This window comes from Schistocerca nitens, chromosome 2, assembly GCF_023898315.1.
Source record: "Schistocerca nitens isolate TAMUIC-IGC-003100 chromosome 2, iqSchNite1.1, whole genome shotgun sequence".
Lineage (NCBI taxonomy): Eukaryota > Metazoa > Arthropoda > Insecta > Orthoptera > Acrididae > Schistocerca > Schistocerca nitens.
The window spans coordinates 1,105,238,237-1,105,382,415 of record NC_064615.1 but is presented as its reverse complement, the minus strand read 5'-3'; the positions used below and the strand labels follow the sequence as shown (position 1 = coordinate 1,105,382,415).

At 42.9% G+C, this 144,179-nt stretch overlaps 1 protein-coding gene and 2 non-coding genes across 3 annotated transcripts; 2 read left to right on the top strand and 1 right to left on the bottom strand.

The window, feature by feature from the left end:
• Positions 1 to 54,972: 54,972 nt before the first annotated feature.
• On the bottom strand, positions 54,973 to 55,047 carry Trnas-cga (transfer RNA serine (anticodon CGA)). The gene has a single exon. It is a non-coding gene; the product is annotated as a tRNA-Ser (tRNA).
• Positions 55,048 to 55,556: 509 nt separating this feature from the next.
• Trnas-cga (transfer RNA serine (anticodon CGA)) lies at positions 55,557 to 55,631 on the top strand. The gene has a single exon. It is a non-coding gene; the product is annotated as a tRNA-Ser (tRNA).
• Positions 55,632 to 98,096: 42,465 nt separating this feature from the next.
• LOC126234803 (hemolymph lipopolysaccharide-binding protein-like) lies at positions 98,097 to 126,039 on the top strand. Its single transcript, XM_049943550.1, has 5 exons — positions 98,097 to 98,238; positions 108,030 to 108,163; positions 108,237 to 108,363; positions 118,015 to 118,311; positions 125,791 to 126,039. The coding sequence occupies exons 1-5, from the start codon at positions 98,226 to 98,228 to the stop codon at positions 125,946 to 125,948; spliced, it is 729 nt and encodes a 242-aa protein (XP_049799507.1). The 5' UTR covers positions 98,097 to 98,225; the 3' UTR covers positions 125,949 to 126,039.
• The last annotated feature ends 18,140 nt before the right edge of the window (positions 126,040 to 144,179 follow it).

The following is a 144,179-nucleotide window of genomic DNA, read 5'->3' as shown; positions in this document are numbered from 1 at the left end:
CCGCGCGCAGCCCTGACGCCGCGCTGGCCTTGGAAATTATCTGCCGCGCTTGTTTCTGATGTAGCGCGAGATTGGCCTTGCAGTCAGCTGCTACTCTGACGTAGCCTCCGCGCAGATCTTCAGCAAACGGTTCCTGTTGGAACACCATTAATAACCTTTCATGCCACTATGGCTTACTCAATTACTATTCGCGCCCCCTTAATTATGTTTTTTTGTACCTGAAAGCCATTTCATGATTCCTCTGTCAGCTAACTTGCCAGCTTTATCTAATAAATCAAATGATCACCTATCGTCAATTGATGACTTGCTAAAACATGAAAAAGGACAAATTTCTAACGTTCGCCTGTTGGCACACTTGAATGAATGACAAACAGCCACAAACTAAACCCAAAAAAAGAGAAAACAAAAACCTATCAGGCATGTGCCCTCCCTTAGTTTTAAGAGTGAAACTGAGATATCAATTAATGTGGAAAAACTAGTGTAGTGTAATGAAGTGTTCCCTTAGTGATAACTCCCTTTTCAACTGTGTTTTGAAACATGTGGACCTCTCCTCATACCCCCACCTGCGCTGAGTTCCAGTGCACGGGCCTGGCCACGGCCACGCCCCCTTCCAGCCGACAGCCTGCGCGCTGCCCGCTGAGGACAACACACCACGCCGCCTCGCGCCAGGCGCCCCCGCAGTGACTCATCAGTGGTGATATGTTTATATTTTCAACTTATTCTAACAAATGAATAAAAAATGACATTTTTACTTCAACTTAGCAACAAGAACACTTGACATGTTTATCTAATTCACACTGCTATGTTTTGTTCTAATTTTGTTCTGATATTCTATGATATTTTATGATGTTCTGATGTTTTACAACGTTTTGATGTTTTATGATGATTCTTGTATACACACCATATTGTTGACATGTGTAAGTTCCTTTGCGACCCCTAGGAGGTCTTTAGAGTCTCTATATCCTCCCGTAGGTTAAGACCCCTGCCGCCTTCCGTGAGGGCCGTTCTTAATCAAGTAATGTTTACTTTGTTTTGCAAGCTAAATTTGTTTACATTTAAATGCTAATTACATTGAGCGAATTCACATACGTTCTCCGCTCCCACGGAAGGGGGAGGAATGTAAAGGATGAGCCAGACAATAAGGGATTTTACTTTATTATATGAGCCTCCAACCGGTAACTTCATTTTTCCATCGCGGCCAAGCCACGGCCGGCAGTGTTAGCTGCCTGTAAATTCTTTCGTCCCACGGTCTAGTAACAGGAAGTCAGTACCGATGAAGGGCACCTTGTTCACGTGCCTCTCTCATGTGCTGACGAGGTAACGCCACCCCAGGCGTCGCTTAGCAGGCAACGCTGTGGAAAGTTCCATGCCGCCCGCACGGTTTGCTCGGTCCTGACCAATCAGGGCGGAGGAAGCCGCGTGGTGCGTCGAACATACCCGGCCGCCCGTCGCCGGGCCCGCTCTCTTGCATTCTTGCTCACCCGCGAGTCGGATGCGCGCCCTGTAACATTGAACATCTCCCGCTTCTCCCGGTGCTGCGGCACTGAGGACTTAGTTTTGGCATACAACACACTTTCGGTAGCTTCGCGGACAATGTTCACCAAATTGTAAGCTCTGGCTCACCCTCACCTCCCGAGGCCTATGTAGCCCCTATCAATATGCTTTAGCCAATAAATGGCCTTTCTCAAAAATTACCCTATTATTCCACAACGCCCACCGCCTGCCCATACCCATCCTGTACATAACATTTTTCTATGTGTGAGTCATACTGATTGGGGTGTAGATGACTCTACAATGGTGCGCTTGTAAAAAGCCCTTCTATAGTCCTTCAGTGACTGTAGGAGCCTGGCGTATGGTTCAGCATCACCCTCAGCATTGTGGATGCCGGACCCTGTACACCATTGTGGCATTCGACTTGCAGCAGAAGCTTTCCGAACGAATCCAGTGAACAGCACATCGTGGAAGCTGGGGTTCCTCCATTGAGGATCAGGCGGGAACAACTGATTGCCCATTATACTGCACACATTACAGCTCACTTAAACATACAAATTAACGTCTCCTTTTCCCTAATACTGTGATCCATCTCACACAATGGCGGCTCAGACGTCTCCTCTGGGCCCGCTAACGTACACCTCCATTGTGTACACCGCGACCACAGCTTCGTCTGGACATCTCACAAATTCCAAAAGACTCAGTTCACCCTGCGGTCCTCTGCTGCCTGTTTCTCTGAATTTTTGACATTTCCCAGGCTTCAGAGGTAGTTGAGACGGATGGTTCAATGGTTGATGGTCACACTAGAAACGCTTATGCTTCTGTAGGACATATCGAACAGCACTCCTTGTCAGATGGCTGCAGTGTTTTCACTACAGAGCAGGCAGCCATCTCTCGCGCTCTTGAGCATATCTGTTCCTGTACTGAGCTGTCCTTTCCCATTTGTAGCGACTCCTTGAGTGCCTTATAAGCTCTCGACCAGTGTATCCCCCGCCAACCTTTGATGATGGCCATCCAAGCGTCCTCTTATGTCCTTGAACAACGCGGATGGTCAGTGGTCTTCGTATGGACTCCGGGACACGTCATAATCCCGAGAAATGAACCTGTAGACAGGCTAGCCAAGGAGGCTACTCGTAAACCGAGTCTTGCAATCGGCATTCCGGAATCTGATCTTCGAGCGCTATTATGCCGAAAGGGTTTTGAGCTCTACGACTTTGATGAACAAGTTACATTTGGTAACGGAGGAGACGAATGTGTGGCTGACCTCCATGTTAGCCTCTCGCCAGGACTCCATTTTCCTTTGCCGCCTCCACATACTTCGCCGACACATGTGAACCTCCTACATCGCGAGGACCCATCTCAGTGTCACTGTGGCTCACTCTTGACAGTGGTCCATATCTTGTTGGTCTGTCCAAATTTAGCCTCCCAGAGACGGAATTTTAAACTTCCTGACGCACTGCCTATGGTGTTAGGTGACAATGCCTCAACGGCTGATCTAGTTTTAAGTTTTATTCGAGAGCTGGGTTTTCTTCACTGACACTTCGGATTGGCGTGTGGCCTTCTCCCCCAGACCTCCTCCCTACCTCCATTTTAACTCTTCCTCGCCCCATCTGGTGCTGTCCGTTTGACTTGGTGTTCGTCTTTTAACCATTTGTCTTATTTGTGTTTTTAGGCTGGAGATTTGTGTGCAGAGTGGCTAGTTCGTACGTTTCTTATTCTTGCCATCAGCCAGCCCTCGCCATCAGCTGTATTTCCTTAACACCTTCTACCGCTTATTTTCACTTTGGGCTTCCTTCTTTCGTTTTCTCCTTCAATCTGGTTACACTCTTAGGATGCTTTTGAGGTATGGTTTTCATCTGTGAACTCTGCGACCATAGAAAAAGGGGCTAATAACCAAGGAGTTTAGTCCCTTTATTCCACAAACGAATCAGTCAACCAATAACTTTTTAACATTACCTTTACTGTTAACTAAAAAGTAATCTGCTTACTTAGTACAACAACTGAAGATTCCGACGACGTAACGTTTTCTCGCAAGAATTCTAAGTGAGATCACTCTTGGAAGAAAAGTAACTTACCTGTTGCTCAGCATTCTGTTTTGTGTCTGGTGCACTGACGTTCTCGAAAGCAAATTGAAATCACCAAATGTAGCAGCTAAAGAAAAATAACTATAATGTCTTCTTTGCTTCTAAGAAACGTTCTGTGACTGTGTGTGGCTTAAGGTGCAATGCATACATTACAAAACATTTTAAACTTTTCTAAGATTGATGGAGGAGGGTTTCAGTTTAAAGGAAAACAATCTTCAACAAAAAAAGAACTCTGGGTATTCTCAGAAAAGACTCTAACAATTACGAAATTCTCTCATTACAAAAATTACCGACATCTCAGTCAGTTGCGTAATTTGTGATATAATGAAAACAAAAGTGTTGAATTTAACAGAAATCGTGAATATTAATAGTTACATAAGGGACAAAACTTTCCTTTAGTTGATAGTTCTGACAAACATACATTTCAATCTTGCGCATTCATGGGTCGCCTTGGAATATTCTTACACAAACCTTCTCCTTCAGTAAACTCGATAAAATACTTTCGTAAACAAATTTTCATCTCCATAATAGAGTATTCGAGATAATTTCCCCCAGATTCACAAATATCAGATCTCCTTCTCTGAAACTCAACTGCTTGCTACTGTGTCTCTAATAAGAACGCCCCAGCGGCACACAGCTGACTGGCAAGCAATCGCATCACACACTACATTAATCACAAAGTCGAGGGTCTTATCCACTAGTCGTGCAGCGCTCTCGTGCATCTTTGTTATGGGACAGTAAAGGTCAAATTTTTACAGTGGCAGAAAACATATTCAAACCTTACAACCTAGAGCAATCGACAGCCGATCTCATCACAGGTTCAGTTAAGCCTCTGATTTAGACTCCCCACTCGGCTCTAAACCAGAGCACTCCGATCGGTCTTCGGAACGATGCTGCAGTGAGGGTAGCTGCCTTAGGGGTTTCCAAAAGGCTGCAGAAAGAGCAGAGAGTAGCCTCAGAACCCCTGTGGCTGACGCAGTTGGTGCCAAAAACAACCTGCAGCTGGCGGAAACCTGTGCACTTCTTTGTTGCTGCGATTGCTTCCGGTAGACACAGGAGGTGCACATACACTCTGTTTAGCTCCTGTAATGCCATTTCTCTAAGATGAGCCATGACGAGTCCCTAACATTGGGAGTGCCTACCAGTAACAGCCTGTCTTCCCCCCTGGGAGGCTGCCCTCGCCGCTGAAGGAGCAGCAGAGGCAATGCCTGCTGGCTCTATCGCATTATCAACTGAAATCTATCCAGTAGAGGTAAGGGGCCAATAAACATTTCATGGTAAAAATTTATTTAGCACATAATTGAAAAATAAAAGATCAAAATCATTCTTTCATTGTGATAAATAATACACTTTTACAAGCAAAACTATTTCCAGCTGGATGCTTTCGAATGTAGGTGAAGTTGTTGTTCAACAAAACCTGACGTTTTAATTTCACATAATGGGCATACGATTAGTGAAACTGAACAGTTCAGGTTTCTAGGTGTTCATATATATAGTAAACTGTCGTGGAAAGCTCACGTTCAGGATCTTGTTCAAAGACTTAATGCTGCCATTTTTACTATTGGAAAGGTATCTGAAGTGAGTGATCGTTCGACACGAAAATTAGTTTACTTTGCTTACTTTAATTCGTTTATGACGTATGGTATTCTTCCCATTCTAAAAGGATACTATTGGCTCGGAAACGGGCGGTTCGGGCAATTAAGTGGTGTAAGTTCACAAACCTCTTGTCGACCCCTGTTCACGAGTCTGGGTATTTTGACATTGGCCTCTCAATATATGTATTCCTTACTGTCATTTCTTGTTAACAATATTAGCTTATTCCCAATAATAAGTAGCTTTCACTCAGTTAATACACGGCAGACATCAAACCTGCATTTGGATCGGACTTCTTTAACTCTTTTTGCAGAAAGGTGGGCAGTATACTGCTACATCCATTTTCAATAAGCTACCACTTGAATTGAAAAATTTTAGCAGTAATCCACGCACCTTCAAATCGAAACTGAAGAGTTTCCTCATGGGTCACTTTTTCTGTTCTGTCGAGGAGGTCATTGAAAAAGTGAGCGGCTTCTTTTGTATTGTTGATTGCGTTTACTTAAACTTATGGACTGACTTTCTTCGGGGTTCATAAACATTTTATTTTTATCTATTATTATTTTCATGATGTAATTTCATGTACTGAGACGTTCCATGACCTTGGTGATTTGCTCTTCAACTTAGTCCTACGGAGCTTGACCTGTAAATAAACAAAAAAAGAAAATGTGTCCCATGAACCTAACTAGGAGTCTAGGGACACATGTTTACCTAAGAACCTAGAATTTTCAGACTTTAATTTTTTATTTTAGAATGATTTTTTCAAGATGACAATTATGGAAAAAAGTATAACAAATCTGTACCAGAACCCATTTATTCTGATGACAATGAAAAACATGAAATATTGCAAACAATCCTGTATTTGATCCCTCAGGGACTCAGCTTTGGTTTGCTGAGTTCGAGCTTAGCGACCTTGGGGTCCCTGAGCTCGGGACTGCGGAGCGCCGCCAGTCTTCGCTTGCCATAACCTCCCGGCATGCTTCAGCGACCACTGTATGGCGCGGGGGTGTAACATTGGCCGGCCGCGGTGGTCTAGCGGTTCTAGGCGCGCAGTCCGGAACCGCGCGACTGCTACGGTCGCAGGTTCGAATCCTGCCTCGGGCGTGGATGTGTGCGATGTCATTAGGTTAGTTAGGTTTAAGTAGTTCTAAGTTCTAGGGGACTGATGACCACAGATGTTAAGTCCCATAGTGCTCAGAGCCGTTTGAACCTTTTGAATTTGGAACATTGTGTGTCACAGGGAATGGGGATCTTGGCTTGACTGCCTGGATCACGAGGACGGTGAAAACCTGTACAAAAATCCCATCACGCTCAAGGTGTGCTGTATGCTGATGAGATGCATGGCAGTTGAGGTGGAACACTGGTTAGTGGGTAGCCTCTGGGGAACTCGTCGCACCTCACTTGTATAAAGCTTACCTAGGCTCATGGGGCTCTGTATAGGTGGACTTTTATTTCCCCGGCTTCTCATGGGACCAGCATGGATCCTTCAAAATCCTCTGTTCCTTCTCCCAGCGGATAAGGTCTGCCGTTGGTAGGTAGCAACAGTCAAACAAGAGCGCTCGAGTAGCCAGTCCTCCAGATTTGGGCATCACACACACTGTGAGTATCCAGTAACAGAACGTATGCTGCTGGCTAGATTGTATTTCTTATATTTAAATGGAAAAAGGGAAGCTTTGAGAAAGTTTCACCTTCTTACAGACGAAAAGTTTAGAGGGAATCGCTGGAAATCTAAAATCTTTCAAGCTCTTGCAAAACGGGACCCTGTTGGTAAAACCAACAAATTCCCGGCTAGTAAAGAACATCCAGACAGGTCAGTGCCTCGGGGAATATGCGACAGAAAGTGAACTGCACAACACCTTGAAGTATAGCAAAGATGTTGTGACTTGCAGTGATCTTGTTGATATGCACCAAGAAGAACTGAAAGCTGAGTGGGCCAGGAAGACAACATTAATGTACAGAACATAATAAAACAGATGGACAGCAGTATCGTTAAGTCGGTCTCATTTATACAGATTTTGAACAGCACAAAACTTCCACAGATCTTTAAGGCTGTTTTCCTCCGCCTCTACACGTGGCCTTATTTCCCTAACCCAACGCGCTCTGTTACATGCCAATGCTTTGTGTGCACCACCTCAGGTCTTGAGGGAGCAGGCATTTGTGGCAAATGTGGTAAGGTCACCCATGACGATATTAGTTGTTCACCTCCTCTGGCGATCTCCCTGCCTGGAATTGGGACTGCAGTGTCTTCCTTGAAAAAAGAAAGATACAGGAAATAAAAATATCTAACTGTATCTCATATGGAGAGGCCAGAAAGGTCTATAAGGCCATGCGGCTCCCGAATTTTGCAACCTGTTTTGCTTCTGCTCTTAAACAGCCAATTCAGGAGACCGGTGGTGCTACCCATACGCAGGTTGCTAATGTCAGCATTAGCACATGTGTTTCACAGTGCCCTTGTGACACTTCAATTTGTTTAAAACCTACACATCTTCCCAAAACAACAGACAAGTCTATTGCCACTAACGTTGCAGAGCTGCGTCCTCCTCCACAGGCTCAGTCTGGTCCACGATCCAGCAGTTTTACTACCACTATCACTGCCATGGCTTTGGCTCTGAAGCCCACACAGTGCAAAAAATCGAAGACCAAGCGTCCACCACGGACGGAGTCCTGGAGTAAACAATCCGATGATGACGACGTCTCCGGTAGAACTAATGGATCTTGATGTCAGACTGGGGCAATCATATTGCTCCAAGGCTGAGCCCCCACCCATTACATGTTCCCCCCCCCCACCCCCACCCCAGGAGGAATGACAAAGTGAAAGCGCAACCCCCTGAGATAGATGACTCCTATATTACAATGGAACGTTAATGAGTTCAGGACACATGTGGAGGAAGTGAAACTGGTAGCGCACCCCTGACCCTGTGTTTACAAGAAACACATTTCAATTTTTTTTTTTTTTAAATTTGTGGTAAGGACTTATCGAACAAAAACTGCTGAGGTCATCAGTCCCTAAGCTTACGTACTACTTAATCTAACTTAAACTAACCTACGCTATGGACAATACACACACCCATGGCCGAGGGAGGACTCGAACCTTCGCCAGGGGGAGCCGCGCGGACTGTGACAAGGCGCCTCTGATCGCCCGGCTACACGGCGCGGCACGTTGCAAAACCACTCACAGCTCTGTTCTAAGTGGCTATACGATTCAACAAAAGGAAGAGTTGGCTGTGCAGAGAGAGACAAGGGAGATGTTGCTGTGGTTGTCAATAACGTGCGTTACTGCTCTGCTCTCTCCACGATTACTGACCTGCAAGCAGTTGCAGTTGAAATTAATGTGTGTTGGAGGTCACTGTTTGCTCACTGTGTTTACTTCCTCAAGATCCAACAGACTCTGAGTCTGTCACAGATCTCATGCAACTCCCACGACCACTTGTCCCACTTTTCCACTCCGGATTCACCCAGTGGATGGTTCAAAATGGTTCAAACGGCTCTGAGCACTATGGGACTTAACTTCTGAGGTCATCAGTCCCCTAAAACTTCGAAATACTTAAACCTAACTAACCTAAGGGCATCACACAGATCCATGCCCTAGGCAGGATTCGAATCTGCGACCGTAGCGGTCACGCGGTGCCAGACTGTAGCGCCTTGAACCGCTCGGCCATCCCGGCCGGGGCAGTGGATGGTGATTTACCTGAAGAGAAGTCACAAACATGGTCAGCAGGGCCAGCTGGACGCTATTCAGCCAGCTGGCTGTGTTTAAAGACCGCAGCAGCGTCCAGGAATGGGTGAATCACACCACACAAATGCTCCATCATGCTGCTGACTTATCCATCCCACAGTCTTCAAGTCATCTTAGGAGGCGAGCTGTACCTTCGTGGACAGATGAGTGCCGCTCAGCCATCTTCGACGATTTAAATGCCGCCCTAGGCAGACAGCCTCATAAGCTTTCGAGTCGCTAAAGCCAAGGCTCGGCTCATTAATAAGGAAAGAAAGATAATGGCAACCTTTTTTGTCTTCTATCAATCACTCCACTTGTTCCACGAAAGTTTGGAAAGCAATCCACAGAATTTCCGTTAAATCCAGTCGTTTACCAACAGCAGCAGCGCTGAAAGAAGGGTGTCTCCAGACAACACCCAGATACATCAGTCAGACCCTGACTTAGCAGTTTGCAAAAAACACTACGCATTCCAGACAGGATACAGCGTTTAGCCGCTACCGTGAGGGTGTAGAGAGGGGAAAGTTGGACTTGAGTTCCAACATTTCTGCGGCCTACAACTCCCCTTTCTCCATGTGGGAACTGGACGCGGTGCAGTCTGACACTCGTGGTAATGCACGCTTCGGCATTTGCCAGTAATGTCAAAGGAAATACTTCTCCAATGTCTTAATCTTATGTGGCAGAAGGTCATTTCCCCAACTTGAGAGTTAATTTTGATATATCTCCTCAAACCAGAAAATGAACGTATCCCAATAGTTATTGGAGTACTGCCTTAACGAGCTGTATAGAAAAGACCATGTAGCAAATGGTTAACCGTCGTCTGGCCACTCCCAGTGTGGATTCCGGAGATTTCGCTCCACTGCTGACAACCTGACCATGCTAGAGTTGGCTATTCAACAGGCTTTTCTACACAAACATCATTGCATTGGGATATAGGATTGCATAGTTTCACGGCGATATGTACTAATAAAGGTTTATTGGGCTTCCAGGCGCGTCAAGTGGCTTAAAATCCACGAGCTTTCGGCCGAGTACTCCTCGGCCATTGCCAGATGGTGACTGTCTTCTGGTTGCTGCTGGCGTCCTTATATAGCCACGCTGCCTACCGTGACGTCACTGGTATCCGCTCCGGCACCATAAATGGTAATGATTGCGTTGTGGGGTCGCTGCGACCGCCGGGTCGCACGCCGTGCTTAGCTGCAGGCCGCCGTCATTAATGAACGAGTTGTCACAAATTTTTATTTCGATCGCTTCTTTTATTAAGCTGTCCCAAAATCTGTTACTCCGTGTGATAAAAGATGTCTCGTCGAATGCAATACGATGACCGTTTTCTAATGCATGCTCTGCTATCGCTGATTTCTCTGGGTGCCGTAGAAGAAAACATTTCTCGTGTTCTACTCAGAGCTGTTCAATGATACGCACAGTCTGTCCGATATAGAACTGTCCACACCCACATGATATTTTATATACTCCTGGCGTCCTAAGGCCTACGTTGTCTTTCACAGGCCTCCAGGCCTCAAGAGTTGTCGAATTTTTGCTGGAGCCCTGAAGATCGAATCGATTTCATGCCTCTTTCCTGAGTCCTCCTTGGAGTCTTTGTGCTTACGTATTTTCGGAATGATAGCTTGCGAAATCTGGCGGTTGTTGTAGCCGTATTCCTTGAATACTTTCCGTAAGTGGCTCAGTTCCTTCGGCAAGTTTTCAGAATCTGAGACGTTTCCAGCTCGATACACTAAAGTCCTCAGAACAGAAATTTTCTGCAACGGATGGCGATAGCTGTTATCGTGCAGATATCGGTCTGTGTGGGTGGGGTTAAGGTAAACGCCGTGGCTGAGACACCCATTTGCTATGCGGTGGACGGGGACATCAAGGAACGGCAAGGCGCCATCTGTCTCTATCTCCATCGTGAACTTGATGTTGTCATGGATATTGCTGATGTGGTCCAAGAATTCTCCCAAATTTTCAGGTCCATCTCCACTATAAAACATTTTAGTATTGTCGTCTTAGCGCGTATGTTAACTTTTTCGTAATTTTATCCACATCCGTTTATTTTAATAAGTGCGAGGGAGCTTATAACCTTGCTGTTTAGCACCTGTAAGCTTCAAACGCAAAAACACGCACAACCACACACACCCACACGCAGTTTTCATTTGAATATGACTTTCACATAACACACACCATTTTCTCTACGTTATGTGATGTTTTCTTTGATATATGTGTCCCCGTACGTGAAAATTATGTACAAACCAGCAAAATTATTGAGGTGTGAAGTAAACTTTCAGAACAATATGTATGATATGTAAGAAAACGCAGTTAGTTACTTCAGACATTCCAGGAATGGAGAAGATGGTGATTTGATCCGACTATAGTGAAACAGCAGGCTATAAGCACATGCCGCCCTATTTGAGCGCTCGCAACATTATATACACTCCTGGAAATTGAAATAAGAACACCGTGAATTCATTGTCCCAGGAAGGGGAAACTTTATTGACACATTCCTGGGGTCAGATACACCACATGATCACACTGACAGAACCACAGGCACATAGACACAGGCAACAGAGCATGCACAATGTCGGCACTAGTACAGTGTATATCCACCTTTCGCAGCAATGCAGGCTGCTATTCTCCCATGGAGACGATCGTAGAGATGCTGGATGTAGTCCTGTGGAACGGCTTGCCATGCCATTTCCACCTGGCGCCTCAGTTGGACCAGCGTTCGTGCTGGACGTGCAGACCGCGTGAGACGACGCTTCATCCAGTCCCAAACATGCTCATTGTGGGACAGATCCGGAGATCTTGCTGGCCAGGGTAGTTGACTTACACCTTCTAGAGCACGTTGGGTGGCACGGGATACATGCGGACGTGCATTGTCCTGTTGGAACAGCAAGTTCCTTGCCGGTCTAGGAATGGTAGAACGATGGGTTCGATGACGGTTTGGATGTACCGTGCACTATTCAGTGTCCCCTCGACGATCACCAGTGGTGTACGGCCAGTGTAGGAGATCGCTCCCCACACCATGATGCCGGGTGTTGGCCCTGTGTGCCTCGGTCGTATGCAGTCCTGATTGTGGCGCTCACCTGCACGGCGCCAAACACGCATACGACCATCATTGGCACCAAGGCAGAAGCGACTCTCATCGCTGAAGACGACACGTCTCCATTCGTCCCTCCATTCACGCCTGTCGCGACACCACTGGAGGCGGGCTGCACGATGTTGGGGCGTGAGCGGAAGACGGCCTAACGGTGTGCGGGACCGTAGCCCAGCTTCATGGAGACGGTTGCGAATGGTCCTCGCCGATACCCCAGGAGCAACAGTGTCCCTAATTTGCTGGGAAGTGGCGGTGCGGTCCCCTACGGCACTGCGTAGGATCCTACGGTCTTGGCGTGCATCCGTGCGTCGCTGCGGTCCGGTCCCAGGTCGACGGGCACGTGCACCTTCCGCCGACCACTGGCGACAACATCGATGTACTGTGGAGACCTCACGCCCCACGTGTTGAGCAATTCGGCGGTACGTCCACCCGGCCTCCCGCATGCCCACTATACGCCCTCGCTCAAAGTCCGTCAACTGCACATACGGTTCACGTCCACGCTGTCGCGGCATGCTACCAGTGTTAAAGACTGCGATGGAGCTCCGTATGCCACGGCAAACTGGCTGACACTGACGGCGGCGGTGCACAAATTCTGCGCAGCTAGCGCCATTCGACGGCCAACACCGCGGTTCCTGGTGTGTCCGCTGTGCCGTGCGTGTGATCATTGCTTGTACAGCCCTCTCGCAGTGTCCGGAGCAAGTATGGTGGGTCTGACACACCGGTGTCAATGTGTTCTTTTTTCCATTTCCAGGAGTGTATATCTACCCCGTGGTCTGTAGTACTTTTCTCCAAGTTCTGAAAGCATCTCCCTACATGGTAGCACTGCACAGATAGGAGATTAAACGTCCCAACGTTCAAAACTGCACATCAAGCACGTAGTGGTTAACCACATACAATCTTCCAGCAGATCTGTGGCCATTTCACCAGCCACCTTCACGTGACCACTTCAGGAATATAAGTACAGAGTAATTATAAAGTCTACAAAACAGCTCAGAAAAACGTTACAGATAAGCCGGAAAGAACAACGTAACAAATGATACAGTATATGAAAAAAAACTTTCAAAATTTTCTACATAATATTTTAAATGACCTGTGTGCCACCTGTCGTCACTTGACGCAATTCTAGTCGTTTGTCTAATGGTGCCCGTACCCGACACACCATATTAGAGCTGACGGAAAGAATTGCTGCTGCGATGAGGTTCCCAAGTTTTCGAGATTCTGTGGTACAGATGGCACGTGAACGCTGTCCTCGATGAAGTCCCACCAGAAAAAGTTGCAAAGCGTCAAGTCTGGCCACCGTGGCGGCCACTGGAGTAGCGCAAGGTAACTCCTGCAGCAAAACGGCCCGTCCAGAGCGTCATTCACGTAGTCTCATACACAACTGTAGCGATGTGGAAGGCCACCATGCTTTTGGAAGATGAAATTCTTGCTACCAGTTTCAGTTTGTGAAATGGGCCACACTTGTCGCATGTCGGCTTACATCTGCAGGGGCTGCAGCTCGGACGGATTCACTCTTAACCCATTTCTGCCTAGCGTAAGATACACACTGAAGAGGCAAAGAAAATGGTACACCTGCCTAATATCGTGTAAGGCCCCGCAAGCACCCAGAAGTACCACACCACGACATGGCATGGACTCGACTAATGCCTGAAGTAGTGCTGGACGGAACTGACACCACGAATCCTGCAGAGTACGATGGGGTGAGGACCTCTTCTGAACAGGACGTTGCAAGGCATCTCAGATATGCTAAGTAGTGTGCATCTTCATACTTTCGCGGCGCAAAGTTTGTTACATAAAATTTCGGCCGTGCAGCCCGGTAAATTCAACTTCTTGTAATATTTCGGCTGTATGCCGTCCAACCATCTTCAGAGTGAGCGGAGGTGACCGACATTCCGTCCTTTTAAACCGGCGGATCGCACCACTGCGCATGGGGCCAAGGACACACAAAGTCCCAGTTACGTTGATCGGCGGCGAAGAGGTATGACATATGCAAGAAATTAGACCTAAGGCTGCGCGGTCGATGCACAGTGTGATATCGATATATCACTGCTGACCACACTGTCGCGACGTCTTTGTGAGTTTGTCACAGAAAGTGTCGGATTCCATAATTCGTCCAAGCTGAAGCCGCTATTTCTATTAATTAAATTCGTCGTCAACCGAATTTTAGTTTCTTCTTTTACTACTGAGTCCCAGGAAGATGAAGTCGAGGCTAAAATTTTGACGTTATTGTATCCCATAGAGGGTCCACTGTGAATACAGTGTTCTGCCACCGCAGATATATTAGGTTGTAAGAGCCGAGTATACCTGCGGTGCTCTGTACGTCTCTCCTGGACTGTTAAGTGTATGAACGGCCACACTCCCAGAGAATCTTGTAAATCCCAGGCTTCGGAAGCACCAAATCATCTTTAACGGAACCCAGTAGCGCTGCTGGCTTTGGTGTGGGACGAAAAATCACTTTCACTTTGTTTTTAGTGAGGATTCGTCCTGTTTCTGACGATATGCTTCCCTCGTATGGCAGAAAAGCAGTGGATTTAAAACTTTTGCATTTCTTACACGCACTGTTGGATTCATTTGTAGCGCGTTACGTATCTGCTGTGAAGAGCACCCGTTGGCTTCAAGAACTCTTCTCAGGTGTAGAGGCTCGTCCTCCAGACTCCTCTAGTCAGCAATGACGTGTGCTCAGTGTACCAGCGCTCTGAGTAAACTTATAGTGGCAGCTATTTGCACGTAAATATAATTCTGAACGTGTTGCTTTTGGAAATAGTTTATGTCCCAAAGTGTCATCATCTTTGCTTCGTACCAATACATCCAAATATGAAAGGCAGCCATCTTTTTCGATTTCCGTCGTGAACTGAATTTGTCTGTGGATCTAATTCAGATGATTTAAAAATTCTTTTAACTTTTTTTCACCAAGGAGCCACACTATAAATGTATCATCAATATACCTCCAAAACACAGTGGGTTTGAAGCTAGGAGATTTCAGCGCCTTCTCCTCGACGTCCTCCACAAAAAAACTTGGCCACCAAAGACGACAAATAACTATTCGTCTCTTCATAATATTCATGATCGAAAAACAAGTATGTCGAGGTCGAAAACATATTCAAACAAAGATGAAATCTCTTTATCAAGGTTTTGCCAGTGAGACATAATGATTCTGAAAGAGGAATCTTTGTCAACAACGACACTGCATTGAAACTAACTAACTTATCAGAATTGTTAGGACTGAGCAATTTTAGTTTGCCAATGAAGTCCACAGAGTTATGTATGTGATGGGCACATTTTCCCGCTAGAGGCCTTAATAACGACGATAAATGTTTGGCACAATCATAGGTTGGAAAGCCGATGTTACTCACTATCGGACGCATAGGAACGCCATTCTTGTGGATCTTTGGAAGTCCATAAAACCTCGGAGGAACCGCCCCACCTGATTTCAATCTTCGCACAACTTCTTCTGGAAGGGGGAGGACTTGTGGGGTGTCGCATTGTAAGTAGGCTGTTTATGTTTTCTTATTGGCAACGTTACGTAGCACTCTGTATGGGAGGTGAGCCGCCAGCAGTGGTGGATTTGGGGAGAGAAATGGCGGAGTTTTGATATTTGTAAGAATGGATGTTATGAACTCCTATATAAATTATGACTTTTGATGACTATTAAGGTAAATACATTGTTTGTTCTCTACTAAAATCTTTCATTTCCTAACTATGCCTATCAGTAGTTAGTGCCTTCCGTAGTCTGAATCTTTTATTTAGCTGGCAGTAGTGGCGCTCGCTGTTTTGCAGTAGTTCGAGTAACGAAGATTTTTGGTGAGGTAAGTTCAAAATGGTTCAAATGGCTCTGAGCACTATGTGACTCAACATCTTAGGTCATAAGTCCCCTAGAACTTAGAACTACTTAAACCTAACTAACCTAAGGACATCACACACACCCATGCCCGAGGCAGGATTCGAACCTGCGACCGTAGCAGTCCCGCGGTTCCGGACTGCAGCGCCAGAACCGCTAGACCACCGCGGCCGGCGTGAGGTAAGTGATTTGTGAAAGTTATAGGTTAATGTTATACTCAGGGCCATTCTTTTGTAGGGACTTTTGAAAGTCAGATTGCGTTGCGCTAAAAGTATTGTGTTCAAAAAATGGCTCTGAGCACTATGGGACTCAACTGCTGTGGTCATAAGTCCCCTAGAACTTAGAACTACTTAAACCTAACTAACCTAAGGACAGCACACAACACCCAGCCATCACGAGGCAGAGAAAATCCCTGACCCCGCCGGGAATCGAACCCGGGAACCCGGGCGTGGGAAGCGAGAACGCTACCGCACGACCACGAGATGCGGGCAAAAGTATTGTGTGTCAGTTTAAGCACAGTCATGTATAATTGTTCAAAGGGGACGTTTCATATGCCGACCCTTAGCCGAGGATACCTCACTGGAATCATCTGATTTTTTTCTTGTAGTTTGTGTAATTAGTGTAGCTATTGTTTATTGCTAGCGCGTAATTGTAGAGAGAATCTCCTTTGTAGTTGCAGTCTTTCATTGTTGTACAGTAAAGCAGTTGTGGCATGCATGTAGATTTGCACCAAGTATTTCGCAGCTGCGCTTGCAATTAACTAGATATTATTTTCAGTGCTATGTTAATGTGTTTTCTTATTTTTGCTCTTGAAATTGTGCTTTTCTGTGTTATCGTGTGAAATATTGTGACAATAATGGCGTGTGAAAAACGTAACACTAGGCTCCAAAGTAAACTGAGAAATAATAGTGACGACGAGCGTAGCTTATCAACACCGCTGTGTAATGAATTAACAGACATTCGAAGTAGTAATTTGGTAATTGTGCATAGGGAAATGGAGCGGGCGGCAAATAATGGCCTAGACAGTGAAACAATTAGTGAACAGGGAAGCATTATCGATCGATCGGTCGGAAACAGCTCGCCTCAGGAATCCGAAATGACAGGACACAGTCTTGCAAATACTGTAGATTCAGGTTTTGGGGCCTCACCGTTTTCTCAAATAAGTCAAAACACATTTTCTGCTTGTCAAAATGTGAATGCTGCCGGTGCAAATGCACTGCCGAAATGCATAGAGGAACAGATTCCAGACACTAATACATTATTACTGCAATTAATGCAGCAAATGAAACAAAATCAGAGACAAACACAGAAACAGTTAGACACAATGGAACAAAATCTTCAAAAGTTAGACACGATGGAAGAAAATCTTCAAAAGTTAGACACTATGGAACAACATCAGAGGCAAACGCAGCAACAGTTAGACGCAATGGAACAAAAGCTTCAAAAGTTAGAGTCAGTGGAACATAAGCTTGAACAAACACGTGAAGATTTAACTACTGAGTTACATAACATTGAATCGAAATGTCAAAAAGTCGGTAATGACGTAAAAACACAAATTTGTGAGCATTTTCAACCTATTTTTTCGCGGAATGAAAATGCATTACAGAATCACGAAGCAGCCATAAAACAACTGCAAACTATTGTTCCTGAAAATCATGAGACCTTGCAAGCTAAAATTGACTCAGTTGCATGTACCGATTCGGTTACGCAACTTGCAAAAACTCAGGAAAACTTAAAGAACACTGTAGATACTCTGAAAATTGGTTCAGAAAGACACATGGAGGAAATTAGTTCATTATCAGAGAAAGTAGCTGAACTTTCGGATCAGCTAAATAATTTATCTACGAAGGTAGATGATAATCTGAATGACACAAAACCGGTAGTCTTTAATGACACAGAAGAGCGCGAACAAATTAGGAAATTCAAACAAAATCAGAATCAAATTAATACGCAACACCAAAGAGAAATCCGGGAAGTACAAGATCAGCTGACACAGGTAATACAAGAATTACGTATTTCAGAGGACACTCGCGCCCCAATACGGGAAGAGGGACATAGAAATACGGAACAGCCACAAAATAATAACACAGCGCATTTCGGAAATTATGAAAGAAATTGGCAAGGTGCACCGAATTTTGAAATGGAACCGCCGAAACGACGTAACAATGACCGATATGCGACTCACCGACATCATGATTTTGACTATAAGCTGTTCATTACTGCACGTAAATTCAAAACATTTAAGAATTCCGGCAATGACATTCATCCACAAGCGTGGCTCCATCAATTCTCTCATTGTTTTCCTCCCAACTGGTCATTAGAGCACAGATTAGAATTTATGTGTGGCTATTTAGAGAATGAACCAGCTGTAAGAATGCGATCGGTCATTCACGATTGTCACAGTGAAGGAGAATTTTACCGTGCCTTCCTCTCAGCATATTGATCTCAAGATACACAAGACCGAGTAAAACATAGCATCATAATGATGAAACAGTTCGAACAATCTGAATTTTCCAGTCTTATGAAATATTTTGAAGACATGTTGCAAAAGAATCAGTACCTGTCAAACCCTTACAGCCCCTCAGAACTCATCCGCATTTGCTTAATCAAATTACCTGAACATTTACGACATATTACTTTGGCAGGACGTTGCAAAGACGACATTGAAGCTTTTCAGGGACGGTTACAAGAACTGGAAATTGACACTGACAATCGCGGAACGCGAAAACAGGAGCACAACAGTTACAGATCACATCCGTCACAATTCCGCGATGACAGAAATAATACACGACAAGGCTATTCTTTCAACGTAAATCGTGACCAAAACAGACACCACCCATATGACAACCACTGGCAGAGTAATAATAGTTACAGAGAAAGATCGCATTTCCGTAGTAATGAACATGACGGAGACAACCATAGAAACAGACAATATGGGAACCAAAATAATTATTATCAAGGGAGACAGAATAACTTCAGACGCAACGGTCCACCACGCAGTTACGATTCCGGGAGAAATTCTCCACCACATGACCGACAAGAAAGAAATTATGAAATCTACCGACATGACGACAGACGAGATAATCATAACGACAGACCTGAATTTCATCAGAACTGGCGGGATTCAAACAGAGCAGGGCACTTTCGACAGCGTGAATTTGTAGAAGCTAGGTCTCCTAATCCCAATAACGATGCGCGCCAACAAAGAAACAGACAATGACTCGCACCGCAGGCAGCCGTGTGCGTCAGCTGGCTCAGAGAAAAATAACATAGACGCTAACCTTGAGAAAAATTCCAGTATTCTTTAACGACGTATACCGCATGATAATTGCATTCAAGTTCAAACTCTGAGTACTATGAAGAGTAAAGGATTGCACCACATTTCACATGTAAAACTGCTTATTGAAAGATAATGTGCTTTTTAACTTTGTCTTTGCCATATAACTTTTCACTTTACATTGCTAGTATGCTTGTCAGACTTAGAAACTGTTAACATGCAACAATGTTTGAAGTTAAATATCCAGTCAAGAACCAAGAGAACTTATTTCAACAGAAATTATGAATGCACTGTTATAGTGAACAGACGACACAATGTTGTTATTTGTACATTCTTGCTTATTAGTTGCACGATTACGTAACGACTATAAGGCTCACATACTTTGAACATTTACCAGTACTGCTAATGAGATTTTAATGCAACATTTTGGTTTACTTGAAATTTGGTGTATCATGAGGTAACTACATTGGCTTCTGCAGAACTTAGCTTTCGGAGGACGATAATTACGACACTTCCACAGAGATTATCTTACAGCAAGACGCACTTTTAGCGCTACAGGACACGTATTTGAGTGATTAATTTTGTACTTAAATCATTTATTTTTAAAGATATTTGAAGTACAATGATACAAAGGTTTTCCGTGATACATTTCATTCCATTGCTGTAATCTGTAGAAACCTGAGGGTATAATTACATTAATCCTCAGGGGGGCACACGTTTACTTTGTGTACCATGTGTTTGGCAAGCACAAGGAGCCCTAGCTAATATGGTATTTGCTTATACAACTTTACACATCGGTACCATATTTCTCTAACACACAAATTACACAGCTATCTGATCATTTCTTTTACTGCATCAGTGACACATGTTTACGCAATTACACAGTTGGGTAACTTCACACTTATGAAATTGTATTTTGTCTGTACTTTGTGAACTGTTCATATTTTTTTGGAACCATTGTGATACTATGAGAGCTTTGAATGATGTATTTGGTAAAGGAGCATGATTTTTAAAGTACGTTTGAGGTGGATGACACTATTGAAATGAGCAGAGAATTTTTTTTAGGTTTTGAAATTATTGGAGGAAGCTACGATGATTTTGAGAGTTGACTGAGGTGTTATGATGTTATTATTACGATGACTATGTGTATTATGCTGTTGCGGTATGTTTATGATCAATAAGCTGATGCTATATGAGTTATTTGAGTATGCTACTTATCTGTTATGATGCAATATTGAAGAAGTGTCGACGAATAAGGTAAGGAATAATGAGTAGTGGTTAGGGACTCTGATTTGTGAAAAAGGTTGTTGGAAACCAAGAATCGTACTTTAAGAGTTATGAAATGTATATAAATGCGTGAATGTATTACAATGCCGACGAACATTTTTTTGGACTCTGTTATATCAATAGGATTTTGTTTCTACAGATTTGTAACGCAAATTCTTGACCTGTGAAATATTTTATATGAGACTGTCACTGTAGCGGAAACTGCTGTCGTAAATATTTCCGTAAGGAAGTTAAGTGACCACCTGCACGTAATGCGTCGTGGGCACCCAGCTGTGTCAGATGCCCGGAGAAAAAGCCATTAGTGTGTGTCTTTTCAGAGGCACAGGTAGAAAAAAAAGGGGGGAGGCCATTATCCTCGCTATTGACATTCCTTTGTAGAAAGCATCGCAAATACGACACGTTCAAACTTGAAAACATATAATTATACTGTGGAGCTCTTAATTTATGATATTTACTAAAATGCCTAATGAAATGATGAGAAACATTTTACGTCTATTGTCTTTCTAGTTGAGAGTTTGCTCGTTTTGTTTAATATCTAGTTTCTAGCTGCACTGCAGCATTGGTTAAAATAAAATTTTATGGATGTACTAATATAGATATTTTATGCCTACAGATCCAGTAAATAATAACTTAAAAAAACGAAGGAGCACAAAAAGACATTTCCCTTCACAGGACATGCATGCATAATTTTCTTTTCAAATACTTGGTAATTTTTTTGGTAGAATAACTTCTTGTGGTGCACCACTTTAATTACATAGACATTAAGATGTGAATATACATTTCCCTTGTCTGCACTGTTGTCTTTTCTGTAATATTTTCTCTACTTGAGCTTTTTCATGATTAGATATAAGTTATTACATTGGCTGCTGCTGTTTGCCAGGTGTAGTGTTATTAAATTTCACTTTGTATTTGTTAATCTAGTTTTACTACTCATTTATTTTTCTTGTTTGCTGCGCATTGCCTTATATTAGTTGTAATATTGCATTTGCTTTGCTAATTTATGCTGCTTACTTTGTCAATTTGTATTTTTTTGTCCTTGCTGTTTGTGTTAATTTGTTATGTGCTGCTGCATTGCCTCGTCCCTTGGTATATATATCTGAGCTCAGTAGATTAAAGTTAGCTTAAGAGGGGGTAGACTATATAAGAAACTAACTATGATGAATCGGAAGAAATGCATTGAGAAGCTATAAGAAAATGGTTTAGCCAAAAAAGTAGTGCACAGTGGAGAAAAACTATTTTTGAAAGAGGATGTGAACAGAATACAGAAAGCATGCTTGGATAGGATTTTTTTTTTTTTTTTTTTTGGCTGGAGCAAATGTTGAAATAAGAGGGACGATATATGGAATGAAGGTTTGGGTTGGACTGCAGTACCAAATGTTACAGTGAAAACGAACCCTGTCCTTTCCATTATTATTATTATTATTATTATTAGTGTTTTAGGGCGCACAACAGCGAGGTTATCAGCGCCCGTACCCAAAAGTTCAATTCAGAGCCGAATTGTGAGAGAATTGGTAGTGGTCAAATTGCAAGATGGGACACAGCACATCAAAACAGGGAGATAAAACTAAAATTAAAATAGTAGTACAAACAGGTAAAAAAGGAATTAACGGTGGCTGAGTGACCACTGACAAATAATGGGTGACCAAACCACCGGACAGCACATTAAGACTTCAATCCCAATAGTTTGGGAAGAAGGCCAGACATCACACACATGTTCTCCGGCTTCATAATTTTTAAATGTTAGTTCTTCTAACTTCGTAGAAGGATTCAGTATTTGATTGACAATGTGTGGCAAATCTTTATTTCCTGACATCGTTGCGAGGGTGCATGTTGATTTGCTCATCGACTGTGCTTTTGGTGGAAATGCGACTCCACTAGCGGCATTCTACCTACGATACGGAGAAATAGGATAAGCCTTCTTTATGTTGACATATTCTCCGGCTTCATCATTTTTAAATGTTAGTTCTTCTCCTTTCCATTGTGTTATCCCCCTATGTGTTTGTTTACTCTTGTATATTTGTGTTTTTCCTGTCTTTATGTGTTTAGCTAATAAGAGTTATGTTGTAGAATTTTTCTAATAATATGTTATTTACTTTGTAAAGATGTTTAGACATTATTTATTCTGTTCTGTTTTAATGCTCATGTGTGAAGTTGATGTTTCAATAATTATTCTGATCTTTTATTTATTTACTTATGTCATAAGTCCTGTAACACTGATGTATATGTATATTTCTATTCTTTTGTAAAGCCTGTATTACTACAAATTTATCTGTATTGTTATGTTCTTTAATAATGTATTTTGTACCTTTGTAGGATGTAGGTTGCAATAGGTACTGGGAGATGAAGAAGCTTGCACAGGATAGAGTAGCATGGAGAGCTGCATCAAACCAGTCTCAGGACTGACGACCACAACAACAACAACCTTTGTTATTGTATTCTTATGTTATAAAATTGTAATTGACACTAGCCCATCATATGCTGGTTCTAAGGACAAAAAAAAATTTTTTTTTGTGAGTGCAGAAGTGGTGGTTTATGGACTTGCTATATTGTCCGCAAGACTCTTCGACGGTGATTGTGCACCTGCACAGTCGCAACAGATGGTTGCTGGTTGTCTCTACAAGGACTACAGTGGGTCTGCATCTTTGATGATCCACCAATACCATTATTTCTACAAGGACTGCAGTGGGTCTGCACCTCTGGCAGCGCACCAATACCATAATCTCTACCAGGACTACAGTGGGTCTGCTCTGTGATGACCTACCTACCAATACTCTTCAAAATTTCGACTGACTCTGCTGTGGGTTTGCTCTGTTGTGGACCAATACATGTCTGCATGTCAAGAGTCAGCACTGTCTATCCGTTGGAAGGACAACACTACTTCTTCAAGATTGCATGGAAATCCACTACTTCGGTGTGCATTTTCTTTTACTGTTCAGCCTTTGAGAAAAACACTGCTATTTTACTGTGATAAATGATCAGGACTGTCTTTATGGACTGTGAGAAAATTTTAGCTGTTGACCAACATTGTATCAATAAGTGTGTGCATTTGATATCTTTGTTATTGTAATTATGACAAATTTTATCAAATCATTATTGGCCACTGCCCAAAACAATTTGTAAAATTTTTTGTGGGGAGCATGGGGGCTATGTAAGTAGGCTGTTTATGTTTTCTTATTGGCAACGTTACGTAGCACTCTGTATGAAAATCACTGTCTTTGCTGTGTGCAGTCTGTGGCTAGTTTGCATTGTTGTCTGCCATTGTAGTGTTGGGCAGCTGGATGTGAACAGCGCGTAGCGTTGCGCAGTTGGAGCTGAGCCGCCAGCAGTGGTGGATGTGGGGAGAGAAATGGCGGAGTTTTGATATTTGTAAGAATGGATGTTATGAACTCCTATATATATTACGACTTTTGATGACTATTAAGATAAATACATTGTTTGTTCTCTACTAAAATCTTTCATTTCCTAACTATGCCTATCAGTAGTTAGTGCCTTCCGTAGTCTGAATCTTTTATTTAGCTGGCAGTAGTGGCGCTCGCTGTTTTGCAGTAGTTCGAGTAACGAAGATTTTTGGTGAGGTAAGTGATTTGTGAAAGGTATAGGTTAATGTTATAGTCAGTGCCATTCTTTTGTAGGGATTTTTGAAAGTCACATTGCGTTGCGCTAAAAGTATTGTGTGTCAGTTTAAGCACAGTCATGTATAATTGTTCAGAGGGGACGTTTCATAGCATTATCCTGCTGGCTGCTGGAATTTCCCAAACCCTGCCCGAATGTACGATGGACATGAATGGATGAAGGTGATCAGACAGGATGCTTACGTACGTGACACCTGTCACTGTCGTATCTGGATATATCTGGGGTCCCATGTCACTCCAACTTCACACGCCGCACACCATTACGGTGCCTCCACAAGCTTAAACAGTCATTTGCACGCATGCGAGGATTCATGAGGGTGGCTCCATACCTGTACACCTCCGTCCGCTCGATACAATTTGAGACGAGTCCGACCGAGCAAAATGTTTCCAGTCGTCAACAGTCCTATGTCGGTGTTTACGTGCCCAGGCGAGCCGTAAAACTTTCTGTCGTGCAGTCATCAAGGGTACACGAGTGAGCCTTCGGCTCCGAAAGTCCACATCGATAATGTTTCGTTGAATGGTTCGCACGCTGACACTTCATGATGGCCTGGCATTGAAATCTGCAGCAATCTGCGGAAGGGTTGCACTTGTGTCACGTTGAACGGTTCTCTTCAGTCGTCATTGGTCCCGTTCCAGCTGAACCTATTCCCGGCCGCAGTGACGTCGGAGATCTGATGTTTTACCAGGTTCCTGACATTCACGGTACACCCGTGAATTGGTCGCACGGAAAAATCCCTGCTTCATCGCTAACTTGGAGATGCTGTGTCCCATCACTCGTGCTATTACACCACGTTCAAGCTCACTTAAATCGTGATAACGTGTCATTGTAGCAGCAGTAACCGATCTAACAACTGCGCCCAGACACTTGTTGTCTTACATATTGTCGTTTCCGACATCAGCGCCGTATTCTGCCTGTTGACACATCTCTGTATTTGAGTAGGCATGGCTACACCAGTTTCTTTGGCGCTTCAGTGTATGTTACATAACATTCTACGATGGCTATCTTTTGCTGGGAACAGTTAATATTTGGAGTACCTATTGTTGTATGTCTCCCATATAAGAACATTCTATTGTTGATACCTAGACTGGTTTCTGCCAGCAGAAAGTAGGAAGAGGAAAGCGTTTAAATCTTCAATTCCTGAAGGCTTTTTCTGAATACGATTATGTCACGGAATAATAAGTAGGTGTTATTTTGTCTCGCAATTTATAATACAAATTTTAAAACTTTTGCTTTATTTTAATGTTAAAAGTTCCTGAAATTTGTTATACACGTTAACCACAAGTTGTAATCCATTACTGTGGTTCCTAATCCAGATTTTAATTGTGTCTTGCGCGTATGCTACACTAAGAATAACAGTTAGTATAATAAATTTATCCTGTATCAGAGGCCTGTCTGTGATTGACATCCTGACTATTATTGAGGAGGAGGAAAAAGAAGAAGATGTCGCAGATATATTTATTGAACTTCCTGAAGCTATTATGGAGTCGGATGAAGATTCTGGAGAACAAGATGATAGTAGAAAGGTAATTCTGGACCAAGACAACTTAATGTCGGTGCAGAAGCGGTTTCTACTTACAAAAACAGTTACGGTGATGGACCTGAGACCCTTATGGTGATAAACCAGCCGCAGCATCAATCCGGTTTGATCAGTGAGCTGTTACTCCAGACAACAGAAGAAAAGAAATGGTGGCGAGGGAGGGGGGGGGGAACTGACAAAATGGACGAAAATATAGCGTTATATAGAGTGAGTATGTCCGCAGATCGTGGTCCAGGGTTCGATTCCCGGCGGGGTAGCTATATTTTCACCTGCCTCGAGATGACTGGCTGTTGTTGTGACGTCTTCATTACCACCATCATTCATCATCATTACGGTAGGAGGAAGGCAATGGCAAACCACCTCCGCTAGAACCTTGCCTAGTACAGCGGTGCGGGTATCCCGTATCGTCTGTCAAGGAGTATGGGACTTCATCATCAGAGTGAGTATCAAAGGAAAGAAATGGTGGTGGCCAATTTTTACGTGGATACTGAATGTGTTTGTAGAAATTCGTGGCTTCTTGCAGAAATGTAAGTATGAATATGCCACAACTGCAGTTTCGGTGCTACATTGTGAAATGTTATCTGAGTTCCAAAGCAACAATTGCTAGACGTCCTGCTCAATGTGCAGGCGATTCATGCCAAAGCGGAGTGCTGCGCGACATCAGATATGGCGCGATGAATCGTCTGGTAGCTACGGTGCCGCAGAAAAGAAGGGGACAATCTGCCGCAGGAACAACGTGCTGCAAATGTGATGTTGGTTTGTGCTTGGAGTGTTTTATACCATATCACAGAGAATGATTGCTGTTACCTGATCCGGCCGGTGTGGCCAAGCGCTGCTAGGCGCTTCAGTCTGGAACCGCGCGACCGCTATGGTCGTAGGTTCGAATCCTGCCTCGGGCAGTGCTGTGTGTGATATCCTTAGATTAGTTAGTTTTAAGTAGTTCTAAGTTCTAGGGGACTAATGAACTTAGATGTTAAGTCCCGTAGTGCTCATAGTTATTTGAACCATTCTGTTGCCTGAACACATTATGACATACACTGCATTATTTTATTTACTCTCATGTATTTCATTTAAAATATATGTCATGCCCAGCGTGGCATTTATGTTACACCCTCATTTGCTTAACTTATCAATTACTTTTTTTATAGATTGTTGTAGTACGTTTCTTTGATGGCATTAAACAAGCATATGATTTGTAATGTTCAGATTAATTTAGGCCGAAATCGGATAGTTGCGGCATTCGGTAACACCACACCCCTCACACGGTCCGCCGCCCACAGCCGGTCCTGACAAGGCCCGGTCAGCCAGAATGTTTTGCATCTCACAAACAGCCATCCTTCTAAAATTTCTTGTAGCACTTCACCGTGCTGTTATGAACTTGTGGTGTCTTTTGAAGCGTGCACGCAAGGCTCTTTGCACACTCAATATCCACTGCCAACAGGCAAATTCTACAACACATACTGCTTCCTCTGCCTGGTTCGTCAACTTTTACAGCAACTACGGTCTGTGGCAGCCCTTTTTTGCTGTTTTCCTTACGAACTTGCGGGCACCATTTTCAGAGTTTTGAGAGTTCTTTTAGGTCATGTTTATCCATTTACCTGTACCGATCTTTCAAAATGCTTCGCAAACTTCATAATTACCCTCTTTTCACAAATCCTTGTAATGAGAGCCAAGCTTCTAAATTTCAGTTAAACTTCACAACACTTAATTACAAAACATTCAATTAATTTTCATCATTACTAGTGAAGTAAAATAAAATAGTGATACGTCCATTATAACAACTAAAATCCCTCAGCTTCATGACCAGCGTTTTCAGTAATTCTTAGTATGAACCAATGGGAGAAATTTTCATTGGGACTATCCATATATTTGATTGGGCTACTCAGGTTCCTGTTATTACCAGCCAGATTATCTATAAGTAATTTCGCAACTTTTTACCCCATTTACAACATTCGCCAAGAAGGCGATTTTTACTACCGGCAGGGATTACTTCGTTATGGCAAGATGCGCTTTCTTTGACAACTACAAATGATGTGCTCAGTGGTGTTCATTTGTATTTAAATATCGAAAATCTATTTATACTATCTGCACAAAATTCTTCATGAAAATCTGTACTCTACTGCTAAAAATCCGAAGCTAAAATTGGTGTACTACAGAAAGATGGGAGCTGTTGTAACACCAGTCTCTGATTTCCTTGTCAGGAATACCAGTAGGTATCTTCAGAAAACACTCAGATCGGGTAAGCAGATTTATTTCATGAAAAAAACTGAGGATAGACTTGGTGAGGACGGTTTTCATAAAGTCGTTTACGGATTCCAAAGCCTCATAAAAGTCGAAGGGAAGAACCTAGTGTACGGTGTACGGTTGGTAGGTGACATACGAATACATCCGTATGCACTTGCGTGCTTCTTAGCTGCAGCCTATCGCACGTGGCAATGACCGCAGGGGTCCATTGTCCAGTGTTAAATATCTGGCTGACAGTGATAAGGATGACGACTACGAAACAAGCTAGATGGGGGGACGATGACACATAACCAAATTAGCGGACAGTGGACGGGCGGAGTAATTTGTTTTCCGCATTCGTAGAGATAAAGAAACACCATGACGATGACAGGCGAAGAATAGACGTGTACCCTTGAAGACCTTTTGGTTGGATATGTCGAGGGGAAGTATTTATCCGCTTTTCGACGTTCAATTGCCGCTGGTGTTGATAACTTTTGAGACGGATAAATCATGAAGTAAACATTCGTCTCACGTTTCAATGAACTGGGATGTTACGGAATAATATTTCATGTAGCTCTTCACTAAGGGAAACAGCAATAATCGTGCGAAAGGAGGTAATTAGTAACATATCCAACGTCGACGTACGTACATCGTGCAGGCGTTTCTATTAGCAGTTCGGAATATGAAACAGTGCATAGTACATTTATTCAGAGGGGACCTTTTCCCAAGATTTCGTTGTAGCCTCCAAGCAGTGATAGTACTTACAGATGGGAAATTAGACTAATATTGATATGATCTGCGGTGGAGCGAACCTACCGGTGGTACAGAAAGCACTGTCACACACAGCTGCCTGATAAAAAAGTCAAGCACTCAGAAGGCAGGGCCAGATGGCAGTGTAACTTCCTACACGTAAACAACATCGGCAGATATACAATTATCAGTGTTGCAATTCTCTGTGGCATGTAGAACGGTCACAGGAGTTCATTAGTATTGTTCGTCTTTATTTCTGTTGTCAGGTCTGCTTCACAATGGGTCTGAGCACTATCGAACTTAATATCAGAGGTTATCAGTCCCCTAGAACTTAGAACTACTTACACCTAACTAACCTAAGAACATCACACACATCCACGCTCGAGGCAGGATTGGAACCTGCGACCTTAGCAGTCGCGCGGTTCCTGACTGAAGCGCCTAGAACAGCTCGGCCACAGCGGCCGGCTATCAGGTCTGGTTGGACATGCAGGGTGATTCAGCTGCCCCTACCGATGTCATTCTATGGAGTCTGCAATGTTAAATCTGGCCTTCAAAAACCACCCGCGAGATTTTCATATTCTGTTACTCGCTATGTACAAACTATTAGTCCTCCTAAGAAAATGAACAGAACCTTTTTGTAGGAATTTTAATGTATTGTGATACGTTTTCACTAGAGGTCACGGCTTTCAGTTATTCTGGATAAAGTTACAAAAGTGACCTTCAAATGCACCTCCCACCCCACACTTCCTTCACCAATCAGAATGTCTGGGATTTGTTGATGGCACTCGTTATCACCTTACACAAATTTCCAAATACAGGAACTATTCCCGATATTCGACCTTTTTCAGTCTCAAAATTATTAACTTCAACGTGCCTGTGAGGTTAGCGAAAGATACACGACTTTCCTAAATGTTACGCTAAAAATTACGTTGACAGTTCGATACAGACTTAGCCATTACAACCACAGTATTTTCGCAGTCATAAGGTCGGAATTAAAATCCATGCAGAAGAAATAAAAACTTAGAGGTTTGCCGATGACATTGTAATTGTGTCAGAGACAGCGAAAGACCTGGAAGAGCAACTGAACGGAATGGACAGTGTCTTGAAATGAGGATATAAGATGAACATGAACAAAAGCAAAACGAGGGTAATAGAATGTACTCGAATTAAATCAGGTGATGCTGAGGGAATTAGATTAGGAAATGAGACAAAGTAGTAGATGAGTTTCGCTATTACAGCAGCAAAATAACTGATGAAGGTCGAAGTGGAGATGATATAAAATGTGGACTGGCAATGGCAGCGTAAGAGTTTCTCAAGAAGAGAAATTTGTTAACATCTGACATCAAGTACAGATTTGACAGTCAGGAACTCTGTAAGTATTTGTGTGGAGTATAGCCAAGGTCGATAAATAGTTTAGACAAGGAGAAAATACAAGCTTTCGAAATGTGGCGCTACAGAAGAATGTTGAAGATTACATGGTTAGATGACGTAACTAATGAGAAGGTACTGAATACAAATGGGGAGAAGAGGAATTTGTGGCACAACTTCACTAGAACAAGAGATTGGTTGGCGGGACATGTTCTGAGACATCAAGGGATCACCAATTTGGTATTGGAGGGCAACGTGGAGGGTAAAAGTTGTAGAGGGAGACCAAGAGCTGAATACACTAAGCAGATTCAGAAGGATGTAGGCTGCGGTATTTGCTTGGAGAAGCTTGCACGGGATAGAATTGCATGGAGAGCTGCATCAAACCAGTCTCCGGACTGAAGACCACAACAACAACAACAAGGTCTGATGAATACAACGATGTAATTGTTCATTTTGTGCTGTTAAAGTTCACAATATTACTAGCTTACATTTACCCAAATGTCAATTTTACGATTTGTAAGTCCTCGGCTAAGCCGGTGGCGTTATGAGAGAAGTCAATGAAAACCAAATGAAGTATAATGTGGGAAATAATTCATGCAGTCGCAGACTTTTTACATTTGTGGGAAGGAATGCCCTGAACAACATACTAGAAATCCTGAATCCTGGCGGGATGTGCTGAGTGTGGGAGTGGGGCTGCGTTTGACGTTTTTTTTTTTTTTTTTTTTTTTTTTTTTTGAGTAATTCTCAGACTTCTACCAGTAGCGAAAACGTATCCCAGTACAAAATTTCACTACTCGTATATTAAATTTCTTAAAAAAAGGTCATGTTCATTTTTTCTGGAGGACTAATAGTTTGCACCTAGCGAACGATAAAATATGAAAATCTCGCGTGTGGGTTTTTAAGGTGTTACGGATTGCGTAAAACAATGTTGGTACAGACAGATGAATAACCTTGTATGAGGCGCATCGAACAGCGACCGATGTTGAGTGATCACTGTTAAGGTCTTGAAAATGCCGTGTACCATTCAGACACAGCGCTATCAACACATTTTGTAAGATGATTCATTGTGGGTCTTCATTTGGCCAGCTGGTCAAATCGTCCAGTACGCAGATTTCTAGGGCATTCGGATGTGACATCGTCCTGACGGTCAACTACATGAGGACGTCTTGGCGGGCGTCAAACTTCCGCTCGACTACGTCGGACCACCCCAAGGAAGGCTCGCCGCGTTTCGATCGAAGCGAAAACGGTATTACTGCTGCCATCGAATTGTGGGCAGTAATCGTGTACGACTTCTGGTCACTGTGGACAGTGACTGAGGAAACTCTGACGTCAAAACTGTACATTATTGACATCTTGCGCCCTCATATCTCACTTCTCATGTGACAGTATTGTGGTGACATTTTCAACAGGACAATGCTCGTTCACACACACCACCGCGTTTCGATCGAAGCGAAAACGGTATTACTGCTGCCATCTAACTGTGGGCAGTAATCGTGTACGACTTCTGGTCACTGTTGACAGTGACTGAGGAAACTCTGACGTCAAAACTGTACATTATTGACATCTTGCGCCCTCATATCTCACTCCTCATGTGACAGTATTGTGGTGACATTTTCAACAGGACAATGCTCGTTCACACACACCACCGCGTTTCGATCGAAGCGAAAACGGTATTACTGCTGCCATCGAACTGTGGGCAGTAATCGTGTATGACTTCTGGTCACTTTTGACAGTGACTGAGGACACTCTGACGTCAAAACTGTACATTATTGACATCTTGCGCCCTCATATCTCACTTCTCATGTGACAGTATTGTGGTGACATTTTCAACAGGACAATGCTCGTTCACACACACCACCGCGTTTCGATCGAAGCGAAAACGGTATTACTGCTGTCATCGAACTGTGGGCAGTAATCGTGTACGACTTCCGGTCACTGTTGACAGTGACTGAGGAAACTCTGACGTCAAAACTGTACATTATTGACATCTTGCGCCCTCATATCTCACTCCTCATGTGACAGTATTGTGGTGACATTTTCAACAGGACAATGCTCGTTCACACACACCACCGCGTTTCGATCGAAGCGAAAACGGTATTACTGCTGCCATCGAACTGTGGGCAGTAATCGTGTACGACTTCTGGTCACTGTTGACAGTGACTGAGGAAACTCTGACGTCAAAACTGTACATTATTGACATCTTGCGCCCTCATATCTCACTCCTCATGTGACAGTATTGTGGTGACATTTTCAACAGGACAATGCTCGTTCACACACACCACCGCGTTTCGATCGAAGCGAAAACGGTATTACTGCTGCCATCGAACTGTGGGCAGTAATCGTGTATGACTTCTGGTCACTTTTGACAGTGACTGAGGAAACTCTGACGTCAAAACTGTACATTATTGACATCTTGCGCCCTCATATCTCACTTCTCATGTGACAGTATTGTGGTGACATTTTCAACAGGACAATGCTCGTTCACACACACCACCGCGTTTCGATCGAAGCGAAAACGGTATTACTGCTGTCATCGAACTGTGGGCAGTAATCGTGTACGACTTCCGGTCACTGTTGACAGTGACTGAGGAAACTCTGACGTCAAAACTGTACATTATTGACATCTTGCGCCCTCATATCTCACTCCTCATGTGACAGTATTGTGGTGACATTTTCAACAGGACAATGCTCGTTCACACACACCACCGCGTTTCGATCGAAGCGAAAACGGTATCACTGCTGCCATCGAACTGTGGGCAGTAATCGTGTATGACTTCTGGTCACTGTTGACAGTGACTGAGGAAACTCTGACGTCAAAACTGTACATTATTGACATCTTGCGCCCTCATATCTCACTCCTCATGTGACAGTATTGTGGTGACATTTTCAACAGGACAATGCTCGTTCACACACACCACCGCGATTCGATCGAAGCGAAAACGGTATTACTGCTGCCATCGAACTGTGGGCAGTAATCGTGTATGACTTCTGGTCACTGTTGACAGTGACTGAGGAAACTCTGACGTCAAAACTGTACATTATTGACATCTTGCGCCCTCATATCTCACTTCTCATGTGACAGTATTGTGGTGACATTTTCAACAGGACAATGCTCGTTCACACACACCACCGCGTTTCGATCGAAGCGAAAACGGTATTGCTGCTGCCATCTAACTGTGGGCAGTAATCGTGTACGACTTCTGGTCACTGTTGACAGTAACTGAGGAAACTCTGACGTCAAAACTGTACATTATTGACATCTTGCGCCCTCATATCTCACTTCTCATGTGACAGTATTGTGGTGACATTTTCAACAGGACAATGCTCGTTCACACACACCACCGCGTTTCGATCGAAGCGAAAACGGTATTACTGCTGCCATCGAACTGTGGGCAGTAATCGTGTACGACTTCTGGTCACTGGTGACAGTGACTGAGGAAACTCTGACGTCAAAACTGTACATTATTGACATCTTGCGCCCTCATATCTCACTCCTCATGTGACAGTATTGTGGTGACATTTTCAACAGGACAATGCTCGTTCACACACACCACCGCGTTTCGATCGAAGCGAAAACGGTATTACTGCTGCCATCGAACTGTGGGCAGTAATTGTGTACGACTTCTGGTCACTGTTGACAGTGACTGAGGAAACTCTGACGTCAAAACTGTACATTATTGACATCTTGCGCCCTCATATCTCACTTCTCATGTGACAGTATTGTGGTGACATTTTCAACAGGACAATGCTCGTTCACACACACCACCGCGTTTCGATCGAAGCGAAAACGGTATTACTGCTGCCATCGAACTGTGGGCAGTAATCGTGTATGACTTCTGGTCACTGTTGACAGTTACTGAGGAAACTCTGACGTCAAAACTGTACATTATTGACATCTTGCGCCCTCATATCTCACTCCTCATGTGACAGTATTGTAGTGACATTTTCAACAGGACAATGCTCGTTCACACACACCACCGCGTTTCGATCGAAGCGAAAACGGTATTACTGCTGCCATCGAACTGTGGGCAGTAATCGTGTATGACTTCTGGTCACTGTTGACAGTGACTGAGGAAACTCTGACGTCAAAACTGTACATTATTGACATCTTGCGCCCTCATATCTCACTTCTCATGTGACAGTATTGTGGTGACATTTTCAACAGGACAATGCTCGTTCACACACACCACCGCGTTTCGATCGAAGCGAAAACGGTATTACTGCTGTCATCGAACTGTGGGCAGTAATCGTGTACGACTTCCGGTCACTGTTGACAGTGACTGAGGAAACTCTGACGTCAAAACTGTACATTATTGACATCTTGCGCCCTCATATCTCACTCCTCATGTGACAGTATTGTGGTGACATTTTCAACAGGACAATGCTCGTTCACACACACCACCGCGTTTCGATCGAAGCGAAAACGGTATCACTGCTGCCATCGAACTGTGGGCAGTAATCGTGTATGACTTCTGGTCACTGTTGACAGTGACTGAGGAAACTCTGACGTCAAAACTGTACATTATTGACATCTTGCGCCCTCATATCTCACTCCTCATGTGACAGTATTGTGGTGACATTTTCAACAGGACAATGCTCGTTCACACACACCACCGCGATTCGATCGAAGCGAAAACGGTATTACTGCTGCCATCGAACTGTGGGCAGTAATCGTGTATGACTTCTGGTCACTGTTGACAGTGACTGAGGAAACTCTGACGTCAAAACTGTACATTATTGACATCTTGCGCCCTCATATCTCACTTCTCATGTGACAGTATTGTGGTGACATTTTCAACAGGACAATGCTCGTTCACACACACCACCGCGTTTCGATCGAAGCGAAAACGGTATTGCTGCTGCCATCTAACTGTGGGCAGTAATCGTGTACGACTTCTGGTCACTGTTGACAGTGACTGAGGAAACTCTGACGTCAAAACTGTACATTATTGACATCTTGCGCCCTCATATCTCACTTCTCATGTGACAGTATTGTGGTGACATTTTCAACAGGACAATGCTCGTTCACACACACCACCGCGTTTCGATCGAAGCGAAAACGGTATTACTGCTGCCATCGAACTGTGGGCAGTAATCGTGTATGACTTCTGGTCACTGTTGACAGTTACTGAGGAAACTCTGACGTCAAAACTGTACATTATTGACATCTTGCGCCCTCATATCTCACTCCTCATGTGACAGTATTGTAGTGACATTTTCAACAGGACAATGCTCGTTCACACACACCACCGCGTTTCGATCGAAGCGAAAACGGTATTACTGCTGCCATCGAACTGTGGGCAGTAATCGTGTACGACTTCTGGTCACTGTTGACAGTGACTGAGGAAACTCTGACGTCAAAACTGTACATTATTGACATCTTGCGCCCTCATATCTCACTTCTCGTGTCACAGTATTGTGGTGACATTTTCAACAGGACAATGCTCGTTCACACACACCACCTGTCTCTGCGAACTGTTTGCGTGTTGTTGAGGTACTCCTGAGACCAGAGAGATCCACAAATCTGTCCCCGACAAAGCAAGTACTGGACGAACGCGGCTGTTCCAGTACTAGAAGCCACTGTACCAACCACGAGCTACACTAGTTGTGGGACAGGTGAAGATGACAGAAAGGATTTATGACAGCCTTCATGACTGAATCAGTGCCATCATCCAGTCTATAGGGGGCGCAACACCTTACTATCAGTAATGGGGTCGTACTGCAAAGTTCTTTCTAAATTTGACTCAGTGACAATCACTGAAATAATGTAAAATACTCTGTTAACCCGTGAAGATTAATTTAATTTTCTCCTCCCATTCTGGATGCTATACTTTCTCTGTCAGGTAGTGTAGTTCATGATCTCAGCACAAATTTAAAATTTCTGACAGAGATTAGCAGTTTTTCGTGATGGAGGTTTTAGATGTCTGAATCACGGACGAACTGTTAAATACAAGGAGACAGCCAACGACAACCCTGCAATGTACGCTCTCGTGAATGTAACAGCCTTCTGATACGACAGCCCATAACATCAGCACAGGCCGGAACCTGTGCAGCAGACCATGCTGCGTGCCGCCCGGTTACTATGGCAACCGTGACGCCACTGGTGACCTGTGAGGCCCTGAAGTGGAGCAGGCCACGTGTTACCCTGCCTATGCTATCTCGCCCTTCAGCGGAAACAAATAACAATACTGTGTGCAGTTCTAATTATCACGAAATTCTTTCCTATGGAAATATCAGTGTTTAGGACCAGAATCAGATTCTAAAGTGCTTACAGCTTTGGAATAAAGAGTGCTTCCATCCCTATTTCGACACTCAGTCTTGACACCTATACTAATGGAATCCTATTTCGTATCTTCTTAGGGTATAGATTTAGTGATTTTTACTAATTGAGAGGCTGTTTGTTGATTGCTAGACGCTTTGTTTCATTCTTGAACATCTTCCGTGGCGATTTCGTATTATCATTTCAACATACGTGGCGCACTGAATCTGCATCTAGCTGTCCTAAACAGTTCAGCGTGCCCTCATCTTGGCGTCATCATGCCTATTTCGCTGTTATACTACCCAATTTGCAACAGTGCGACGTTTAACCGTGTATTAATAGATAATATTTTTAAATATCCTGAATTATATTTGTGAAATACGTCCGTCAGTACTACGAAAATGACATCCTGGACTATTTAGGACACCCAGACACAGCTTCACTGCGGCACGACGGTGCAAAAGACCGCTCGAAATCATGACTAGAAAGGCTTCGAAAGTAAATGACATGGATCACATGTAGCGACGAAAGAACACCATTAGATTTAGTTGCAAACAAAAAGATTTACTCTGAGAAGATAATATTCCATTTCACGGGTCAGGAATGACAGAACGTGCATAAAAGTAATAAACACGTTTATAAGTAGTTTGCATTGTCCCTTTTGCGTGTATGGCCGAATTAGAGTGTCAGAATTGCGCAGACAAGTTCTGCAGGCAGTACAACAGTTAATATTTCTAGACACTCTGTGATGCTCAAATGTTCAAATGTGTTGTGAGTTCTTAAGGAACGAAACTTCAGAGGTCATCGGTCCCTAGACGTAAACTCTACTTGAACTAACTTAAACTAACCTATGCTAAGAACAACACATACACCCATGCCCTAGGGAGGACTCGAACTTACCGCGGGAGGGGCCGACTCTGTGATGCAGATATAATATTGTAAGAAGCGTCGTTTGGACAACAAAAGGGTGCTGCCATACATCGAGCACAGTACCACTCTCTACGACAGAAAAAAAATGCTGTTAGTGAATATACACTCCTGGAAATTGAAATAAGAACACCGTGAATCCATTGTCCCAGGAAGGGGAAACTTTATTGACACATTCCTGGGGTCAGATACATCACATGATCACACTGACAGAACCACAGGCACATAGACACAGGCAACAGAGCATGCACAATGTCGGCACTAGTACAGTGTATATCCACCTTTCGCAGCAATGCAGGCTGCTATTCTCCCATGGAGACGATCGTAGAGATGCTGGATGTAGTCCTGTGGAACGGCTTGCCATGCCATTTCCACCTGGCGCCTCAGTTGGACCAGCGTTCGTGCTGGACGTGCAGACCGCGTGAGACGACGCTTCATCCAGTCCCAAACATGCTCAATGGGGGACAGATCCGGAGATCTTGCTGGCCAGGGTAGTTGACTTACACCTTCTAGAGCACGTTGGGTGGCACGGGATACATGCGGACGTGCATTGTCCTGTTGGAACAGCAAGTTCCCTTGCCGGTCTAGGAATGGTAGAACGATGGGTTCGATGACGGTTTGGATGTACCGTGCACTATTCAGTGTCCCCTCGATGATCACCAGTGGTGTACGGCCAGTGTAGGAGATCGCTCCCCGCACCATGATGCCGGGTGTTGGCCCTGTGTGCCTCGGTCGTATGCAGTCCTGATTGTGGCGCTCACCTGCACGGCGCCAAACACGCATACGACCATCATTGGCACCAAGGCAGAAGCGACTCTCATCGCCGAAGACGACACGTCTCCATTCGTCCCTCCATTCACGCCTGTCGCGACACCACTGGAGGCGGGCTGCACGATGTTGGGGCGTGAGCGGAAGACGGCCTAACGGTGTGCGGGACCGTAGCCCAGCTTCATGGAGACGGTTGCGAATGGTCCTCGCCGATACCCCAGGAGCAACAGTGTCCCTAATTTGCTGGGAAGTGGCGGTGCGGTCCCCTACGGCACTGCGTAGGATCCTACGGTCTTGGCGTGCATCCGTGCGTCACTGCGGTCCGGTCCCAGGTCGACGGGCACGTGCACCTTCCGCCGACCACTGGCGACAACATCGATGTACTGTGGAGACCTCACGCCCCACGTGTTGAGCAATTCGGCGGTACGTCCACCCGGCCTCCCGCATGCCCACTATACGCCCTCGCTCAAAGTCCGTCAACTGCACATACGGTTCACGTCCACGCTGTCGCGGCATGCTACCAGTGTTAAAGACTGCGATGGAGCTCCGTATGCCACGGCAAACTGGCTGACACTGACGGCGGCGGTGCACAAATGCTGCGCAGCTAGCGCCATTCGACGGCCAACACCGCGGTTCCTGGTGTGTCCGCTGTGCCGTGCGTGTGATCATTGCTTGTACAGCCCTCTCGCAGTGTCCGGAGCAAGTATGGTGGGTCTGACACACCGGTGTCAATGTGTTCTTTTTTCCATTTCCAGGAGTGTATCTTCTTTCACTGAATGAACGCGTCATTATTTAGCTGGACTCTTATTTCAGGCCGCCCGCTGTGGCCAAGCTGTTCTAGGCGCTTCAGTCCGGAACCGCGATGCTTTTTTTACATCCTAAAGTGGATTAACAAATTCTTGCAACAGGTCCAAAGGTATGGCTGTTTATTTCTTCCTGACGTTGCAATTATGTTTCAGTTTATCATAGAATTACTTGAACATATTTTTGTCGATCGTATGATAGAAGCACACTTCTTGAGCTGCATTGATACATGCTTTGAACGGCATGCACCCCGCAAGCTCCGGCTTCGACACCACTAATTTAAAATGATATTTTGGTGGTGCACAGTTATAAACAGGAAAAACCATCAAACACGTTACTCAAGCTTTGAAAACAGGCAAGTCGACATGGTTCCAGTACGATTTGCTTCATACCGAGCGAGTTGGTGCACTGATTAGCATACGGGAGGACGACTGTTCAGATGCGCGTCTCCTTGCCCTGATTTACGTTTCCTGTGATTTCTCTGAATCGGTTCAGACAAATACCGGGATGGTCCCTTGGAAAGGGCACGACTGATTTCCTTCCCCATCCTTAACAAATTCAGAGCTTGTGCTCCGTTTCAAGTGACTTCAATGTTGACGGGACGTTAAATCCTAACCTTTCTTTCTTCCTACCATTTGCTTATACGTGTCAGTCAGCCACATCTCTGGACAAGCGACATAAAGCTTACTTACTTTTGGTGGTACAACAGAACAAAAAATTGTTTTTTAAATTTTTACTCAGTTCTGCTTTTGCTACTTTGTGACTGAAGTGACGACCTGGTCCTTAACGTAGCCTGAGGTCTAGGTTAGTTTGAAAAGTTGATATCTTGGTTGTGAACTGGCGTAGGCCAATGAGCGTGGTTCTTTGAGAAGTTGTCATATTACACGTGCAGCATGGTTTAAAACCTTTAATTCGTCATATGTCACGGCATTGATGTTTGCGTGATGTCACGTATACTCTGCTGTGATTGGGTAATAGAAGAAAATCGTGCAGTCCATTGTTGATTAATATGTTTGCAAAACTTAAGCAGCCTTTATTGGGGCTTACGTATTTAAAGTCGCGTATTGTGAAAGTACTCGTCTTAATCTGAAAGTCATCTGCTATTGACACCTTTCATCCTGTGTATTCATACGCGTATTAATAAGCGCTCGTACGTCTCAACTAAACCTGCCATGTAGCCGTCTGCAAGATTAACTTACGACATTGCAGTGCCCGTGTTATTCTCAGCTAAGGAACAGACAGTACGGTGATAGAGCTCTTACCAAATACATTAAAAGTATTCACAATTGTGAATATGGACAATCATCAATTATAAATTGGAATGACGACAGTGAAAATTTGTGTCGGACCGGAAATCGAACCCTGAACTCCCGCTCATAACGAGCAGTGGCCTTATCATTTGACTAAGACCAGACCCAAACTTCCATATATGTCAACCATGCATGCGATGGAATGTTCCTTTGGACATGCATTCGTGACCAAAGGAACTTTGCATCGTAATTCGCAATAATAAAGGCACTGCAATATCGTACTTATCCATCGACACGGGGCAAGCGACTTTCAAGTAAAATGTCTCTCCTGTGCGGGAATGTACATAATGATTGTACGAGTACACTGTTAACAACATATGGAAGTTTGGGTCTGCCAGGGAGTCATGCACGGATAGCCAAATAGTAACGCGACCGTTCGCGATATGCGGTAAATCAGGATTCGAGTCCCGTCCCGACAGCTGATGGCTGTCCATATTCGCAGTCCCCCCTGTGGGTCCGGGGGTTAGAATAGCCCCGAGGTACTCCTGCCTGTCGTAAGAGGCGACTAAAAGGAGTCTCTCCCACTCAAGGGGGGTAGTTTGCGCCTGCGTCCGGAGACGGACGGTTCCACGACTTATATTTGTGGTCGTTTTGGTTTTTCACTTATTCTGGTTTCTTCCTTCCTTTGTTTGGTTCCTTTGTAGCCGGTGACGGGGTAACGCATTAACGCGTAATTCCCCGCCCTGGGTAGACAAGTAAGGCACGCACGTACCCCCTGGTAAAGGCCAGGCCCAGGGAGGGGTGATTGCCTCAGCTGATACCTTCCGACCATGCCGATTGGTCCCTCCGTCCGTTTCTCGGGAGGTGTGACCTGAGGTGTAAACATTCACCTAAGGCCTCTGACAGGGTTCCCACAAGGAAGGAGCGCGCCATAGGAGACGCTGGCAATCATGGGGGATTCCTCCGCAATGGATTTCTCTTCTTCTTCAAAAAATGGTTCAAATGGCTCTGAGCACCATGGGACTCAACTGCTGTGGTCATTAGTCCCCTAGAACTTAGAACTACTTAAACCTAACTAACCTATGGACATCACACACATCCATGCCCGAGGCAGGATTCGAACCTGCGACCGTAGCAGTCGCACGGTTCCGGACTGCGCGCCTAGAACCGCGAGACCACCGCGGCCGGCTCTTCTTCTTCTCTCTCGACTTCTGCCCAAAAACGGAAACTTGACCAGCCACCAGTGACAAAAGTACTACCGCCTGCCCAAAAGTTCCTCGTAGTTTCTCGATCTGAGTACGGAAAGGACTTTTCATCTGTCAGCCCTTTCGTTATGCAGAAGGGCGTAGATGCCATAGCCGGATCTGTCAAGCCTTGTACCAGGATGCGTAACGGTACCTTGTTGTTAGAAACTCAGGCACAAAAACTGCTTTGGGCCACACTCCTGTACACGTTCCCTGTCCGGGTGGAGGCTCACCGCACTTTGAATTCGTCGCGTGGTGTGGTATATACTAGATCACTCGACGGATTGACTGACGAGGAGATTCAGTCTTTCCTCGCTGAGCATGAAAAAGGTCAACAATGACCTTGTACCGACCCGGACACTTTTCTTGACCTTTGAGAGTGTTCAGCTGCCGTCGCGCATCAAAGCGGACTACGGGGTTATTTCTGTTCGCCCCTATGTCCCGACACCTACGCGCTGCTACCAGTGTCAGTGATTTAATCACACTCGCCAATCTTGTTCTAATGCGGCTAAATGTGTCACTTGTAGCAGGGACGTCCATGAGGGTGACTGTCCACCTCCGCCTCCTCGTTGCGTGAACTGTCAGGGTGACAATGCAGCGTCCTCACGCGATTGTCTCATCTACAAGGAAGAACGCTGTATACAGGAAATTCGGGTCAAAGAGAAAGTGTCCACCTCGGCTTCTCGCAAGCTTTTCGCTAGTAGGAAGCCCACGCTGCTCCCAGCGGGGAAATACAGTACCATCCTCGCCTCTCCTCGGCTTACCAGGGAGGTATCGACGCAGACATGCGATCTGACCTTCAGCACTACGGTCGTCCGTTCGGCCAGTGCTAAGATCGCCCCGTCGACGTCTGCTCTTCCTCCCGTCTGCCCTCAGACACAAGCCCTTTCATCAGCTTCTGCCAAGACTAAGGCCCAGAAGTCAGATTCACGGGCCTTCAAGAAGGAACCATCCCGTGCAGACTTCCTACGTACCTCGAACTCCCAGCCATCGACAAGTACTTCCGCTAAACGACCTTCCAAGAAGGCTCATAGGAAGCAAAGTTCTCCTTCTCCGCCATGGCGCGTTTCTTCTCCTGCGCCACCCAGCGGTTGCCGCCCCAGGCCGTCATCCGTTTCGCCTGGCCGCACCGCTGGTAGCCGAACATCTGGCCGTTCACCGGCGGAAGAAGCTCCCCCTCCCGGCCATCTTAATAAGATGGCCGACGACCCTATTGAACAAATGGATGATGACTCTCCGCCTATTGATAGCGGCGGCAGTGCTCGCTCGAAGCCAGGCCCTCAGCGTCCTTCGAGGTGACCCCCTCTTGCTTCTCCTTTTTCTTTTCCTTCTCACGATAGCACTTCTTCATTGGAATATTCGCGGCATTCGCTCCAACCGAGAGGACTTAAAGTTTCTGCTACGCTTGCACTGTCCGCTCGTCGTAGCACTCCAGGAAACGAAGCTACGCCCATGCGATCAAATTGACTTGGCATACTATGGCCTCTGTGCGTTTTGACCTACTCCCTGTGGCAGGTATTCCGGCTCATGGAGGGGTTATGTTGCTGGTCCGGGATGATATTTACTACGATCCCATCACATTGCACACCGGCCTGCAGGCAGTTGCCGTCCGAATTACTCTCCCCACTTTTCCATTTTCCATTTGTACCGTTTACACTCCATCGTCGTCTGCCGTTACCAGGGCAGATATGATGCAACTTATTGCTCAGCTACCTGCACCATTTTTGTTAACTGGAGACTTCAATGCCCACCATCCCCTTTGGGGCTCTCCAGCATCCTGCCCGAGAGCCTCCCTGTTAGCAGACCTTTTCAACCACCTCAATCTTGTCTGCCTCAATACTGGCGCCCCTACTTCTCTTTCGGACACAACTCACACCTATTCCCATTTAGACCTCTCTATATGTACTACCCAACTTGCACGCCAGTTTGAGTGGTATGCACTTTCTGATCCGTATTCGAGCGACCACTTCCCTTGTGTTATCCATCTCCTGCATCATACCCCCTCTCCGTGCTCAACTAGTTGGAACATCTCCAAAGCAGACTGCGGTCTCTTCTCTTCCAGGGCGACCTATCAGGATCAAACCTTCGCAAGCTGCGATAGGTCGCACACCTCACGGAAGTCATGCTCACTGCTGCTGAATATTCCATCCCTCACACTTCTTCTACTCCACGTCGCGTACCGGTCCCCTGGTGGGCCGCAGCATGTAGAGACGCTTTTCGTGCTCGTCGACGTGCTTTACGCACCTTTAAACGCCACCCTACGATGGCGAATTGTACCAATTATAAACGATTACGTGCGCAGTGTCGTCGTGTTATTAAAGAAAGTAAGAAAGACAGCTGGGCTGCTTTCACAAGCACCTTCAACAGTTCTACTCCTTCTTCTGTTGTCTGGGGTAGCCTGCGCCGGCTATCTGGCACTAAGGTCCACTCACCAGTTTCTGGCTTGACGGTCGCGAATGACGTCCATGTGGCCCCTGAGGATGTCTCCAATGCCTTCGGCCGCTTTTTCGCAGAGGTTTCGAGCTCGCTCATTACCACCCTGCCTTCCTCCCCCGAAAACAGGCAGAGGAGGCAAGGCCACCTAACTTCCGCTCCTCGAATCGTGAAAGTTATAATGCCCCATTCACCATGCAGGAACTCAAAAATGCACTTGCCTGGTCACCGTCCTCCGCTCCAGGGCCTGATTCTATTCATATTCAGATGCTGAAGAACCTTTCTCGTGCGGGTAAAGATTTCTTCTTCGTACTTATAATCGCATCTGGATTGAGGGTCATGTTCCCCCATGCTGGCGCGAGTCTATTGTCGTCCCGATTCCTAAGCCGGGGAAGGACAAGCACTTGCCTTCCAGTTATCGATCCATCTCCCTTACCAGCTGTGTCTGTAAGGTGATGGAGAGAATGGTTAACTCTAGTTTGGTTTGGCTGATCGAATCTCGACGCCTACTTACCAATGTACAATGTGGATTTCGTAGACGTCGCTCTGCTGTTGACCATCTGGTTACCTTGTCGACCTTCATTATGAATAACGTCTTGCGGAAGCGCCCGACCGCGGCTGTGTTCTTTGATTTGGAGAAGGCTTACGACACCTGTTGGAGGACGGGCATTCTCCGCACCATGCGTACATGGGGCCTCCCTCTTTTTATTCGTGCCTTCTTAATGGATCGACAGTTCAGGTTACGTGTGAGTTCTGTCCTGTCCGACGCCTTTCGCCAGGAGAATGGGGTGCCACAGGGCTCAGTTTTGAGCGTCGCTCTCTTCGCCATAGCGATCAATCCAACAATGGATTGCCTCCAGGCTGATGTATCAGGCTCACTTTTCGTGGACGATCTTACCATCTATTGTAGCGCGCAGCGTACACGTTTCCTGGAGCGCTGTCTTCAGCGTTCTCTTGACCGTCTTTACTCTTGGAGTGTCGCCAATGGCTTCCGTTTTTCTGCCGAGAAGACGGTCTGTATTAACTTCTGGCGCTACACAGAGTTTCTCCCACCGTCCTTACGACTCGGTCCCGTTGCTCTCCCATTCGTGGAGACAACAAAATTTTTAGGTCTTACATTTGACAGGAAACTTAGCTGGTTTCCACATGTGTCATATTTGGCTGCCCGTTGTACCCGTTCTTTAAATGTCCTCCGTGTTCTCAGTGATATGTCGTGGGGAGCGGATCGAACCGTCCTACTTCGTCTATATCGGTCGATCGTCCGTTCCAAGCTGGATTATGGGAGCTTCGTATACTCCTCTGCACGGCCATCCATCTTACGCCGCCTCAACTCTATACAACATCGGGGTTTACGTCTTGCGATCGGAGCGTTCTATAGTAGTCCCGTCGAGAGTCTTCATGCTGAAGCCGGTGAATTGCCACAAACCTACCGGCGCGATATACTGCTTTGTCGGTATGCCTGTCGGCTATTGTCAATGCCCGACCACCCATCTTATCGTTCCTTTTTTGACGACTCTCTCGACCGTCAATACGGGTTGTATGTCTCTGCCCTGCTACCCCCTGGAGTTCGCTTTCGTCGCCTCCTTCAGCACCTTGATTTTTCACTACCTGCATCCTTTCGAGCGAGCGAGAGCCAAACGCCACCTTGGCTCCAGGCTCAGGTTCGCCTTCACCTTGACCTCAGCTCGCTCCCAAAGGAGGTTACCGCAGCTTCGGTATACTGCTCCCGTTTCGTCGAACTTCGTTCGAAGTTCATTAATATGATCTTCATTTATACAGATGGATCTAAGACCAATGGCGGTGTAGGATTTGTCGGGGCACACAGTTTCATATACCGGCTCCATGGCCATTGTTCATAGCTAAGCTATTTGCCCTCTACCAGGCTGTTCTTTACATCTGCCGCCACCGACGTTCTGCTTATGTCATCTGCTCCGATTTCCTGAGCGCCATCCAGAGCCTCAGTGATCCGTATCCGGTTCACCCTTTCGTGCACCGGATCCAACAGCAGCTGGCGGACGACGGTTCTCCGGTTACCTTTACGTGGGTTCCTGGTCATGTCGGTATCCCTGGGAACGAAGCTGCAGATGCCGCGGACAAGGCTGCGGTCCTCCAGCCTCGGACAGGTTCTTGTTGTGTCCCTTCATCAGATTGTAGCAGGGTCATTTGTCAGCGCATTTTATCGCTGTGCCATGCCGATTGGGCTACACTTACGGACAACAAGCTTCGGGCCTTGAAACCTCTTCCCACGGCTTGGACGACCTCTTCACGCCCTTCTCGGCGGGGGAGGAGGTCGTTTTGGCCCGGTTACGAATTGGACACTGCCGGTTCAGCCACCGCCATCTACTGACGGCTGCACCGGCGCCGTTCTGCCCATGTGGGCAATTGCTGACGTTACGCCACATTTTAACGTCCTGTCCGAATTTTAATACACGGCGCGTTGATCTTGGCCTGCCATGTACTCTGGATGCCATTTTAGCGGATGACCCAGGAGCAGCTGCTCGCGTTCTTCGTTTAATCCACTTGACAAACCTGTCTAAGGACATTTGATTATGCTGTTTTTTAATCCTATGCCTGTTAACATGTCTTTTATAGTGTTGTCCCTTTTAGTTGCTGTTTTAACCTTGTGCCTCGCGGTGCATTCCTAACTTAGTCTGGGCGCTAACGACCATTGTAGTTGTGCGCCCTAAAACCACAAAAAAAAATATATTTGCAATTGCGAACACTGCTAATGTAGATTAACTTACGTTTGGCCGGAATTGAAAGGCATGCCTTGAGCAAGAAGAGTCAGCCAATGGCATTGCTTGGAGGGGGGACTAAATGGGGACAGCGCCTACTAGTCAACACTGATTTAGTCCAAATGTATGATATGTGCAGGACTTGGCCAAAAATGAAAGTAACAGGAGTGGGAGTTCCACATGGCCAAGTGTTTAGAAAGAGAAATAGCATTTTTGGCCCCGATCGTGTGAGGTATGAGCCATTTACATTGGCTTTGCCTGCAAGCAGTGGCTACCACAACGGAAAGAGAGCAGAACTGTAATTCGAGAGACGAGGACTGCAGTCGCTACAGAGAAACCTCTTGGTCTATATTGTTCTCAACTTGTACTCTAACTGCAGTGCAAATGAGTCAAAATAACGATCAATAGATTGCAATTATAAAGATTTTCCTAAGGGGCATGAAAAGGAAAGGAAACAAAAATTCGGGATTCCATATAAGATAGGATTCCCCTCAAATACACTCCGCTAGAGAAACACCTGCGAAGTCTGCTTTTAAAACTGCTCATACCTTACCGAGATGGAAAAATAAATCGCATCCCGATAACACTGTGTCACAGTACATTCCATTGTACATCGTCAGCTATACTTACCAATGTTTGGCGAAATGATGCGTTATGTTTGTTTTGATGCCAGGTTGTTCCATGACAAAGAACCTTTTATTGATGTAAATTATTTTGTTTTTCTATAGAAACTTTAAACCAACGATGCGATTGTAAAGCTGTTGTGTTTTTAACGGTTATAAAGTGCCGAGGAAATAACTGCTCACTTTGTTTTTACGATGAAAATCACTACAGCACGTGTAAATTATTAACTGTAAAATAATGGAATTATCTAATTCTATATAACGAGTTCTCATGTCCGCATTAGAAGCTCCCTGGTAATTTATTCACTATCCCAAATGATCCTATACCGTTCATACCATCAAAATCTTAATAAATACAGTGTACTGATCGTTATTTCGATTTATTTGCAGTTCAAGCAACATGAAAATTGAAAATAAAAAGGAAAAAGGTAGTTACTCCGTAGGGACTCGAACCTACACCCCTCAGATTAACGTTTTGTTCTCTGCTCATTGCACTATCTGCTGGTGGCGCCTGTCTGCCCCAAATAGCTCATGTCTCGCCCGACTCATGCCGAAAATTCTATTTATCCTAAACACTTGGCCATCTGGAGTTCCCACTACTGTTACTTCCATTCCTGTACCATAAATTAGGATATTTGGAATGACAAGTAGGTGAAGCCCCTTGCAAGCTAGCAAGCGTCTCATCGCCAGTGGACAAAGGAAAACACTTTGGTCTTCTACTTGGTGTATGTACAGGGATTAGACAAAAATATGGAAATTAATGCTTGAAGATAAATGCAGATGCTAGGTAACACAGCATGTGACATTGTTGTGTTGCACCACGAACGGCAGTTGTACAGTGCTCTCAAGACGTTGCGTATGTCAGCCGTGGTGGGAAGAGTGTTCTGTGTAGTTGGGAGTACATTATGTCGGAATTAAGTGAACTCGAAAGTGGGCAAATTTTGGTGGTGCTCGTACGCTGGCTGTTTCTGTAACAAAGGTAAACAAAGTGTTAGGTTTGTGAAGAGGCAATTTAGCGAATATTTATGCGACAAACAGGGAAAGCGGATAAAAATCACCGCTTTTCACAACTCGGATGAGAGTGTGTGTTGAATGATCACGACAGATTGTTACTGAAGAGGATTGTGAGGAAAAGTAATCAGACGACAGCTACAAAAGACAGTGCGCAACTTAATGTCTCACACAAGGGAATCTCCATAAGCAGGAAACTGTGGTGACGGTACTCACACCCCAGAAACTTCACAACTTGGTTAAGAGACGCGGCAACCAATATCCAGATTCTGTTCATCACCTGGGACTGCAAGCTGCTTATCTCTTTATTTTTCCGAGCACTAAATAACATTATACGCTTAAATGTGAATAAAAGGGTGATGATTTTTCCTTTGTTGTTGTTGTGGTCTTCAGTCCTGAGACTGGTTTGATGCAGCTCTCCATGCTACTCTATCCTGTGCAAGCTTCTTCATCTCCCAGTACCTACTGCAACCTACATCCTTCTGAATCTGCTTAGTGTATTGATCTCTTGGTCTCCCTCTACGATTTTTACCCTCCACGCTGCCCTCCAATGCTAAATTTGTGATCCCTTGATGCCTCAAAACATGTCCTACCAACCGATCCCTTCTTCTAGTCAAGTTGAGCCACAAACTTCTCTTTTCCCCAATCCTATTCGATACCTCCTCATTAGTTACGTGATCTACCCACCTTATCTTCAGCATTCTTCTGTAGCACCACATTTCGAAAGCTTCTATTCTCTTCTTGTCCAAACTGTTTATCGTCCATGTTTCACTTCCATACATGGCTACACTCCATACAAATACTTTCAGAAACGACTTCCCGACACTTAAATCTATACTCGATGTTAACAAATTTCTCTTCTTCAGAAACGATTTCCTTGCCATTGCCAGTCTACATTTTATATCCTCTCTACTTCGACCATCATCAGTTATTTTGCTCCCTAAATAGCAAAACTCCTTTACTACTTTAAGTGTCTCATTTCCTAATCTAATCCCCTCAGCATCACCCGATTTAATTTGACTACATTCCATTATCCCCGTTTTGTTTTTGTTGATGTTCATGTTATATCCTCCTTTCAAGACACTGTCCATTCCGTTCAACTGCTCTTCCAAGTCCTTTGCTGTCTCCGACAGAATTACAATGTCATCGGCGAACCTCAAAGTTTTTACTTCTTCTCCATGAATTTTAATACCTACTCCGAATTTTTCTTTTGTTTCCTTTACTGCTTGCTCAATATACAGATTGAATAACATCGGGGAGAGGCTACAACCCTGTCTCACTCCCTTCCCAACCACTGCTTCCCTTTCATGCCCCTCGACTCTTATAACTGCCATCTGGTTTCTGTACAAATTGTAAATAGCCTTTCGCTCCCTGTATTTTACCCCTGCCACCTTCAGAATTTGAAAGAGAGTATTCCAGTTAACGTTGACAAAAGCTTTCTCTAAGTCTACAAATGCTAGAAACGTAGGTTTGCCTTTCCTTAATCTTTCTTCTAAGATAAGTCGTAAGGTTAGTATTGCCTCACGTGTTCCAACATTTCTACGGAATCCAAACTGATCTTCCCCGAGGTCCGCTTCTACCAGTTTTTCCATTCGTCTGTAAAGAATTCGCGTTAGTATTTTGCAGCTGTGACTTATTAAACTGATAGTTCGGTAATTTTCACATCTGTCAACACCTGCTTTCTTTGGGATTGGAATTATTATATTCTTCTTGAAGTCTGTGGGTATTTCGCCTGTCTCATACATCTTGCTCACCAGATGGTAGAGTTTTGTCATGACTGGCTCTCCCAAGGCCATCAGTAGTTCTAATGGAATGTTGTCTACTCCCGGGGCCTTGTTCCGACTCAGGTCTTTCAGTGCTCTGTCAAACTCTTCACGCAGTATCTTATCTCCCATTTCATCTTCATCTACATCCTCTTCCATTTCCATAATACTGTCCTCAAGTACATCGCCCTTGTATAAACCCTCTATATACTCCTTCCACCTTTCTGCTTTCCCTTCTTTGCTTAGAACTGGGTTGCCATCTGAGCTCTTGATATTCATACAAGTGGTTCTCTTCTCTCCAAAGGTCTCTTTAATTTTCCTGTAGGCAGTATCTATCTTACCCCTAGTGAGACAAGCCTCTACATCCTTACATTTGTCCTCTAGCCATCCCTGCTTAGCCATTTTGCACTTTCTGTCGATCTCATTTTTGAGACTTTTGTATTCCCTTTTGCCTGCTTCATTTACTGCATTTTTATATTTTCTCCTTTCATCAATTAAATTCAATATTTCTTCTGTTACCCAAGGATTTCTATTAGCCCTCGTCTTTTTACCTACTTGATCCTCTGCTGCCTTCACTACTTCATCCCTCAGAGCTACCCATTCTTCTTCTACTGTATTTCTTTCCCCCATTCCTGTCAATTGTTCCCTTATGCTCTCCCTGAAACTCTCTAAAACCTCTGGTTTGTTTCAGTTTATCCAGGTCCCATCTCCTTAAATTCCCACCTTTTTGCAGTTTCTTCAGTTTCAATCTGCAGTTCATAACCAATAGATTGTGGTCAGAATCCACATCTGCCCCTGGAAATGTCTTACAATTTAAAACCTGGTTCCTAAATCTCTGTCTTACCATTATATAATCTATCTGATACCTATTAGTATCTCCAGGATTCTTCCAGGTATACAACCTTCTTTTATGATTCTTGAACCAAGTGTTAGCTATGATTAAGTTATGCTCTGTGCAAAATTCTACAAGGCGGCTTCCTCTTTCATTTCTTCCCCCCAATCCATATTCACCTACTATGTTTCCTTCACTCCCTTTTCCTACTGACGAATTCCAGTCACCCATGACTATTAAATTTTCGTCTCCCTTCACTACCTGAATAATTTCTTTTATCTCGTCATACATTTCATCAATTTCTTCATCATCTGCAGAGCTAGTTGGCATATAGACTTGTACTACTGTAGTAGGCATGGGCTTTGTGTCGATCTTGGCCACAATAATGCGTTCACTATGCTGTTTGTAGTAGCTAACCCGCACTCCTATTTTTTTATTCATTATTAAACCTACCCCTGCATTACCCCTATTTGATTTTGTATTTATAACCCTGTAATCACCTGAGCAAAAGTCTTGTTCCTCCTGCCACCGAACTTCACTAATTCCCACTATATCTAACTTTAACCTATCCATTTCCCTTTTTAAATTTTCTAACCTACCTGCCCGATTAAGGGATCTGACATTCCACGCTCCGATCCGTAGAATGCCAGTTTTCTTTCTCCTGATAACGACGTCCTCTTGAGTAGTCCCCGCCCGGAGATCCGAATGGGGGCTATTTTACCTCCGGAATATTTTACCCAAGAGGACGCCATCATCATTTAATCATACAGTAAAGCTGCATGTCCTCGGGAAAAATTACGGCTGTAGTTTCCCCTTGCTTTCAGCCGTTCGCAGTACCAGCACAGCAAGGCCGTTTTGGTTAATGTTACAAGGCCAGATCAGTCAATCATCCAGACTGTTGCCCCTGCAACTACTGAAAAGGCTGCTGCCCCTCATCAGGAACCACATGTTTGTCTGGCCTCTCAACAGATACCCCTCCGTTATGGTTGCACCTACGGTACGGCCATCTGTATCGCTGAGGCACGCAAGCCTCCCCACCAACGGCAAGGTCCATGGTTCATGGGGGAAGGATTTTTCCTTGTCTTTTGCAAATTTACGATGATAAAAAGTAACATGGTCCATTGAAGGCCACTTGTGTGTAGCACTTGAGATTTTATATTTATTTTCTGCACAAGATACATAGATGTACTTACAGTATTCACATAATATAGAATTGTTTCGAAGTTTTCACTGATCTGATCTTTCTACAAAATCTCACAAGTACTTGCTTAAGACCTTTGTTCTAGAACGAACTGTTTGCGGTTTTTAAATTAAATTTTCAGCTAAGTTCGTGTTCTAGCAACTTCAACTATAGAGGTGGGAGTGACAGGCTTCCATATTTTATTGTTACAGTCGTTCATGTACTTTCTCTTTATTAGGTGTTGTACGGTACATACAGCATATACAAGTGCACTGCGCAGACTCTCCTATGAGGAGTAACTGGCATACGCAGACAGAGAGCAGCTTCATGAGATACATTATAACGGTGATGGTTTAAATTTTGTCTTGCTTTAGCTTGCTTAAATTTCCATTTGATTATTCCCTTGCGGTATGAGAAAATCCATGTCACTACGAAATGTACGATAAAGTGAATCATACCGAATACTTGTTCACTTATTCGTCAGATTTCATATAGAGGGGAATGTTTCATGTCATTGAACATGGGGTCCATACAGCATCTTATGAACTCATACGTTAAAACCTGAAGTAGTGATAGCCATTAGAATTCATTTCACGTTTCTATAAAAGCGCAATTTTCAGCAGGTATGTGCCTGGAAAAGTGTTGTCTGTGACTAAATGTTTTGACGCAATAACTTCAGTAGAATAGCAGTGCGTGATAATGACATACAAACATCGAGTCAAACTTCGCTTCTGGTGACACTGTAACATAGCAAATTATTACAAGTTTTCACCTTGCATTGAGAAAACATCGCTTGCCTTGAAGGCGGGAGGGTAGGCCCACACTGGGCAGGGCGGGCGGGGTACTTGACTAATGCCGCGTGCAGAACGTTACACATACTCTCTATGAATCTGAAGAAGTACTATTAAATATTAATCGATTCTTTTTCAAACATATATCAAATTCTATGGACAACGCAACCCTACTGTTAAAATTTCAAATCAATGACTTCAATACCTTCGGATGTATAAGTTTATACCTAAAACACATAATAAAGTGCTGCCGTAGTAAATCCGAGTTAGGGACTGTAATATATTCGTCTATAGTATCAACTACAGCCAAGACGATACGTTCATATAATCTAATTTTATGGAATTTTCGTTAGTTTCACTGCCACAGATATCTTACGTACTTAACAGTACGTTGGAAAATTATTATTTCGTTGTTTTTTGGTTATGTGTTTTTGAAAGACTGAGAGACTGAATGGAGGACATACGTAAAGTGAGAACGTGATATTTTATTAAACTATGTAAATGTAAGCGTGAGAAAGTTGTGATACAATAGGGGAATTTGTGACGTATGTCCAAGTCAGCTTGTTTTGTAAAGGGAAGCCAGAAGGGGCGCTGAATATTAAATTTATTAGTATTTATTTTGTGGAAGGGAATCTTATTTTGTTTCCATTAAATTTTATCTAGTTTGATAATTACGAGATTTATAGTCTTCATTGCCTGCGGTAACATCATTGGCTGACATGAGAAATACTGTGTGTATAGAAGAGCTCGAGAAGATCTGACTGGCTGCTTTACATACTAGCTGATAGGAATTCAGTAGGGATTGCTGCCTGTGATCTCGTTCGGGAGCCGTCTTCTGGTAAACATCAGAGTTAAATCGTGCTTATCAAATTTTTACCAAATTGAAGATATCCTCGCGTTTGATCGGTTCTCGTATAGATGATGAAAAGCGACTACCGTATGGACTATTTTGGGAACGTCTGAGCTTTGTGAGTAATTTGTTTTAGGAGATTACGCATGTGAACATTTCAAGTCGTAAATAAATTCCGCGTGGCGTGTTTCGTGCAAATTACGGGACATCATGGTGACCACTTCTGTTCAAGAAGACTCTGAACGATTGACAGTGTCAACTCACAAGAGGCCGCGGGTCAGTGACTGTGTAGGACGTTTAAAATATTGGGTCGGACTAAATATCTTCTGGCTGCTTTTGGGAATGAACTTATTACAGAGACATTCAGTAGCATTGTATAATTGGTGTCGGGATATCAAACAGACTTCATAGCCATTTTTCTTGTTATAAAGTCAGTAAACCAACTACAAGGAAATTTTTTACATTTTTCAAGCAACTAAAGCAAGAATCCCGAACGCTCGATAGTGTAACTAATATTCAGATGCTACCCATGGACTGTCGTTACGTGGCCTTTCCGTGTTAGGTATTCAGCCGAATTTTCATCAACACTACTTTTGTCGGCTAAATCAGTATCTACCATCACAGAGTGAAGGGACAGACAACCTGAAGCCTATCCAGGTAGGTGGACAGATTGTGTAAAGGAAAGTGAGAGTGCAATGTGCCCGCCACAATATTATGACGGTAGATTATCAAAGAGAGAACTGGCCGAGAAAACTATCTTATCCCAAGCTCATTTCCAGTGTAGGGTTACACAACCACAACTTGCGCGATTCATAATCAAGGACAACCCCACCCATCCCCCACGCTGGAGAACAATTGGCAATTGATGAATGTCATCCAGGGGAACTCCCACACATCTTAGGCAATTGTACGAGCTATAATTTGGGTCATCTGCCCTATCCATACATCTTACATAAGTGGAGTCGGTCATGAGGTAACTTGATACTGGTAACGTGATATAAAATTGGAGGGAAAACCCTGGACGAATTGAAGCACATTAAAATGAACGGAATGATCTCCCTTCCCACTAGACCGATAAGATTCTAGCTGCCTCCTACCCATTATCATAATTTATAACTACCTTAATTGTGTAGGCATCTTCATGTGAGGTCTGTGTTTCATGGGCAGAAGTTTAGATATTTTGGAAACAATAATTCAGTCTTCACACATGCGACATCACCAGCATGCCTCAGTCTGCATATAATGCAGTTGTCTAGTAATGTCTGTTCTTCCAGCTACATGCATGTAGGTATAATGTATTGTATAGTCTACAATTATGAAAGTAACATCTTAAATCTTTCACTAGCTTCTTTCGCCCCAGGGCATGTCAATTAGAGTAGAAAGAACATTGATACTGTACACAGTATATGCACATTGCATCCAACCTAGAGACATCAGTGGGTCCTCCCGTTTGCATCTGAAAGTATACTGTCGTGTGTCACTTCACGCACAACGGTAAGGAGAGGTGGGTTAGAGGATGCTGTGGCAAGTGCTGTCATAGGAAAGCTGGTCAGGAAATTATTAGTGAACAAGTAACACAGTAAACAAAATATTTACTTGAAACTTCCTGGCAGATTAAAACTGTGTGCCCGACCGAGACTCGAACTCGGGAACTTTGCCTTTCGAGGGCAAGTGCTCTACCAACTGAGCTACCGAAGCACGACCCACGCCCGGTACTCACAGCTTTACTTCTGCCAGTACCTCGTCTCCTACCTTCCAAACTTTACAGAAGCTCTCCTGCGAACCTTGCAGAACTAGCACTCCTGAAAGAAAGGATATTGCGGAGACATGGCTTAGCCACAGCCTGGGGGATGTTTCCAGAATGAGATTTTCACTCTGCAGCGGAGTGTGCGCTGATATGAAACTTCCTGGCAGATTAAAACTGTGTGCCCGACCGAGAGCACTTGCCCGCGAAAGGCAAAGTTCCCGAGTTCGAGTCTCGGTCGGGCACACAGTTTTAATCTTCCAGGAAGTTTCATATCAGCGCACACTCCGCTGCAGAGTGAAAATCTCATTCTGGAAACATCCCCCAGGCTGTGGCTAAGCCATGTCTCCGCAATATCCTTTCTTTCAGGAGTGCTAGTTCTGCAAGGTTCGCAGGAGAGCTTCTGTAAAGTTTGGAAGGTAGGAGACGAGGTACTGGCAGCTGTGAGTACCGGGCGTGGGTCGTGCTTCGGTAGCTCAGTTGGTAGAGCACTTGCCCTCGAAAGGCAAAGTTCCCGAGTTCGAGTCTCGGTCGGGCACACAGTTTTAATCTGCCAGGAAGTTTCATATCAGCGCACACTCCGCTGCAGAGTGAAAATCTCATTCTAAAATATTTACTTAATTTGTATGTCTTCAAACATATGAAGACTCGTTACAGATAAGCAAGAAGCAAAGACCAGTTGTTACAACAGCAACGATGGTAATGGAGCCACGACTAGGCAGCGCCTTCCTAGCTTTCTGTAGCGATGTGTAGGGGGAGCCACTGCAGTCAGCGCTCCTATACTGCAGCAACATAGGGTGTTCGAGGTACCGAATTGCAGGGGGTGTGGCTCAGTGGGTGTGCTCCATTGGGTCTGACAGATCCCGCCCGACTGCTATCAGTGTCTCACGGAAACTTCCAATTCTACTGATATGACGAAAGTGGAGTGGTAACTGATACATGATACCACATCCTTCCCACACAAAAACCTACTCAACGTCATCGTGTAGTGTAGATGAGTGAACGACGACACGGGGGAGGGATGGATGCAGGTGACAACGAGGCTAATGCTAAACTCCCGCCTGCACCCTGACATATTCTCTGAGCCTGACCAGGAACACCAGCTGAAAAACTGGCACAATATCATCAGCAAACGGAGGCTTCTCAACGACTGCAAAGGGATCCGATGACCGTGAGGGACAGCTTCCTGGAGCAGGGATCCATCCCCAGAAGATGGTGGCTGTCGAGAAGGCGACGACCATGAAAAAGCGTCGACTTCATTAACTCCGGCACTGGCGCTGAGGGGGCGGAGCCCACGGGAGTGGGAGGCAGCGGCTAGGCAGCGTCTGCAAAGCTTCCTGTAGCGATGTGATTCTGAGCGCCGACGAGGGGAGCCGCTGCCAAAGGCACTCATATATCGTGTCGGCAGAGGGCGCTTGAGGTACAGAGCCGCTAGAGGCACGGGTCAGCGATCGTGCTCCACTGGGTGCTCCGGATCCTGCACCATAACTATCGGCGTCTCGTGGAAAGTTGTAATTCCTTTGCTGTGACGGTCATGGAGTGGTATCGTTATGTGATACTAAAAAAGAAAAAACTACTTGTGTAGTGTAGGATATTCCAAATATGATAAAGTTACAGTGATGATGTAGAAGAGCAAGACTATTAACTTCAAAAGTGGTACTCTGATTCTCAAGCATTGCATTGGAGGTGCAAAGTCCAAATCTGTTGACGAATAGCTGTGTTAGTATAATACAAAATCCAACATCATTACAAACTCATCTGGCATCTAGGTAGTTGCAAAAATTGCTGGATAAAGAAGTATGAATAATGTGAAAGTGTGCATGGAATGGAACAGGTTGCAACAGGACTGTCTCTTAAATCCCAGGAAATGATGCCTTGTGTAACCTCGTCCCTTCTGATGTGTATAACAATGTGACTGCATCCCTGTGTAATATTTGAAATTTACAATCAACTGGCGTTTGTATCCAGTCATAATTTAGCAAACATGAATTGAGTTACAGAATGCTGTAACACTGGTTAGACACTGTGAGTTTGTTGTCTGCTATGTATCCAGAATCGGACTGGCGGACGATCACATTCCACAATTCTTCGAAAGTGTTTACTTTCCAGTTCTGTAAGCATCAGTTGTCTTGAAACAAATAAAAATTGTGTAGACAAAGGGATAAAAGTTACTATATCCTGAGTAACTCTAAAATAGTTCATAGAGGCTGCGGAAAATAACAAAATGGTTCAAATGGCTCTGAGCACTATGGGACTTGACTTCTGAGGTCATCAGTCCCCTAGGACTTAGAACTACTTAAACCTAACTAACCTAAGGACATCCCACACATCCATGCCCGAGGCAGGATTCGAACCTGTCAACCGTAGCGGTCGCGTGATTCCAGACTGTAGCTCCTAGAACCTCTCGGCCACTCCGGCCGGCGGAAAAATAACAAAAATAAATTAATTTGAAATAGGAATTACACGTGTAATATGAAATATTACCTGCGTAATAAGCATTTTAAGCTGTATTCTACAGTAAAATAGTTGTTATATTTACAGACGTTACTACAGTTTGAACGAGGAGAAAGAATCCATTATAAAGTTGATACTTGGTATTTTCTCATTGTGATTGGACTCCGCTACCAGCCACATGAAGGGTATTACGAGACAGTTCTCGATAAGTGTCACTCTTAGCATATGCAATACAGCTCCGTGCAACGTTATCCAGTGAGTGTAAATTGAAAGTACTGCAAATTTCAGCGGTGTAATTGCCTATAGAGTAATATTTGTGACCTTCCAGCGCGATTCAGGTTCAGTTTTAAAGATATTTCCACTGAGTACGCCACGCATATGGTCTAGTGGTAACTTACTGTTGCTGAGTCTGTTACAATTGTTGTAATTTCATTAACATGTTCTGATGTTAGAGATTGGGCAGAGAATCGTCCACTTGCCACTCTTCGTAGAAAGTATTTCAAAAATGTTAAGATACTTTCAAAGTACTTAAATAAAAAGTGTGTCTCCATTTTCTAAAAAACTAAAGTTAATGTTGCTGTTCATTGGTCATGTTGAAAATGCTCCACAGACATTCCCACAACACCTTCTGAAGGCGCTCTTTGTAATGAGAATGAAGCACTGAAAGACCTTAGGGCCTGAAGAAGAAATTTTTACTGAGAGGGTATGAGGGTGCAGCGCGTACTGGTGTAACAATACGAGTGTAGTTGCTGTTGGTATATTTGGGTGTCGGACAGTTTGTCTGAAGAAGCATGGGGTTAGGTAAACTGCATGGAGGCCGGCTTTAGGTTACTAGAGTACGTTCAGCCTATTGAGGGATTTCTGATGTACGTTGGTATGTGGGGTCGGTTTGTTAGTTTAGAATCAAAAGTTCGGCTGAGGTATTTTACTGATTAACTCACGAGCACGACGCTTTGTGGGAGGTTCGCCCTATAGTTACTGCTTCTGTTTTGAGGAGTTTATCATTTATAACCAACAATTTCATGGACTACACACTGACTGAAAGAGTGAAAATTACATAGCAAATTCACACAGTTAAGATATGAGGAAACCAGAAACAATTACAAACAGTGAAAGGAAAATGTACACCAAAGAACATAAGAACCCAAAAAACCAAAGCATGTGGTAATAAGGAAGAAAATAAAAGCTTCCTGACGATGCTGAAACTTCAGCTAAATATGTCTAGGAAATAGAACAAAAGATACACTACTGGCCATTAAAATTGCTACACCAAGAAGAAATGCAGATGATAAACGGGTATTCATTGGACAAATGTATTATAGTAGAGCTTACATGTGATTACATTTTCACGCAATTTTGGGTGCATAGATCCAGAGAAATCAGTACCAAGATCAACGAGCTCTGGCCTTGATACGCCTGGGCATTGAGTCAAAGAGAGCTTAGATGGCGTGTACAGGTACAGCTGCCCATGCAGCTTCAACACGATACCACAGTTCATCAAGAGTAGTGAATGGCGTATTGTGACGAGCCAGTTGCTCGGCCACCTTTGACCAGTCGTTTTCAGTCGGTGAGAGATCTGGAGAATGTGCTGGCCAGGGCAGCAGTCGAACATTTTCTACATCCAGAAAGGCCCGTACAGGACCTGCAACATGCGGTCGTGCATTATCCTGATAAAATGTAGGGTTTCGCAGGGATCGGATGAAGGGTAGAGCCACAGGTCGTAAGAAATCTGAAATGTAACGTCCACTGTTCAAAGTGCCGTCAATTAGAACGTGACCGAGACGTGTAACCAATGGCACCCCATACCATCACGCCAGGTGATACGCCAGTATGGCGATGACGAATACACGCTTCCAATGTGCGTTCACCGCGATGTCGCCAAACACGGATGCGACCATCATGATGCTGTAAACAGGACCTGGATTCATCCCAAAAACTGACGTTTTGCCATTCGTGTACCCAGGTTCGTCGTTGAGTACACCACCGCAGGCGCTCCTGTCTGTGATGCAGCGTCATGGGTAACCGCATCCATGGTCTCCGAGCTGACAGTCCATGCTGCTGCAAACGTCGTCGAACTGATCGTGCAGATGGTTGTTGTCTTACAAGCGTCTCCATCTGTTGACTCAGGGATCGAGACGTGGCTGCACGATCCGTTACAGCCATGCGGATAAGATGCCTGTCATCTCGACTGCTAGTGATACGAGGCCGTTGGGATCCAGCATGACGTTCCGTATTACCCTCCAGAACCCATCGATTCCATATTCTGCTAACAGTTATTGGATCTCGACCAACGCGAGCAGCAATGTCGCGATACGCTAAACCGCAATCGCAATAGGCTACAATTCGACCTTTATCAAAGTCGGAAACGTGACGGTACGCATTTCTCCTCCTTACACGAGGACTCACAACAATGTATCACCAGGCAACGCCGCTCAACTGCTGTTTGTGTATGAGAAATCGGTTGGAAACTTTCCTCATGTCAGCACGTTGTAGGTGTCGCTACCGGCGCCAACTTTGTGTGAATGCTCTGAAAAACTATCATTTGCATATTACAGCATCTCTTCCTGTCGGTAAGATTTCGCGTCTGTAGCTCGTCATCTTCGTGGTGTAGCAGTTTTAATTGTGTTTAGCTCAAGGAGAACGCCCTCCAAATCAAATAAATTTACTAAAATGTAGTTTAACGATCCGTTACTGTTTCCTGAGGGCTGGGAAAGCAGAGCCAACAACTTACTGGAACCCAGAAGGACGACGACTATCAGGCATATTGGTAGTGTCCCTCCTTCTGAATCGCAGTTCCGGCCCCAGCAATCCATGTTCATTCGTGTATTTGGCGACGGTCTGAGGTGTTGTCCTATTCTATGTCTATCATCAATGGTCCGAAGGGGTTGCACAGGCGGCATCGGAACCAGCTATGGTCAATCATCTCTGGGATTTCTGCGGACCTCTTTTTGTTCACAGATCCAGCAAGCGAGGGCATGCAGCAGCGCCGTCACAGTCGCTGGCTTCGGCTCCGGCAGCACCGTCGTCTCCGCAGCGGGAGACGCTCGTGGGCGCCGACCTGGCGTCGCCGCCAGCCAACCAGCCACAGGCTGACACCTGGTCTCCCGGCTGGACGTCCCAGAGGGCCCAGACGTCGTCTCCTGCGGGCTGCCTGTCGTATCGCCTGCCTCTGCGCCTATGGCCGCGGACGAGGAGCGCTCTGCGGTTGGGATATATGTCGGCGTTTCCAGTCACGTGCAAGGAGGGTAATGGAGTGCGGGTGAGTACTCGGTGCGGACGGAAGTGCCGACACATACCCCCCGCAAATGCGCCGGCACTCCGTCCTCCCCCACCGTCGTTTCCCATCTCCATACCTGAAGCAGGGTTTGATGTTTTGGGGGGAGGGGGTGGGGTAGGGGGAGGAAGGGAGGAATGCGGTGTCGTCGAGAGCGGCATAAGCAGTATCGACCACTGCAGATATACTTCACTGCGAAGAGCTATCGCGTTGTGCCAAATGAGATGCTAGGAAGAACCTGTGTGTTCCGTAATTGTCAGGTGGCACTGTCCTAAAATAGAGTCACCATAGGCCAGAAGAGCAGTTCTCTCAGAGATCGTACCCCGCCCGCTTCCGGAAGATCCTGTCAATGTTATTGTTTTGTGACAAAGCCCGTGTCAATCGTCGGGGAGTGAAGGGACTTCCGTGTCCTGTAAACTGCGCTTCCGCGCCAACACTATGTGTCAACAAGTGCCTACGAACTTGTGTTTTCTAGTGACTGTAATGAAGCAAAAGTATGGCCAATCTGAACTTGAATAAATTAGCCGCTCAATAGTCGTGGCTCATTTAGTGTGTTCTGAACAAAGAGTCCAAATGTGCAATTTCATAGCTACAACCGATCATGGGGAGAAAAGATTAGTTATGTTGTAATTAATGAAGTGTTACTTAATTAGAGTTTTCTGACTAACTGTATTATTACTAGCTGCCTTATTATTCAAGAAGTAGGACACAACAATTAGAAAACCGAGGTTCATCAAGAACTACTCAGTTCCCAGCAAAGCTTGATGCAGAATCGAATGATTTGCTTAGATTGTCAGCCATGGTTCTTGTGCAAGGCTGTGTGGTAAGAAGCAAGTGTTCAGGTAGTAACACGATGGATGATTTAATTGCTTAGAGGATAAGGGGATAAGGTTCGGGCATATGGTATTTAATGGCTTCCTGATGCTTTGTTAAATTTGACGATGGCGTGTGGGTGTATCACAGTTACGACTCAGCGTGGGAGAGCAATGTACGTGACGGGACGGAAGGAGAAAAAATGAATTTCGTGAAGCAAATGTGGGTCATAAACGATAGATACGAGGGTTAATCGGAAAGTAAGGAACGATCGGTCAGGAAATGGAAACCACAGTGAAAATCCGATGAAGTTTTGCACAGGTGTGTTGGGCAGTGTCTCTAGTATTCCCGTCGATCGCATTACGTCGTTCTTTTTAGTTATGAGCACACAGGGAGTACATAAAAATACCTAGAATAATAGTGTCTCCCGCCAAGTACGAGGGCCTGGTGACAAATATCGCCTGAAGCTATGCAGCCATCATTACATAACTGTCGTGCGTCTTCTTCTTCAAGACATTTCTCAGCCGCATTTTGCAGGGGCAATGAAGATGCTCCTGCATCCTTTTCAATTGTAAATGTTTGATGACCCACAATGCAGCCCGTAATTGTCTTCCTCTGAGTTTCATCTCTGTTCACATAAACCGCTGGCCATGAAGACAACATTATGGCACAGACAACGAGCTGTAGGCCAGCGTAGAGAATTGGCGGAAAACGCTGTGGGTGCCTTCTATAACGAGTGTATTGGAACGTTGGTACAACACTACGACAAACGTCTAAGTCGGATCGGCGACTATGGAGATAAGTAGCTGGAAGTTGTAGCTAACTGTTGCAAACAAATAGTTTTGATTTTTGTTCCATTTCGTAACCTATCGTTCCTTACTTTTCGGATAGCCCTCGGATATGGGAACATATGTGTAATGTATAAACCAAGTGACGTGACTGGTATCATCAGAGTTACCAATGGACTCTTGCAAGACCTTACAGTTGATGCGATGGAAACCTAGAAACTTGTGAATGGCCTTTTATATTTCGTGTTCAAGGGCAAGGCTTTGTATTGAGAATAGTGAGCGTGTGTGTGAGCACTTCCAGTCGGATGGAGGTGTCATACAGTAAGACCTTCACGAATGGGCTCTAGTCCGACTTTGATTATCTCAAGAAACCATCGCCCCCGTCTGAGTACGAAATAGATATTTAGGCCGGAAGAGGATGGTTGTGGATGTCATAAGGATAGGAATATGAGGTCCAGTATAATAGTGGGTCAGTTAATGGGTGAAATTTTGTTAAAAGCATAGCGATTACGCATTTGGTGGGCGTACTGAACTGGGGAGCATCCGGACAGGTTTGAACTCCTGTTGTCGAACAAGTTCATTGATTCAGGCCTACGGGAGGGGTTATCAGTATCGTGTAGGACAAACGAGGGAACGCGGATAACGTCTACTTATTTACTTCTGTATTTACACGTCACGTTCCGAAGGACCAAATTGAGGAGCAATTCTTCACGGTCGTGGAACGTCTCGGTACATGAAATTACACCATAAAAGTAATAACAGATAAAAATAAAATGTTAATGAACCTGAAAAAGTAAATCTATAAGTTTAAGTAAACACAGTCAACAATACAACAAGAATATTGTTAACAATATATAAGTACAAGGAATATATATGTTGAGAGGCCATTGTAAAAATATCCAGACTCGTGAACAGGGGTCGACAAGAGGTTCGTGACGTTACACCACTTCTTGCTCGAACCGCCCGTTTCCGAACCAAAATGTCCTTTTCGAATGGCAAGAGTTACCCCAAATATAATACCATACGACATAATCGAATCAAAATAAGCAATGTAGATTAATTTTCGTGTCGAAGTATCACTCACTTCAGATACCGTTCGAATAGTAAAAATGGCAGCATTAAGTGTTTGAACAAGATCCTGAACGTGGGCTTTCCACGACAGTTTACTGTCTATCTGAACACCCGGAAATTTGAACTGTTCAGTTTCACAAATCACATGACCATTCTGTGAAATTAAAACGTCAGGTTTTGTTGAATTCTGTGTAACTGTAAAAACTGAGTCTTACTGTGATTTTGCGTTAGTTTTTCTGCAAGCCATGAACTTAGGTCATGAACTGCACTACTTGAAACCGAGCCAATGTTGCAGACAACATCCTTTACTACCAAGCTAGTGTCATCAGCAAACAGAAATGTTTTAGAGCTACCATTAATACTAGAGGGCATATCATTTATATAAATAAGGAACAGGAGAGTCCCCAAACTGTTTCCACTTGACCGGAACCCACTCAGACCCCACATCAGAGCCATTCTCAACATTGTGAATAACGACATTTTGCTGTCTTAACTAAAGTAAGAGGTGAACCAATTGTGAGCTAATCCCTGTATTCCGTAATGGTCCAACTTCTGGAGCAATATTTTGCGATCAGCACACTCAAACGCCTTATTTAAATACAAAAATATGCCTAGCGTTCGAAACCTTTTGTTTAACCCATCGAGTACCTCACAGATAAAACAGAATATAGCATTTTCAGTTGTTAAATCACTTCAAAAGCCGAACTCTACATTTGATAGCAAATTGCGTGAAATAAAATTATCAATTATCCTTACATACACAGCCTTTTCAATAACTTTAGCATACACTGATGACATAGAAATAGATTTAAAATTTCTACATTATCCATTTCTCCCTTTTTGCAAAGCGGCTTTACTACTGACTACTTTAATCGTTCAGGAGACTGACCACTCCTAAAGGAATAATTACAAATATGAATAAATACAGGGCAAACATGCGCAGCACAGTACTTTAATATTCTGAGGGGCACTCCATCATATCCTTGAGAGTTCTTAGTCTTCAGTGATTTAATTAAGGACAATCTCTCCCTTGTCCGTATCACAGAAGAGTATTTCAGACATCAGTCTCGGAAAGGCATTTGCCAAGAAAGTTGTATGATTCCTGTAGAAACTAAATTATTTAATTCACCAGCAATGCTCATAAAATGATTGTTGAATACTGTACATATATCTGATTTATCAGTAACAGAAATATTTTTACTACGAACTGACATTATATAGTCGACCTTGTGCTGCTTACCAGACACTTCCTTCACAACTGGCCATATTGTTTTAATATTATCCTGCAAATTAGCTACTCTATTTGCATACCACATTCTCTTTGCCTTCCTAATAAGCACCTTACAATACTGTTTGTAATGGGCTACTGTAGCTTGATTGTGACTACTTCTAACATTTTGATATAATACCCGCTTTGTTGTACATGATATCCTTATCCCACTAGTCAGCCACCCGGGCTGCCCATTACTGCTAGTAACTCGTTTAGAACGTTCTAATGCAAAGCAACTTTGGAATATCATGAGAAAAATGTTAAGGACAGCATTATATTTATCTTCTATGTTATCGGGACTATAAACATCCTGCAACTCTTCTTCCTTGATAAGGTTTAAAAAAGTCTCTACTGCTGCTGGATACACTTTCCTCCATAGTTTGTAATTATATGTGACATTTGTTTGGCTGCAAAAGCCTTTTAGTGTTAAAATTTGTGCATCATGGTCTGAAAGACCATTCACCCTTTTACTAACTGCGGCCCATGTAGTAGGATTGGATGGTAGGATCATTGTAGAGATGGATATAGATTTGGCTTTTGTTTGGGGGGAAAGAAACGACATACATTGTAAAAAAAAGCGGCTGCGTAACTTACAGGACACCATTCTCACAAATGGATGAAGGAAACTGATTACTGCCCTCGGCCTGGAAACTCTTTATATCCACATAGTAACTCTTTTTTATTCCACTGATCTTGGAAACGCACTGGGAAAAAGGGAGTTAATCTCTTTCTTGCATACTTTCTTTGAAATGCTCTCCGTTAGCATTGATACAACTTTCATTCTGCTATCGCGTTCTATCCCTAATGAAGAACTCCACTCTGTGTCATGTGCGATCTTTCCGCAGTACAGGCACGGAGATTCTTTCCCTCTCCCTCTACGGGAGGTCGACAAACAAGAGCACTGAACTGCCCCAAAAACTAAAGACAGAACTAGAGATCTGACATTGTGGAGGTCAGAGAATTGATTCCACTTCTTCCTGTGTATTTTTCATGTAATTCCTTAGTTATAATTCAATAGGCCCTGAAAGGAAGGTGCTTTGTCGTACTTGATGTTTGGTTGCACTGATATGGGCTCATCTTTTTGCAGATCAGGTGGCAAATTCTCTAAGGTTATCCAGTTGATAACATCGAGTAGCACTGCAATCCACAGTAAAGTTTGACACTGTTGTAAGGCTCGTCACAGAAGTGTACTGGTGCCAGAAGATTAGCTGCCAAAATCTCCTCCTCGCAGTGTAAATGGCATGGCAATGAAATGAGTCGTATATCAACAGAAATCATGACGTGACTCGTACGTCCCCACTGACATATGTAATTTGGGGCTCGAAACACTGACGATATCCCAACAATAACAGCTTAATCACGTGCAACCGTTAGAGAATTTCATGGACAGAAAGTGTTCCATGTGGCACGCTGTTCCGATCTGCACCCAGGGTTTTAGAATGATTATTGTGTTTCGTTTGCGAGTTAGGAAACTGTCCTGTAATCATGGCGGCACTGTTTAGTGTTCTCATTCGCCAGAAACACAACCCTTAGAGGATCACTTTGTTTTCCATCTGTCTTTCTGTCTTTTCGAGTGTTAAGAACGCGTAGAGGTATCAAATCAAAATTTATGTCACGTACTGAGTTATGTATTAAACTTAAGCTTCTAAATCAGTGTCGTAGCTGCCCCTTATCAGTTAGAGGGCCCGCACAGCAGACAAGCAAGTTGGGCTGCTGACCTCCCTTCAAAAGCTCAGATCGAAACACCGCCAGTGGTGTAAACAACAACCGACCTTCCGCATAAACACGGAACTACTATCTGAAAAGCCATGTAACACAGATCCAGGACAGCTCCAGCCAATACCTATGCCGGCTCTAGCATAGTACACATTCGCCATAGCCTTCAGTAGAAAGTTGTATCTTTGTAATTGTGTAGAGTGGTATTTTGGTTATTATTTTCTTTTCAATGTCCGGTACTCTTATCTGGCTTTGCCACCATAAGAATTGTTGTGCTTCTTGTTATTCTTGCTTTTGGAAATTAGTGCATGCCAAGAAGGTTTTAGTTATAATAAAGTGTGATCAAACTAGATCATTAGTTCTTTCCTGCCGACCACGGGACGCTACAAGCAATGCCCTCAAAAGATACGGAGAGTTCGTCCTTGTGTACGTTTAAGTGTGTCTTCGCACCGGTGTTGTCCGCTCCTTTTGTTCCCGTGGCGTCCAGGTCTATTTTGTTCCATGTGAAGGTTTAGTGAGTTATCCTTTTGATATGCCGACCCGTCATGAGCAGCCCAGTTCTCTGGAAATTTACGATAGATTAGTAGATACTTTTCATTTAACTTCGGATCAAGTACACACAGCGTATTTTGATACCGATGTTTCCTTTGTTACGTTGGTGAAACCCTTACAGGTCTGATAACTACTGCTTAAACATGGTTCGCAGATTCTTTCCCGTCACAGAGATGACTCAGTAAAGTCCTCCTTGCGGACTCTGACGTTGAGTCCACGAATTTTCGTGTGTTCACTGCCTCCCGAGGAAGGTAATGTTTATCTTAAAAATGTTTCGCTTAACTATGATGAGATCAAACACATTTGCCTTGAGTACTGGTCCAGCCAGCAAAGACTTCAACATAACACCGGGACTCGTCGCGTACAAATGCATGTGAAACAGAATATTCCGTCTCATTTACAAGTGAGCGGATACCGTATACACGTTACATACAGTGGCCAGGTGGGGACGTGCTTTTTATCTACATTTACAGCTACATACACACTCCGCAAGCCACCGTACGGTGCGTAGCGGAGGGTACCCTGTACCACTACTAGTCATTTCCTTTCCTGTTCCACTTGCAAACAGAGAGAGGGAAAACGAGCGTCTATATGCTTCCGTATGAGCCCTAATTTCACGTATATTGTCTTCGCGGTCTTTATGTGGAGTGTATGTTGGCGGCAATAGAATCGTTCGCCAGTCAGCTTCAAATGCCTGTTCTCTAAATTTTCTCAACAGTGTTTCTCCAAAAAAAAAAAAAAAGAAAAGTCACCTTCCCTCCAGGGATTCCCATCTGAGATCCCAAAGCATATCCGTAACACTACCGAGTTGTTCGAGCCTACCGGTAACAAATCTAGCAGTCTGCCTCTGATTTACTTTCATGTCTTCCTTTAATCTAATCTGGTGATGATCCCAGATACTCGAACTGCACTCAAGAATGTGCCCACCAGCGTCCTATATGCGGTCTCTTTCACAGATAAACCACACTAATGTTCTCTCCCCCCTCCCCCCCCCCTCCCCAATAAACCGAAGTCGACAATTCGCCTTCCCTATTACAATAATTACATACTCCTAAGTGGTCAACTTCGTACGAATTGTCCTCGAAGAGTTTTTGTTTTGCGACATTCGCTTGGACAGCGGCGTATTTTAACGGTGGCTTACCTTGACCCCACTAGCGCTGAATCAGGGGCTGGGCAGTCTTCTGTTAGGGATGCCCACCCGACGGATTTCAATTTCGCAGCTGGTGATTTTCCGCCGTTACGAATGAAGACGGGTTCTGATGTGGCTGCCCCTCACACGAACGTTGAAGTGATCCAAAATAAGAGGTGCCGTTCACAGGATAGGGATTCTAATGGTGTTACGATACATTATTGCACTGCCTGTGTTATCCTCCTGAATTACGATGCAGAGTTCCTTTGGACATGAATGCATGTCCAAATGGAAACTGCATTGTAATTCAGAACAACACAGGGGCTGCAATGTCGCATATATCCGACGACACCGGGCAAGCGACTTCCAATTAAAATGACTCAATTGTACAGAAGTATACGAGGTGCGGCTAGAAAAAAACCGGACTGATGCTGGAAAAAACATTTATTTACAATTATTTACAATTTCATGTTATCTCCTTCAATGTACTCTCCTCCTCGGTCTCTACACCGCTCCATACGAATTTTCCACTGTTCATAGCAATGCTGCAGATCATTTTCGGTAAGTCCATACATTACTTCCGTCGCTTTTTCTTTTACTGCTTCAACAGTCTCAAATCTAGTTCCTTTCAAAGATGACTTGAGTTTAGGGAAAAGAAAAAAGTCACAGGGGGCCAAATCAGGTGAGTAGGGTGGATGATCTAAGATGGGAATGTTGTGTTTTGCCAAAAACGTCTTCACTGACAACGCACTGTGAGCTGGGGCATTGTCTTGGTGAAGGATCCATGACTTTTTTCTCCACAAATCGTTCCGTTTTCTCCGTACTCGCTCACGTAGGGTAGCCAGGACGCTAATGTAGTAATGCTGATTCACTGTTTGTCCCTCTGGTACCCAATCAATGTGCACAATCCCTTTGATGTCAAAAAAAACAACAATCATCATTGCCTTGAATTTCGATTTTGACATTCGTGCTTTTTTTTTTTGTCGTGGAGAACCAGGAGTTTTCCAATGCATCGATTGGCGTTTAGTTTCGGGATCGTAAGTAAAAAACCACGATTCATCGCAAGTAATAACATTTTGTAAGAAGGTGGGATCACTTTCAATGTTTTCCAGGATGTCAGAACAAAACATTCTTCGGCGTTCCTTCCGTTCAATTGTGAGACACTTTGGAACCATTTTTGAACACACTTTGTTCATGTTGAAACTTTCATGAAGAATCTGCCTAACACTTTCCTTGTCAACTCCTGTTATCTCAGACACTTCTCTGATTGTTAAACGACGATCTTGTCGAACAAGTTTACCGATTTTTTCAATGTTTGCATCATTTTTTGCTGACAATGGTCTGCCAGTGCGAGTGTCATCACTGGTGTCTTCGCGGCCACTTTAAATCGTTTAAACCACTCAAACACGTGTTCGCGATAAACAATCATCGCCGTACACTTGTTGTAACATTACAAACGTTTCACTTGCAGATTTTCCTAGTTTGAAACAAAATTTGATGTTAACACGCTGTTCTTTCTGTACACTCAACATTTTCCGACGCACAGACAAAACGTCAACTACTTAAAACAGACGCCACGGGCAGACTGAGTGCAGGAGGCAGATGAAACTCGAGCAGTAGGCGGAGCGAGACTCACGTGACAGGCCACGCGACTTTCAGCCTTATTGCATTCGTTTTATTGTTTCACCAGTACTAGTCCGGTTTTTTTCTAGCCACACCTCGTATACATAATGGATGTACGAGTACAGGTTGTAGACAAATGGTTGACGTCAAACGGAAGTTTGGGTCTGACCTTGAGTCGTCCATGGATAGCCAAATGATAAGGCGACAGCTCAGCTCGTTATAACCTGGAAATCAGCGTTCGAGTCCCGGTATGGCACAAATTTTTCATTGTCGTCATTCCATTATGCAGCTGATGGTTGTCAATATTCGCAGCTGGGAATACATTTAATGTACTGCTGATGTTGTTCCCCCTGTCCTGTCCCCTGTCCGTCCCCCCTCCCCCGACTGGCCCCATAAATCTCGCGCATCTGCTGATCCACTTTATGATGGAGATGGACTCAAGATTAATGAGCTGGGAGTTACGGTGAAGGGTTTATAATCGCCCATTCTCTGCATGTAACTTCTTCTTTTTCCATGAAATGCTAGTTCTGAGGAATAGAGCAAGCAGCAGTGAAAAAGAGCGACTGTAATTTTGAATGAAATGTTTTACAAAATCGGCGATGGCTGCATTGGCGGTCTATCTTCAACATGAAGATGCGTGACCGTAGAATATTAGTGTCAAGTAATTTGCTGAAAGACATTTATAGATCAGACTAGGGCAAGGAATTAATTCTATAATAATAATTAAACTAAATATTCATTACATTATAATTTAACTCATGTATTCCATTACTACATGACATAATCCTTTAGTAAGGAACGCTACAAAGCAATAGAGTAGACGACGATGCTGAGACACTAGCATTTGTCCTTTCAAAAGAACAAATAACAGTCCGAGCACAGATACCCACGTAATTTTCTACGTCTCTGAGATCGGGAAGTTGTGGAGATAAAGTTAAATGTCGTATTATGGGTTCTGCTGCTTCTTCAATTTCCGTCGTATTTCCTCTGAACCTCACCAGTAACCCCGTAACTAAACATTTGTGTACCTATGTTTATTAAGAACTTTTTTCTTTAATTTTACTTGTAGAATGACATATCTTCCCCTATCCCTCTTACAGACCACACCACCTGCCGTCTGCGCCTAGCATCCCTACCAACACTTCTCCCTCCCCTCCCCCCCCCCCTCCCGAAACACTCTTTAACTGTTTCGTCCTAGGTTCGCTTTCGCTCCTACGTGCGCGTGCTGGGTGCTGGCAATACCTCTGCTGTTCTTCGACCTGCCCCCGATGTCAGCTCGATGTCTGGAGTCTCATTTCTCGTATTGACCATATTGACCATTCTAATAACGGGGTCCCATGCCTTAGTAACTGATTAGCATAGATTATATGGTGATGTTTAGTTTTTCTAACTCGCCTCCAGTTCTTCTGATGGTTAGGTAAGAGCCCTCAACACCCCTTTCCCCCGCCCCTGGTATTCTTTGCCATGTAGTAGTGGGCGGTAGTTCGTGGAGGTGGTTTGCAGTTTGTAAATAATAGGGAAAGAAAATAAAATGCAGTATTATTTCTTAGTATGTCACAGTTCTGGATATTGCTTTGGTATGAGATACTGTGTGTGGTTAGGTTTGTTATTATTTACATTGTAAGTGTAATTTCACGATGATTGGTAATATACAAAATTCGCCAATGTGGCTTTATCTGATGTCAATAAATGACTGTCTATGGTTTTCAGACGATCTCTTTTCGGCAGTTATGATGAGTTTCAGATTAGAAAAGTCGTCATGTGGCATTTCTGGATGTATTATGTTTGTCCATTTGCAGCTACACGATGTATATCATTAATGCACAACGTTGACATGTAATCAAAGAGTATTATGTACCTCCCGTTCAGTTGATACTGCTATTGTTCTGTAGTTTTTGTCTTTGACATTGCGATGTCTTCGACTGTACCCTTTGATGTGTTTCTTGATTACATGGGTCATTGTGTCACTAGCTGTTGTCGTGAATTTTGCTTCTTTATGGAATCTGTTATACACAGCTATTATTGTAAAAGCATTTGTAATACTGTGGGCTCAAAAGAGCAAATTACTCTTATTACGAAATAATTTTCTAGCCATTCATGACGGTAGTTAATACATTATTTAGCCTTCTATTTACCTGTAAACAGCGTACTCTCTATTGATTCTATTTATTCTTTTAAGCTTATGTTTGGTATTGGTCATTTGACGGAAACTAGTAGCGACGCGCTTTGTGCAAAGTAAAGGACAGCTGCAGGTTCACCGTGAGTTTCAGCAAGGATGTATCGGCTATCACAATTTATCAGCGTTTCCCTTACTCTAATCTCAACAGTTTCCTTAATGGCTCTTGAACAGCATGTGCATCGTGTGCGACCGTAGGACGCAACAGTGAGCGGTAGATGTGGGAGTAGGGATGCTGGACGTGGAGGGCCGATGGAGCGGCCGATCAAAGAGCGAGGGGGAGGGGGAGGAGATGAAAGCTCGGTGCCGGATCCCCAATCAGTCAGTTCATCAGCGCACCTCATGACGGCCACGTGTCCCTTTGCCGAAACATTGTGCCCATTGCTCACTGTCATCCGGCAGTTCACGCGTGAACTATTCCGACATGACGTCCGCTGGGTAAAGCTGAAGAATCACACGTGCTCTTATAGACGACATTCAGCATCGATTTACCTTTTGTGGACATACGGCGAACTGTGTTACTGTGATGGCCGCAGAAACTTGTAAGTAGGGGCATATGAAACGTCCCCTTAGAAAAATTATACATGACTGTGCTTAAACTGACACACAATATTTTTAGCGCAACGCAATCTGACTTTCAAAAATCCCTACAAAAGAATGGCCCTGACTATAACATTAACCTATACCTTTCACAAATCACTTACCTCACAAAAATCTTCGCTACTCGAACTACTGCAATACAGCGAGCGCCACTACTGCCAGCTAAATAAAAGATTCAAACTACTGAAGGCACTAACTACTGATAGGCGTAGTTAGCAAATGAAAGATTTTGATAGAGAACAAACAATGTATTTACCTTAATAGTCATAATTGACATCCAGTCTTACAAATTTCAAAACTCCGCCATCTCTCTCCCCACATCCACCACTACTGGCGGCTCACCTCCAACTGTGCAACGCTACGCGCTGTTAACATCCAGCTGCCGCTGCCCAACACTACAATGGCAGACAACAATGCAAACTAGCCACAGACTGCACACAGCACAGCCAGTGATTTTCATACAGAGCGCTACGTAACGTTGCCAATAAGAAAACATAAACAGCCTACTTTAATAGCCCCCATGCTCCCCACAAAAACATTTTACAAATTGTTTTGGGCACTGGCCAATACAGATTTGAAAAAATTTTTCATAATTACAGTAAGAAAGATATCAAATGCACACACTTCTTGATACAATGTTGGTCAAAAGCTAAAATTTTCTCACAGTCCATAAAGACAGTCCTGATCATTCATCACAGTAACATTGCAGTGTTTTTCTCAAAGTCTGAGCAGTAAAAGAAAATGCACACGGAAGTAGTGGATTTCCATGCAATCTTGAAGAAGTAGTGTTGTCCTTCCAACGGAAAGACAGTGCTGACTCTTGACATGCAGACAGGTATTGGTCCACAACAGAGCAAACCCACAGCAGAGTCAGTCGAAATCTTGAAGAGTATTGGTAGGTAGGTCATCACAGAGCAGACCCACTGTAGTCCTGGTAGAGATTACGGTATTGGTGGGCCACCAGAGGCACAGACCCACTGCAGTCCTTGTAGAAATAATGGTACTGGTGAGTCAGCAAAGGCGCAGTCCCACTGAACTCCTTGTAGAAATAATGGTATTGGTGGGTCATCAAAGGTGCAGACCCACTGTAGTCCTTGTAGAGACGGCCAGCAGCCATCTGTTGCAAATGTGCAGGTGCACAATCACCATCGAACAGTCTTGCGGACAATATAGCAAGTCCATGAACCACCACTTGTGCACTCACAAAGTTTTTTAATTGTCCTTAGAACCAGCAATGCTGTTATCCAGTCCCTTGCTGAATTATTAACACACGTGCAAACACTAACAGTCCCTACTTCTCACATATTGTCCATATACTATGACCAACAGAAATGTGTGCAGTGAAATGTAACTTACAAGTTAAGAATATGATGAACTGGTGTCAATTACAATTTTATAACATGAGAATACAATAACAAAGGTGCAAAATACATCATTAAAGAACATAACAATACAGATAACATTTGTAGTAAAACAGGCTTTACAAAAGAATAGAAATAGACACATACATCAGTGTTACAGGAATTATGACATAAGTAAATATATAAAAGATCAGAATAACTTTTGAAACATCAACTTCACACATGAGCATTAAAACAAAACAGAATATACAATGTCTAAGCATCTTTACAAGGTAAATAACATAGTATTTGAAAAATTCTACAACATAAATCTTATTAGCTAAACACTTAAAGACAGGAAAAAGACAAATACACAATGGTACATACACACATAGCAAAATAATATAAAAGGAAAGACAGGGTTCGTTTTCAGTGTGACATTGGTACTGCAGTCCAACCCAAAACTTCATTCCATAGATCTTTCGTCTTATTTCAACATTTGTTTCCACCAAAAAAATCCTGTCCAAGCATGCTTTCTGTATTTATGTGTTCACATATTTCTTACCTCATTATTTATTTACCATTATCTTACGTCATTTACTTCCAAGAAAATCCTACCTAAACTTGTTGTCTCTAAAACCTACTTTTTTGTTCATATCCTCTTTCAAAATACTTTGTTGGGTAAACCATATTCTTATAGTTTCTCAATGCATTTCTCCCAATTCATCACAACTCGTTCTCTTATATAGCCTACCTCATTTTAAGCTAACTTAAATCTACTGAGCTCAGATATATATACTAAGGGACGAGGCAATGCAGCAGCACAAAACAATTAACACAAACATCAATGACAAAAAAGTCAAATTGGCAAATCAATTGCAAGGAAAAATAAATGCGTAGTAAAACTGGCTTAACAGCGTAATACAAAGTCAAATTCAGTAACATTATGCCTGGCAAACAGCAGCAGCAAATGCAATAACTTATATCTAAACATGACAAAGCTCAAGCAGAAAAAATAGTACACTAAAGACAACAACGCAGATAAGTTAAATGTCTGTCAACATCTTAATATCTATGTCATTAAAGTGGTGCACCACAACTTATTCTACAAAATAAATTACCAAGTACTTGAAAAGAAAATTATGAATGCAGTTCCTGTGAAGGTACATGTCTTTTTGCGCTCCCTCATTTTTTTGAAAAAGTTATTATTTACTCGATCTGTAGACAGAAAATGTTTATATTAGTACATCTATAAAATTTTATTTTAACCAATGCTGCAGTGCAGCTAGAAACTAGATATTAAACAAAATGAGCAAATATATACATAAAGCAAGCCATATGGCATATCTCTCAACTAGCAAGACAATAGATGTAAAAATGTTCCTCGTCATTTCATTAGGCAATTTAGTAAATATCATAAATTAAGAGCTCCACAGTGTAATCATATGTTTTCAAGTTCGACCGTGTGGTTTTTGCGATGCTTTCTACAAAGGAACGTCAATAGCGAGGATAATGGCCTCCCTTTTTTTTCTCCACCTGTGCCTCTGAAAGGCACACGCTAATGGCTTTTTTCCATTTGCTAACAATGCGTATCAGTAGTTAGTGCCTTCCGTAGTTTGAATCTTTTATTTAGCTGGCAGTAGTGGCGCTCGCTGTATTGCAGTAGTTCGAGTAACGAAGATTTTTGGTGAGGTAAGTGATTTGTGAAAGGTATAGGTTAATGTTAGTCAGGGCCATTCTTTTGTAGGGGTTTTTGAAAGGCAGATTGCGTTGCGCTAAAAATATTGTGTGCCAGTTTAAGCACAGTCTTGTATAGTTTTTCTAAGGGGGCGTTTCAAACTGTTGGGTTTCCTTACCGGATCTGTTGACACCGCTTACACCACTGACGTTGTTGTGTGGCCTGCCACTTTGCTTCTTCCAACTACGAAGAATAACACAATAATGTGGCTGCATGGTCATTTCGTACATTTCGTGCTTGGTGGTGATGGGGAAGGATATCATTTGGCGTTTCGCCAACATAGGCATTCTGCATACTGGCGAGCCAACAATTGCCCGGCTCTCACGGACCTTCGCTAACTTGCTCACCCCTAAGTTTTCCCGGCCGGGCTTATCTGAGGCCGCTTGTGGGTGCCAGATTCTCGATATGTTGCACAAGTACACAACTACGCTCATGTGAGAGAGGACTTCACTTTAATTAACTTCTCATGGTTTGGATTCACAGTTATATAAATTTTCTTGAAAGACATCATAGTCGCCATAGACTGTATAAAATATTTATTATTACTATTGCAATTTCGGCCTTATGGCCATTTTCAAGTAACGCTGCAAAAGTTACATTCTGTCAGAATATAAGACTATCTGACATGTGGAGCCATATGTTGTCATCGCACCTGAGCTTGTGTGTGTGATAGATTATTAGAACGATGGTGACACTGATAGTTCAGTACATATTTAACAACATATTACCATGTAATAAGTGTTGCACTCATCGGAACTTGTGCGACTCTCGCAGTCAGAAGCCTGCATTTTGACGACGACGTGTACTCATGTCAGATAGTCTTATATTCTGACAGAATGTAACTTTTGCAGAGTTACTTGAAAATGGCCATAAGGCCGAAATTGCAATCGTAATAATAAATATTTTATACAGCCAATGGTGATTATGATGTCTTTCTAGAAAAACTTAACTTTCAGTAATGGTTGATGTGTGGTGGAAACGTAATGGTACAGATGACATGTATTTAAAAGTAAAAACAGTTTAGCATAATTAGTAAAGTCGCTACAGAACCGAGGTTACATTGGTATGGACTTTGTGTCTCACTGTATTCAAAGTTTTATTTATTTATTTATTAATTTTGTTGTTTATTTTTATTCCACATTCGCGTTTCTTACATGGTTGTGGGACTTCCTTCTGAAATAAATAGTAATAATTTTTGTAATAAAAAGAAAGGTTGTAAAGTAAATAAATGGATTGCGCGTTTGACTTCTAGCCCAAAGATTAGAAGCTCGTATCCCGGATAGGTCACATTTCCTCACCCTGCTTTCAGAGAGGAAACTGTAAATCTCGGTCTTGGAAACTGAGATGTCGAGTGATCGAGTCTCGGTCGGGATACGGATTTTTCAGTTTTCGTTTTCAACCACTCTTTACCTCTCGACTGTTTGAGGCCTCATCAGGAACAATGTTCTGATTCCACGTTAAACTGTAGGTTCCATTTCCCCAGTGGGATAATTGGGTCAGGCTAGGGACGTTCAAGCCGCCAAAGTGGCGGCCAATAGAAAGACTTGCATCAGGCTATTCAGCCATACAATATTACTATTATTATTATTATTATTTCTTTCCTTTCTCAGACGTTATGCCTGGTTAAAAATGGAAAGTGACGCGGACCTTGATCAAGCGCGACTTCCATTTAACTGTACGGTATATGTTACATTGCATTTAGGAACTTTCGGGTAATTGAACATGTATCAATAATTACAGATTTCTGTAGTTGTATATATACGTTTGGATGTAGCTGTATTGCGTTGATGTACTGGTGGATATTGTGTGATATGACTCCTGTAGTTGAGAGTATAATTGGTATAATGTCAACTTTATCCTGATGCCACATGTCCTTGACTTCCTCAGCCAGTTGGATGTATTTCTCAATTTTTTCTCCTGGTTTCTTCTGTATATTTGTTGTATTGGGTATGGATATGTCGATTAGTTGGGTTAATTTCTTCTTTTTATTGGTGAGTATGTTGTCAGGTTTGTTATGTGGTGTTGTTTTATCTCTTATAAAGGTTATGTTCCAGTATAATTTGTATTCATCCTTCTCCAGTACATTTTGTGGTGCATACTTGTATGTGGGAACGTTTTGTTTTATTAGTTTATGTTGTATGGCAAGTTGTTGATGTATTATTTTTGCTACATTGTCATGTATTCTGGGGTGTTCTGTACTTTCTAGTATTGTACATCAGCTTGTGATGTGATTTACTGTTTCTATTTGTTGTTTGCAAAGTCTGCATTTATCTGTTGCGCTATTGGGGTCTTTAACAATATGCTTGCTGCAATATCTGGTGTTTATTGTTTGATCCTGTACTGCAATCATAAATCCTACCGTCTCACTGTATATATTGCCTTTTCTTAGCCATGTGTTGGATGCGTCTTGATCGATGTGTGGCTGTGTTAGATGATACGGGTGCTTGCCACGTAGTGTTTTCTGTTTCCAATTTGTTTTCTTCGTATCTGTTGATGTTATGTGACCTAAAGGGTTGTAGAAGTCGTTATGAAATTGCAGTGGTGTAGCCGATGTATTTATATGAGTGATAGCTTTGTGTATTTTGCTGGTCTCTGCTAATTCTATAAAGAATTTTCTTAAATTGTCTACCTGTTCATAATGCAGGTTTTTTATGTCGATAAATCCCCTTCCTCCTTCCTTTCTGCTTAATGTGAACCTTTCTGTTGCTGAATCTATGTGATGTATTCTATATTTGTGGCATTGTGATCGTGTAAGTGTATTGAGTGTTTCTAGGTCTGTGTTACACCATTTCACTACTCCAAATGAGTAGGTCAGTATTGGTACAGCATAAGTATTTATAGCTTTAATCTTGTTTCTTGCTGTCAATTCTGTTTTCAGTATTTTTCTTAGTCTTTGTCTATATTTTTCTTTTAGTTATTCTTTAATATTTGTATTATCTATTCCTATTTTTTGTCTGTATCCTAGATATTTAAAGGCATTTGTTTTTTCCATCCCTTCTATGCAGTCAACTATGTAATCTTCTTGTTTAGTGTGTTTTCCCTTGACTGTGCTATTTTCCTTACATTTGTCTGTTCCAAAAGCCATACTTATATCACTGATGCATACTTCTGTTGTTGTTGTTGTTGTGGTCTTCAATCCTGATACTGATTTGATGCAGCTCTCCATGCTAATCTATCCTGTGCAAGCTTCTTCATCCACCAGTACCTACTGCAACCTACATCCTTCTGAATCTGCTTAGTGTATTCATCTCTTGGTCTCCCTCTACGATTTTTACCCTCCACGCTGCCCTCCAATGCTAAATTTGTCATCCCTTGATTGCTCAGAACATGTCATACTAACCGGTCCCTTCTTCTTGTCAAGTTGTGCCACAAACTTCTTTTCTCCCCAATTCTATTCAATACCTCCTCATTAGTTATGTGATCTACCCATCTAATCTTCTGCATTCTTCTGTAGCACAACATTTCGAAAGCTTCTATTCTCTTCTTGTCCAAACTATTTATTGTCCATGTTTCACTTCCATACATGGCTACACTCCATATAAATACTTTCAGAAACGACTTCCTGACGCTTAAATCTATACTCGATGTTAACAAATTTATCTTCCTCAGAAACGCTTTCCTTGCCATTGCCAGTCTACATTTCATATCCTTCGACCATCATCAGCTATTTTCCTCCCCAAATAGCAAAACTCCTTTACTACTTTAACTGTCTCATTTCCTAATCTAATTCCCTCAGCATCGTCAGACTTAATTCGACTACATTCCATTATCCTCGTTTTGCTTATGTCGATGTTCATCTTATATCCTCCTTTCAAGACACTGTCCATTTCGTTCAACTGCTCTTCCAAGTCGTTTGCTGTTTCTGACGGAATTACAATGCATCGGCGATCCTGAAAGTTTTTATTTCTTCTCCATGGGCTTAAATACCTACTCCGAATTTTTCTTCCGTTTCCTTTACTGCTTGCTCAATATACAGATTGAATAACATTGGGGAGAGGCTACAACCATGTCTCACTCCCTTTCCAACCACTGCTTCCCTTTCGTGCCCCTCGACTCTTATAACTCCCATCTGGTTTCTGTTCAAATTCTAAATAGCCTGTCGCTCCCTGTATTTTACCCCTGCCACCTTTAGAATTTGATAGAGAGTATTCCAGTCAACATTGTCAAAAGCTTTCTCTAAGTCTACAAATGCTAGAAACGTAGGTTTGCCTTTCCTTAATCTGTCTTCTAAGACAAGTCGTAAGGTCAGTATTGCCTCAAATGTTCCAACATTTCTACGGAATCCAAACTGATCTTCCCTGAGGTCGGCTTCTACCAGTTTTTCCATTCGTCTGTAAATAATTCGCGTTAGTATTTTGCAGCTGTGACTTATTAAACTGATAGTTCCGTAATTTTCACATCTGTCGACACCTGCTTTCTTTGGGATTGGAATTATAATATTCTTCTTGAAGTCTGAGGGTATTTCGCCTGTCTCGTACGTCTTGCTCACCAAATGGTAGAGTTTTGTCAGGACTGACCCTCCCAAGGATGTCAGTAGTTCTAATGATATGTTGTCTACTCCCGGAGCCTTATTTCGACTCAGGTCTTTCAGTGCTCTGTCAAACTCTTTACGCAGTATCATATCTCCCATTTCATCTTCATCTACATCCTCTTCCATTTCCACAATATTGTCCACAAGTACATCGCTCTTGTATAGACCCTCTATATACTCCTTCCGCCTTTCTGCTTTCCCTTCTTTGCTTAGAACTGGGTTTCCATCTGAGCCCTTGATATTCATACAAGTGGCTCTCTTTTCTCCAAAGGTCTCTTTAATTTTCCTGTAGGCTGTATCTATCTTACCCCTAGTCACATAAGCCTCTACATCCTTACTTTTGTCCTCTAGCCATGCCTGCTCAGCCATTTTGCACTTCCTGTCGATCTCATTTTTGAGACGTTTGTATTCCTTTTTCCCTGCTTCATTTACTGCATTTTTAAATTTTCTCCTTTCATCAATTAAATTCAATATTTCTTCTGTTACCCAAGGATTTCTACTAGCCCTCGTCTTTTTACCTTCTTCATCCTCTGCTGCCTTCACTACTTCATCCCTCAGAGCTACCCATTTGTCTTCTACTGTATTTCTTTCCCCCATTCCTGTCAATTGTCCCCCTATGCTGTCCCTGAAACTCTGTACAACCTCTGGTTTAGTCAGTTTATCCAGGTCCCATCTCCTTAAATTCCCACCTTTTTGCAATTTCTTCAGTTTTAATCTACAGTTTATAACCAATAGATTGTGGTCAGAGTCCACATCTGCCCCTGGAAATGTCCTACAATTTAAAACCTGGTTCCTAAATCTCTGTCTTACCATTATGTAATCTATATGATACCCTTTAGTATCTCCAGGATTCTTCCATGTATACAACCCTCTTTTATGATTCTTGAACCAAGTTATGCTCTGTGCAAAATTCTACCAGACGGCTTCCTCTTTCATTTCTTAGCCCCAATCCATATTCACCTACTATGTTTCCTTCTCTCCCTTTTCCTACTGTCGAATTCCAGTCACCCGTGACTATTAAATTTTCGTCTCCCTTCACTACCTGAATAATTTCTTTTATCTCATCATACATTTCTTCAATTTCTTCATCATCTGCAGAGCTAGTTGGCATATAAACTTATACTACTGTAGTAGGCATGGGCTTCGCGTCTATCTTGGCCACTATAATACGTTCACTGTGCTGTTTGTAGTAGCTTACCCGCACTCCTATTTTTTATTCAGTATTAAACCTACTCCTGCATTACCCCTATTTGATTTTGTATTTATAACCCTGTTTCACCTGACCAGAAGTCTTGTTACTCCTGCCCCCGAACTTCTCTAATTCCCACTATATCTAACTTTAACCTATCCATTTCCCTTTTTAAATTTTCTAACCTACCTGCCCGAATAAGGGATCTGACATTCCACACTCCGATCCGTAGAATGCCAGTTTTCTTTCTCCTGATAACGACGTCCTCTAGAGTAGTCCCCGCCCGGAGATCTGAATGGGGGACTATTTTACCTCCGGAATATTTTACCCAAGAGGACGCCATCGTCATTTAACCATACAGTAAAGCTGCATGCCCTCGGGAAAAATTATGGCTGTAGTTTCCCCTTGCTTTCAGCCGTTCGCAGTACCACAAAAGCAAGGCCGTTGTGGTTAGTGTTACAGGGCCAGATCTGTCAATCATCCAGACTGTTGCCCTGCAATTGCAGAAAAGGCTGCTGCCCCTCTTCCAGAACCACACGTTTCCTGGCCACTCAACAGATACCCCTCCGTTGTGGTTGCACCTACGGTACAGCTATCTGTATCGCTGAGGACGCAAGCCTCCCGACCCAATGGCAATGTCCATGGTTCATGAGGGGAGGAATTATTGATACATGTACTTCTGTTATTTTTAGTAATTGGTTGAGTTATTGATTTGTTGCTGCCAGTTGTTTTAAATCATCCATGTATAACAAATGTGTGATTTTGTGTTGATATGTTCTAGTAATGTTATATCCATAATTTGTATTATTTAGCATGTTGGATAGTGGGTTCAGAGCAAGGCAGAACCAGAAAGGACTTAGTGAGTCTCCTTGGTATATTCCTCACTTAATCTGTATTGGTTGTGATGTGAAATTATTTAAATTTGTTTGGATATTAAGTGTGGTTTTCCAATTTTTCATTACTATGTTTATGAACTGTATCATTTTAGGGTCTACTTTGTATATTTCCAATATTTGTAGTAACCATGAGTGGGGTACACTATCAAAAGCTTTTGGGTAATCTATGTATGCATAGTGTAGCGACCTCTGTTTAGTTTTAGCTTGATATGTTACCTCTGCATCTATTATCAGTTGCTCTTTACATCCTCGTGCTCCTTTGCAGCAGCCTTTTTGTTCTTGATTTATAATTTTGTTCTGTGTTGTATGTGTCATTAATTTCTGTGTAACGACTGAAGTTAATACTTTGTATATTGTTGGTAGGCATGTTATGGGGCGATATTTGGCTATGTTTGCTGTGTCTGCTTGATCTTTAGGTTTCAGATAAGTTATTCCTTGTGTAAGTGTATCAGGGAATGTGTATGGGTCTACAGTGTAACTGTTAAATAATTTAGTTAGATGTGCATGTGTTGAGGTGAACTTCTTTAGCCAGAAATTTGCTATTTTATCTTTTCCAGGGGCCTTCCAATTGTGTGTAGAATTAATTGCTCGGGTGACTTCATGTTGCAAAATTATCACTTCAAACATTTGTGGTATCATCTTGTATGTGTCTGTTTCTGCTTATATCCACCGTGCATGTCTGTTATGTTGTACCGGGTTTGACCATATGTTGCTCCAGAAGTATTCCATGTCTGTTATATTTGATGGATTGTCTATTTTAATGTGTGTGTTATCTATTGTCTGGTATAATTTCTTTTGGTTTGTGTTGAATGTTTGGTTTTGTTTCCTTCTACTTTCACTTTTTTTGTATGTTCTAAGTCGTTTGGCCAATGCTTGTAATTCCTGCTTCTTTTCATCTAATTGCTCTATCGCTTCTTGTTGTGAGATTTTACCTAACCTTTTTCGTTTTTTGTCTGATATTTCATTTCTTATAAATTGTGTTAGCTGTCCGATGTCTTTTCTCAGTTTTTTATTCTGATCTGTAGCCTGTGTTGCCATGCTGGTTTTATGGGTTTCTTCTGTGTGTTGGTTGGTTCTGATCTCTGCCAAGTGTGTATATTTAGTGTAGTCAGTGCTCATATACAAACCAGTAGCTGTAACTCTTCCATAGTTGTATTTTATTTTGTTGTGTATGATTGTGTTGATAGTTTTTATTGTTGTTTCGACTTGTGGGTTATTTGGCGGTCTATGCAAGAATGGTCTAATGTCTGTATTTGTGTCTTTGTATTCTATATATGTCAGCTGAAATTTTTCTTCTATATCTAACATGTGTGTCACTTCATGTTCTATTTGTGCTTGTTCTGGTGGCTGTCTTAAGATTTCATTTTCCTCTGATTGTTTAATTGATGCGTGTTGTTCTTTGTTTGTTTTCTCTGGGATGTTTGAGTCCATTACTGTATTTTCTTCTTCTTCTGATTGCACATTATTTTGTTCCAGTATTTGTTGTACTTGTTATTTGATGTTTTCTAATTCTGACTGGGGTATCCTGTTATTTTTTATTATTACACCGGTCTGATCAGCTAGTCGTTGTTCTGTTAAAAATTTTAATTCTGGGTATCTGGTAACAAATGTTGTGTATACTTGTGATCTGTATCCAGTTGTGTTGGTTCCTAGGTTTGTTGCTTGGTAATAACAGAACATGAGGTGTCGGTTAACTTCATCTGACCATTTCATCCTCTGTCTTTGTTTTCCTTCTAGAGTGGTTGCAGGAAGCATATCCTTCAAAACATCTCTATTTGGATTTGAATCAGTTTCCGTGTGGCTAGCAGTGTCGTTACCCTTGTGGACGGGCATAGGGTTCAAGCTTCGTCCCCGACCATGACAGCGCTTGTCTGAGGCTTCATTAGTTCTGTCCTGAACCAACTAGTCACACTAAAAGGGGGTTTAGCCCTGTTAGTGGTTTGTTCTTTCCGTCGCCTTTTACGTCTGGTAGAACATATCGGAGGCCTATTCTTTTCCCGGGCCTCCTCAGGGATTATTATTATTATTTCTTTACTTTCTCAGACTTTTTAGAAGTCTGGTTAAGAATGGAGTGACGCGGACCTTTATCAAGCGTCACTTCCTTTTTGCTGTACGGTACATGTTATATTGCATTTAGGAACTTTCGGGTAATTGAACATGTATCAATAATTACGGATTTCTGTAATTGTATATATATGTTTGGATGTAGCTGTATTGCATTGATGTATTGGTGGATATTGTGTGGTATGACTCCTGTAGTTGATAGTATAATTGGTATGATGTCAACTTTATCCTGATGCCACATGTCTTTGACTTCCTCAGCGAGTTGGATGTATTTTTCAATTTTTTCTCCTGTTTTCTTTTGTATATTTGTTGTATTGGGTATGGATATTTCGATTAATTGTGTTAATTTCTTCTTTTTATTGGTGAGTATGATGTCAGGTTTGTTATGTGGTGTTGTTTTATCTGTTATAATGGTTCTGTTCCAGTATAATTTGTATTCATCATTCTCCAGTACATTTTGTGGTGCATACTTGTATGTGGGAACGTGTTGTTTTATAAGTTTATGTTGTAAGGCAAGCTGTTGATGTATTATTTTTGCTACATTGTCATGTCTTCTGGGGTATTCTGTATTTGCTAGTATTGTACATCCGCTTGTGATGTGATCTACTGTTTCTATTTATTGTTTACAAAGTCTGCATTTATCTGTTGTGGTATTGGGATCTTTAATAATATGCTTGCTGTAATACCTGGTGTTTATTGTTTGATCCTGTATTGCAATCATGAATCCTTCTGTCTCACTGTATATATTGCCTTTTCTTAGCCATGTGTTGGATGCGTCTTGATCGATGTGTGGCTGTGTTAGATGATACGGGTGCTTGCCATGTAGTGTTTTCTTTTTCCAATTTACTTTCTTCGTATTTGTTGATGTTATGTGATCTAAAGGGTTGTAGAAGTGGTTATGAAGTTGCAGTGGTGTAGCCGATGTATTTATATGAGTGATTGCCTTGTGTATTTTGCCAGTTTCTGCTCGTTCTAGAAAGAATTTTCTTAAATTGTCTACCTGTCCATAGTGTAGGTTTTTTATGTCGATAAATCCCCTTCCTCCTTCCTTTCTGCTTAATGTGAATCTTTCTGTTGCTGAATGTATGTGATGTATTCTATATTTGTGGCATTGTGATCGTGTAAGTGTATTGAGTGCTTCTAGGTCTGTGTTACTCCATTTCACTACTCCAAATGAGTAGGTCAATATTGGTATGGCATAAGTATTTATAGCTTTTGTCTTGTTTCTTGCTGTCAATTCTGTTTTCAGTATTTTTGTTAGTCTTTGTCTATATTTTTCTTTTAGTTCTTCTTTAATATTTGTATTATCTATTCCTATTTTTTGTCTGTATCCTAGATATTTATAGACATCTGTTTTTTCCATCGCTTCTATGCAGTCGCTGTGGTTAACCAATATGTAATCTTCTTGTTTAGTGTGTTTTCCCTTGACTATGCTATTTTTCTTACATTTGTCTGTTCCAAACGCCATACTTATATCATTGCTGAATACTTCTGTTATCTTTAGTAATTGGTTGAGTTGTTGATTTGTTGTTGCCAGTAGTTTTAGATCATCCATGTATAGCAAATGTGTGATTTTGTGTGGGTATGTTCCAGTAATATTGTATCCATAATTTGTATTATTTAGCATGTTGGATAGTGGGTTCAGAGCAAGGCAGAACCAGAAAGGACTTAATGAGTCTCCTTGGTATATTCCACGCTTAATCTGTATTGGCTGTGATGTGATATTATCTGAATTTGTTTGGATATTAAGTGTGGTTTTCCAGTTTTTCATTACTATGTTTAGGAACTGTATCAATTTAGGATCTACTTTGTATATTTCCAATATTTGTAGTAACCATGAGTGGGGTACACTATCAAAAGCTTTTTGGTAATCAATGTATGCGTAGTGTAGAGACCTTTGTTTAGTTTTAGCTTGATATGTCACCTCTGCATCTATTATCAGTTGCTCTTTACATCCTCGTGCTCCTTTGCAGCAGCCTTTTTGTTCTTTATTTATAATTTTGTTCTGTGTTGTATGTGTCATTAATTTCTGTGTAATGACTGAAGTTAATATTTTGTATATTGTTGGTAGGCATGTTATGGGGCGATATTTAGCTGGGTTTGCTGTGTCTGCTTGATCTTTAGGTTTCAGATAAGTTATTCCATGTGTAAGTGTATCAGGGAGTATGTATGGGTCTGCAATGTAACTGTTAAATAATTTAGTTAGATGTGAATGTGTTGAGGTGAACTTCTTTAGCCAGAAATTTGCTATTTTATCATTTCCAGTGGCTTTCCAATTGTGCGTAGAATTAATTGCTCGGGTGACTTCATGTTGCAAAATTATCACTTCAGGCATTTGTGGTATCATCTTGTATGTATCTGTTTCTGCTTGTATCCACCGTGCATGCCTGTTATGTTGTACCGGGTTTGACCATATGCTGCTCCAGAAGTGTTCCATGTCTCTTATGTTTGGTGGATTGTCTATTTTAATGTGTGTGTTATCTATTGTCTGGTAAAATTTCTTTTGGTTTGTGTTGAATGTTTGGTTTTGTTTCCTTCTATTTTCACTTTCTTTGTATCTTCTAAGTCGTTTCGCCAAAGCTTGTAATTTTTGCTTCTTTTCATCTAATTGCTCTATTGCTTCTTGTTGTGAGATTTTACCTAACCTTTTTCGTTTTTTGTCTGATATTTCATTTCTTATAAATTGTGTTAACTGTCCGATGTCTTTTCTCAGTTTTTCTATTCTGATCTGTAGCCTGTGTTGCCATGCTGGTTTTGTGGGTTTCTTCTGTGTGTTGGTTGGTTCTGATATCTGCCTAGTGTGTATATTTAGTGTAGTGAGTGCTCCTACATAAACCAGTAGTTGTAACTCTTCCATAGTTGTGTATTCATTTATTTTGTTGTGTATGATTGTGTTGACAGTTTTTATTGTTGTTTCGACTTGTGGGCTATTTGGTGGTCTATGCAAGACTGGTCTAATGTCTGTATTTGTGTCTTTGTATTCTATATATGTCAACTGAAATTTTTCTTCTATATCTAACATGTGTGTCACTTCGTGTTCTATTTGTGCTTGTGCTGGTGGCTGTCTTAAAATTTCATTTTCCTCTGATTGTTTAATTGATGCGTGTTGTTCTTTGTTTGTTTGCTCTGGGATGTTTGAGTCCATTACTGTATTTTCTTCTTCTTCTAATTGCACATTATTTTGTTCCAGTATTTGTTGTACTTGTTGTTTGATGTTTTCTAATTCTGACTGGGGTATCCTGTTATTTTTTATTATTACACGAATCTGATCAGCTAGACGTTGTTCTGTTAAAAATTTTAATTCTGGGTATCTGGTAATAAATGTTGTGTATACTTGTGATCTGTATCCAGTTGTGTTGGTTCCTAGGTTTGTTGCTTGGTAATAACAGAACATGAGGTGTCGATTAACTTCATCTGACCATCTCATCCTCTGTCTTTGTTTTCCTTCTAGGGTGGTTGCAGGAAGCATATCCTGCAAAACACCTCTATTTGGATTTAAATCATTTTCCAGTTGGCTAGCAGTGTCATTACCATTGTGGGCGGGCATAGGGTTCAAGCGCCGTCCCCGACCATGACGGCGCTTGTCCGAGGCTTCTTTAGTTCTGTCCTGAACCAAGTAATCACACTAGAAGGGGGGTTAGCCCTATTAGTGGTTTGTTCTTTTCGTCGCCTTTTACGACTGGCAGAACATACCGGAGGCCTATTCTTTTCCCGGGCCTCCACGGGGTTTATTATTATTATTATTATTATTATTTTCCATTTGGGATATCTAAGGACTAATGCCATTTTCAAATCTTCCTCCTCTGTTCTTCTTTCTTCTTCCTCAAGTATTCTTTCATCTTCTCACCATATCTCCTTCTCCTCTCCTCAGACAATTTTGACCCTGTCTTCTTCCTTCTGCCTTGGAATCCTTAAAAATCTCTTTTTCTGTTGCATCTTTTTCACTTATGCTGTTTCTTTCCATATCAGTCCTAACTTCTTGAGCTCATGATATTGTTGAGTTCTTGTCCCGAATATATTTAAAAATTTGTTAGGTTAACCTGTTGTCGTTCATTCTGTAAAAATGTCCAAAAAGTAGCAGTCGCCTCTTCGGTAGCGTTTCAGTTACGTTTTCTATGTTGCGATATACTTCATTACTTCCTTATTTCCACCCCTCTGTATTTTTTAGCAGGCAGAATGTTTTTCGAATGATTCTTCCTTCAAGTTTGTGTCATTTTTAATTCAATACTAAACATTCACTTGCATAAAAACATTCTGGATTTATTGCTGTGTGTTGTAGTGCTGACATGAGTGCTAGACATTGAGTTTCTGTAACTTGGTTCTTAATCCCCAGTGTTGCCGGGGTCAGCTTACATTCTTTTAGGTTTTATTTCCATCCTCTTATGATTTTATGTAGGATACAGTAGAAGAGGAGTGGAGACAGTTCGTCACCTTGCCTTACACTTGTTTTTATTTTGAATGTCTTAGATATTTCATACCGAAACTTTTATTTTAACCTTATGTCTGCGAGCGTTTCACGAATAAGGTTTGCTGGTTGAGATTTAATGCAAGATTCTCGGATCACTTGATCTAGCGTTTCCCTATCAACCAAATCATATGCTTTTTTAAAATCTGTGTGTTACAACTAAGCCCTTAGTTTTTAAGTCTGTGATGGATTATGATATTTAGGTTGAAAATCCGTTCTGAGTAAGAACAGCCCTTTTTAAATTCACTCTGATATTCTCGCCAATGGCTACCAACTCTTGCTTATATCATTATCAGCAATACTGTTGAAAATATTCTATAACCAAGTGGCAACGGAGATATACCTCTGTAATTATTTACATCATGCTTATCACTTTTCTTATTTAGTAATATTGTTGAAAATATTTTATAACCCACTGACAGTGGAGAAGTACCTCTGCAATTATGTACATCATGCTTATAACCTTTTTTGTGCAAAGGATGGATGTGAGCGACTTTCCAGTCTTCTGAAATCTTTTTAGTTTCCCATCTTACTTCATACATGATCTCAAAGTTAGTTATAATTTTTGGTTGATACCATTTTATAAGCTCAGCAGTACTGTAGTCTCCTCCACAGGCTATGTAGCTTCTCAAGTTATTTATTGCTTTTTCTAAATTTCGTCAGCTGTATGTGGTTGATATACTTCTGTGTTTTCGTGAAGATCTGGAAATTTTAGCTTTTAGTTGGGTCCTTCAGAGTTCAAGGGTTGTTCAAAATACTTTCTTAGTATTTCACAGTTCTGGGTATTCCTAAGACCTATTTTATAATTTTCATCTCTGAATCAAATACTTCGAGCTTGGTAGCCCTTTAAATATGTGATAGGAATTGAATGAGCTATTTTTAAGAAAGCTGTTTTGAATGTCAGTAAACAGTGTCTTCTCAAAAAGATCGTTTAGCACTATTTATTATTGTTGCTGTTTCTTCCCATTACACTTTAAATTCAACAAGATGCACAGTCTTCCCAGAACATTTTCATTTTTTCTAGTTTTTCGTTCTTTCTGCAGCTGCTTTTTCACAGGTTTCATTCAGCCAGGTTGTCTTGTTCATTTTCGTTGATCCAAAAACCTTCTTCGCAGCCCTGTTGATTTCTTTGAATATTTCTTACCAATTCCCTGATTTGCCGGCCGCGGTGGTCTAGCGGTTCTAGGCGCTCAGTCCGGAGACGCGCGACTGCTACGGTCGCAGGTTCGAATCCTGCCTCGGGCATGGATGTGTGTGATGTCCTTAGGTTAGTTAGGTTTAAGTGGTTCTAAGTTCTAGGGGACTTATGACCTCAGCAGTTGAGTCCCATAGCGCTCAGAGCCATTTGAACCATTTTTGAACCAATTCCCTGATTTAACAATTTTTATTTGTTCTTGAAAATGTTTGATTGCCTCTTTTGTGAAGTTGAGCCCGTCTGTGTTATATTTAATCAAGCTTTGCTTTTATTAGGGAGAAGTTTCGGTTTGATTTTACTCAGGTAATGATCAAATTCCCTGTTCCTTGTTACTTTTATATTCGTGATTTCCTTAATATTATTTTGAAAAATAACCACGTTACCTCACTGGAACACCCTTAGTATTATATTTGGAGATATCCATCTTTTTGCACTTCCTGGCAATTTTTTGAAGGAAGATGACGTTAATTTTAGCTCCAGTGTTTGACAAAGATTAATTAGTCTCATGCCATTTTTGTTCGTTCTTTTTTGGACTATTTTTCGAAAATTTTTTTCTCCATATTTGTATGTGAAGAGCCCCTAATGACATAAGATTTTATTTTGAAAATTTTAATATTCTGTCTTCCAGAAGTTCTGAAAAATCATCTACTTTATTCGGAATTTTCTTATTCTCATTATTAATTACAGCATGGCAATTAACAAAGGTATACTGTTTGTTTTTGCATTTCACTGTTAGAAGAGAGTGTCTTTCTGAACTTGATATGCATTTTCTAACGTTATCTACAAATTTTTTTGAATATAGAAGGCCGAACCAAGTATTCTCATGCCTTTCATAATTTTTATTGCTGGTTTACCTTTAAACATACTGTGATTTTTGGTTTCTGTAACATTTTAGTCCAAAAATCTTGTTTCTTGTTCTGCTAAAATTTGCATTTCATGCATATGTATGAGAATTTTGAGTTCTTTATGCTTACCAACTGTTTGTCATACTAAACTGCCTTTTACGTCCTTCTCGCTAGGCCATCCTGGGCTATTTTGCTGCCTAGGTAGCAGAGTTCCTTAAATTCGTCTCCCCACTTCTGTTGTTAAACCTCTCACTGCTTTCATTTCTGCTACTTCTCAGTACACTCGCCTTTCTTCGATTCACTCTCAGTCCAAATTCTGTATTCATTAAACTGTTCATTCCATTCAGCAGCTGCAATAATTCTTCAACACTTTCACCCAGGATAGCAATGTCATCAGCGAATGTTATTATTGATGCCCTTCCAACCTGAGTTTTAATGCCACACCGAATCTTTCTGTTTCTTCCGTTGGTGCTTCTTCGATGTATATATTGAACATGTGGGACGACATCCCTGTCTTATTTCCTTTTTGATTCGAGCACTTCCTTCTTGGTCTTCATATTTATTGTTCCTTCTTGGCTCTCGTATTACCCATCTGTCCCTATAACTGACCCCCATCGTTCTTAGAATTTCTAACATCTTGCACCAATTTACATTGTCGAATACTTTTCCCATGTCAATAAATACTATTAATGTATCTTTATTCCTCTTCCATCTTGCATCTGTTATCAACCGGAACGTCCGAGCTGTCTCTCTTTTGCCTTTACTTTCCGTAAAGCTATCCTGAATTTTCCTCTCCTGTATATTGTTATTGTCAGTAGTTTGGACACATTGTTAAGCTGATCGTGCGATAATTCTCGCAATTGTCAGCTCTTGCTATTTTCGACATTGTGAGAATGTTTTTCCGAAAGTCTCATATATCCTACACACCAACGTGAATAATCCTTTTATTGCCACTTCCCCCAGTGATTTTAGAAATTCTGATGGAAGTTAGATGTCCCTGCTGCCTTCTTTGATCGCAATTCGTCCAAATTCTGATTCTAACACTGGATCTTCAACCTCTTTCCTGTCAACCCCCGTTCCTTCTGTCACGTCATCAGACATGCCATCCCACTCAAACAGGTGTTCAATTTTTTCTCCAACTTCCCGCTCTCCCTCTGCATTTAGCAATAGTATTTCCATTGCACTATTTATGTTACCGCCCTTGCTTTTAGTTTAACCGAAAGTTGCTTTTGACTTAACTTCCCTGCGCTACCTATTTATTTAATACGTAAGGGACTTTTGTTTTTGTAATCCTGAATTTCCATGCCCCTTTTTGTACTTCCTCCTTTCGTCGATCAACTGAAGTATTACTTTTGTTATCCATAGGTTTTTCGCAATTACCTTCATTGTACCTACGTTTTCCTTTCCAATTTCGGTGACTGCCCTTTTCAGAGACGTCCTCATAAACTGAACTGTCTGTTGACCTATTCATTACCGCTGTACCTGTAGCCTCAGAGAACGTTCTTCCTGACTACTCTCGTAAACTTCAGCGTACTCTTCATCAAATGTAAACTGTACACAGTAACTTACTCCCTGCCCTAATTTCTCATTCATAACGAATCCTACTCCAACCATACTATTTTGTTGATATTACCCTACTGTCATGATCTGAGTCTATATCTGCTCCTGGGTATGGTTTAAAATCCAAGCTCTGATTTCATAATCTCTGCCTTACCACGATGTAATATAACTTGAATCCTCCCGTATCTCACAGCCTTTCCCAACTACACCGCCCCCCTTTTGTGATTCTTACACAGAATATTCGCTGTTACTCACAAATATTTATTGCAGAACTCAATTAGCCTTCCTCCTCTCTAGTTCCCACTACAAAATCCGCATTCTCCCCTAGCGCTTCCTTCTCTTCCTTCCCCCACAACCATGCTGGAACCCCCCAACGACTATTACATTTACATCTCCATTTCCATACTGAACTATCCGATTAGTATTCACATAAGTTGTATCTCTTGTCCTTTGCTTGAGATATCGGCATGTATATCAGGACTATTGTAGTCTGTGTTGGTTTGCTGTCTATTTTGATGAGAACAGCCCTATTACTGAACTGTTCACAATCACCCACTCTCTGCCGTACCTTTCTATTCACAACGAATACTTCTCCTGTTACACAATTTGCTGCAACCGTCGATGTTATCGTTTACTCGCCTGACCACAAATCCTTATATTCTTCCCATTTCACTTTACTGATCCCCATTGTATCTAGATTGGGCCCCTGCATTTCCATTTATAGATTTTCTAGCTTCTCACGTTCAAACTTCTAATATTTCAGGCTTCGTTTCCCTTTCGTTTCTTATTCTATATTTTTATCATGATCATCTGCCCCTTGACAATTCACTCCTGGAGATCTGAATAGGGGATTTGTCCGGAATGTGTTACAGGTCATATGTCCTGTGGATACACATTACGTGTCTTCATTGCAGTGCATCCTGCACTATCATGACGTTTAGCATTGCTGATTCTTCCATCTTTTAGGGGCACTTTGCCGCGTCAAGGGCAAGGAAGAGGCCTCAACCTTATTGCTCGATTTCGAGAATGACGTAAAATCACTGACCTCCCAGCAACTAATGTGGCTATGTACTGTACATTCAAGGGATTTACATCTAGAGGAATTTCGCAGTCAGTTAAGAGGTACCTGTCGAAAATCGTGGAAATTCAAATTCCTGAAGTGGATGTAAACTAAAGAAGACATTCTTAACTCACAATGCGGTGAGACTGTTCTTTCACTCAATGTTCTGTATATGTTTGATTGTTTCGCTTTAGGTACACTGAAGTCAAGTAATTAGCTTTCTCATTCGCTGTGTCAGTATAGCTAAGAAGCTGGGGTCTGCAGTGAAAACAACGTTCTAACCAATGCACCACCGTTCCGTACCACCACCTTCCCTGTACTAGACAGTGGGCACTACAAATGATGGTAGTCAACGTTCTCCACGCAATCGGCAAACGAAAACTCAAATCCTTCCATCGGACTGCTACAGGTTACAGCGCGTACCGCCAGGTGAACTGCTCAATTCCTCTGTCTACGCGAAGTGGAACGTGACCGCTGATCCGCCATCCGTCGGTGCAGAATTCTGACTTTGTGGCGAGTTGCTGATGATGACGGGGCAGACCACAAACGTCGGTTGTGAAGCGACGGTCCCTCTTCCCTGCGAGCAGTCGGCGTAGTCCTACACCTGCGAAGGCCGTTCGTATCCATTGCTGGTGCATTTTTTTGCCATAAGGGGCGATCAAAATGTTTCTGGTTGAAGACTGTACAGTCCAGAATCGATATCTCACTCTGGTAAAACTGCCGTAGGAATTGAGGACGTCATCCCGCGGACGCATGAGGTAGAAGAAAACCCGTTTGGTGGGTGAAACAGTGTGTCCTGTTGCGTGAAGAAGTCCCTACTGCCTGTTGCATATCCTCGTCCGAAAGAAATCGTCAACTCTTCGAGGCCTTTTTGTAAGGATTATTCCTGCTTCAGCCGCTATGGTTTCATGACATTCCGGTAGGTCGCGGCGCTATACGGAGCCTTCAAAATGGTGTCTGTAACGGAGGTGTGTCTCAAGCAAAGAGCTGCCAGTGAGTTTGTTTTGGCGGAAAACCAGAGCATCGCAGATATTCATTGGCACTTGCAGAATGTCTACGATCGCGCAAAACCTCCGCCGGTCGGCCGCACTCATCTGTGTATCATCTACATCTACGTCATTATTCCACTGTTCACAATAAAGTGCTTGGCAGACGGTTCAATGAACCACCTTCAAGCTGTCTTACCGTTTCACTCTCGAACGGCACGGGGGAAAAACGAGCGCTTAAATTTTTCTGTGCGAGTCCTAATTTCTCTTATTTTATCGTGATGATCATTTCTCCCTATGTAGGTGGGTGGGTGCCAACAGAATGTTTTCGCAATCGGAAGAGAAAACTGGCGATTGAAATTTCATGAGAAGATCCCGTCACAACGAAAAACGTCTTTCTTTTAATGATTGCCACTACAATTCACATATCATGTCTGTGGCTCTGTCTCCTGTACTTCACGATAATACAAAACGACCCGCCCTTCTTTGAACCTGATCAATATCATCCGTCAGTCCCACATCATACGGATCCCACAACACACAGCAATACTCCAGAATAGGGCGGACAAGTGTAGTGTCTCTTTAGTAGATTTGTTGCACGTTCTAAGAGTTCTGCCAATGAATCGCAGTCTTTAGTTTGCTCTGACCACAACATTATCTATATGATCGTACCAATTTAGGTTATTTGTAATTGTAATCCCTAACTATTTAGTTGAAAATACAGCCTTCAGAAATGGTTCAAATGGCTCTGAGCACTATGGGACTTAACATCTATGGTCATCAGTCCCCTAGAACTTAGAACTACTTAAACCTAACTAACCTAAGTACATCACACAACACCCAGCCATCACGAGGCAGAGAAAATCCCTGACCCCGCCGGGAATCGAACCCGGGAACCGGGGCGTGGGAAGCGAGAACGCTACCGCACGACCACGAGATGCGGGCACAGCCTTCAGACTTGTGTGACTTATCGCGTAATCGAAATTTAGCGGACTTCTTTTAGTTCTCCTTTGAATAACTTCACTCTTTTCATTATTCAGGGTCAATATCCACTTTTCGCAACACACAGATATCTTACCTAAATCATTTTGCAATTAGTTTTGGTCATATGATGACTTTGCAAGACGGTAAATGACAGCATCATCTGCAAATAATCTAAGAGGGCTACTCAGATTGTCTCCAATGTCGTTAATATAGATCAGGAACCATGGAGGGCCTATAACACTTCCTTGGCGGACGCCGGATTTTACTTCTGTTTTACTCGATGATTTTCCGTCTATTACTAAGAACTGTGACCTTTCTGATAGGCAATCACGAATCCAGTCACACAACTGAGGCGATATTCCGTAATCACACAGTTTGGTTAGAAGACGCTTGTGACGAACGGTAACGAAAGGCTTCTGAAAATCTAAAAATATTGAGTCACTTTGACATCCCCTGTCGATAGCACTCATTACTTCATGAGTATAAAGAGCTAGTTGTGTCCCGCAAGAACGATATTTTGTGTACCCGTGCTGTCTATTTGTCAGTAAATCGTTTTCTTCGAGATGCTTCATAATGTTCGAATTGAGTATATATTCCAAAACCCTACTGCAAATCGATGTTAGGTAAATGGGCCAGTAATTCAGCGGATTACTTCTGCTTCCATTTTTTGGTTTTGGTGTGACTTGAGCAACTTTCCAGTCCTTAGGTACGGAACTTTCTGTGGGCGAGTGGTTTTATATAATTGCTAAATATGTAGCTATTGCATCTGCATACTCTGAAAGGTACCTGACTGGTATACTATCTGGACCGGAAGTCTTGCCCTTATTAAGTGATTTAAGCTGCTTTGTTACACCGAGCATATCTACTTCTACGTTTCTCATCTTGGCAGTTGTTCTTGATTGGAGTTCAGGAATATTTACTTCTTTTTCTTTGGTGAAGGAGTTTCGAAAAACCGTGTTTAATAACTCTGCTTTGGTAGCACTATCATCGGTGACTTCACCGTAGTTATCGCTCAGTGAAGGTATTGATTGCGTCCTGCCACTGGTGTGTTTTATATATGACCAGAAACTCTTTCGGTTTTCTGCCATTTTCCGAGGCGAGTTTCGTCTCCTGCAGTGTTCGAACATGCGGGCACTCTCGTTTGAGCTGATAGACCAGGCACACTTAAATACATGTCTGCACAACTGGACTTCTCTATTGGTAGTGCTGACGCACTTTTCCACTAATTTGTGTTTTTTAAGGTGTGTGCCCGCTGGATTCCTCGCCCCTTAGCAGATGACAATAAAAGTTAACGAGGAACGATCTGTGAGTAATTTCTAGAACGTTACGAGGCTGATCGTGACAATTTTTGGTCGAACATTGACACAGGCAATGAAACCCGGTTTCTTGCCTGTTATAAAAGTTTAATCCGCGGAGTGGTGCCACGCCACCTCTGCTGCGAAGAAAAAATTCAAAACGGCTCCCTGAGCTGGTAAAGTCATGGCGACGATCTTCTGGGAGTCCGAAGGCGTCATTCTGTTTGATGTCATCCCTCACGGTGCAATCCTCATGAAACTGAAGAAACGATTTCAGCGTGCTCGCCGCCACAAAAATCCGAACGAACTTCTCATTCCCCATCACAACGCAACGCCTAAGACAAGACTATGCTCACAGAATGAGCTCACAGAACTTCATTGTACTGTTTTCCCTCTTTCACCCTAGAGACCGGATCTCGCACCTTCCGACTTCCATCTGTTTAGCCCAATGAAGGACGCACTCTGCGGTAAGCAGTACGTGGATGTTGAAGAGGTAATTGATACAGCAAGACGTTCGCTTCGATATCGACTTTAGAGTGGTACCACGTGAGTATGCAAGCTCTCCCAGAATGCCGGCGTAAGGTTGTCACATTGAACGGAGATTGTGTTGAAAAACAGAGATATGTCACCGTAAGAGTGGTGAGTAATGTGGTGTATTGGAATCCTGAATAAAACAAACCCGCTTTCAGAAAGAAAGTGTTGTACGGGTATTACTTACTGTACGCCCCTCTAGTTTCACAGCACTACTTAAGATTTTCTGCCACAGGCTACTTGCTGCGATGTTCGTTCCTGAGGTGTGTCTCGTGTTCCATTAGGGGTGCACCAGTACATCACCTTCTCTCAACCAAATTCACATTCCAGGCGTTTGCAGTCTATTCGCAGCATTATATGAAGAATTGAAGAGGATGACAATGGAGAGAGACACGTGGCTAAATCGACAAGGCATAGCTGTTGCTGCTTTGCTAAGTGCTCCCTCGGCACTGATCTTTCACCTAACTCAATCGACGGTATGCATGTGCTTTAGTGACGCGAAATTTTCAGTTATCGTTGTCATTTGGTCAGGAAGTGGATCATAGTTTCTTCAGTTTCTCCTTTAAGTGCAGAGTGGTCGCTGAGAAAGTGTGCTCGCTTCATTATCGAGAGCAGAGTGGAATTATTTTGTTGTCAGTGACGAGTTTTTCAATTTGCATAATCAATCACTGTAGCGGCTTCAGAGATGTCTTGGAATACATTTTTTTTTTTTACTTGTTTAATATTCTACGAAGCCATCAGCGGCATCCTTTCTGCGCCCAAACCGGCTGCATTATCAACAATTACCAACTAATTGTTCGTAGAACGTGCCAGCGATAAATTACGTAACTGTGCCGGCTTTGGAAGAGACGGGGTCGCTCAGATAACGCTGTCCCGTCTGCCATAAAGAGTGTTACAGCAACGAGCAGTGCCGAAAGTGGCGAGAGCTGACCCCACAGCTGTCTCTGCAATTCAGTATCCAGTCTTCCGCTGACTCCAGTGCCACGACATGGCCTCCACAGGTACAGTGCGTTACCGGCGGTATTTGGAGGTGTAAATTTATACAGCTTTTGTTTTAGTGTTACTCTGTTCGAAGACTGTTGGATGCAGATCTTAACGCTAGTCTACCCTGTGCAACTCTCTATACTCCAGAATAACAACTGCAGCCTGCACACATCTCAGCCTACTTGCTGTATTGGACCCACAGCCTCCGTCTCCACTTTTTACGACACCAACCCTCCCCCCACCCCTCCCGTTGGAGGTCATCGGTCTCATCGGGTTGGGGAAGAGCGGGAAAGGAAGTCGGCCGTCCCCTTTCAAAGACACCATCCCAGCATTCACCTGGAGCGATTTAGGAAAATCATGGAAAACCTAAATGAGGACGGCCGGACCGGGATTGAACCGTCGTCCTCCCGAATGCGAGTCCAGTGTGCTAACCACTGCGCCACCTCGCTCGGTACCCTTCTCGTCTCTCTGCTTCCAAACTGATGATTCCTTGATGCCTCATGATGTGTACTACAACTGATTCAGTCTTTTAGTAAGGCTATGCCATAAATTTCTTTCTCCCCAGTTGGATTCAGTATATAAGTAGTTATTCAGTCTGTCCATCTGATCTTCAGCATTATTCTGTAGCACCACATTACAAAATATTTTAACATTGTCTGCACTGTTTATCGGCCATATTTCACATCTGTACAATGTTACACTCGACACAGATACCTCCAGAAAATATTTCCTACCATTTCTATTCTATTTTGACAAATTTATCTTTGCCAGCTACGCTTTTATTGTTATTTCCAGTCTGCACTTTATATTCTCTCTGCCCAAACTAATGTAGCTTATTTTGTTGTCCAAAAAGCAAAACTCAACGACTACCTACAGCGTTTCACATGGTAATTTCCTCAGTGTCGACTGATGTAATTTCATCACATTCCATTATCCCTGTCTTACTTTTGTTCATGTTAATCATTTAACCTATTTCAAGGACAAAATTCATTCCGTTCAACTGCTCTTAAAAGTTATTTATTCTCTCTGACATAATTACGAGCCAGCCGGAGTGGCCGAGCGGTTCTAGGCGCTTCAGTGTCACCAGTCGTTTATCAGTGGAATATTTCCTGAATGGCTGAAATATGCTGAAGTTAAGCCACTGTTTAAGAAGGGAGATAAAGAAATAGCATCAAATTTCCGTCCAATTTCACTGTTGCCAGCATTCTCAAAAATTTTCGAAAATGTAATGTACAGTCGTCTTTATAACCATCTTATCTCAAATAACATACTGTCAAAGTAACAGTTCGGATTTATAAAAGGTTCTGATACTGAGAAGGCTATCTACACATACAGTGAAAATGTGCTTCATTCATTAGACAAAAAATTGCAGGCAACTGGTATATTTTGTGATCTGTCAAAGGCATTTGACTGTGTAAATCACAATATCCTTTTAAGTAAACTAGAATATTATAGTGTAACAGGAAATGCTGCAAAATGGTTCAAATCTTATATCTCTGGCAGGAAACAAAGGGTATTATTAGGAAAGAGATATGTATCAAGCTATCAGGCATCATCCAACTGGGAACTAATTACATGTGGGGTCCCACAAGGTTCCATTTTGGGGCCCTTACTTTTTCTTGTGTATATCAATGACCTTTCATCAGTAACATTACCAGATGCCAAGTTTGTTTTGTTTTCCGATGATACAAACATTGCAATAAATAGCAAATCAAGTGTAGTCTTAGAAAGATCAGCCAATAAAATATTTGTGGACATTAATCACTGGTTCCTAGCCAATTCTTTGTCACTAAACTTTGAAAAAACACACTACATGCAGTTCAGAACTTGTAAGGGGTGTCCCAAGAGTATATGTCTAACATACGATGACAAGAAGATAGAAGAAGTGGACAGTGTTAAATTCTTGGGATTAGAGCTTGATAATAAATTCAACTGCGAGGAGCACACCATAGAACTGCTGATGCGTCTTAACAAATCTCTGTTTGCAATGCGAATTTTGTCAGACATAGGGGATATAAAAATGGAAAATCTGGCATTCTATGCCTACTTTCATTCCATAATGTCACATGGGATTATTTTTTGGGGTAATTCCTCAAGCCAAGCTAAAGTTTTCCGGGCACAAAAACGTGCAGTAAGAGTTATATATGGTGTGAACTCAAGAACATCCTGCAGAAGCCTGTTTAGGGAACTAGGGATACTAACTACTGCTTCCCAATATATTTATTCCTTAATGAAATTTGTCATTAAAAATATATCACTTTTTCAAACCAACAGCTCAATTCATGGAACCAATACTAGAAATAAGAATAATCTTCACTAGGATTTAAAGTCACTTAGTCTTGTACAAAAAGGTGTGCATTATTCAGGAACACACATTTTCAGTAACTTGCCAGCAGTCATAAAAAGCTTAACAACCAATGAAATTCAGTTTAAGAGAAGCCTAAAGGATTTATTGGTGGCCAACTCCTTCTACTCCATTGATGAATTTCTTAGTAAAACCAAATGATTTGTATATAAGTACAACATAACTTCTGCACAATTTCAGTGCAGTAATGTGTTCATTGAAAATTTGTGTGTGTGTGTGTGTGTGTGTGTAAGTATAATCTAACTTCTGCACCATTTCGGTGCAGTAATGTGTTCATTGTAAATAAGTATTACAGTAGTTGTATTACATATTTATTACCTTATAAATAAATAAAAAACTTTTTTATTTTAAATTCAGTGCATTAGTGTTTGTAAAATAACTCTTAGTGTTCATTAAAAAATGACGATCATTCCACTTGGGACCTCTGGAATGGTACATTAGCTTATTTGTTTTAGTTGTAAATATTTGTCATGTATTGTTGTTTTTCTGACATGTTCCACATCCTGGAGGACCTCCTCACTACGGATCAATTGGAATGAAAGTAAATCTAATCTAATCTAATCTAATCAGTCTGGAACCGCGCCACCGCTACGGTCGCAGGTTCGAATCCTGCCTCGGGCATGGATGTGTGTGATGTCCTTAGGTTAGTTAGGTTTAAGTAGTTCTAAGTTCTAGGGGACTGATGACCTTAGAAGTTAAGTCCCATAGTGCTCAGAGCCATTTGAACCATTTGAACCATAATTACGATTTCATCATCAAGCCAAGAAGGTTTTACTTCCCCCAGTAACCTTAAAGTCCCTTTCAAAAATTGTCCTTATTTTCTTTGACAGTCTGCTGAGTGTGCAGACTGAGTAGCACCAGGGATAGATTAGAACACTGTCGCACAATATCCCAACTCCTGATTCCCTTTCATAGCTTTCATCTCTTATAACTGCAGTCTGGTTACTGCACAAGTTTCAGATAAACTTTCACTCCCTATATTTTATCTCTATTGTCTTCTGAATGTCAAGTAATGTAGAACAGTCAACACTGCCAAAAGTTTTCTCTGTATCTACAAATCCAATTGGTGGCGGATTCTCCTAGTATTTCGAGTCTTCTGTAAATAAAGCGTGTCAGTGTATTCATACCTGTCAGTACACGCCTTGTTTGGAATAGCAATTTTATTACATTCTTCTTGAAGTCTGTGTCTATTTCGCTGCCTCATGAATCTTACACACCAGGTGGAAATATTTGGTCATAGCTGACCCTCCCAAGCATCTCAGTAACATTTAGGGAATTTCGTCCATTCCATAGGCCTTGTTTCCACTTGGGTCTTGCGCTAGTCTATCAAATCCTACTCATACAATTGTACGTCTCTTCCTGTCTTCTCTTACGTCCTCTTTGCGGTACTCAAGACAATATTATTGAACTCGTAATCTGTGGAGATTCACTCAAGAATGTGAAGAAAATAAAAGTATTACAAGTAACAGTTTACAGGTTGTACTGTTTGCAACATATTAGAGGAAATTATATTAGCAAGTTTCTTGAAATTTTTATTCAGTAAACAGAACTTGTTCTAGAAGTCCTTTTAAATATTTTAAATAATGTGTTTAATATCTCATATAGTCACCCCAAAGCATTTATTCGCCATTACAGAATGAATTTTGTACAGAAGTAAAGTCGTTTGTAACGTCTTTAAGTCACTCCATAAAGTACATTTGAAAACACCATTAAACGTGACTTCTGTTAGAAGTCCAACTATCTTCGTGAAAGCAAAAATTACGATTCCTTCGTTTGGTGGTACAACGACGTAGTAGTTAAATGTGAAAGTACACAACTTACGGTTTACTCTAATGATATTCGCATAATGAAATTAGGATATTTTTACCTCATGATTGCCTAATAATTCTAAACACAATATCCGTCGAGAGGAAGGGAATTCGAATCCTATTCACACTTACATAGTGTATGGGAACTCTCCTTTGCTGTATCACGAAGAGTATGAGATAGGTTGAGCGAATAGGAATAAAATCTGAAGTTGGTGTATTCAGCGTTAGGACTGAAATTTTGTTCTTTTGGAACTCGTAATGTCTGTCAGTCCCTGAACACCTTTAAAAAATGTACACCAAGCCTAAACAAAACATTATTAAACCTAGAAAATGCTACAGTGTTTACTAGTCGTCTTTCCGTTTAGGCCGGCAGGAGTGGCCGAGCGGTTCTTGGCGCTACAGTCGGGAACCGCGCGACCGCTACGGTCGCAGGCTCGAATCCTGCCTCGGGCATGGATGTGTGTAATGGTTTAAGTAGTTCTAAGTACTAGGGGACTGATGACCTCAGAAGTTAAGTCCCATAGTGCTCAGAGGCATTTTTTCCGTTTAAGGCGTCTAACTAGGGCTTTTATGAACAACAGCTGCAAGACAGCACATCTACGTTAGCAACTTAAAGCCTCAGACAGATAACGGCGTAACGTAGGAAAATGTATTAGACACACTGACCACTATGCAAATGGCTGACTCGCAGCTCCGACTAGCCATCACAGTTAAACCATTTAAAAGACACATCAAAATGAATTACATTAAAAATCATTAAGACCTCCTGAGGAAACAGATATGAATGGCCGTTCTTAACATTCAGTAAAAAGCTTATCGAGGTTACAAGTCATTTAAATCGAGAGGTACAAATGTTCGTTTTAACTATGTGATATAAACCATTGGTTAAGCGAACAAGCTAGAAATCATTTGGAAAGAGAGGAAATACTATCAAATGACAATCTGTTTCCAAGAGAAAGCTGATCATTTGCTAAATGATCTTTGTAGCCCGGACGAGAATGCTTATACATTTCTCTCTTTTTCTGAAAATTCATTTTGCACCTTGTATCCATTAAGTGTAAGATTTTTACATAAAGTAACGAAAGCGGTGGGGTAGGTGCTTTTTAACTTTAAGATTTTCTTCAGACGTTGATTATAAGCATTCTCGCCGTCTTTATTCAACAAATGATCACAGAACCGAGTCGTAAATGCTCTTGCTATTTATCTTATATAAAAGCTTGGGCATACGCTGCGCTGAACTTTGTATACCCCTGATTGTCGTTATTTATCAATACGATGTCTCTCGTTACGTATAAAAATATTAGTGAGATTATTAGTGGTGAACGACTCACTGGAGTCGTATTTTTTTCAGCTTTTACACAGGACAAACAGGAAAGGCGTTTAAGACTCAGTTCCGTGAACATTTATTGAATAGAGAACGCGAGAGTGCTTACAAGTCAACTCTGTACAACATTTTAAAGCTGAAAAGCACTTACACCCACAGCTTTCCTTTCTCAATATACAAATCTTTCACATAGTGGATAAAGGGTGCAAAATGAATGTTTTACAAGAGATAGGAACTTATAAGCATTCCCGTCCTGGCTCCAAAGACCTGCTGAATGATCAGCTCTCTCTTGTCAACAGGTTGTTTTTTTTTATTGTATTTCCTCTCTTTTCAAATGTTTTGTAACTTACCTATTTGCTGAACCAGTGATTTATATCACAAAGTTAAAACGACCATTTGTACTTATCAATTCAAATGACTTATAACCTAGCTATTCGCTTAATGCTTTTTACTGCATGTTAAGAACGACCAATTGCATCTGTTTGCTCCATATTTGTTTATGTTTCGACATCGGTGGCTAGTAGGAGCCGCGGGCGAGTTTTTGTATAGTAGTCAGTGTGCCTAATACGTTTCCGTACGTTACGCCGCTATCGGGTTAAGGTTTTAAGTTACTAACGTAGAAGCGTTGTGTTATTTACGAGAGCTACAGGCAGAGGTCCTAAACGGAGAGGCAACCTGTAAATACGCACTGGGACCTCACGCTCGCCAACGAGTCGGATAATTCAGTCGGGGCTGGCCCACTTATTCGCCTCACTGAACCGTTACAGTCTCGTCTGATCCCGAACGATGTCAAGATTTTCTTGATGCTTTCCTGAGAATTCTACTCCAAGAGACGTGCCTGTGTCTGGAGGAGACCGGGCGTTCCGAGAAATGAGTGCAGACGACTAGTGAAGCTCTCAAGTGACTGGAATAGCCGGGAGTAGGACCGTTGCGAGTCAACCGAAGCGTTAGCTATCGGGCGTTCATCTTTGACCCGTTGTGTATTGACGTCATATTTGGGCGGTGTACTTAGCAAATGGAGATGGACTAGATGCGTGACATCCGGGCACATTAACTTTCCTTTCCGAAGTGCCGCGTGGGATTAGCCGAGCGGTCTATGGCGCTGCAGTCATGGACTGTGCAGCGGGTCCCGGCGGAGGTTCGAGTCCTCCCTCGGGCATGGGTGTGTGTGTTTGTCCTTAGAATAATTTAGGTTAAGTAATGTGTAAGCTTAGGGACCATAAGATTTCACACATATTTGTTTTTTTTTTTCTTTCCGAAGTACGGTTTATTGCCGGAATATATCAGATTCGAAAACTCCATGAAAATGCGTAATCTGTGTCATTCCCGTGGCAGTAATGATTTTATGCTGATGTGTCACAAGCAGACATTGAAACGACTGATCGGCGGTGAACCTAGTTCAAAAACGCTAGGCAGGCCACGCGGGATCCCTTACTTGACTTATCGTTGAAACACATCGCTCGCGAGGTGGGTGCCAGAAATCCTACAGTTAGAAGCTAAGTGAGAAAGTTTATATTTTTATGTATGTCCTGTTGATTATTGTTACTTACGAAAGGAGTGTTGTTATGCTTTTTAAACTTTATTTCTCAATTTTCGGTTGGGTAGATATTTATTTGCAATTGTTTTTGAGTTGGTTGCTATGTACATTAGGCGACGCCCTTACCGCAGTGGTGACACGGGTTCCCGTCGGCTCACCGAAATAAGCGCTGCCGGGCTTGGTTAGCGCTTGGATGGGTCACCGCCGAGTGCTGTTGGCAAACGGGGTCCATCCAGGCATCGTGAGGTCAGTCTGTTGAGGAGCTCCTTGACTGAGAAGAGGAGCACCGGTCACGAAAACTGATAGAGACTGGGAGAGCAGGGTGCTGACCACGGGCCCCTCCGTATCCGCATCCAGTGATAGCCTCTGGACTGAGAATGACACGGTGGCCGGTCTTCAAGGCCTGGTTTGAGGGTGTTTGTTTGGTTTTTGTAATGTATATTGATAATGTTACACATTTTTTATTTCTTGTTTCTCGGTAACCTATATTGTTTGTGCCATGTTGTTTTTATCCATGTGTATATATGCTGTTACAATGTGTTCATTCAGTTTTCAGAGTTTATTTGCAATCTGCCAACATTCGTTTGGTACACAAGTTAGCTAAATAGGTAAGCTGAAGTTCATATTCGTGTGCTAATTGGTTGCTGTGTCCGTATTTCTCGTTATTTGTAGGTATTGTGAAGTTTAAGACCAATTAGCACTACCAGTCGTACTTCGTGAATGGCTTCAGTTTCCGTTATAGCTTTTGCTTGTTGGTGGCTGTTGTGAAATTAATTTCAGCAACACAGAACATATAGTACCGTTACAGCGCGATTAATTCCTGCTGCAAAAATTTTAATTAGGCTGAAGTTAATGCTCAGCTAATGGCACCATTTCTACTTGCACCTTTCGGATTTTACATGCATCCTCTTTGGAATTTTACGTTTAAAAACCGTCAGCCTTAAATAACACTGTACTGGAGCGAGAGTGATGGTTGAAATTTGGTCCACTCTCGCTTTAAGACAAGTTTTATCGGTTTGAAAATGTCTTGGTTAGCTTCGATATTACGTTCAAAAATACGGTTTTCTGGGAGGTTTCTGTAGAGTGCCACTTCTATAGACTACTTTAAAATTGTACGAATCATTTCTAACTTTGCACTAAGGTAGAGAAACAATTTCATGAAGTATTACGATATAATTGGAAACTAACTTTCAAATATCCAGATTAATTAGGATTATGCGTGCAAAAACCACACCTACGTTTCAGATTTTTGCGATTGGACTGAACTTTTGTAAGAAGCTAGACAAATACAAGTAATTTGTAGTCGTCCTGTTATTCTGTGAAAGCTATATCCATTGCCACGATATAAGCAACATTGTTCAGAACGCAATAAAAAATTCCCTACACCAGATCAGTCTTCGCCCGAGACAACAAAAATCTACTTTGGTTGCCAAGATATGGCAGTCTAACGTCAAAAATATCGTTGGGAAAATTGGAAACCAGAATGAAAAATTGTAGCGGAAAAAGGCGAATGTGTCCTGGGCACAGTTAGGGATGAAGGGAATTGGCCTTTCGACTTATCTGACAGCTTCGAAGACATTTAAATCAGAAAATTTTAACACATTAGCGCTTTTTTAAGTTTTAACCCTACTTTCCCACCGCAGTGAACTCTCTCAGACCCATCCCCCGTTAAATGTATGGTGAGGTGTGTAAAAGCAAATAGACAACAATTTATATGCTTCCAGAGAATGGGATGCACCTCCAATAGGTAGTATCCCGGATGAGGATACATGCGCCCTAAGCATTATTGACACTCCGTCATATTGCACTGCAAGACAAAAGCCATGTTGGAAGACAGGATGGAATGTGTTATGTTATACGACAAGACATAACGTATAAGTTATACATGATGCATATTATTACATGACATGGGTATTCACATCAACAAGTAAAAAAAGCGCGAATACGTCAAAATGTATTGATTTAAATATCTTTGCAACTATCAGATAAGATGAGATGCTAGTTCCTCTTTTTTACACCCCTAACTCTGGCCAGGACTCATTCATCTTTTGTGTGCTATGTTAGGAGCATTTTTCATTCTGGTACGAGCAGTATATCTATCGTTTTTATTTATCGTTCGACAACATATGCCCTATCAAATAAGACTGCGAAAGTGAAAATGAAACAGATTCGCAAGTTTTAGATGACCAGTTTCACGAAAGAGTGAATTTCTTTTGTGGGAATTAACAACTGTTTTAACAGCTAAAATTATTACCACTTTCCCCTGGGCTGCCAAACAACGATAGCTATATTTGTACTGTGTCTACACTGCTATTCGTAATGATACATGTAGAGGTCTCTGCCAAAACATGATATAGTGCAACACATGAATTTGAAGAGATTAACATTGTGGTGATGCTTGTATTCTGTATTCTGTACATAAATGTACAGCGTTTACCTACAAGAAGTTCATTCTCCTAATGGCATTGAATATTGAATGTGTAGGATGTAGGGACTGCGAGAGATTATCCACATCTTGCTGAGGGCTTCTACAGCAGGACATAAATCACTAATTATGTGTTCCTCATCTTGATGGATGCTGCAGTAGTCGAAGTAACTGGAAAAAGGCACTGTCTCCAGAGTCAGATTCTTCTGCTCTTCCAGCAGTTCACACACCTGCTGGTTCTGTGCTATGAGGACACTATATTTGCTCAAGTATATAAGTTCTGAATGCACTCTGCCCAAATCAGCGGTACTGTTAAGAGTCCTTCACTTGCTATCACTTTCTTTTTCAGCGTTTGTGCTGAATGCTGGAGTAATTGCATTAGCTCTAACAGTTGCGATTCCGATATTTCCAACGTTGGCAAATCAGACACCGTGTGCTGCAGAAACAACTTATCCTAATGGGAACGCCGCAATAATTGTCAAAGTAAGTGATGTAATGTATAGTGAGGTGAAATTAGTAGCTCTAGACTATTCCAATTAATCTGTTCCATTTACAGACAACCGTTACATGCAGTCCAGATCATAATGGCGACAAAGCAGGCGTCTGTTCGAAATACGATGTGGAGGTCACGAATCATATTAAAATAGCGCATCACAGTCAGGGGACAGAGGCGGTAACGACAGGTAAGAGAAACTCAGCTGTTTATGATCACCAACGCTTTTTAAACAATAAGGTATTATAGACATTTTAACAAAAATGACTATTATTAAATTAATTTGCCGCGTGTGGTTGTCTGCACAAAGTACATGGTACATCCACACAAAAGTGTGTTTCTCATTATCGTGTTATTTATAGTCACAACCTACAATTCAATTCTCATATTTATTGACTTATTTTGCCCTTACTTTGCAGCTCTGTGCCACATGTGTAAATATCCCAGTGCTCTTACACAGTTTGTATAAAATTTGTTGTTCTGGTCTTGAGCATAAGCCTATTGGAGAACAGACAGCCACTCGCAACTGATTGCACTCGTAAGGGGTGAAGCTTCTTGAACAAACTGCTTAGAGAGCTTCATCTACCATGTCCTTCCTCTGATTATAAAGATACCAATCTGGTAAGGAAAAATATGCATTATTTTGAGGAGGTGATGGTTGACAGTTTTTAGGATACGTACACAGCTATATTACTGAAAAATTTACGACACAACCGGTTATATTCGTTAACAAACCATATTTTGTTCTCTGCAACACAACAGAAAACCAAAATAAAGTACATCGCATCATCATAAAGAAAACTGTAAATGTAGGTGAACAATACCTCCTCCTACTTTAGTGACCAGCCACATGACAAAACTGCGTTAGCAAGCGACCTGTAGTATAGAACACGTCGTCAAAGGTGTGGTAACGACTGCAACCAGTCGTGTAACAAATTTTTTAGTAATACAGGTGTGTGCAATAATCAGTTTTTAGGAAGGATAAACATGTTCACACAAACTGAGATTACTAGAGTTGATCTGAAATTGTTTAATTACTAATACATGAAAAACAATTTATATTTCCAACTGTTAGTAAACTCTGGAATTACAGATTCCTACATCAAGAGCAATATTTTCTTGATTTATCAGCTCCATAGTAATAAAATAAGAGGTACAAAATTTATAAATAAACCAAAATTATGATTTTTTTTGCTGTAACGTACATATCCAGTTGTATAAATGTCAGGCTACATATAAAGCACACAGTACAAACCCCAGATATTTATAAAATTAAATGAATATATTTTTCGGAAATATGAGCTTATCGAAACTATTTTGACTAGTGGTTTGTCTCTTACAGTATTCGATCTTTCACATTAGTTTCTTCTCTGAAACATGTTTTATAGTACTACTGACTAATGTCGCACATGAATTTATTTCACATCTGCGATCACTGTCTTAGCAAGTGTATTGCCATATATTGAACACAACTGTTGCGTCCATTAAGCATGTTAATATTCACAGTGCTCACAGTCCTCATTAAGGAGCGCTCAAATTTCGTCAAGCAGCTCCAGAAATTGTACATCCGAGCACGAATATTGCAAACGATATCTGTGCCAACAGCATTCTGTGATTCGTAGTTATGGCTCCCGAACTCAGCTAATATCGCACAGGTATGTCTCCAGACATCTCGAGAATATGGACTTTCTCTTTTTTTTTTTTCAGAATGCCCCACAGTGACCCATTTTCAGTCGCTCGCATGCAGAGCATAGGACTTTGACGAAGATGCGACAGTACACTCGATTTCGGACAAGGTTCACAAACTGCAAAAACGTGTGAGACCTGAGTTTCTCCTGGCGTATAAAACTTTCAAATAACTTCCAGGAATTCAGCCAGGTAACACTTTCAGCGACCGCCGATATTTCGGCGTGAGAACACCCCGCCATTTTCAAGGCAAACTGTAACGGACATGCGACGTACATGCAAGTTTAAAACCTCGGTTCTCGGAATGAAGCAGGAAAGATAACACACACATTGAACACTAGTGTCACCAAAGATGACCAAAGTCAGAGCTATCGATAGTGAGACTACGAATTCGCAGGTGAGGTAGCATTGACTCTGTCTCTCTGTTTCTTGACAAGGGAGAGAGCCGGATTCCAAACAGAGTTTAAACAAAAATCTCCATCCCTGTTAACGAGGTTGCTCGCTAATTTAATCTCAACTGCCTCCTTAATAACTCTGTCCCAATAGCTGGACGTGCATGCCAATATCTCGGGGTGACCAGTATCTTGGGGTGACCAGTATCCAAGCAATGCATGGCAATAGCAGATCTATTTGGCTACTGTAATCGTGTGTGCAGTTTATGTTCAGTACATCGGTCCTCCACGGTCCTGATAGTTTGACCAATATATGCCATGTATCAGTTACAACTATCGGCGATCGCTGAAAGTGTTACCTGGCTGAATTCCCGGAAGTTATTTGAAAGTTGTATACGCCAGGAGAAACTCAGGTCTCACATTGTTTACCGCTACAGGGAGGAAATGTATCGATGTTCACGTAAGTTGGATAAACTTCGTAGCTGTCGAGTTAGATTGCAATGTGCTTTGTCGTTTTTATTGAGGTGTCGTGACGAAAATCATGTCCCAATATTTGCCAAGTTTGTGCACCGTATTAATTCTCCTGCCACCAATCGCATCAAGCAACTTGCTGGCTTGGCTCTTGTTCGTGAAAGGATTCGTTTTACTCGTCGACGTTTGGATTCTGTTTCCAAAGATTTGTATCGTTTTCATTTAATGGTTGCATCGGAATTGTCACATTTCACTTGGGTATGATTGGGCGGTGCCTCATGGACTCAAACTGCTCGGCATTTGGAACAGTTTCAACGTTTTCATAGCACGGAGTCTGACGTTATATCTCGACGTTCTGTGATAAATCTCACAGAGAAATCTTTTGACGACGCAACCTTATCTGTGCTTGGGATGTGTTTAAATTTTGCACCCACTCCGAAGAGTTTGTCGGTAGTTGATTATATTAGTTCAATTGAAAAGGCAATTTGCAAACTACCTTCTGATGGTGCAGAGGAGGTTACGAGGGAGGCATGACGTGTGTTGACTAGGGCTCGTCCACCCAAGAGTAATGTAACAGCAGCAGAGAGGGCTGCTTTACGCTCTCTCAGAGTTGATCGTGATATTGTTTTTTACCTGCGGACAAGGGCAATGCCACCGTTATTTTAAATAAACAGGATTATGTTCAAAAGTTGAAACATTTACTATCTGACTCAGCGTATCGCAGAATCGATGCTGACCCCACAGAAAGTGTTGAGAGAAAGACCAACAGCCTCCTGAAGAAAAATGGTTTGTCGCAGGACACTATCAAGAAAAAATGGCTCTGAGCACTATGGGACTCAACTGCTGTGGTCATAAGTCCCCTAGAACTTTGAACTACTTAAACCTAACTAACCTAAGGACAGCACACAACACCCAGCCATCACGAGACAGAGAAAACCCCTGACCCCGCCGGGAATCGAACCCGGGAACCCGGGAACCCGGGCGTGGGAAGCGAGAACGCTACCGCACGACCACGGGATGCGGGCCCACTATCAAGAGATTAAGCACTTATAGTGCTGTTCCTCCTAGGTTACATGGTCTTCCGAAGATTCACAAGGAAAGGGGTTCCTTTCCGTCCTATAGTGAGTAACATCGGCGCACCGATATATCGCGTAACCGAGCATCCTGCTTCTCTGTTGAGTCCACAAGTAGGTCGGTGTAAACATCATATCAGGAACCCCGCTGACTTTTTACGTCGTTTGGAAGGACTGTGGTTGAATGACTCTGATATTTTAGTGAGTTTCGTTCTAGTCTCTCTCTTCACTCGTGTTCCTCTGTCTGATTCGTTGCGGTTAATTTAGGCTAGGTTCGGTACTGAATTAACTAATCTCTTTCGGCATGTGTTGTTTATTCAATGACGAGTATTACGAGCACACAGATAGTGTTGCGATGGGTAGTCCGTTGTCTCCTGTGATCGTAGATTTGTTTAAGGAAGACGTCGAGGAACGTGCATTGGAGTCAGCGCTTTTGAAACCCGCCTGTTTCTTTAAATATGTTGACGATACCTTTGTTGTTTGGCATCATGGTAGGGAGCATTTGAATTCTTTTCTAGAACATCTGAACTCGATCCACCCGAACATTCGTTTTACGATGGAGATGGAAGAGGATGGTTGCCTTCCCTTTCTTGACGTGTTGGTCAAGTTGTCACCATCCGCCTCAGCGTGAAAGGGTACTTCGTACCTTGGTACACAAGGCACATGCCGGCCGGAGTGGCCGAGCGGTTCTGGCGCTTCAGTCTGGAACCGCGCGAACGCTACGGTCGCAGGTTCGAATCCTGCCTCGGGCATGGATGTGTGTGATGTCCTTAGGTTAGTTAGGTTTAAGTAGTTCTAAGTTCTAGGGGACTGATGACCTCAGATGTTCCCATAGTGCTCAGAGCCATTTGAACCATTTTTTGAACACAGGGCACATGTCGTTTCTGACGCTGAGACTTTGGCAGCTAAGCTGTGCCATTTTGAAGTTACATTTCATCAAAATGCTTATAGTGATAGACAGATTGAACGTGCGTTACGCTATCGACCATCTGTACATCGAGTGATTGATGATAATTCAGAGTCGACACCTAAGTCTACTGCCTTTTTGCCTTACGTAGGAAACACTTCCAACAAGATCGGTCGTATTTACGATGTGAAATTTTTTTCCGACCTCCATCTAAAATTAGAGCGCTTTTGAGTTCTGTTAATGATGACCTTGTTCTGCGTAAGGCGGGTGTATACAGTTTTCCTTGTAGCAGCGGCATGGCATATATTGGTCAAACTATCTGGACCGTGGAGGACCGATGTACTGAGCATAAACGGCACACATGATTACAGCAGCCAAATAGATCTGCTATTGCCGAACATTGCTTAGATACTGCTCACCCCATGTTATATAATAACACCGAGGCTGGAGGTTTTTGTTTAAACTCTGCTTGGAATCCGGCTCTCTCCGTTGTCAAGAAACAGAGGGACAGAGTCAATGCTATCTCACCTGCGAATTCGTAGTCTCGCTATCGATAGCTCCGACTTCGGTCATCTTTGGTGGCACTAGTGTTCAGTGTGTGTGTTATCTTTCCTGCTTCAGTCCGAGAACCGAGGTTTTAAACTTGCGTGTACGTCCGTTGCAGTTGAAAATGGCGGGGTGTCCTCGCGCCGAAATATCGGCGGTCGCTGAAAGTGTTACCTGGCTGAATTCCCGAAAGTTATTTGAAAATGTGCAAACGTGTTCAACCCCTGCTGGGCCCCTTCCTACACAGTCCACCTCCTCGCTGTCCCTGGCCTTCCTCGTCCTTTACCCCGTCGATCCCAGCAGAAAGCTAGTCTCTCTATAGAGCATCCTGGCTTTTTCGAAAATGTGTCCCAACCGGCACCACTTTATTCTCTCTGTTTGAATGGCGATAGGTACTTCTCAAGTTCGATTCCAAAGGAGTTGGATATAACATTTGGCCAAAAGATTTTTATAAACTATCCTAAGATATCGACTGAGGAAGACTCGCAAACTCGTGGTTGTTTCACACCCATATAGCAGCTCTCCTTTCACGTTTGCTCTAAATATATGTAGTTTACTTTTTGAATGAAAACACACGCAATACTTGCGTAATGATCTACAATATTTATTATTCATTTTACAAACCGTTTTAAGGCTGATACGCCATTATTAGGTACAATGATAAATACATGGTGTAGTGAAATATTTTAGGATCAAAGATTTAAAACTAGTGCGTTTAAGAGTACCTCCATTTCCGGAGATGAGAAATGTTAATATTAGATTAGGGGAAGGAAGATTAACTGTCTTGAAATAATGGAACTTAATGAATATATATCCATCTGCCCAAGCTTAGTACTGAATGGCCAGACACAGTTCCCTAACTCTCTATTCTCCTAGCCCCTTTGATTTATTGACTGTAGCATCCATAATCGCTACGATGACATCGTGGTCACTAATCCCTCTCTATATACTGACGCCGTCGATAAGGTCGGGCATAGTAATAGCTACAAAGTCTAAAATATTTTTATTGCATATTGGCTGTCGAACTTGCTGCTCAAGACAGTTTTTGAGTAACACGTCAAAAAGTACATAACAAGACAGCCTGTGCTTACCACCTGCAATGAATCCCTAGACGTACCAATCTACACTCGGTATATTAAGTCTCCTCCATTATTACACTATCTGGTTAATTCCGCGCTATCGAGTGTAGACTTTCTTCGAATGATTCTAAAATTGTCTTGATCGAATAGGTTGTCCGGTAAAAATATCGGATAATTACTAGAACTGTTACACACGTCTGGAGAATTTCACAGTCAGGCTAAGTGTCTACCTCTATAGACACAATATTTTTGCCGACACAAGTGAACACTGCCACTGCTATAGCATCTAATTTGTCTTTTTGATATACATTCCATTGTATGCTAAATATTTCAGAAGCTCGGGTTTTATCCAACCATCGGTTCCGAATATAATCTGAATGCTATAGTTTTCCTGCAGGAAAGGAAATGTGTAAACATTGCTACAAATACTTAGTCCATTTTCTGTTAAAATTTTGACAGCCGAGGTGTCTTTATTGTGTATGCTGTATATTTCGCTCTCTGCGTATTGACAACCGAACGTTCATCAAACGACCTCATACTAGCATCCAGCCTGAGAAACATCAATGTACAAAAGTAGTCTGATACCCAAGTAGCTGCTTCCTTTCTGTAGTGCACCTCTGAGCTATTAAGGAGACTTCTGCAGTTCTCTACCCCAATACGAGGTCCGGAAATTTGCAGCTAACACCGTAACAGAATAAAAGGAGCCTTTGATTGAGTACCTTCATTCTTCTCAAGACCGAAGTACTCCGATCAGTCCTGGGACGATTCACTCTGCGAGCGATCGCAGCGGTGCACCACTTCCACCAGCCACCGGTACGAACTGTGGACGGCCTCAAAACCAGCCTGCTCCTGTGGTACCCGGCAGACCGAATGTACATTGGATTTCTTTCTGGTCCTGGACGCTATTTATCTAAGAGGCTGCATAATGCGCCCAACATTAGAGCGCCCGATAACCAGCAAACTCTTCGTCTCGTGCGCCTGTTCGGATGCTGCCGAAGGAGACGCCACCTGTCCACTCACAGGGTGAATGGGCGAGGCCAGACAGTCTGCCTGCGCATTGACTCTGCATCTTGGGCGCAACCGAAGCGTTAAACTGTCGCCACCTCGGCCTGTTAGCTAAGACTGGTGTGGCGCCCTACGAATTTTGTGACGTCACTTCCTGCTATATCAGTTTGAGAAGTCACTTCGCCACGTGGAACACAAATAAGTTCTGCGTGTCACCTAAAGTGGAAGCAAAAAGATGCAAGAACGATCTATTTATCGAAAGCAGATCTTTTGAGTCGCCATATTGTATTTGTCGAGTTCAGCCGAAATGCATACTTTTTGGGTTTTACGTTACAAACTTTCAGTCTCCCCATATATGCTGTTCCCAAGCACCAGCACAATTGGCTGGTTCAAATGGCTCTGAGCACTATGGGACTCAACTGCTGAGGTCATTAGTCCCCTAGAACTTAGAACTAGTTAAACCTAACTAACCTAAGGACATCACAAACATCCATGCCCGAGGCAGGATTCGAACCTGCGACTGTAGCGGCCAGCACAATTAACCTGTCGAGAACGCACTGTTATTTGTACGATTTTTTGTAATAAAACGACGGTAAACGTCGTATCATTAGCTAAAGAATTTTCATATTGTTATTTTCGCGTTATACCTCGCGTATTATGAAACTAAGCCGTTTTAAAGCAATGTCACATTGAAGATTCATAAAAGACGTGCCACTCTTTGTCGGATTTGTTATAATTAATTGCCAGTTAATAGCATACGGGCAATTAAATTTTTCTTCAGAGGACCGTAAAATAAAATACAAGGTCGTTCATTGCAGAACTTCAGTGAGGCGTAGTTGGAAGGCTCTAAGTTAAAAAGTAGTGTGTAGCGGGTTCACATCCCGCTGTATCCAAATATTATTTACTTACTTTCATTTTCAGTTTTCTAAAAGGTTGTGATATTAGAAATTATTTTTGTGTTATTTGATGTTATGCAAAAACAGGACTGAGTTTGTTCCATATTGTGAGCTTTTATAACTTGATATCGTTATTGACTGAACTTGGGTCTTCCATGTTTGTCCGATTCCATGTTGAAGGATATTGAAGGATTTATGTGTTCTACAGAAAGAACAACATGACTAGCGTATCGGCAAGGGTGGACATCAGAGTTTTAATGGAGCTAACATTGGAATTTTATGGAATGATCTATCAAGCACGAGATAGACGGAGAAGACTAGAGTTAAGTCTGTTACTGTCGTAACTGCAAAGCGGTGCGCTTGGAGTCATACATTATCATGAGACCAACTGCAAACACAATGATGATTTTCTTACGTGGTCCTAGTATGACACAGCACTGATAGTATTCCCTCGCGATGTGTGGATTTCAAATCTGACCTCACCATTCTGGTGCTTGTGTTTGCAAATTCTTTGGTTCATGGTAGTTTAACCATATGCGGTCCCTGGTGACTAACGTTGTAAGGAGATATCCGTTCCATGACCAACTTCGCAAGCATTAAAATTCCATTGTTTAAATTCAGGTGTATCTTCTAGGCATCAGCTTCCCACCATGTGAAAATGTGCCCCATCGTACACGTTGTGAGGAAAAGAAAAATTACATATGTTTACATACGCTGCATCGTCACTATGCCTCGCTCTGCACATGACACGATTCTCCAGACGCAGCAGTTGCCTAGCAACATCTACTCTTCCACCTACCTGCACATGGGTAAAATGTATCTGGTCCACGCTTATGAAGGTTGCCCTGAAAGTAACGTCGTAAACAGCTCGTTACCACCTTTTTGACACGGAGCGTAGCAACTAGGACAGACAGAAAATTGCTACCGTAAAAAATGTGTGCACATCGCACCACACCTAGCGCCGTCGGAAGCTCTTCCCATTTGCATCCAAAACTAACCGAAGTCTCATATACGGTACGCAGTGTGCCAGAGAATTGGGGATAAACTTACAGTGCTGATACTGAAGCACAACTTTATGAATTTCAGAGCAGCCTGCGTCGGAGGTTTAGAATCAAAAGTTATTGATGGGTAACCCCGACAGTCAAATATGAAACCCGACGGCTTTATTAATTCATATAGGTGGTTGCGTAAACTGCAAGATACGAAAACCTGTGTAATATGAAGGTGTGCGTCAGATTGTATTGGAACAGAACGCTCTCATAAATTCCGTGAGGTGAAGTGATATGCACACCGCAGTCCTGGTGCACATGGCTACGCGGCTGGATCCGTACTGACGGTTTGAAGTGTACAGCGAACAGGCACGGATAAAACGGCGTTTGTATTCGGTCATGATATTAGCACAAAAGAGCTGCGTTTAGAGAACGCTGTAAGTCCGGAAATAGACTGTGTGTTCGCTGTCTCCTATGGATCCGGAATCAGGCTGTTGGACGATCAATTTTCAAAACTTTTCAGTAGTGATCTGTTGCTTCTTTTGTAAGTGTCATTTGTTTGGAGACGACCAAAAAAGAGTCCAGTGAAAGTGAAAAATTGACAGTAATTGTCTTTTGGTTGTTAATAAAATTCACAGGGCCTGGGGAAAATAACATAAACAAATTAATGGTAGATAGCAAATACACAAAACTTCGAACTGACGGATAAAATATATATAACAGAAAGTAACTGTTGATTCTTACAGAAAGCGTAAGCATTTTATCTGTATTCTGTAGTAAAATAGATGTGTTTACAGAAGTCCCTACTCTTCGGTCCAACGCCTCCAATAACGACACCGTGGCAACGACTACAACATCTAGAGACGTACGTGCTGGATATACGAAATATGATGGAGTGGGTTATTACAAAGTGCCCCAGTTACGTGCGACGTGGTCTCAGGCGAAAAGTATTTGCGAAGAAGACGGTGGCCACATGGTGATTATTAATTCCAAGGAGGAGGAAGAAGTCATTAGAAAAGTGATTTGCGGCCAGATTCTGGCGAGGGTTGGATTCCGCTACGAGCCGCAGAAAGGCTACTACGAGACAGTTCTCGGTAAGTTGAAACTGCCTTCAGTAAGTAGGAATTTTAGATTTATGTAAGTATAAAGATTATGCCCTTGAAACTCACCACACAAACAGCTATTGTCACATTTATAAAAGCCTACTATTTCTTCATAAACTGTTTTCTAGCTTCGAGGAGTGTTCACAGATTAAATTTTAAATATTTTTTGTTTAAGTACTTTAAAACTACACGTTTCTAAAACACTTCTGATGAAGAGTGGCAAGAGTACAACCCCCCCCCCCCCCCCCCACCGCGCCCAATCTCTGGAATCAGCACTTTGGAAAGCAGTTTTAAAGTACTTAAACAAAAAATATTCCCATTATTACAAACAATTGAACCTATTTTGGTTGTTCATTGATCACGTCGAAAATGTTCAGTGCTTATTACAAAAACACGAGCTAAAGACGATCTTTATATTGGGGATGAAGAGCTGCAAGCCTTAGGACCTGGACCGTTAGCTATCAGTGGGAGGGAATGTTGGTGTTGCGTGTAGAGGTGTGGCAATGTGAGGAGCGCTGGTGTGTTGGTATATTTGGATGTGTGGAGTGGGAGAGTTTGCAGGAAGAGGCAGGGGATATGGATAAACAGGATGGAGGCCATGGTATGACTGACGAGACTGTGTTCAGCTTGTTGATGGATATGTGTTGGTATGCGGGGTCTGTACGTTAGTTTATGATCAAACAGTGTCATCAGCTTAATGGAATTCAGGAGACCAATAGCAGGCGGTGGTTTATGCACATCGCCAATGTTAATGACTTAAGAGAAACAAGAGATGACAGAGCTTTGATCCGTGCCTGCAGTGGTAAATCATACTGTCAGTGGTGGCCGAAGATGAGCGATTAGGCGAAATCGATGGAACAAAGGGCACCGAGTTTCGGGAAATGTGAAGCTGAATGCAATGTCTACAACGATTATAGCGTTAATGGAAGTCAATGTACACCAAAATGACGAAATTTGAGTAACTAAACTGATCGGTTTCAGAGTTGGTCAATTGATGAGCCATTGAGAATAATTTCTGAGTAGTTTGAAAGGCAAGTTTATATATTGATAAATGGGCCTGTATATAATCCACTCAGAAACGTTCCTGTACAAATCTGTGAGCCTCAGAGATCACTGGAAGGAGATATCGTGCAAATTGTATGTTGGGTGGAATGGAAAAAGCGATTCAGCAGGTTTCTCAGTGTTAGAAATGTAGAGGGTGATAAAGAATTGTAGATGTGTCCCTCCAGCTGCACAGATCTTGCCAAACCAGCCTCACCGAGCAGAAGATGAAAACTAAACGCTATGAGCTCTGCTCGATCTGCCCATTTAAGAACCTGGTCATGTGACCACTACCTTATGCAACACAGCACCTTGTTGTTGTGGTCTTCAGTCGAAAGACTGGTTTGACGCAGCTCTCCATGCTACTCTATCCTGAGTAAGCTGCTTCATCTCCCAGTACGTACTGCAGCCTACATCCTTCTGAATCTGTTTAGTGTATTCATCCCTTGGTCTCCCTCTACAATTTTTACCCTCGGCGCTGTCCTCCAATTCTAAAATGGTGAACCCTTGATGCCTCAGAACATGTCCTACCAACCGATCCCTTCTTCCAGTCAAGTTGTGCCACAAATTTCTCTTCTCCCCAATTCTATTCAGTACCTACTCATTAGTTATGTGATCTACCCATCTAATCTTCAGCATTCTTCTGTAGCACCACATTTCGAAAACTTCTATTCTCTTCCCGACGCTTAAATCAATACTCCATGTTAACAAATTTCTCCTCGTCAGAAACGCTTTCCTTGCCATTGCCAGTCTACATTTTATATCCTCTCTAATTAAATAATACCGAATATTTGTTTTTGTTGTCTGTGTTATTGAGAAACATTGGATATGAAATCAAACCTCATTCAGTGCAACGATATTGCCATCTAAATACAGTGACACTCTTCATAGTAATATTTTTAGAAACGTGTAGATAGATTTAAAGTACTTAAATAAAAAGTATGTCCGTTATTACATATAAGTAAACGTAATATGGTAATTCATTTATATGTCTGTCATCAATGAATATTTACTCCTTTGGAAGTGGATGTTAATGAGAGAAAAAGTTATTAACTCATAATGCGGTGAAACCGATCATTCACCCAACATATAAGACAAATTGTTCTGTTTTAGGTACATTGAAGTGCAGTAAATCACCGGTTGACAGGTAATGACAATTCTCACTCACTGAAGCAGTCTCAGGGTAAAAGTTTCAGTCCAACGATATACTTTCATTCTTTGTAATTATTGCTGGTTAAATAATATACAGCTGGATATTTTTCCAAAAGCGTAAATTCGCCAACATGTTGTTGCACACTACCTACGCGAGTGATCACCTACACGCTGCTACTTCTACAACTAGAAATGCTGTGCGGTGCAGATCTTTTAACATTCTACTTGTATATTACTTACTTTACTTGGACTCATTGTTAAGGAGGTTTCAAATATTTCTATATACATCACATTGATAATATATTACTGTTGCAAAGGCCTTTCTGATACTGACTTGTTTCTGTTAGTTAAATCTAACTAAAAGTGCCTGAGATGCATGATACGTAGTAAGTGACTTAAGTGAACTTTACAGTAATGAAAGTTTGCAGGACAAGCATGTAGTGATTTAGTCTTTCACCGTATGTCATTAATGTTTAACATCAATAAACTACCTATTCTATTTAATTTGAACTGTTTACTGTAGGACTTACATCATGGTGTAATAGATATTCATAATCTGAAGATTTCTTAGTCAAAAACGTCTTCATTGCATGCTGACCATAGCCCATGTGAAACTCTGTGCTTGTGAAATGTTACCGTGACACAGGACACTAATTAAGAGCCAGACACACGTCTAAGATCTGAGCTGTAATTTAATATGCAGATCTTTAATGGATAACGCCAATGATTGGAGGTCCTAGCTACAAATCTTAATGAGGACGATTGTACAGAGTAGTTATTTCATGTGAATGGAAGGAGTTGACACAAACAGTTTTTCGATGACTAAAGTAATCAAAATATAGTTACGCCTAATATATTATGAATGAATATGAAATTATTCATCAAATCTTTATGCAAACTCTTACTAGTGCCTTTGTTGATTTGCGGCATTCCTTCTTTGCTAATAACAATATGAAAATTATGCTCGAAACTCGTTGACTACAATGGAAAACAGGGCCTATGCCCTAATAGTTTTTGATGAACTCATACATTCACTCGCCGCGCGAGGTAGTAGTGTGATCTGGGGCTCCTTGCCACGGTTCACGCGGCTACCCCCGTCGGAGGTTCGAGTCCTCCCTCGGGCATGGGTGTATGTGGTGTCGTTAGCGTAAGTTAATTTAAATTAGGTTAAGTAGTGTGTAAGCCTAGGTACAGATGACCTTAGCCGTTTGGTCCCATAGGAACTTACCACAGATTTACAATTTTACATGTATTCAATACAGCAAAGCCGGACATGACACAGGTGATCGTACTGATTGCTCCAAGTGCAGATCAACAAAAGCCCTATCACGCCAGTGCTGCTCATTATGCTGATCGTAATTGTTCACCGACAGCAATGCAAAACACCGCCATCGTTCAAGTGGCTCTGCGGTAGAGGAGAAGGTTCCCGCTGTTGTTGTTGTGGTCCTCAGTCCAGAGACTGGTTTGATGCAGCCCTCCATGCTACTCTGCAAGATTATTCACCTCCAAGTAACTACTGCAACCTACAACCTTCTGAATCTGCTTAGTGTATTCATCTCTTGGTCTCCCTCTACAATTTTTACCCTTCACGCTGCCCTCCAATACGAAATTAGTGATCCCTTGATGCCTCAGAACATGTCCCACCAAACGATCAATTCTTCTAGTGAATTTGTGGCACAAACTCTTCTTCTCCCCCATTCTATTCAGTATCTCCTCATTAGTTACGTCATCTACCCATATCATCAGTATTCTTCTGTAACACCACATTTCGAAAGATTCTATTCTCTTCTTTCCTAAACTAGTTATCGTCCATGTTTCGCGTCCATACATGGGTATACTCCATACAAATACTTTCAGAAACGACTTCTTGAAACTTAAATCTAAATCTCTACTCGATGTTACCAAATTTCTCTTCTTCAGAAACGTATTCCTTGCTATTGCCAGCCCACATTTAATATCCTCTCTACTTCGACCATCATCAGTTATTTTGCTCCCCAAATAGCAAACCTCATCTTCTACTTTAAGTGTCTCATTTCCTAAACTAATTCACTCAGCATCACCTGATTTAATTTGACTACATTCCATTATACTGGTTTTGCTTTTGTTGATGTTCATCTTATGTCCTCCTTTCAAGACACTGTCCATTCCGTTCAACTGCTCTTCCAAGTCCGTTGCTGTCTCTGACAGAATTACAATGTCATCAGCGAACCTCAAAGTTTTTATTTTTTCTCCATGGATTTTAATTCCTACTTCAAATTTTTCTTTTCTTTCCTCTACCTCTTGCTCAATATACGGGATGAATAACGTTGGAGATAGGCAACAAATCCTGTCCCAACCACTGCTTCCCTTTCATGCCCCTCGACTCTTATAACTGTCATCAGGTTGCTGTGCAAATTGTAAATACCCTTTCATTCCCTGTATTTAACCCCTGCTGCATTCATAATTTGAGAGTACTCCACTCAGGACTGTCAAATGCCTTCTCCTAGTCTAAAAATGCAAGAAACGTAGGTTTGCCTTTCCCAAATCTATCTTCTAAGATAAGTCGTAGGGCGAGTCTTCCCTCACATGTTCCAACATTTCTACGGAATCCAAACTGATCGTCCCAGAGGTCGGCTGTTACCAGTTTTTCCATTCGTGTGTAAAGTATTCGTGTTAGTATTTTGCAGCCGTGACTTACCAAACTGATAGTTCGCTAATTTTCACACCTGTCAACACCTCTTTCTTTTAGTTTCGAATTATTATTTTCTTCTTGAAGTCTGAGGGTATTTCGCTTGTGTCATACATCTTGCTCACCCAATGGTAGAGTTTCGTCAGGGCTGACTCTCCCAAGGCTGTCAGTAATTCTAATGGAATGTTGTCTACTCTGGGGCCTTGTTTCGACTTAGGTCTTTCAGTGCTCTGTCAAACTCTTCACGCAGTATCATATCTCCCATTTCATCTTCATCTACCTCCTCTTCCATTTCCATAATATTGTCCTCAAGAACATCGCCCCTGTATAGACCCTCTATACACTCCTTCCACCTTTCTGCTTTCCCTTCTTTGCTTAGAATTGGGTTTCCATCTGAGCTCTTGATATTCATGCAAGTGGTTCTCATTTCTCCAAAGGTCTCTTTAATTTTCCTGTAGGCAGCATCTATCCTACCCCTAGTGATATATGCTTCTACTTCCTTTCATTTGTCCTCTAGCCATCCTTGCTTAGACACTTTGCACTTCCTGTCGATCTCATTTTGAGACAATTGTATTCCTTTTTGCCTGCTTTATTACATTTTTATTATATTTTCTCCTTTCTTCAATTAAGTTCAATATCTCTTCTGTTACCCAAAGATTTCTATTAGCCCTCATCTTATTACGTACGTGATCCTCTGCTGCCTTTACTATTTCATTGGTTCAAATGGCTCTGAGCACTATGGGACTTAACATCGATTGTCATCAGTCCCCTAGAACTTAGAACTACTTAAACCTAACTAACCTAAGGACATCACACAACACCCAGCCATCACGAGGCAGAGAAAATCCCTGACCCCGCCGGTAATCGAACCCGGGAACCCGGGCGTGGGAAGCGAGAACGCTACCGCACGACCACGGGATGCGGGCTACTATTTCATTCCACAAAGCTACTACCCATTCTTCTTCTACTGTATTTCGTTCCCCCGCTCTTGTCAATCGTTCTCTAGTGATCTCTCAAACTCTCTCCAACCTCTGGTTCTTTCAGTAGAAATCTCTTACAATTTAAAACCTGGTTCCTAAATCTCTGTCTTATCATTGTATAGTATATTTGAAACCTTCCAGTGTCTCCAGGCCTCTTCCACGAATACAACCTTCTTTCATGATTTTTTAACCAAGTGTTAGCTATGATTAAGTTATGCTCCGTGGAAAATTCTACCAGGTGGCTTCCTCTTTCATTCCTTACCACCATTCCATATTCACCTACTTGTCCATCTCTTCGGTTTCCTACTATCGAATTCCAGTCCTCCATGACTATTAAACTTTAGTCTCCCTTCACTATCTGAACAATTTCACCCGCGCTCCTAATTTTTTATTCATTACTAAAACTACTCCTGCATTACCCCTATTTGATTTTGTACTTATAGCCCTGGATTCACCTGATCAGACGTCTTGCTCCTCCTGCCACCGAACATCTATAATTCCCACTGCATCCAACTTCAACCTATCCATTTCCCTTTTTAATTTTCTAACCTAACTACCCGATTAAGGGATCTGACATTCCACGCTCCGATCCGTAGAACGCCAGTTTTCTTTCTCCTGATAACGGCGTCCTCCTGAGTAGTCCCCGACCGAAGATCCGAATGGGGGGCTATTTTACCTCCGGTATACCTTAATAGTTTGACTGGCCTTCAAAGTAGTCACCAGCATTGTGTATAATCCGTTGCCAGGGATGTGGAAGTCGTAGTATACTGTTTGCAGTGCCAGTTGTGTTGAGAGTTCGAGCGGCGCAGTATATTGCTCGACGAATTTGTAGCAGTTGTTCATTTTTGGAACACAACTTACGACAAGTTTAGAAACAGAGGTGATGATGCTTTCTGCAGGACCTAACCATCATTTTGCAGGACAATTCTCAAGCACGTAGAGCGCAAGCTTTTACTGATTTGTTTGACTTATGGAACTGCTAAGTGCTATACCACCTACTGCACTCCCCTGACTTAAGCCCTCGTGAGTCAACTCGATTTCTAAACGGAAGGAAACACTTCATGGCGTTCGCTTCAGAACTACTCCAAATGCGTCGAGCAATATACTCGCGGTAGCGTTCTCGCTTCCCTAGCATGGGGTCCTGGGTTCGATTCCGGGCGGAGTCAGGGATTTTCACCTGCCCCGAGATGACTGGGTGTTGCTGTGTCGTCTTCATCATCATCATCATTCATTCCCATTACGGTCGGAGGAAGGCAACGGAAATCCACCTCCATTAGGACCTTGCCTAGTACGGCGGTGCGGGTCTCCCGCATCGTTTCTCAAACGCTCTGTCAAGAAGCCTGGGACTTCGTTTCCGTTCTTTACATTGTTTCTAGCTCACTACCACCGAGATTAAATGTTGCAAATGTGGCAAAACAAACGCAAGTTGCAAAATTTCCGTATGTTGCTTTAGCTTTGGACGCCAGTGTATCAGCTATATTGCCTTGCATGCCCACAACATCACCAAACAGCATTCAGTCCCACGATCGGCAGTGAACATCATGTTTGGGTAACTAGTGACTCTAAAATCGATTCAGCATGAGCTTCCTGGTATTCCGTTTGCTGACTGCTCTTCTTCTGTGCCTTCAGGTGAACCACTCGACTCCGTTGGCTACATCCACTGGGACGAGAGCGCTGGTCCACCGTCCATGGAAGGTGAATGCGGTGCCGTGTGGGAGGCAACGGGCAAAGTCAGGAACATCCGCTGCAAAGTCCCGCTCCCGTTCGTCTGTGAGCTGCCAGTCTAGTAAAGGCCTTTCTTGTCGGTGCTTCTGGATTCTTGTGCTACTGTTGATGTAATCTCTTTTGTCAAATAAACAGAAGGTAAAAAGTGGAAAACTTGAGCCAAGTACTCTTTTGCGCATATTTCTGAGTACGTGGACGTATCTCTTCTGGAAAAAAAGCACTGAATAAGTACCAAATAAATGATTTAGACTGGTGGAAAGTAAAAAAAAAAATGCAACACCATCAAGGACAAGATCATTTTATTGACAAGGTTGTAGGTGTAGGTGACAGCACATTCAGACCGAATGAAACGCACAGGTCACAGTAAAAGGTAAAGAAACAGTCACGTCAACACACAGTCCACCTCCTCTGGTGGCAATGCAGGCCTGTATTCCCGCATACAAGCGATCATAATGGCCTTCTGCGATAGACTGGCTCAAGTTTCTTGCTCCCTTTGTTGAAATTCCTAAATGTTTATTCTGGAGAACGAGTGAGCTCCCACTTCACCAAGTTCTACAGATGTTCAGCTGCCGAGAGATATGGTGATCTTGCTGACATGGCTAGTTGTTATACACCACAGAAAGCAAATTACATCGCAGCAGCCGTATGTGTACGTGCACTGTCCTGATTTGCCAATAGCACGGGGATAATGGTATGCGCAATGTAGTGCTCACCGGTTGCTTTAACCAGTAGATAAATCAAATGTGAACGCGAGTGGTAACTGATGGACCCTCGCACTATGAAACATGGAATGGGGACAGTGCACTCCGGACTAGGCAGCTCATCGGATGTACGCCATACTCGTCTAAGGCCATCGCTTGCGTACAGACAAAAACCACTGTTATCACTCACGACAACAGAGCGCCATTCCACACTCCATTCGATTCTTTCACGGCACCAGAGTAGCCAAGGTTAGCTGTGTCTTGTCAGTGGTGGTCTGAACAGAGGAACACGAGCTCTCAGTCCTGCTGCAAGCAGGTGGTTTCCAACTGTTCTCTGTGACACAGCAGATCCAATATGTACCCAGAGTTCTTCCCTCAATGATGTTCGGTCGGCCACTGCTGCCCCTACAACGTTTGTGATACGTGGAGTCCAGAACGTGGTCTGCACGTGTGGAGATGTCACAGAAACCACTGATGAAAGGAAAAACACACCGCCGACACAATGTGCTCAACATGTGAGATAGTCCGTCAATATGTCCATCCACCTTCGCGCAGACCAAAACTCCGACTCCATTCAAAGCACTGAAGTTGTTAACCAGCAGTACATACTCATCTGTGGGGCCCGGTTGTACGCTAGAATAAGTGTTGCCAATACGAGCTGTTCCTCTCTAAACACGGTATGGTCACTGGCTGCAGAGTCAAAACAGAGAGCACACATACATCTCTTTCTCTGATGTGTTTTCTTTTCGCACCTTACGATAGCCAATATCCTCTACAACCTGCGTATACCATTCTTTCACCCAGCCAGCATATTGAGCCTCAGTTTCGAATTTCAACAGCTAAATAGTCGTGGATGCCATAACAGATGTTCCCATAACATTTTATTTCTTCTGGAAAGCGTTTTCCATCTACATTTATGTTTCTTGTTCTAATTATTATTTTTGGTACTCTTTACAGCCAGTGTGACAAAGTAAAATGAGTTAATATTCTAACTACGAGTGTCGAACTACAAGAACAATAGAATCGTTTTCATGAAGGGTTAACACGGTAGTGAAAGTAAGAAGTAAACATAAGTGAATCGATTCTGAGATTGATGAGTGCTTTAGCTCCGAAATAAAGTGTGTAACCCTTAGCAAGTATACAGTGACGAAACTTGTGTCGTATCTCTCGACCTTAAACTCTATCATAAACTGAAACCGAGTGAGGTGGCGTAGTGGTCACCAAACTGGACTCCCATTCGGGAGGACGACGGTTCAAACCGGCGTCCGGCCTTCCTGATTCAGGTTTTCCGCGATTTCCCTAAATTTCTTCGGGAAAACACCGGGATGGTTGCTTTGAAAGGGCACGGCCGCTTCCTTCCCTATTATTTCCTTAATCGATGGGACCGATGACATCACAGTTTGGTCACCTCCCGAAATCAACCATAAATTGAAGAAATCTTCCAAGCAGTAGTTGAGAACTTTCATCAAAATGTTCCGGGAGTGACTGTGTTGCCGAAAGTGATAAAATTTTAATGTAGTCTTTTCTAGGTGAAGAAACCAAGTGACGAACTTCTTATTGAATAATTAATGTAAATATATGATATTCCAGCGTTACCAGTCACCTTGTATTAAAGCCTTACTTCAACATTTGTATGTACAAGGTTTGAAAAAATTGATTCAAATGGCTCTGAGCACTATGGGACTTAACATCTGAGGTCATCAGTCCCCTAGACTTAAAACTACTTAAACGTAACTAACCTAAGGACATCACACACATCCATGCCCGAGGCAGGATTCGAACCTGCGACCGTAGCAGCAGTAGGGTTCCGGACTGATGCGCCAGGAAGTGCTCGGCCACAGCGGCCGGCTACAAAGTTTGAAATCACATGGGAATGAAAGGAATATCCTAAAGTAATAAAAAAAATCACACTGTATAGGAGAATATATGACACAAAGAGCTAGGAAAACCCAGTTACTCCACACATTGCGACGCATGCCGCGAAGCTACCCGAGTATGCTCTGACGGACGAGGGTGACTGCGGAACGGTACTACAAGGCAGCAGACGCAACAAGGCATGGTGTGCCTTTAGACATGCAACACACAGTAGTGCAGTGATGCTACTGCGAAGTGGAAATACGAAGAGACAAAGACAGCTAAACCAAGACCAGACAGACCTCCCGTACTGACGGACAGGGACGGTCGAGCACTGCGGAGGGTGGCTGGCAAAAATCGCACGAAATCAGCGAAAGGAGTCACTTGCGAGTGCCAAATTTCTGCCAGCAGTCCAGATAGCACAATGACTGTGCTTAGGAGACTAGAAAGAGTCGGGTATAATGATCGAGCAGCTCCTGATACGTCACACGTTACTGTGGTCAGCGCTAAGCGACGCTTGAGGTCGTGTACAGAGCTACATGACTGGACCACGCTGACTAGAAGCGAGTGCTTCACACTGTATGTAGCCTGTGGCAGTCCGATAGAAGGGGCTGGGTTCGGCGAATGCCTGGAGAAAGTGCCCACAGTTAACTACGAGGGAGATGGCGTAAGAGTAGGGGGCTGTTGTTCGTGGTTACGTTGTGGTCCCTTTTTTGCGCTTAATACACCGATAAGCCGTATGGACCCATTGGACTACATTGTGTACTGTGTACAGTAGAGGAGCTGTTCGAAAAAGATGACCGTTTAGCAGCATGGGAGAACACCCTTTCGTAAAGCAGCATCTGTGATGCAACTGTCTGTGGACAATAACGTTTCTGAAATGGATCTGTCTACTCAGAGTCCCGACCCGAACTGAACGAAACACTTTTCAGTTGGAACGTCGGTTTTGCTCCAGACACCAGCATTACACATCTCTGGTTTCGACTCCTGCACAGACTTACAGACACCTCACTAAACCCATGTCCAGCAGATTCCATGCCGTCGTAAAAGCGAAGGATGGACACATGCCATATTAATAACCAGTAACAGGTGTCCGGAGACCTTTGATCAGATAGTGCACGCTCAGCGTTGTGGTAGAAGGAGAAAATGCATGTGATGACTACGTGTAAGGGGTTTATTTTGGGTAATTTGAATTTGATTTACGCAAGACATAAAATGAACGATTGTAATTTATGTTGTGGGAAAAATTTCGTTTCGTTCATTCAGCCCCCTAAATAATTAACAAGTATGGATGGTTATTCGGAAAACGTAGAAGTGCATCTGTTAGAAAACAGACCTAATCAAACAGCCGAGTGCAGTAACTACGACTTGACTCTCGCTGATTTGAACAGGTTACATTCGATTTTGCGAGTGTTGCACCAATTGATTAAAACGGTAGTAGCGATTCTTGAGGCTATTTGCGTTTAGGATAATGTGAGGAAAAGATGTTAGTCTGGCGGTAGCGGCTGTGCTATGCCGCTCTTGTTCCTAAGCGACCTTGCGGCAGTTATTTGTTTTCCATGGAGTATTTTATCTAGTTGACAATCATGTTATACTTTTACTTTTTAGTTTTTGTTCCTGTGACATTTCTGTTTGACGAGAGCATCTTTGCTCAGACGTTTTTAACCATGGTGTGATTACTTGTATTGCACGTAATTTTTTTATTCTGATGAAGATTGCCCTAGTGCAACCGAAACTGAAAATTTTACGCAACCGGTGCGGCTGTATATACATCCTGTAATTAAAGATGCAGCTAGCATGAAGAAACAGGAATGTATAGGCGAAACATTCGAGGCGGTAAGCAAAGAGATAGGTGCAAAGCAGGAGGCAACAATCGGCTGCAACATCAGACTAAATCGGTTGAAGAAGTTCCGATACTGGCAGTGAAGTTACATACTGTGGGAAAGGTTGCTTGATGACGTTGGGAAGCAGATTGAGGACCGGATGGAACATATAAGTCGGTTCGCAGAAAACGTAGAACGGAAAGTTGCAAGAATAGCCTCTGAAATACGGCAGGAATAGTCTCTTTCAATGCCGAATTGTTGACACAAACGACGAAAATACGAAGACAGATAGAGGAGCACCCAAAACACCCAGCAGTCGTGGCAGCGACCAGAGTACCAGCGTGAGTCGTTTACATGATGGGAAAATGGATCATTTGGTCGAATAGTATCTCACGGCTGCAAAGACCACTGACCGACGCTGTGGACCAGGTGAAACTACTTCCTTCATCAGGTATCTCTGTACTATCCGACCCACCCGAAAATCGAATCAGTCGAGAAGACTGGGCAGCGAGGAAGGAACGGGGCAAGAGGACGAGCAGGCAACGCGAGGTTCATCCTTTCCATCCAACAGAGAAGGTGCATCTGGTTGTCTTTCTCAAACTGTTTTTGGAGACACTGCAAAAAAAAAGTGGAGTGAGCGACAGAAGATGCTACCGTTGATTACAAGTTAGAGCTTAAGGGTGGGGGTTAAGAATATCAGAGTTCCGATAGCCATTCGCAGAATTTGAAGCTGCGTTCCTAGGAAAATTCCGATCTATTGCTTCGCAAGGCGGAGTAAGAAATGGCATACCAGGCAAACCATTCAAGCGAGTCAGTGAAATGAATATTCGCGGCTTTCTTAAGAAATGCAGCGACCAAAAATCAGGAATTTATCGGAGCCGTTTCGACCTAAGGAATGGGCTACTTAATCGTAATAAAGTAGCCTGAAGATGTGCAGGAGCGTTTGTATAACGATACCCATGCGAGATAGGGAAAGTCGGGAGAGTGAAATAGTCGCTTTCAGTGCTCTTGGACGCAGAGCATCTCGCTGAGGTCAGAGGACGGTGCACCGAACTTTCTGGAGACATGCAGGCAACGAATTCTAGAGCTTAGGTAGCATTCAAGAGGACCGCCTTCTCCATGTCAAAAAGCCCATGTGTGGGCGAGGGGACAAAACGAAATGGATAACGAACGTGTTAGGTTACGGAATTTGGTGACACAGATGGATACAGCAAGCAGGCCAGAGGGTCAGTAGTCGTGCAAGGACAAGCATCACACCAAAGGGAAACAGGGATTGGTTCATGGAAGGGCTCTGTCAGGACTGACAAGACAAAAAGCTCCGTACGGAATACAAATGCTGAGTTAATATGAAGAGGTGAACGAAGCACTACAAACTGTCAGGAAAGGGATGGGAGCAACTGAGATGTACCTATAACACTCCTCCATAACAATACTGTTTAGTCCTGTCAAGGGAAATGCCTGACACAACACTGCCGGCTACTATTAAACTAGTAACATACCGACAATGTTACTCCTATGAAACGACTTGAAGGTAACCGTGGCTTGTGTAGTGGAGAAGGTATAGTACTAATTTTTCCGAAACACTTCTGTTGAAAGGAAATAGTAGCAAAAGAAACGAGAATCGATGAAAGGCTATATAAGCAATGAAGTAAACTGAATTTACCAGTGGTTTGACATGAGCAACATAGAAATAATATTAAACGTTTTACCAACAACTGGCTCTCAATGTACTTACTATCTGTATATTAGAGTAGGGAAGGTAATTACCATTATAGCAAATAGATCACAAATAGAGGAGCACTACTAACTTTGACATGAGTATCTTTTATTAGTTTAATTATTAAGCTTATTGACATAGAAATAGTGTTTAAATAATTATATTCTGATTACTATTTGTTTTCTGAATAAGCATTCACTTCTTTACACTATATAGCTCAAATGAAACATATGGTACCTACATGTGTTACAGTCTGAATAGTAGAAGCCAGTTAGTTATTATACCACACAAAGTTATAGGAATGAAAGCTGTACTTCTTTAGTACACTGCTGTAGTATATATTACAAAGTAGGCTGAACAACTAGCATGAAGACCCAGAAACCAATCTAGCAGTAGACTCAGATCAAGACTGTCTCGTAATGTTACAAGAAAATAAAAAAAATACTTTTAACTACTGACACCTGATAATATAAACATTATTGCAAACCTGCACTTAAATTTTACTATGCAGTAATTATTCTGAATAACCTCGTTTTTATTCATATAACTTTAACGCTGTACTGGGATTTCAACAACAAAGGCGTTTAAGAAAAGCACTACAGACCTCTCTTTGGCAGTTGTACTTTAGTGAAACTTGAACTATTCATCTAGGAAAAACATTTGGAGTATTTCAGAAACAAGATTTCCTGCACGATAAAGAAATCTGATAGTCTCAAATATTAGTAACCGTTGTTAGAGAAGTCATCTTCCTTCCAGTTCAATAAGATAGGACAATCGGAAATATAGCAGCACTTGTAATAAGGCACTGTCTAGGTAAATTACTATGTGTAAAATATGGGTGCTTAATACAAAGTTTAAGGAACACAACATATTATTAGATAAGTAACCACATGTGGTGACCCTTCAGTCACAGCTCCAGGCTGCATTGGCTTCTGTCACACAGCGGGGAGTCGGACGCGGGGATGCGAGAGACGACGAGCACGTGCCACGTGTTGGCCGTTCGATCCACTGCTGTGGCCGCACCGGGTATTGCCTGCACTAAGGTTGACCCCTCGCCTGAGCTGGAGTGGGTGATAATTCCAAAGTCCAGCAGGCAGCGAAAAACATTGCGAATGGCCGATTGTAGGGTCTCCTTGGTTCGTTTGACGAACTGGTTTCGGGTGTTATTGGCTGACGATGTTTCTGAGCCAGATGCAGTCATCCACCCTGTTCCAGAGGAAGCTCCTCGGTCCGCAAGTTCTGTGCGCTCACGGAGGGTGGGTCTGCTGCTAGTTGAGAGCTCCAACGTTAGGCGCGTAATGAGTCCCCTTGGGGAAATGGCTGCCAAGGAGGGGAAGGAAGGCAGCGTGCACTCAGTGTGCATACCAAGGGGAGTCATTCCGGATGTGGAAAGGCTGCTTCCGGATGCCATGAAGAGTACAGGGTGCAGCCCACTGCAGATGGCGGTCCATTTCGGTACCAATGACGTATGCCGCTTTGCATCGGAGGAGATTCTCTCTGGGCGGCTAGCGGAAATGGTAAAGACTACAGTCTTGCTTGAGAGATTAAGGCAGAGCTCACCATCTACAGCATTGTCAATAGAACCGACTGTAGCCCATTGGCGCAGAGCTGTCTGTCTGAATCAGAGGCCAGGCGGTTCTGTGACCATGTAGGCTGCAGATTCCTTGACTTGAGTCATTGGGTTGTGGGTTTCTTGGTTCAGCTTAATAGGTCAGGAGTCCACTACACGCAGGAAGCGGCTACACGGGTAGCGGGGCCTGTGTGGAAGGGACTGGGTGGTTTTTAGGTTAGAGGGCCTGAGGGACCCACAGAAAGGGCATCCGCCTAAAAGGGGGCAGGTAAAACACAGTAAGGTAGTTGTAGAAACGATCCACATTGTAGTTGTAAATTGTCGTAGCTGTGTTGGGAAAGAACCAGAGCTACAAGCCCTAATAGAAAGCACTGAAGCTCAAATAGTTGTAGGTACAGAAAGCTGGCTAAAGCTGGAAATAAGTTCAGCAGAAAATTTTTCTAGCGATCTAACAGTTTTTAGAAAGAATAGATTAAATGCAATTGGTGGTGGAGTATTTATTGCTGTCAGAAGTAGTTTGCCTTGCAGTGAAATTGAAGTAAATAGTTCCTGCGAAATAGTATGGGTAGAGGTTATACTTGACAATTAAACTATTATGTCGTTTTATGGCTCTGAGCACTATGGGACTTAACATCTATGGTCATCAGTCCCCTAGAACTTAGAACTACTTAAACCTAACTAACCTAAGGACATCACACAACACCCAGTCATCACGAGGCAGAGAAAATCCCTGACCCCGCCGGGAATCGAACCCGGGAACCCGGGCGCGGGAAGCGAGAACGCTACCGCGCGACCACGAGCTGCGGACTATGTCGTTTTACCGACCCCCGGCTCAGAAGATGTAGTTGCTGAACAGTTCAAAGAAAACTTGAGTCTCTTTTGAAACAGGTATCCCACTCATACAATTATAGTCGGTGGTGACTAATCTACCCTAGATATGGTGGAAAAATTGTATGTTTAAACCCGGCGGCAGGCATAAAACGTCATCCGAAATTGTACTAAATGCTTTCTCAGAAAATTATTTTGAACGATTAGTTTATGAGTCCACTCGAAGCGTAAATGGTTGGGAAAGCAGACTTGACCTCTTAGCAACAAATAATCCTGGACAAATAGTGAGTATCGTGACGAATATAGGGATCAACGACCGCAAGGCAGTAGCTGCTACGCTGAATACCGTAACTCCTACAACCATCAAACAGAAACGCAAAGTACATCTATTTAAAAAAGCTGATAAAAATGCTCTTAACACCTTTTCAAGAGACGGTCTGCACTCCTTCCGATCTGATCATGTAAGCGTAGAAAAGTTGTGTAATGATTTCAAAGAGATAGTATCGACAGCAATTGAGATATGTGTACCACATAAATTAATAAATGATGGCACTGATCCCGGAAGGTAGATAAAAGGGGCCAGATCGCTGTTACAAAAGCAGCGAAAAAAGCATCCCAAATTTAAACGAACGCAAAATCCCCAAGACTGGCAAGGTTTTGCAGAAGTTCAAAACATAGAGCGTACTTCAAACCCAGATGCTTTCAATAATTTCCACAACGAAACGCTGTTTCGAAATCTGTCAGAAAACCCAAAGAGATTCTGGCCATACATAAAGCACACCAGTGGCAAGACGCAATCAATACCGTAACTGCGCGATAACAACGGTCAAGTCGCTAATGATAGTGCTACTAAAGCAGAATTATTAAACACGATTTTCCAAGACTCCTTCACCAAAGAAGACGAAGTAAATATTCCTGAATTCAAATCAAGAGCAACTACCAAGATGAGAAACATAGAAATAGATATCTTCGGTACCGCAAAGCAGCTTAAATCACTTTTAAAAAAAGCAAGGCTTCCAGTCCAGGTTGTACACCAGTCCGGCTACTCTCAGAATAAGCTGATACAATAGCTCCATATTTAGCAGTTACATACAAACACTCGCTCACAGGAAGATCTGTACCTAAAAAGTGGAAAATTTCTTAAGTCACACCAATATTCCAATATTCAAAAAGGGAAGTAGGAGAAATCCGTTGAATTACAGGCCCATATCACTAACGTCGATTTGCATGGGTTTTGGAACATACACAGTATTCGAACATTATGAAGTAACTCGAAGAAAACGATTTGTTGACACATAGTCAGCACGGATTCAGAAAATATCGTTCTTGCGAAACACAACTAGCGCTTTGTACTCATGAAGTAATGAGTGCTATCGACAGGGGATGTCAAATTGATTCCATATTTTTAGATTTCCAGAAGGCTTTCGACACCGTTTCTCACAAGCGTCTTCTAACCGACCTCGTGCCTACGGTGTATCGCCTCAGTTGTGCGACTGGATTCGTGATTTCCTGTCACAAAGAAACAGTTCATAGTAATAGACGGAAAGTCATCGAGAAAAACAGAAATAATATCCGGCGTTCCCCAAGGAAGTGTTCTATTGTTTCTGATCTATATTAACGACATAGGAGACAATCTCAGAAGCCGTCATAGATTGTTTGCAGATGATGCTGTCATTTACCGTCTTGTAAAGTCCTCAGACGACCAAAACGAATTGCAAAATATGGTGCGAAAAGTGGCAACTGACCCTGAATAAAGAAAAGTGAATTTATTCACATGAGCACTAAAAGAAATACGCTAAATTTCGATTACGCGATAAGTCAAACAAATCTGAAGGCTGTAAATTCAACTAAATACTTAGGGATTACAATTACAAATACCCTTAACTGGACCGACCACATAGATAATGTCGTTGGTAGAGCCAACAAAAGACTGCGATTCATTGTTAGAACACTTAGAAGGTGCAACAGGTCTACTTAAGAGACTGCTTACACCACGCTTGTCCGCCCTATTTTGGAGTATTGCTGTATGGTGTGGGGTCTGCATCAGATGGGACTGACGGATGACATCGATAAAGAACAAAGAAGGGCAGCTCATTTTGTATTATCGCGAAGTAGGGGAGATAGTGCCACAGACATGATACGTGAATTGCAGTGGCAATCATTAAAACAAAGATGTCTTTCGTTACGACGGGACCTTCTCATAAAATTTCAATCATCATTTTTCTCCTCCGATTGCGAAAACATTCTGTTGGCACCCACCTATATAGGAAGAAATGATCATCACGATAAAATAAGAGAAATTAGGGCTCGCACAGAAAAATTTAAGCGCTCGTTTTTCCCGCGCTCCGTTCGAGAGTGGAGCGATAGAGGGACAGCTTGAAGGTGGTTCATGGAATCCTCAACCATTCACTTTTTTGTGAATAGCAGAGTAATCACCTAGATGTAGATGTAGATGTAGATGGGCAGAGGAAACACATTCGAAATGCTTTACGAAACCTAAAGCATGTAGAACGTGATTACCTGTAGCTAAATGTGTGAAGTGCAGTAAAATTAACGTCACTGGAGTGCGCCTGCATAGCTTGGTGGTAACGTGCTTGCCTCTCATGCACTGAGCCAGTGTTCGATTCCTGGCCGGGTCGGAGATTTTCTTCGTATGTGGAATTGGTGTTGCGTTGCCATCATCATCGACCACACTTGGCGGCCGAACTCGAATGGGACATCCCAGCCAACTATCCCATACGATCGTTTCATTTCAACGTCATTGGAAAACAGTCATTATGTTTTCCAGAATACTGTGTGCACCAACAACTAACCAACGGATACTAACAACGCTACACAACTCCCACACTGCTGCAAACAATCAATAAATATGTACCATCTGATGATGAATCGCAACACGGTTCGATACCGGTAATAAGATAATAAATACTAAAGAACAAAACAAAAGGCGGCTGGTTGCAATAATTTCAAGAAACCTTTATTCATCACAGTCACAATAATCCTCATTCATAATGGATGAAAGTTTAATTAACATAGATGTCACCTCAAAGAGCATATCTAAGCAGAAGTCTCACTAAACGTAAACAAACAAAGATATTGAATAAGTATAGATAACATACACTCCTGGAAATGGAAAAATGAACACATTGACACCGGTGTGTCAGACCCACCATACTTGCTCCGGACACTGCGAGAGGGCTGTACAAGCAATGATCACACGCACGGCACAGCGGACACACCAGGAACCGCGGTGTTGGCCGTCGAATGGCGCTAGCTGCGCAGCATTTGTGCACCGCCGCCGTCAGTGTCAGCCAGTTTGCCGTGGCATACGGAGCTCCATCGCAGTCTTTAACACTGGTAGCATGCCGCGACAGCGTGGACGTGAACCGTATGTGCAGTTGACGGACTTTGAGCGAGGGCGTATAGTGGGCATGCGGGAGGCCGGGTGGACGTACCGCCGAATTGCTCAACACGTGGGGCGTGAGGTCTCCACAGTACATCGATGTTGTCGCCAGTGGTCGGCGGAAGGTGCACGTGCCCGTCGACCTGGGACCGGACCGCAGCGACGCACGGATGCACGCCAAGACCGTAGGATCCTACGCAGTGCCGTAGGGGACCGCACCGCCACTTCCCAGCAAATTAGGGACACTGTTGCTCCTGGGGTATCGGCGAGGACCATTCGCAACCGTCTCCATGAAGCTGGGCTACGGTCCCGCACACCGTTAGGCCGTCTTCCGCTCACGCCCCAACATCGTGCAGCCCGCCTCCAGTGGTGTCGCGACAGGCGTGAATGGAGGGACGAATGGAGACGTGTCGTCTTCAGCGATGAGAGTCGCTTCTGCCTTGGTGCCAATGATGGTCGTATGCGTGTTTGGCGCCGTGCAGGTGAGCGCCACAATCAGGACTGCATACGACCGAGGCACACAGGGCCAATACCCGGCATCATGGTGTGGGGAGCGATCTCCTACACTGGCCGTACACCACTGGTGATCGTCGAGGGGACACTGAATAGTGCGCGGTACATCCAAACCGTCATCGAACCCATCGTTCTACCATTCCTAGACCGTCAAGGGAACTTGCTGTTCCAACAGGACAATGCACGTCCGCATGTATCCCGTGCCACCCAACGTGCTCTAGAAGGTGTAAGTCAACTACCCTGGCCAGCAAGATCTCCGGATCTGTCCCCCATTGAGCATGTTTGGGACTGGATGAAGCGTCGTCTCACGCGGTCTGCACGTCCAGCACGAACGCTGGTCCAACTGAGGCGCCAGGTGGAAATGGCATGGCAAGCCGTTCCACAGGACTACATCCAGCATCTGTACGATCGTCTCCATGGGAGAATAGCAGCCTGCATTGCTGCGAAAGGTGGATATACACTGTACTAGTGCCGACATTGTGCATGCTCTGTTGCCTGTGTCTATGTGCCTGTGGTTCTGTCAGTGTGGTCATGTGATGTATCTGACCCCAGGAATGTGTCAATAAAGTTTCCCCTTCCTGGGACAATGAATTCACGGTGTTCTTATTTCAATTTCCAGGAGTGTAGATACTGATGATAGATACCTGCCAGTGATGCTAGTGGTGATTCAAGATAGAGAACTATTTGCTGCTGCAGTTTCTGGGAGCGATCTCTGCACTTTCAAGCACCAGGCTTCAGAATCGTAGATTCTGTAGGGAACAGAAATCAATCTTTAAGGAAGCAATTTTCACTGGAATTTCCGAAGGGCCGCTTCATGTTTACATACAATATGGTTGATATTCTGAAATTATGTATTCTGACTTCACTGCGACGGAATTGGCTACGAAGTGCAGTAACCACTTGGGTCAAGAGAAGGGACTACTCACGACCAGATCTGATGAGTAACAGGCAACGGTAGCACTAAAATGAGTGGGCCGCGTCACACTATATACGTGATTAAAATATAAGATACAGTGCTAGCTAGCCGAAAATGCAAGAGCAGCATAGGCACTAACTCATAGTCCCACTATTCAAAAAGTCAGGGAAACAGAACCATATATTGTGGAACTAGCAGAGAAACCATTCAGGAGAAAGAACAGTTAAGTCATTTGCTGTAGACAGTTGCTCACGGGAGTATTCGCCACATTCGCTTGCAATTACAGTCTGAATAATGAATCCTAATATACCACTCTACAGTAAGCCGTGTACAATTACGTTTGCAAAGACAGAAGTAAGTTCAACAAATGCTGGATGGTGGTATTACAGAGCCAGCAGTAAGTCGATAGAATAACACCACGGCTGTCTCCAATAAAGGAAGAATACTGCTGTTAGCTCTAAACTCTAACAAGTTGAATGAAATTGTGGCGGAGGAGAGATATCTGCCAAAATTAATACATTAATTGCTACAGTGATTCTGTGGATATAGATGTTCACTACCCTCGATCCTACATCTGGGTGTTGGCACATTAAGTTACCAGCCTCTAGATCAGAGTTTGTAAGGGCTCTGCGAGACGTGTCGGGTCGCTGCCTGGAGAATAAGGTCACAGTGTACTTAGACGATCAAATAAATTCAGCCAAAACGTGTTGGGAAAGCCACTAGTTACTAGAACAGGAAATTAGCAAGGTGAGCAATCTTATTCAAGAAAACAAAATAAAGAAAAGCGCTCCTATTAAAGGCAGACGTATACCTCGATTTAAAAGTTATAAAATATTATTATTTTGCATCACAGGAAAAAGCCTAAATTGCCTTGCAGCATTTGGCGATCGCCTATTGCCTCAGATCGTAATCGAGCTGCTGAGTGCAGTATAGACTCCAGCCTGGTAAAAACTATGGGACATGACTTCACCTTGATGAAACATGATTTGGCTCAGGGACTACAAAATACTGGATGTGATATGTCCCACGCGGGAGCATGTGCAATAATTATAGGATGTTTTTACCAGTGAAGATATTTAGTTATAGATGTAGCAGTACTTAAGTGTGAATGTATCAGGACAATCGTAGCGCAAAGATGCCTGTGATGCGAGGAGCTGTCCTGGCACTGGACCCCAGCCGTAACAAACAAATGTGAATTCTATGTTGAGACGTTACTGAACAACCTTGCGTTTGCTTTTACACTCCTGGAAATTGAAATAAGAACACCGTGAATTCATTGTCCCAGGAAGGGGAAACTTCATTGACACATTCCTGGGGTCAGATACATCACATGATCACACTAACAGAACCACAGGCACATAGACACAGGCAACAGAGCATGCACAATGTCGGCACTAGTACAGTGTATATCCACCTTTCGCAGCAATGCAGGCTGCTATTCTCCCATGGAGACGATCGTAGAGATGCTGGATGTAGTCCTGTGGAACGACTTGCCATGCCATTTCCACCTGGCGCCTCAGTTGGACCAGCGTTCGTGCTGGACGTGCAGACCGCGTGAGACGACGCTTCATCCAGTCCCAAACATGCTCAATGGGGGACAGATCCGGAGATCTTGCTGGCCAGGGTAGTTGACTTACACCTTCTAGAGCACGTTGGGTGGCACGGGATACATGCGGACGTGCATTGTCCTGTTGGAACAGCAAGTTCCCTTGCCGGTCTAGGAATGGTAGAACGATGGGTTCGATGACGGTTTGGATGTACCGTGCACTATTCAGTGTCCCCTCGACGATCACCAGTGGTGTACGGCCAGTGTAGGAGATCGCTCCCCACACCATGATGCCGGGTGTTGGCCCTGTGTGCCTCGGTCGTATGCAGTCCTGATTGTGGCGCTCACCTGCACGGCGCCAAACACGCATACGACCATCATTGGCACCAAGGCAGAAGCGACTCTCATCGCTGAAGACGACACGTCTCCATTCGTCCCTCCATTCACGCCTGTCGCGACACCACTGGAGGCGGGCTGCACGATGTTGGGGCGTGAGCGGAAGACGGCCTAACGGTGTGCGGGACCGTAGCCCAGCTTCATGGAGACGGTTGCGAATGGTCCTCGCCAATACCCCAGGAGCAACAGTGTCCCTACTTTCCTGGGAAGTGGTGGTGCGGTCCCCTACGGCACTGCGTAGGATCCTACGGTCTTGGCGTGCATCCGTGCGTCGCTGCGGTCCGGTCCCAGGTCGACGGGCACGTGCACCTTCCGCCGACCACTGGCGACAACATCGATGTACTGTGGAGACCTCACGCCCCACGTGTTGAGCAATTTGGCGGTACGTCCACCCGGCCTCCCGCATGCCCACTATACGCCCTCGCTCAAAGTCCGTCAACTGCACATACGGTTCACGTCCACGCTGTCGCGGCATGCTACCAGTGTTAAAGACTGCGATGGAGCTCCGTATGCCACGGCAAACTGGCTGACACTGACGGCGGCGGTGCACAAATGCTGCGCAGCTAGCGCCATTCGACGGCCAACACCGCGGTTCCTGGTGTGTCCGCTGCGCCGTGCGTGTGATCATTGCTTGTACAGCCCTCTCGCAGTGTCCGGAGCAAGTATGGTGGGTCTGACACACCGGTGTCAATGTGTTCTTTTTTCCATTTCCAGGAGTGTAGAATGTTGACAGTCTGGAATTGAGAGCTGGATAAAGTAACCAGGAGAAACTTCAGTTTTTCATAGTACTTGTGCGCTGCAGTAAGAGCTTCGCCAGCCGGTGTGGCCGTGCGGTTCTAGGCGCATCAGTCTGGAACCGCGTGACCACTACGGTCGCAGGTTCGAATCCTACCTCGGGCATGGATGTGTCTGATGTCCTTAGGTTAGTTGGGTTTAAGTAGTTCTAAACTCTAGGGGACTGATGACCTCAGAAGTTAAGTCCCATAGTGCTCAGAACCAACCACCAAGAGGTTCGCAAACATTATAACTTTGCTGTTGTGTCGATGTGGGATACGGGGATGACCATCTGCTTGTATGTTCGGCGCACTGGTATCTTTAGTGAATGGGACAATATAGTTTGGATGTCGATGATTTCTACAATTTCTAGCGGGAAGCATATGTTAGGGGTTTGTGGTCTGTGTAAAGAGTTAACTGGCTTCCCTCAAGCATATGGTGAAATATTTCGCTGGTAGCATACTGCAGGTACATTTCTCTGTCATATGCTGATCGGCAGGCATGTGAAAGTGATAAATTGATGATGCGAGAAGCTGCAATTAATTTGCAGTTAACTGTTGTAACGCGGTTGCTGCTGCAGTTGAGGACGTATCTACTGGGACAGGTAGAGTTGTGTGAGTGGACGCGTGAGATGGGCAGCACTCGGAGTGGTGGTCACGAGACCGTTGAAGGCAGTGTCTGTGGCAGCTGTCCGCTGCTATGTGACACCTGGCTTCCGAGAACGTTTAAGCAATTCACTGCGTGGAGAAGCAGTTCTTGCGGAGTAATCAGCCAGTACAAGTGAACCAAACCAAGAATCACTGGACACTGCGGATTATTGGGGGACTTAACAACGTGGTAATACTTGTAACTCTTTCCTTTCCCGCTGATTGAGCTGCCCAGAAACTGCACCAATCCTGCGTTTATAGAATGGGACTAATGATGGATTACCGAGCTGACCGAGTTGACGTAATCGTGTAATTGTCAGATGAAGGTGGTACAGATGCTCGGTATAGTCATGGGAATATTATCAGTCTATACGTAGGGGAACACTAGATCATCTTTGTGCCACCTACGAATGGCTGAAATACAGAATGAAATTTTCACTCTACAGCGGAGTATGGGCTGATATGAAATTTCCAGGCAGATTAAGGCAGTGTACTGGACCGAGACTTGAACTCGGAACCTTTGCCTTTCGTGGGCCCCTACCAACTGAGCTACGCAAGCACGACTCACGACCCGTCCCCCCAGTCTTCCAAGTTTCGCAGGAGAACATCTGTGAAGTTTGGAAGGTAGGACACACGCTACGGGCAGAAGTGTAGCTGTGGGGACAGGTCGTGGGTCGTATTTGGGTAGTCCAGTTGGTACAGCACTTACGAAAGACAGACGCCTCGAGTTCCGGTCCGGTACACAGATTTAAAGTGCAAGGAAGTTTCAATCACGGAAATATTTGTACGGCGTTATAAAGTACTAATTAAATATGGATAATTTAAAATGGTCTGAATGTTGCGCAGTATGCGATTTTAAAATATTCTGTGGGGAAAATTCTGTATGGAGAATGCGTGGAAGAGATCGAACACCGCAAACAACTGATTGCCATTGATACTCAAGGTAGAGTTTTCAATGTATGTGACAGGATAGTGGTCTGTCACTGTTCGAGGGTGGAGTTTGTAATTTACGCGTGGACGCGAACTGTTACATTTACTTGATACTGGATGGTTATAAGTAAAGTGCAGTTACTCACAGATGTTCTGTGTGGGCTGTAATTATCATACGGCAGCGAAACTTAGGTATTGCTATTGTAATACGTTAATGCGGAACTGACTTACGCTGGAAAAAAATTACTTCCAATTTTGACCACCTGATGCAGACATGGCACTGTGAATGCAAGAGAGACGTATAGAAATGTTTCCATACGTAATGGATTAGGAAGGGGGTGTGGGCAGGAAAGGTCAACGAAGCGAAAAAAGGCGTAATGTTTATTTTATTATTATCAGACTATTACACTATTTGTTCTATATGAGCACCGGAGACGTCGATGAGGTGCAGTACAGCGCCAAATGTGCACCCACAATAGGAATTCATTTTCTCTAGCGTAAATCAGTTCCAACTTAACGCATTAACATATTTACCAAGCTCCCGATCAGGCGCATTTGGTGGCCAAGACACAAAACCGACTTCACTCACGAGTTCCCCAAACCAGTGTAATTCCATCATCGCCGGGGGATACATCAAGACTCATTCGAATTACAAGCGGCGATAGACTCGTGAGA

Bases quoted from the DNA above. Each gene is read 5' to 3' on its own strand.
- LOC126234803 (XM_049943550.1), top strand. The intron at 108,164-108,236 runs GTAAGTGATGTA...TTCCATTTACAG, and splicing joins ACGCCGCAATAATTGTCAAA to ACAACCGTTACATGCAGTCC. The intron at 108,364-118,014 runs GTAAGAGAAACT...ATGTGTTTACAG, and splicing joins GACAGAGGCGGTAACGACAG to AAGTCCCTACTCTTCGGTCC.